Source organism: Crinia signifera, chromosome 11, assembly GCF_055691185.1.
Source record: "Crinia signifera chromosome 11, ASM5569118v1, whole genome shotgun sequence".
In the NCBI taxonomy this organism is placed as follows: domain Eukaryota; kingdom Metazoa; phylum Chordata; class Amphibia; order Anura; family Myobatrachidae; genus Crinia; species Crinia signifera.
This window is the reverse complement of record NC_139227.1, coordinates 65,421,467-65,565,645: the sequence shown is the minus strand read 5'-3', so window position 1 is coordinate 65,565,645 and position 144,179 is coordinate 65,421,467. Positions and strand designations below refer to the sequence as shown.

At 45.9% G+C, this 144,179-nt stretch overlaps 3 protein-coding genes and 9 non-coding genes across 13 annotated transcripts; 6 read left to right on the top strand and 6 right to left on the bottom strand.

The window, feature by feature from the left end:
* The first annotated feature begins 16,702 nt into the window (after positions 1-16,702).
* KAT5 (lysine acetyltransferase 5) lies at positions 16,703-31,136 on the top strand. The gene is made up of 14 exons (XM_083165438.1): positions 16,703-16,817; positions 18,363-18,429; positions 19,116-19,184; positions 19,329-19,507; positions 21,920-21,991; positions 22,113-22,193; positions 24,862-24,942; positions 25,819-26,067; positions 26,155-26,244; positions 27,445-27,585; positions 29,129-29,222; positions 29,317-29,476; positions 29,621-29,702; positions 29,825-31,136. Exons 1-14 carry the CDS (start codon positions 16,809-16,811, stop codon positions 29,957-29,959), a joined length of 1,509 nt encoding a protein of 502 aa, XP_083021564.1. The 5' UTR covers positions 16,703-16,808; the 3' UTR covers positions 29,960-31,136.
* An 8,332-nt stretch (positions 31,137-39,468) lies between these two features.
* Positions 39,469-46,174, bottom strand: RNASEH2C (ribonuclease H2 subunit C). 2 transcript variants are annotated; one of them, XM_083165687.1, is made up of 5 exons: positions 45,900-46,174; positions 45,281-45,442; positions 43,260-43,372; positions 42,774-42,893; positions 39,469-39,681 (listed from the first exon to the last, which is right to left on the bottom strand). In XM_083165687.1, the coding sequence occupies exons 1-5, from the start codon at positions 46,030-46,032 to the stop codon at positions 39,661-39,663; spliced, it is 549 nt and encodes a 182-aa protein (XP_083021813.1). In that variant the 5' UTR covers positions 46,033-46,174; the 3' UTR covers positions 39,469-39,660. The 2 variants fall into 2 exon arrangements, with proteins under 2 accessions (XP_083021813.1, XP_083021814.1); XM_083165688.1 differs by lacking the exon at positions 45,900-46,174 and adding an exon at positions 45,523-45,686.
* On the bottom strand, positions 45,758-45,840 carry TRNAL-CAG (transfer RNA leucine (anticodon CAG)). The gene has a single exon. It is a non-coding gene; the product is annotated as a tRNA-Leu (tRNA).
* A 266-nt stretch (positions 46,175-46,440) lies between the features above and the next one.
* On the top strand, positions 46,441-46,548 carry TRNAL-CAA (transfer RNA leucine (anticodon CAA)). The gene is made up of 2 exons: positions 46,441-46,478; positions 46,503-46,548. It is a non-coding gene; the product is annotated as a tRNA-Leu (tRNA).
* Positions 46,549-46,931: 383 nt separating this feature from the next.
* TRNAD-GUC (transfer RNA aspartic acid (anticodon GUC)) lies at positions 46,932-47,003 on the top strand. The gene has a single exon. It is a non-coding gene; the product is annotated as a tRNA-Asp (tRNA).
* A 411-nt stretch (positions 47,004-47,414) lies between these two features.
* Positions 47,415-47,486, bottom strand: TRNAQ-UUG (transfer RNA glutamine (anticodon UUG)). Its single transcript has one exon. It is a non-coding gene; the product is annotated as a tRNA-Gln (tRNA).
* Positions 47,487-62,137: 14,651 nt separating this feature from the next.
* On the bottom strand, positions 62,138-62,219 carry TRNAS-UGA (transfer RNA serine (anticodon UGA)). The gene has a single exon. It is a non-coding gene; the product is annotated as a tRNA-Ser (tRNA).
* Positions 62,220-66,514: 4,295 nt separating this feature from the next.
* On the top strand, positions 66,515-66,621 carry TRNAL-CAA (transfer RNA leucine (anticodon CAA)). Its single transcript has 2 exons — positions 66,515-66,552; positions 66,576-66,621. It is a non-coding gene; the product is annotated as a tRNA-Leu (tRNA).
* Positions 66,622-86,964: 20,343 nt separating this feature from the next.
* TRNAQ-CUG (transfer RNA glutamine (anticodon CUG)) lies at positions 86,965-87,036 on the top strand. The gene has a single exon. It is a non-coding gene; the product is annotated as a tRNA-Gln (tRNA).
* Positions 87,037-87,407: 371 nt separating this feature from the next.
* Positions 87,408-87,479, bottom strand: TRNAD-GUC (transfer RNA aspartic acid (anticodon GUC)). Its single transcript has one exon. It is a non-coding gene; the product is annotated as a tRNA-Asp (tRNA).
* Positions 87,480-87,917: 438 nt separating this feature from the next.
* TRNAD-GUC (transfer RNA aspartic acid (anticodon GUC)) lies at positions 87,918-87,989 on the top strand. Its single transcript has one exon. It is a non-coding gene; the product is annotated as a tRNA-Asp (tRNA).
* A 4,945-nt stretch (positions 87,990-92,934) lies between these two features.
* Positions 92,935-116,758, bottom strand: BBS1 (Bardet-Biedl syndrome 1). Its single transcript, XM_083165293.1, has 17 exons — positions 116,572-116,758; positions 115,732-115,802; positions 109,569-109,603; positions 109,193-109,465; positions 108,123-108,169; positions 107,704-107,742; positions 107,011-107,083; positions 104,908-105,039; positions 102,329-102,435; positions 101,183-101,303; positions 100,888-101,046; positions 100,415-100,484; positions 100,175-100,333; positions 99,538-99,671; positions 97,422-97,556; positions 96,224-96,310; positions 92,935-93,678 (listed from the first exon to the last, which is right to left on the bottom strand). The coding sequence occupies exons 1-17, from the start codon at positions 116,601-116,603 to the stop codon at positions 93,592-93,594; spliced, it is 1,761 nt and encodes a 586-aa protein (XP_083021419.1). The 5' UTR covers positions 116,604-116,758; the 3' UTR covers positions 92,935-93,591.
* Positions 116,759-144,179: the final 27,421 nt, after the last annotated feature.

Here is a 144,179-nt window from a genome sequence, read left to right as displayed (position 1 = left end):
TATTGTTTTTTACTGTGGCACTACAAGTGCCAGCAAGCTGGGACTTGGAGAACCACAAGTCCCAGCCTGCTGGGCATTAAAGGGCCCGCTGGCACTTGTAGTTCCACAGTTAAAAAAATAGTGCACAAAACACACTGACACACTTTTAAAATAAAACTTTAATACATCCATTACACACATACTAATACTTACCTATCTTTTTCCCGTAGGTAGCCCTGGTCCTGATGTCCTCCGGTCCTGTGTCGGCGTTCCTCTTCATGTCGATGTCCTTCTTGAAGTCGACGTCCCTGTCGGCGATGGCGTCCGGCTTGAGGAAAAGAAATGTTTGTGCTTGTATTCTTGCTGCTATGGCCACCACCTTGCAGTCTATAAAAATAAATAAAAAAAAGGAGCAAGAAACGCAGCTGCTGGACCAGAGACTGGCTTCTGAGGCGAGACACCTTCTCCCATGTGCCATTGGTACAGGAGATACGGCTGAACCACCCCGATGACTTCAGGAATTATCTTTGCATGGATGACCCTACCTTCATGGAGCTGCTGGCACTAGTCACCCCTTTAATCCAAAAACAGCACACCTATTTCAGGAGGCCTATTTCAGCTGAGCAGAGACTGGTGGGAACGCTACATTTCCTGGCTACTGGGAGGACCCTTGCGGATCTGAGGTACAGCACCGCTATATCCTCTCAAGCTCTGGGACTAATAATACCTGAGACCTGTAATGCCATCATCATCAGTTCTACATGAGCAATACATGAAGGTTAATAAAGATATGCCAAAGAATATTTTAAAAGTAAAATGTTTTATTATTAACTTAACAATATATATAAATAAATATAAAAACTTTATAATAAATATTGAAAACAAAACTAGACATTTTTTACATGTGATGGTACGTAATGGTATCCTGAGGATACTGCTCCGGATCCATCGCAGTTTGGGAGGGGGATGGGGTTTTTCCCCAAACCCTGGAAGGGACCACTGGCTGAACCTCCTGCTGGTTGTCGGGTAAGGGTCCAGATACTGGCCCGGTACAAGGTGTCGCTGATGATTCACTCAGCCTCTGCCCTTGTTGCTGGATCAAGCTTTCAGAGATTTTTGGCAATTGCGATCCCCATATGGTCCTGCTCATCCTCATCTAATGCCATCAGTCAATTGGCAGACTCCAGAATCTGCCGAGTCATGACCTCTGACGTATCGGCAGTCTGACGTGGCCTTTTACGGCCTCTCCTTGATGCAGCTTCAGGCAGCTGCTGCGTGGCTTGCTGAGTGCTGGATGTGGGTGTGGATGTAGAGCAGAGAAGTGGTGAAGGCAGCTGTGGCGCCACATCCTGTGTCGGTGAACACTCCTCTTCCATGAATAGAGAAGGCTGTAAAACATAATGTAGCAACAAAATCACTGATTTGTTTTTTAAAACCTCTTTACTTTACTATATTTCAGTTCCCTATGACTACTGAGGAGTGGCAAGCTATTGCCAAAGATTTTAAGGATCTTTGGAATTTCCCCAATTGTGGTGGTGCCATCGACGGAAAGCATATCCGCATCATGCCCCCAGCTAATAGTGGCTCTTTTTTCTATAATTATAAGGGCTTCTTTAGCATTGTTTTAATGGCTATTGCCAATGCCAAATATGAATTTATCTTTGTGGACATTGGCAAAATGGCAGGGTGTCTGATGGTGATGCTTTGGAAACGACCATGTTCCATGACAAACATAAAAACAATGGCCTCCATTTAGCAGAGCGGACACAGAATGTGCATGGTTTTAACTTTGTATTTGTGGCTGATGAGGCATTTGCCTTGCACGTTAATGTTGTAAAACCATACCCAGAGAACGCAGAATTTTCAATTACCGGCTGTCACGAGCTAGGCATACTAAGCAATAATTACTAAACAGAAAAGTGGAGTGTATATCTGTCTGCGCGATTGAAGCTGCCTATAATCAAACTGAGATAAGGTTACCACCTAGTACCTTAAAACATGAGAAAGTAGGGAAAAAATCTCAATTATAAGAAAATGGGCGCTTAGCTAAGCACCCATTTTCTTATAATTGAGATTTTTTCCCTACTTTCTCATACTAAGAAATAAGTTTAGGATTTTCCATAGTACCATAAATCTGCGGCTAGATAAAATAGACAAGGTAGTTATGGCCTGTTGTGTGCTGCACAACTATCTACGCAGAAAAACACAGTCCGCTCACCCCAATGTTTACAGCATGGATGACAGTGAAACAGTTCAGGAGCCAGTAGGATTAACATGCTTGGAGACCAATCTAAATACAAGAAATGCTACTATGCGTGCAAAATTGACCAGAGAAGAGTACTTGCAGTATTTTAATGGTGTAGGCGCTGTGGATTGGCAGGATGACATGATCTGCTGAATTTCTATGACATGCTACCATTTTCATTTTAACTAAATAAATAAATATTGCATGGTGTACTTACTGTGCCAGAGAGGGTATCCTCCGCAAGTTCAGGGGTGTGAGACGACCTGGAGCAAGGGCAGCCTGGGCCGCAGGAAGATTGCCGACGGACTCCCTAGGCAGCTTGGTCCACTGTAAATGCCAAGAGATCAAAGTACCAGAGCCTGGGCACATATACTTGGTCTGTACCGGCTTCTGACTTCATGGATGCTTCCCTCTTGTTCAGCTACTTTTTGAAAACTGTCCGCATGTTGGCAATCTTCGCACGGACCCATTCAATGTTTGCCGTGGGGTAGTAAGGTAAGCTGACCTTTACCAGCTCCTCCAGTGCTACAGCTCTCTTTTGCCTATTGGAGTAATCTCTGGATTTACTATTCCAGAGACAATCCTGGTCTCGGTAGTCCTCAATAAACTCCTTCATGAAATCCACATTTTTCTCTGCCATTTTGTCAATGTCTGTAGAAAAAAATAATAATGGACATTACTTTCAGGATACACACAACATACATCAATAAAGCCTTAATACAGTCATTACAACAATAAACTGTGGTTCAGTACTCACCAATGAAAAAATGTGTATTGAGGATAGACTGCTGTCTGTATACCAATTGTTCATGTATTTCGCCCGAATGAAGATCCTTTACTGATGCACGTGCGCACTGTGTGATTGGTTAATAGCGCTTGAATCTCCGCCCCATGCACGTGATCAGTGGTGCACAAACAACGTGACGACGAGGAGCCATGTCGGAGGGTGAGACACCAACAGCAATTCAAGTTTGGAGGACACTCCCCAACTTTTATTGGAGGCGAAAGATAGCAGGATGGTAGAACCTGAAACAGAAAAAAAAAAATGAAAAGAGATTCAGCCATGTCATCAGCTGAGGTCAAACTCATGGTTAGAGTTCTGGATCAAAGGGACTACGATTGTTCCCGGAAAATGTACCCCAAAACGAATTACAGAAAATAACTAATAATGCAGCATCTTATCAAAGAGATCCGTGACAAGTTTGGAAAACGAAGGAGCAAGTATCAGCGGCAGAAACGGTGGTCGGACCTGAAACACAAAGAACAGGCCAAGTTAAAGAAAATTTGTGGAATCATCGAAAAAAGGGAGTACAACACACTATTTATGTGCTATTGGTAATACACTGTCTGTTCTTTGATCTTTGAATGTATGTGTGCTTATTCTAATGACATGTTGTTTTTTTCACAGAAAACATCCATTGTAAAAGACACCTGGATGAAGGCACAGACAGGACCTGTGTAAAGATCAAAAAAGAGATCACAGGAGGTAAACAAACAAGCACCACACGGTCACCACACCACACTGTCATATGTCTTCAACCTCTGGTCCTCCAGATGTTGTGGAACTGCATGCCCCAGTATCCCTTTACCCTGTTGTGGCATGTGGCCATGCATGCTGGGACATATAGCGGTATTAAGCTGTCAGTTAAAGGGTCAGTACATTTTTTGTTTAGGTAAACATTTGTTTATTTCTCTCACATAGATATAATAGAAATTTTGGATGGAAGCGCAGAGGGGGAAAAGAATACACAAACACCTGATACCTCAAGCGATAAAAGTATAATCCAGGAGAACATGACATACCTCCATCAATGCCTTCAAGAGTTGGGTGAAAAAGTCCATGCCACAGCCAAAAAAAATTCCAAAATCCAAACAAGCGTCACACATGCCAACTATTTATATGAAAAAAAATATATAATGGGTTCCATGGCAAGGACAAACTGTGATTTTTATATTTTATATATTTTTTACATGTTTTGACTCTTGTTGTTATGTTCCACTATTTACCAGTGTTCCTTCATTGTCACCTATATGTGACACTCCTGGGCACACTCCCGTGTGCAAACATATAGTGGTGTATGTGTTGGATATGGCCCGGTTGCAGCAACGCATCACATGAGAGCAGGCCGGGATGTTCTCATGTGATGCGTTGCTGCTATGCAGGGCCGGTGCAAGGCAACGGAGCGCCCCAGGCGAGGGGGGGGTGGGGCGCCCCGGTGCCTACGGGGGGGTACCTGCGGCGCTGTGTGATCTGGCAGCGGGGTCCCTGCAGTGATGCGCGCTATCCGGCAGCCAGGCGGTGGCGCGGGAAGCGCTGATGGGTTTGAAAACTCGCTGCACGCTGATTGGCTGAATCTCAGCCAATCAGCATGCGGAATGTTTTCAAACCCAGCAGCACTTCCCGCGCCGCCTGGCTGCGCGCATCACTGCAGGGACCCCGCCGCCAGATCACACAGCGCCGCAGGTACCCGGCACGGACACCCCTGCAGCCTCCATGCGAGAAGCGAGGGGCGAAGTGCAGCCCTCCAGTGGCTGGCGCCCTAGGCAAATGCCTAGATTTGCCTAGTGGTGGCGCTGGCCCTGCTGCTATGGGACCATATACCGCTACATACACCATTATATGTCCATTTTTTTTCTCCATTGCTGTTTTGGGGGGCGGTTGTTATGTCATGGACCTATATGTGACACTCCTGGGCACACTCCCATGTGCAAACATATAGTGGTGTATGTGTTGGATATGGCCCTGTTGCAGCAACGCATCACATGAGAGCAGGCCGGGATGTTCTCATGTGATGCGTTGCTGCTATGGGACCATATACCGCTACATACACCATTAAATGTCCATTTTTTTCTTCATTGCTGTTTTGGGGGCGGTTGTTATGTCATAGACCTATATGTGACACTCCTGTGTTCTCAATAAACGCATTTTTCAAAGTTGTATTTTTGTCAAACACATTTTTTATTACTATGAAGTCTTGTAGAAGGGTTAGTCAAAATGATAAAAACCGATCATAGCAGATATATTTTTTATATATATATACATATCTTTAATATATTGTTCCTATTGAAATTCTATAAAGAATATAATGGGAATAAAGGTATACATATGTAAACGATTATTTCTTAACATATACATGCTATGGCAGGAAAATTTAATGAGGGAGAGGTGAATGCTTCTTGTTTACGTGCTGTGCTGTAGGATAGATCATGCAGCTAGTCAACGCCCACATGGGCGTTCCAGCTTTGGGAGTATAATCACAGGAACGGCCATCATATCGATCAAACGTGCATACACACTGCACTTTTGTTCCGATATGGGCCCGGCCGGTCGGATGAATATTAAAAAGCAATGAACCTTCGACCGACCGAGTATGGATGGACAAGTCAATTTTTGCCTGTTTATCGATCATACAGAGGGAATCGAGACAGCGTACACACCTATACAATCGAACGGCCGTTCGTCACAGATCGTCACATATGTGTACCCAGCTTTAGATTCAGTAAACGTCAACATGATATTCAGTAAATGTTGATATGGGAATGTTGATATGGTTATAATGTCAACTTGCAACATGTCGGCATTCATCATGATGAAATGTTGACATGAATGACTTAGGTGAAAGGGAATGGTTGTGGAACAACTCAAAAGGGTGCTGTTGTGGGATGTAATGTGAAGCTGCTACTAAATAAGGGATTGAGGGTCCCTTAGAGAAAGACAAAAAATACAGAAAAAACAGTAGCGCTATACAGTATTAAAATATTTGAATTTAATAAAGACAAATGGTACACAAACACATTAAAACAACATATGTACCAGCACCTAAAGTTGATTAACTGCCTGCAATGGAGGGTCCATTCCTATTATACCGCCTAATTATCCGGAAAGGCAACAAAGTCTCCTTGTTATTGTGGAGGTGTAAATAGTTACCGCAGTGGTAGTCCAAATGTGGATTATTCCGTTAGGATTGCATGTCAGCAGAGTCCATCAAATGGTAGTGAGGGGATTCCCCAAGGTTTCCATATGCTGTGACAGATGTGGAAAAAACACTCCGGTGGCGGCTGGTTTAGATCCAATTTGGCAGGTTAGTAGCAGGTAGGTGGCTGGTTTGGTAGTGACTGATGCGTTTCACTACAACTAGGTGCAACTTTATCAAAGTAATGACTTAGGCCCTGATTCTGGATGACTCAGCAAGATGCGAAGCTCGCAGGTCTTCCTAGTCCATAAGTCAGCTAAAGGTGAGTTCCAGTTGATCCTGCGGTGGTTCCGGAGGCTAGTATCGCTAAACTTAATCCTAAACCTCTGCTGGAGCAACAGGGAATCATTGTGACGACCCCTTTCAGCCCAGATCACCCATACACACTGGACGCAATGTTAATGAAGGATGGAATGATAATTGTTCCGTCCTTTATTTACATGCATGGTGTCACTAGTTTTAAGGTGCAGCACATCAAACCTAGCATTGTCACAAGCGAGTTGCCTATTGGTAACTATTGTTAAAAGTTTGCCTATTGGTAATTTTCTGAGCAGGTTGCCATTATCTTTACAGTGGTTGCAGTCATTATGTTGACATTTACAATATTTATTATCATAGGAGGTTATTCTAATCTGTTTGCACGGGGGAGTGATGTTGGCATCTGCGCATGTGCATTTATGCGCATGTGCAGATGCCTGGTGCGAGCGGCTGGGGCAAACTGCCTGATCTTACCAGTGCGGGGGGGGGGGGACGACATGGGGCAGTGGTGAGGAATGGGAATGCCCAACGTTTGGTTTGGTGCCTTGCAGCGTTTGGTGGACTCGCAAGACTGCGAAATTCGCAGCCTTGCAAGTCAACCAGAATAAGGTCCATAATGCCATGGTTTTTGTTGTTGTTGTTTCCCATGTGCTTTATAGACCTAATCTGGGACAAAATAATAATAACAAAAATAATAGTAATTGAAAAAATAGGAAACTTTAAATACAAAAAAACTCCATTCAAGTCCCCAAAACTTTTTTTTAAAGTAGAGAAAATGAAACATAATAGGTATATAGGTGTGAACAGAGGCAGAACTCTGGGAGGCAATGGAGTCATCTGCCGCCGGGCTCCTGATCCCAAGGGGGCACCTCTCCTCCCCTTTGAATTTGAATCAGTTAATTGAAAGCAGTTGATATTGTTAATGTGGCTGACTCCCCCGTCTAACATCATTTTTGCAAGTGTCACAACCTGTATTAGATCCCATGACCTTACTGGAGACAGGCACCTTACTGAATGAGCTATTTGGGGGGGGTCACCAATACTTATCTTGCCTCCAGGCAACTGGGATGAACTTACGCCACTGGGTGTGAAGATGGTAGTTATTACACCAGAAATGTTTTCTACTTATTACAGAACTAACTCAGTGGTTGAGAACATAACAGTGAGAAAGGAGGGGAGTTTCTCCTCAGATTAAACCTCTCACAGACATAGGAATGAACATGGAATGAGTCAGTGATTTAACTGTCCACACCTTATAATGTTGGATTAACTGAGGAACAAGTGACAGTTCTAATATTGGACACTGAGGGGCTGATTCAGACCAAATTCGGCCTCTTCCCTGATGTTCAGGGTCTGGCATGCGCAAACCCCAGCAGTGAATGGCTTTGGCGAGTTACACACTTGCCAAGCAGTTTGCTCGAGGGGCGAGAAGGCGCTGGGAAGGGGGTGGCAGCAGGGAAACACCCAGTGTTTCATGGGCACCCCAATAATACTGGTGGGCGTTTCCCTGGGAACGCAGGCATGTCGCTGCCTGCTCGGGGTGGGCGAGTGATGTCACATGACCTCAGCGTCCGCCTCCTTTTCGGTGATCTTCGGCGGGAATAAAAGTCAGTTTACACTGACTTTTATTACGAAAGGGGAGAAAAAATATTCGATAGTGTGCGATCCTCGAATGACTTCTCTCCCCTTAGGCTGCATGCAAGGGGATGTGTTCTCGAACACATACCCTCGCGTACTAGCAAGGGGATGCAGGCGGCGCTGGTGACAAGGGACGGATGTTTTGCGGACTGCAGGCAGCGCTGACCTGTTCGCTAGGCTGCGAGTATATGCAGCGTATCAAACAGATCTGAATCAGGCCCTGAAAGCGGAGAGAGAATTTATGAAGCCGCTTATGAACTATCTGGAACTGTATTCTTGTAGTGTCAACATACAGTATGTGATGTGCACAATATGGCTCTGTTCACTTCAAGATACCACTTTCCCAATTTTAGTTAGTTGTCTTCCCTCTGAGACAGAAAAAAATAGATTATCACTGGGCATGGGCGTACTAAGAGAAAAATTGGGGTTTTACCGCATTTTCAAATGTACTAAGACCTGGCCACCACGTCTTCGCCGGGCAGGGTATTGCCACCTTTGGGTGGCGATACCCTATAGAAACCTATGAGCTTCTATCGCCGCTCGCAGCAGATGCCGTCCCCACTCGAGTCCCATCCTCCGTCAAACTACTCCTCCCCCTAGCAACATGTCACAGCCGGAGGTCCTTCCGGCTGCAGGGGGGAGGAGGAGGCGCCGGGGACAGCTGCTTTCCATACAGGCCAGAGGAGAACTTGAGGTTGTGACGGAGACCCCCCCGCACACCCCATGACAGGTATCGCAGGGGGCCTCCGTCACCACATTGCGATGCTAGTCGCATATTTTAGTACATATGCGATAGCATCGCCGTGGTAGCACGGCGAGGGGCGGCGATGTATTTTAATACATCCTGCCTCATATATTAGCAGAGGCGTAACTAGATATTCGTGGGCCCCATAGCAAAAGTTTGTAAGGGCCCCTTATATATCAACTGATGGTGATAAATATTTGCAAAACATATTAGTTTGACAGCAAAGATGGGCCCCCTTCAGCTCTGGGCCCCATAGCAGCTGCACCCCTTGCACCTATGGTAGTTACGTCCCTGTATATTAGTATAAGTAGGCTCCCTTTCACAAATCATCCTGCACCTGTGTAGCAAAAAGGAGCAGCAACGTGTGACCAGAGTATACAATGCTGTATTGAAGCATTATATAACTGCACAAAGTATAAAAGCAACATACTCATTTATTTTGTTAATGTCCAGAAGCTGTTGGCCTTTGGCCTTACTGTCATATATCCCCCAGATAAGATAGTGCAAAGAACTTCAGAACTTAATTTCTATAGAGCAGAACAATTATGTCTATGCTTAGAATTCTAGAAATGAGATGAAGTTAAGAATGAAGTTAGGCAAGAAAGTATAACTACCGGTTCTACATATTTTATAGAAATATGAAAGAACAGTATACGCTCCTGTACCCCTACAGCAAATGACTGCAGTCAAATTCCTATATGTCTAATACAATTCACCAGTGAGGTGTGGATTATACCTTGTTTCTATGTCTGAAAGAGAGTGGGTGACATATAGCAGGCATTTCTAATCCACTAGCCAAAATAATAGAATTAGGTAAGGTGGTGGGTGGACAAGAACAGGTTACTCCTATACTTACACACCCCAGACTAGACATGAAGAATGACTGCTAGTTTCACCTTGACAGGTGGGAAAGAGGGATGGGGCAGGGAGCCAGTTACTTTCATATATTTCATATACAATGGTAATGAGGGAGGTGGCAGTTACATGTGGTTCTGAAAAGCTGATAGATTTCAGGATAACAAGAAGGTGAGGTTGGTAGGGGGAGTGGTAGCCCAAGGAGTAAAGGGTGTGGTGACTTGCGGAGGATGGAGCCGGTAATACCAGGACAGCAAAAGGGGGAGGAAGACATACAGTATTTTAAGAGCAGAAGTCAGTGGATTATACAAGAAAGAATTAGTGAAACGCTGTCACACTGATTTCAGGAAAACACAGGGTCAGATAGGTAAATGCTATTCCATCTGAAGTAGGGGAACTGTAAGTTACAAAGTGATATTTCATTAAACACAGTGTATATGTTGCTATCTATAAGTCAGATAAAACAGTTATACGAACCAACTCCCCCCCCCCCCCCCCACACACACAGACACACAAACTGCCATCGATTCTTAGATGTTCCACAAACACCACCTGTATTAAATACAAGGATATCTTCCTCATGGACAACCTTTTCTATGTGATTGGAAGAGTTGGTGGCATCTGGTGCCCTAGGCAGCTGTCTAATGGTAGTGCCGGCCCTGTACATGAAGCAGTCAGTTATGCTTATTCCTGCTGAAGGTCCTTAGTGATGTATATAAACCTTAAACAGCATCAACAATGTAATTCCATATTTCTGATCTACAGTTGAATGCATTTTGTGCCAGATCTGTACCGTAAACATTCTATTGCAAATGCTGAGACCTTACATGTAAAAGACAACAGTGGCAGGGGGGAATTACATGTATATGCATTCGTCTCACATGTATCCGTATCTCAAGACAACAATGGCAGGTGGGGAGTTTGACTGGGATTGTACACCTGTCAAACCATAACACAGGTGTCCAAAGGTGAGCTCAAGGAGGACAGAATCCTCCAGTGGAGTAGAAGGGCAAAAGCTCCCTTGATTTTGATTTTCAGTATGAATACAGACAGTGAAATTGGGGCTTCATGATCCTTCTGCCTTTTTGGGTTTTAAGCAGATGGTGTCAGATGGGATCCATTTGAGACTGAGAAACACAGGAGCGATGAGGCTAAGAGACACAGGGTTGTATGAGGCTGAAAGTCAAGGAGGGAATAAGGCTGAGAGAAACAGGGTGGATGAGGCTGAGATAGATGGAGTAATGAGGCTGAGATACATGGGGTGATGAGGCAGAGAGACGCAGGGGGTGGATGAGGGAGATAGAGACACAGTGGGTGAATGAGGGAGATAGAGATACAGTGGGTGGATGAGGGAGATAGAGATACAGTGGGTGGATGAGGCAAAGACACCGGGGGTGAATGAGGCAGAGAGACACATGGGGTGGATGACGCAGAGAGACACAGAGGGTGAATGAGTCATAAAGACACAGGCAGATAATGCTTCGCCCAATGGAAATAGCATTACCTCTAACAGGGCCCCCAGCTGTGGATGTCTTCTAGCCAGTTTATGTAGGCAACTGCTGTTGTCTGAGTGAATCTTGACCAGGCAAAGCTGGTTTGGTGCTAAGTGGCACTCAAAGCTCACAGGATTGCTCTGAGCTCCAGTCCATTGATGGGGAGCTGGTTCTCTTGAGCAGTCAGCCCTCGGAAGGCTGTGGTTCACAGATTGCTGCGCACGGGGAACGGACAATGGTCTGCACCCTAATATGAGAGTGGGACCGTATTAATGGCTGAGAACCTGGAGTTGGGGAGGAAGAGAGTGACGTTGTACTCCACCATATTAAAAGTGGCTACCATGGAGCCAAGGATCTTCATGCACAAGTGCAATGAGATTCTGGAAGGATATAGGGGTTTATTCTAGTTCATTCTTTCTGACAAAATCCTTCTTAGATGGACAAAACCATGTGCACTGCAGGGGGGCAGATGTAACATGTGCAGAGAGAATTAGATTTGGGTGAGTTAATTTTGTTTCTGTGCAGGGAAAATACTGACTGCATGATTTTACACTGCAATATAGATCTCACTTTGAAGAAAAACCCCACCCAAATCTAATTCTCTCTGCACAAGTTACATCTGCCCCACCCGCAGTGCACATGGTTTTGTCCATCTAAGAAGGATTTTGTCAGAAAGAATGGACTAGAATAACCCCCATAGAAAGGAACTTGGATTGTAAGGCCCAGACTTTGTCCTGCAGAAGAAAGACCCATTGTAAGTGGGAGTCTTATACTACCTCCAAGTGTACCAATTCCTGAGAAAACATCAGCAATGATTTTTGCCAATTTAACTTCTAGACGTGCGATTGTGACAGAATTACCGTGTCCTGGATATGTTCTTGCAACACCACAGGCGACCAGGCCCAGAGGAGGAATTCGCTAGGTAGGGCAAATCAAGATTGCTTGGTGACATACTGTAGGTGCACTTCCATGACTGCTATCACCATTGTGAACAGGCCGATGGTCGGGCCGGATGGGGACATGCAAGTACACATAATGAATGTCTAGTGATGCCATGAAGTCCCCCCGGCTCTAAGAACAGAATAATGGACTTAGAGAGACTCTATCTAAAACCCAAATATATTTGTTCAGCTACTTGAGATTGAGGATCGGACGGTAAGACTGTCCAGCTTGAAGAAGAGGAAGAGAGTGGTATTAAAACCCCAACCTCTCTGAATCTAAGGGACTGGTAAATTATGGTGTATCTGACCACTTTGCCAGCGTATTTCATGTCCAAATTAGTGTTGGTCCATGCAGTTTTTAAATGGGTCATATGCAAGTGACCCCCCTCTGTTGATTTCAGTTGTCAAATTTAAGGCACAAGACTCATTAACCCTTGCAAAACTGAATGTTTTGAATAAGAAGCTGGAACACAAATAAGTGAATAAGATGCAGGCTGAATAAGAAGATAACTTCAGCCTCATTGTCAATTTCATGGATTGTAGTTATTATATATCAAGTGACTGTTATATTGAACCTTCCTTGCACAGCACCCAGGACACTGCCACACCTTAAAAAAAAAAAAAGACAATAAAAGTGATGTAGCGTGGCAATTTGGGTGGTGGAGGTGTTGGGGCATTGCTGTAATATGCAGGGAATGTGTGGTATTGCTGTAATGTGGGGTTTGTATTTCCAGTTGCTCTTGGTTGGAAATTGCTATAATGTGGACAGGTTTTGATCTCCAAATCAGGAACTTTCAGGTACAGATATTAACATCTGAGTACCTGATTTTGGAGATACAGATTTCCATTCACCCATAGGGATTTGGAGAATACCATACAGAGAATTCAGATAACCATTTCATTGACCAAAGTTATGTACATGGACGGGCTGGGGCTGCATTCCGGCCCTGTCATTTCTGCACATCGAAGGCATGCACACCTCCCGTTACAGGGATGGGGGCACTGCTGACCTCCTGTCCTCAAGCCATGCCCCATCTCTCCTGGACACATAAGTCATGTGGCAGGGGTGGGTTTGCACAAATAGAGATGCCGAAAGCTGCGGTGCATGTGGAAATTGTTGGCAGAGTATATAGCGGTGCTTGTAGTGTTGAAGGACGACACACATTTTGAAAGCTTAACTAGGAATGTAGTTTACTTGTGGTATGCACAGCGTTAACATTCAGTGAAAGGGTTACCTTGCAGGCATACAGTATATAACAGGCAGGTTACACAGGTGTCTGGTGCAGGTACTGTCGTTCCTGTAGCTGCAATGGAGGATTATGGCAGTCTCTCTTAGGGTAGAAGTTTGCACGGCCTGCCGACTTAAAACTTAAGGATTTGTGAGGTATATCAGCGGCTCTAGCACTGCAACGCTTTACAGGGAATTTCACTGAGGCGGTGATTGACAGGCTCCGGCGGGGTAGATAGCAGGGACTCGCTGTACGGGTTAATGGCGCTGTCCTGTCAGGACACAGCCTGACTGACAGGGCGTGCTGACACTTCCAGTAAAGGCGTGCTATCCCTCTGACTGGACACAGTGGGCGCGCAGCTACACTGGGAATGCCCACACAAAGGGACAGGGAGCAAAAGGGGACAAATAGTCTGTGGCTGCTCCTGCCACCAACAAGAGATTCTGAGCGCACTATCTCAACAGAAATCACTGCTTTCTCTATGCCCTATCCACCAGGCCATCTGCCTCTGGTATTTGTCATATGGCCAACCTGGCCCTGGTTATGTATGTAATTAACTATGGGTTATAGGACCTGATTCAGCAGTGGTAGATAATATAATCACAATTGCAATCTTTTACGGAACCCAGCTACGATTATATGCTAATAGATGCTGAAAAGAACTGTACATAAGAACATAAGAACGCCCTATGGTGCCTTCACATATCCATCCGACATTGGCAAACTGCATATATACAGTATCAGCAACATCATTGCAGATTAATACCCCTTTCACACCAGCCAAATTCCCATGAAACTTTACCAGGAATTCAACCCTGCTAGATAGCTGGGTTGCTCCCGGGACCAGCCCAGGATACAGGCCGGTGTGAAAGGTACTTACCCGGCATCCCGACTTGCTTCCAGCAGTGGCTTGCTTCCAGCGTCGGGTGGCAGTGTCCGATCCGGGCAGTGGGGTCCAGGCGGCAGGCAGGGGGACTGGCAGCAGGTGGCAGGGTCTGGGCAGTGGGTGGCAGGGATCCGGGCAGTGGCAGCTGGGCGCTTATAGCGCTATTTGCATATGACAGCGAGGCGGGAAGCGCTGCTGGATTAGGGATGGCCATGGATCGAAATTATCGATGGTTTATGGCCGATGTCGAATAGTTTTGCCATCGATGTGGGAGAACCAGATCGATGTCAAGCTTAAATGAATAGTTTAGTTTGTGCTTTTTCCCCAAGGGGCTGGGACATGGAGCATAGCTCCACCCCTGAAGATCGGCCCCTGTATTTTTATTGGCCCACAGGCCAATCAATCAAAGAAAATGGATGACCATCGATATGAAAAACATTGATGGTCATCCATTAAATAGTTATACACTATTGATGGGCAGTTGCACTTTTGACATTGATGGCAACCATAATGGTAAGTCCCTGCATTTTCTGGTGTGAAAGGGGTATAAGTGGCACTGTATCTACTGCGTGAGTCTGACCTGTTTCAAATGCAGCAGTTTGCCTAATATGCACAGAAATCTTCTAATGCAGGGTTGCCGACTTTTACAGTCTCCTCTCCGGGAGAACCCTGGAGAGGAGACTGTCAGCATCACTTCTGGGGGCGGGGCCTGATGGAGACATCATCAGTCCCTGCCCCCAGTGATGCAAATCCCGCAATATGCGGGTCTCCAATGAGGGGTGGAGCTAAATATGATAATTTGCATATTTATCCCCGCCCCCTTCTGGCAAAATGCTTCTGCCCCCAGGTAAATGAGGGGGGAAGGGGACTTTCGGGATCCTCCCGGCCATTCCGGGAGGGTTGTCAACCCTGTTCTAATGGATTGTAACAATGATTTATGAGTGCCCTACAAATGGAGACATACCTGTGTTCCCCTTGTTATTTGTTGATTGTATCTTTGTGTAAAAAAACATTAAAAATAACCTATAAAAAAATGTTAAGAATTACATATAACATCAAGAAAGACAAATGCAATTTAACTACAACCCCTTTTACACCGCCGCAAAACCCTGTGTCTTCGGCGGGTCAGCAGCGGTGTAAATGGGACACGCCGGGTCCCTTTACACAGGACTTCTACCCAGGTCCTGACCTGGGTAGAACAAGCCTAGGACCTGGGTAGAGGGGGTGTAAATTGGTACGCCGGGTCATGCGACCTGGCTCCCATTCACATCAATGGGGGACATGCAACCTTGGTGCTGGGCTGCCCCCAGCACAGCGATCAGCGGTCCTGGTGGGGATGACCGTGGTCCCGGCACTTGGAGATGATGTCATCTCCAAGCGCCTCCCCTGTCTACACTGCTGGTGGGCACCGCAGTGCATACTTGCCTACCGGACCCTCTCCATGAGGGAGAAAATGCTCTGTTCCTGGACTTCCCTGGTAATGTATGATTGCTGTCACCTGTGAGGAAACGCCTTTCTTATCAATAAACTAGCTCACCACAGGTGATGTCAATCATACATTATTAGGGAAGCCCAGGAACAGAACATTTTCTCCCTCATGGAGAGGATCAGGTAGGCAAGTATGCCGCAGTGTAAATGGTGTAAATCCCGGATCCGACCGATTTGGATCCTTCATCCAAATGCCGGGTCAGATCCAGGATTTTTGGTGTAAAAGGGGTTTAATTAAATCTGGGGCCAGTTTGCCACTAGTCTTATGGAATGGAATGTACTAAATGCATGTTTGAGTTTCCATTTAACAATTAACACAATATGGTGATAAAAATATTTTTAAATAGGACAGACAGAAGTGTATGTGTTGCCCATCGCATCCAATAAATATAATTTTATAGAATGTACAAGATAAATTATAGCCAGACTTAGTTGCTATCAGCAACAGCTCAAGTTATTTGCTTCACAAAGATTGATACACTTTAATTTGGTAGTTTATGTTACCTATGCAAAAATATGCACTTTAGCTCAAACAAGTGAGCAGAAAAAGAGACTCTGTCATTACCAATATCAACCTCAATGTCACCCAATATGGCGCTTGAATAATTACGTCGAACTATTTACTTATCCGTTTGGCATATATGTCCCCATATAATAACTACTAGGTCTCTGGAAATACTATACTATCGTAATGGGAAACCAATAAGATACAGTATACAACAGTCAATGAGTACAATAAAGTGTATTTTAAGCACGCATGCGCAGTATCTGCGTTGCACTCAGGACGCACCTTGCGTGTCATTATCCAAGCAAGCCGTCTCCTGCTCAGGTTGCCCTCTGTAGTGCCTGACTAGTTAGATGACACCTTTTAAGGGAAAAAAAATGAACACTAGTTGGCTTATTACCATCTGTAAATTATCACCTTTCTGTAAATTGTGAATCAAAGTATATATTTTTTGTCCTATAGGTGAACAAATGTCTTGTTTTGAGGCATGCTGTAGACACGAGAAAGGGGACCTAGTAGTTCTATCCCGTAGCTAGGAAGAGGCGGAGAGACGGGGGAGTAGGAGGAGAATCATGGCGGAGGTGAGGGTTCTGTATGCAATATGGCCTATGTCTATCTTTTATTTTTATTTTTTTCAGCGTCTAGAAATCGCTATGCACTCCACAGCTGAAGTAGCACACGCGTAGTAAGCTTATACATGCACAGTGTATAACAGTGTAGTGTGTGTCCCTACTCATCATTGTTATTACTGTACTATACGTATACAATATTAGTTCATAGCCATATCCACTGATGCATTGCATGCTTCCTGTGGGCTCTTTATGGCACATTCATCCCTGTCCTTAATAACAGTAAACATATTGGACAATAACCAGTACGGTATGGTTGGTATGAGCAGATTAGTGCTGGTTTTACAGATCCCCAAGGAAAATGGATCTGTGGTATCTGTTATTATCATCTAGCATGTCTCTACAGATTTTAACCCTTGTGGCTCCTAATAAAATATTAATCTCCATGCAGGGGAATGTGTACTGGCCACACAGAAACCCACTAAAAACATACGCACACACTTATGTGACTATCATGCGTAGGCTGTATTTTTTTATGTAAATCCAATATTTGGCTTTTTTAATCCTTTATCCTGTTCAGAAATCTTTTTATTATGTATGCAACAGCTGACCTCTGAATACAGTATGAAAAATCATTAGAGTGGCTTGTTCAATGACAGCTAGCAGTTGAACCGGAATTGTATTCCCTCTGTCGCAAGGAAGCATTTGATTAGATTCCAGTAACTTTGGGACACACTTATAAAGATTTTTGAAGTGATAAAGTGGAAGGTGATAAGGCACCAGCCATTTACCTGTAATTTTTCAAACCCAGCCTGTAACATGGCAGTTAGGAGCTGATTGGGTGGTGCGTTATCACCTTCCACTTAATTTCTTCTCCAGGCATAATACGTCTGCCTTTGTCCAGTATTTTTGAAGTTCTAATGTTTATATTGCTCTATATGTATTGTAAGAAATACATATATGTTACATACTAATACTGTGAAAACCAAAATAATAGTGTGAAGGGGATATATTTTTATAGCCAAAATGATCCCTGCATTCTAAGGAAGCCCAGGTTTTCCAATTGGGGCTGCATGTCACTACTAAAACTGTAGAACATGTAGATATTTCCTATATTTTCATCTGTGTGAAATCTTGTCATTACATTGTGCAAAAGATGTGGATGCAACATCCTCTGTCTGCAGTGTAATGGGGAGGTAATGTTTTTCGCTTCAGCTTTTTAATAATACAAAGTAAGCTGAATAGTGTGTTTTTAGATTATCTCCATGATGCAGTGTTCATTTTAGCAACTTGCGTCTTTCAAAACATGTGCAGTTCATCATTCTTGCCTAGGGTCTCACTCTCTGCTGCAGTGCTTCTAGCAAAAGTCTGGTCTGCATATCGGTGCTGAAATACAGACCACATTGTGCTAGAAGCAACACAGCAGAGAGCGATATCCCAGGCTGGGAAGAGAAACTGCATGGGGTTTAAAAGGTTCAGGGTGCTAGAATGAACACTAATGATGTATATCTGTACATTTCAGTTTTGGGTATATAGTCCTTTCCATTTTTCTTTCAGGCAGAGATTGTGGAAGGATGCAGACTGCCTGTTCTTCGCAAGAACCAAGACAATGAAGTGGAGTGGCGTAAGTGTTCCACATATTCTTGTATATTCAAAAATGAATGCAGTGCATGTTCTGTCCTTTGTCTAAAGGTCTGTAGACACTGTACAATCCCCGCCGCTGCATGCACAGATGACAATGGGTGTCATTGACGACCCGCAGAAGCACGCATCAGCCATGTGGCAGATAATACACACTGGGTGATATAATGGACAATATTGCTCCGAAGTGCCAAATGAGCGATATCACCTATTATATCACTCAGTGTGTACGGGGCTTATGTCATAGAAATTAGTCTTTAGAAGTGTTGTACATGAGTTTTCATTAACGGTATTATAAGTGATTATGTATAAATGGAACATATTTTTGTCTGTTTTAATTACTGTATATACTCGAGTATAAGCCGAGGCACCTAATTTCACAACAAAAAAACTGGGAAAACTTATTGACTCCAGTGGGACCCTCGCTCTATAAGCCGAGAGGGGGCTTTTTCAGCATAAAAAATGTTCTGAAAAAAGTAGGCTTATACTTGAGTATATATGGTATGCAACGTTAGATAAATATCCAATTTGAGAACTGTTTTTGTTTCCTGGCAAATTATTTAAAATGCTTGAGTATAATAACCTATGGAAGGGATTTCCTCCTTTGAATGGAAACCTAGAGATAAGTGCTGAGTTTGCTATGTCTTAATTCTCTCAATTCTGTTACAGCACTGGCAGAAATATTGAGTGTCAAAGACCTTACTGGGAAGAAACTCTTCTATGTTCACTACATTGACTGTAAGTAAGACCAGTGCTTTCTAAGGTGAAAATAACTGGGCACATTGAATGGGGAATACACTGCTCTACAACGCTGTATTGTGTAAAGAAAATAAGCTGGTGTCTGACTTTAGATCCTTTTTTTTTCTCTATTATTATGTGCAGTTAACAAAAGATTAGATGAATGGGTCACCCATGATCGTTTAGATTTAAAGAAGATTCAGTTTCCCAAAAAAGAGGCAAAAACCCCAACAAAAAATGGACTTTCTGGCTCCAGACCCAGCTCTCCAGAGCGAGAGGTGGTGAGTAATCTGAGAATACCCAGTTCACCGGAGAGAGAAGTGGTGAGTAATTTGAAAGTATATAGTATGTTTGGAAGCCATATATGTTTCGCTCACCTCGTCTGTAAATCAACAGCCGGAATTCAATTTCTGGCTGTTGCGTTTCCCGGAAAGTGGGCGTGTCGGCAAAACCGGCTGTGACTTTGACAATCCGTCAAAACGGGTTGGATCTGTTTTGTCGGAATCTGCCTTTATGTTAACGGAAACGGCAGCCAAGATTGAATACCCCCTTAAAGCGGAAATAATTGAAAAAGCAAAACAATGTAGTTTTTGCTTTTTTTTTTAATTGTTGGCACTTTAAATCTAAAGCCATGGTCATCAACATCGCAGGGAGTCACAGAACTTTCAACCTGTTATATATATACTCCTTGACTGCAGAACTGTGTTTATTGGTGGATTTATAAACTAGGATGTAACTAGTATGACAGCAGTTTATCTTAAAGATGTGTGTGGCTTCAGGTGTCTGTAAAGGAGTAACCCACAAATACTGAGACTTTACCTTCCTAATGAAGCTGCATTAGAATACCAGTTTAACACTGCAAAACGTAACTTACCTATATGCATTTATATATGGTTTGGAGAGCATTTAAAATGTTTATTTTAACTTACCTACAGTTTTTATAATTATTCCTGCGATTTACTAATACTGTCAAATTAATCAATTGGTGGCGGTATAATGCATGTAAATTAATTATAACATAATGTTGGTATATTGATAGAAATTCTGTACCATACCAACCAGCTACTTATAATGATTTAGTAACGACAGATCCGACATAGTCATATAATATGGGTGTAATGTTATCCATACAACTACAAAAGTAACTATACAAACCTTGAAAGCCTCAATCCCAAATTTAGGGGGATATTCAATCGCCGTCGAGCATCTCCCGTGGGGGAGATGCTCGACGGGCCCTATTCAATGCTGTCTTCCCCGACAGCATTGAACAGGGTTTCCTGGCAGAACGAGCCCGACATCTCTAGCTGTCGGGCTCGTTCTGCCGAGAACAGCCGGGATGTGACGAGCTGCCGGCTGCATCTCGTCACTTCCCGGCCGCAACTCGCGGCCACGCCCCCTTCTCGTCCCGCTGCAGGCGGAACATTGAATCCCGCCTGCATGTTCTCGGTCGAGCTGACCGAGAACGGGACTGGGTCACGGCGGGCGATCAAGCTCGTCTGCCGTGACCCAAAGATTGAATACCCCCCTTAGGCTGGATGTATGAGAAATGATATGTAGCTAGCTATCTGACCGGTTACAAGTGCATACCTTCTTGTCAATGCAGGGGGGCGATAGGAGGATGCCATGCTGCATTCTGGTTGGCTAAGAAGCACACAAATTGGGCATACGCACTGCCCAATTTGCCCATAAATGACAAATCAGGACGATATTGGCCTAGTATATACTCTGCCTTACTCTCAACACATTAATCTGTAAAGGTTACATTGTTTATAGCTTGAATGAAACTGGTGTAAACATATTATTTTTAATTGGCAAATTAATTGCACACTGTCATATGAAATGGAATCTTTCCTTCCTTTTAGGTGTTCAAACTTCGTAATGTGTCAGTAAATGTAAAAACAACCTTAGAATTGTTAAGAAAGGTTTATGCAGAATTTCTGGTGTAACTTTTTAATCTATTTTATTTGAAATCCAAAAATATACTGGTAGGCTAATTGGCTCCTAACAAATTGACCCTAGAATGCAGTGGTTTTCAACCTCAGTCCTCAAGACCGCACACAGTTCACATTTTGTAGGTCACCCAGCATGTGCACAGGTGCACTCAGTACACACTGACATAGTTTAAAAGACCCAAAGGTGGAGCTAATTATTTCACTTGTGATCCTGTGTGGAGACCTGGAAAACATGCACTGTGTGGGGGTACTGAAGACCGAGGTTGAGAACCATTGCTAGAATGTCTGTGTGCGCATGTACATGTGGTAGGGAATATAGATTGTAAGCTCCACTGGGGCAGGGACTGATGTGAATGTTCAAATATTCTCTGTAAAGCGCTGCTGAATATGTATGTGCTATATAAGAAACTGTTAATAAATAATACAATGTTGTTTTACATACTAAGAATTGTTTAAACACCTTTTATAAATGAGTAAATGTAGTGCAATACACAAATTTGCTCCCCCCCCCCGCTCTGATTTATGACCATAGTAGTTGCGTATTAACAAAACGTGCAGCTGTGAAAGCCCCTCTCATTATGCACTCGTTTTTTTTTTTACATAGTGTTTATTTTGTTTTAATTTCTTAATTCTAAACTCAATTTAGTCATTCATAAAGACACAGGCAGATTCTGTATGAACCTCTGAATTGGCGTGTGGCGAGTTATAAGTGTATAATGCAAATCACACAGCGGAGAAGTAGCTCTCCCATTGTAATAAGCCTGTGTCATTCCTCTTTCACAGAGGAAGATTCCTGAACTCATTCTACCTCCAGTTGCAGCCCCTGCGGGAGGAGGAAAATCTCTCCCTGTTCCAGTAAGATTGTCTCCCATATATACGTTCCTGTCTGTCCCCCCTGCTTTCAGTATTCTTCATACAGTGAATTTCCCCTGCTAATTTCTCAACAAAGTCTCTGCTTGCCACTTCTTTTAAGCAGAAGCGAAAAGTTGAAGTCGTATCGCCTGCAACTCCGGTCCCTCCAGCACCTGAGACCACGCAAGCCTCGGTCTTCCCGCAGGTAAAACATAGGTTGTTGCAGGGTTTAACACTGTTCCATTTGTCATCTCTAAACAGATCACTTGTAGAATTATGTAACGCATAGTCTAAGGTTAATTTAACAATCCGTCACTATTCCAAAGTTGTGACTGCAATATGCATGCACAAAGAGAGCTGTGTATCTGTGTAGGAAGTCTCCAGTACATTCTCTCTCTGTCACAGAAGTCACTTGGCTTATTATGGTATGTAGACTGTGTTCTGCAGTCTGGTACTTGTAGGTTACAGCACTGTCCATAACATAAAGTATAAATGCAGGTGTCGCATAAACATTAGGGCAAAAATGTACTAAGATGTTGAAGTACGGCCAATGCCAGGTACGACTGCATACGACCGGCATTGGACATATTTTCTGCAAAATACAATTTGTAAATAGGGAAGATTTAATAATCTGTTGTATTTACGGGATTCGTATTTCCCGATGGTGTGGACTGCTGTATCTTTTTCAATTTGTATTTGGGGGCCATATGTACGGCCGCAAAATACAAATACGAATTGGCGGCCTGCACGGATCAGTCAAATCTGTGCAATCTGCCGTGTGGGGAAAAAATGGCTGTAACCAGCCCTGGGTTCAAAGAGCTGGTCTTGGTGGCCATTGGGTTGATTGTACTGTGTAAAAATACAATCAATATCTATTTGGTTCTGCTTTGCAACTAGGAGTCCCGGAAACCCTTCCCTGCATGCTGGGACTTGGAGAACCACAAGTCCCAGCATGCAATGCATTAATGGGCCCGCTGGGACTCTTGGATCAACAACAAAACCAATAGCCCAATAATCACACACACACACACACACCTGAAGTAAAACTTTATTAGGTATTTGGCACCCCCTATTTCCATCGCAGGGCATTGTACAACCACAAAATCGCGTTGCATCGTGTGCGATATGGTCGCATGCAATGAGACGCGATTATACCCGATTTTTAATTGTACAGGCACCCAGATGCCTGATTCCTAAGTTAAATGCCCCCCCAGACCAGATTTTAGATTGTACACCCACCTTGATGGGTAATGACTATGTTCAAATGCCCCCCCATTGTTAATGCCACCCCACTATCAATGCCAACCCGAAGCGTGGCGAGCTTTTCATAACCCACTATCCACGTTGGCGTGGAGTTGATTTTATATAGTGTGGCGAGCGCACCGAGCCCGAAGCGTGGCGAGCGGACGCGTAATACTTGTGAAGTAATGCACGCCACCTCGCGGGGCTCGCTGCGCTCGCCACACTATGTAAAATCAACTCCATGCCGACGTGGATAGTGGGGGTATGAAAAGGCCGGAGGACTCGTACCGCTGCGCTCGCCTTGCTTTGGGTTGGCGTTGATAGTGGGGTGGTGTTAACAATGGGGGGGGCATTTAACATCCGGGTGGGGATACAATTAAAAATCGGGTCTGGGTGGGCATTTAACATGGAAATCGCGTTGCATCGCATGCCATTATAATGGCATGCGATGTGACGCGATATTAAAATTGTACACTCATCACGGGGAAAGGCTCAAATTGGGTCCATCGCATACCATAATTAGTGGTGTGCGATGCGACGTGATGGGCGCCGTGATAATACACAAGTACCCTTTATTACATGCAGAGTCCATACATACAGTACTCACCTACCTTGATCCGAAGGATCAGTCCACTTAGAATCCAGTAGAATATCCACGGGGTACCTGCGGAAGGAAATTATATTCACCAGCTCCTCTGGCAAAGATCGCCTCCTCTTCCTTCCAAGTAGCAAAATCCGGGGTACCTCTAGTCATTTTGTCCCCCGTATTTTGGGAACCAGAGCTGGCTCTTGAGCCTTCAGTTTGACCTGTGAATTTTTACAACCAGGAGGCTGGTAAGGCCATAGGGGGGACCCATTTTTTTATTTATTATTTGTATATTATACTTTTCCATGCTGAAGCCTGCACGGATCTGACTGATCTATGCAGGCTTCTGCCAAATACTTCTGAAAAATAAGGAGTATTTTTCAGTCGTATTTTTAAGTCAATTTTTGGCCGTATTTTGCATATGGCCGGTTACTAAAATAGGAGTCACTATTCGACTGAATGGTTATACGTTCTCTTTTGATGGCATATACATTTGTGTTCCTGATTGGGAATACAAATACACCTGGAATACGAATAGTAAATTAGAAAAATATGAGTTACAGCTGTACAAAGCAACAAATGGCTACGAATAGGCGTATTCGTAGCCATTTCAGCTTAGTAAATTTCCCCACTGAGTAATTACATTGAAGCATTGGAAAAAGTAAAATAAAACAAAACATTCTAAATTCCACATGAACTGTTTGTTACATGGTTATAGGTGTATTAACACCGAATGTGGAGAATATTGTGGGTTCCACTTTAAACTGTCAATTAAGCACTGTGGAGTAGGAGGACCAAGTAGAAGACAGTCTATTTTGATTTTGGCCAGGGCTGTAAGAAGCACCAGAGAGCATCTAGAGCAGCCTCGGGGCAGGGAGGGAACACATTTCTACATAATGATATTGCAGCTTTAGGCTTCTGTTTCTTTTTAGTTGTATTTAGGTTATGAATTATATGATGTGATTTATAACAAAAAAATGTATGTCATAAAAACCAGGACTGCTAGAAAGTTGTGGCTAATTTTATTGTGGGTGTTTCTCTGTAGAACGGAGCGGCCCGCAGGCCAAGTGCACCTGCTGTTCCTCCTGGACGGAAGCGGAAATCTAACTGCCTGAGTGCAGATGAGGTAAGGAGGCTCGCTAGCTATTTACCTGATTAGTCTTGTAGCACTGAACACAGTAGTAGTTCTTACATAAGATTCATCCCGCCTACCATAATACATGCTGTGATTGGAAGGTATTGGCCTTTAATCCATCAAATCTCAGATGTAACTTTTATTTTTCCTTCTTCCTCTGATGCCGTTAAACCTAGACTATGTCTTGAGCAAAGTGTAAATATATTGTCATGTTGTGTGTATTTCTTGGTATTGTGTGTATTTATCAATACACTGAAATGGATTGAAAGCCAGTGAATGGCATCCTTATTATTTTTTTGTTAGCCATTGTATTTATCTATTAATTAAGGGCTAAACATACAAAATATTTGTACTCCTAGTATTTTGCTTAGGTCCTTCTAAAGAGGATAGTAAGTCTCCATAAAGAGCCCTTGTGGTATAGATGCCCTTAATTGTCTTCTTTCCCATAATGCTATTCCTTCTTCTTTTTTTTATTCTTATGTGATGAGTTGGGGGAGTTGTCACTAGAGACATGACAAGGTCAGCAAAGGACTGGTGACGACAGTGGTACTATATCTATCATAAGTGTAGTGTAACGCCCAAATGATGTATTTTGTTTAAATGCACACCTATTTCCTTTAAGGGGTACCTAATACCCATCACCAAGGTGTGCCCCACCACCCCATTTAGTGCAGGTGAAATGGATATATCTTGATGACTCAAGCAACTGTCATCTGTATATTTAATCCTGAAAACATGCAATGTCCATGCGTATATATGAAACTTTTTTTCCTTTTGTGTGACTAGAGATGTGACAACTGTCATTTTGCACTTTTTAAGTAGTTTGACCAAATCTACCTCATTGCCTTCCATCACCTATACTTTCAGGATTCTCAGGACAGTTCAGATGGAATCCCTTCTGCTCCTCGAATGACTGGCAGTTTGGTGTCTGACCGTAGCCACGATGATATCATTACCCGCATGAAAAACATTGAATGCATTGAGCTGGGCCGTCACCGCCTCAAGCCATGGTACTTCTCTCCATACCCGCAAGAGCTGACGGTGTTACCTGTCCTATACTTATGTGAATTCTGCCTCAAGTATCTTAAGAGTCTGAAATGTCTACAGAGACACCTGGTACGTGCGATTTGCACTCTACAAAGATATACATTAATTATGTGCATAGGTTAGAACAGATTGGTGATAATCTGGTTTTCTTCCCAGACTAAATGTAATTTACGGCATCCCCCAGGAAATGAAATTTACAGGAAAGGGACTATATCGTTCTTTGAAATAGATGGACGCAAAAATAAGGTAAGTGCAGGCACACACCAAGAGAATGTAAGAGGAGCTTACATGAGCAAATGTACAGTATGGCACCTCATTATGTGCTGGTTTTATTAAGGGCATCTAAAGCATAGAGGGAGAATCGCAGTGAGTCTGTCATGGATTCATCTCCAAGGTTACACGGTGAGATAAAGGGGCATATTCAATCTTGGCCGAGTTTTTCACCAAGTGAAAAAAATAGAAATAAAGATTTGCCTTTTAGCATTCCATCGCGAATTCACCAAAACCACGCAGCAATTTTGCCGAAAGAAATCAGCACTGTGATCAAAATCCCACCATTAACTGAAAATTAAAACCCATCAGATATTGGGACTATATGACTATGAAATATTTCACAATGAATGGCCACACAATGTCTGGGTTGCTTCTCTGGGCAGTCAACATTTCCCTATTCTTCTGTGAAGGAAATGGAGGTCTGCCAAAGCATCACATACACTGCCAGATGTGGCCAATGATTGGATGAGTCGGGCTGCCAGGTGTGGCCATACTATGCATTTATAGGCCGGATTTTTCTGATAATCTACAGGTTGGGAACAATTGTTTGTGATCACGGTAGAGCAGGGCGCAGGTGTACAGGGGCAACATGATGTTGGCGGGATGGAGCAAAGGATGTGATGATCTTTTAGTCTTCTGATACCCAAAAGAGGAATTGGTTGGTGTCCAAGCAGGTTATTGCTAGGTGGGTTATTTAGTTCATGTAAACCTGACAAATGACCTATTGGGTTGTACAGCTGTGCAGGGTGGTCTTTGTTTTACAGACTCAATGATGCTAGTTTTGGGTGGAAGGTCAGCAGCTGTCTCATCTTCCAGTGTCTACAAAGAGGATGATGGAAAAATACTTTGCATCGTTTTGCTGTGGGCTCCCCCTTTTACATTTGGTTTTCTTTCTTAAATTTTACTCATTTCAAAGTTTGTTTGATGCAGAGCTTGGATTTTTATCTTTCATCCGGTTCCTCCTTGCTCCTGTTCTTTAAGGCTTGGTTAAAAAGAGAACTAGCTCCCCAGCAGGATGTGGCGATAGACAGGTAGTTGTCTTCCGCTAATATCTATGCACCCAAACTCCAGCCACTCTACCCTCTTGTTCCAGTGTCCACAAACGGATTAGAGACGAGGATATAACAGTTAAACAATGTATTAAATAATTGAGTATTATATCTTTCTTTTCAGAGTTACTCTCAGAATTTATGCCTCCTGGCCAAATGCTTTCTGGACCACAAGACGTTATACTATGATACAGATCCTTTCCTATTTTACATCATGACTGAGTATGATTCCAAGGGGTTCCACATTGTTGGCTATTTTTCCAAGGTGAGTCACTTTCCTTCTGTGCAACTTTAATGATTAACTACATAATGCATTTCTGGGATTTCTAATCATATAACCCCCCCCCCCCCCACCACCACATCACTAGATAGTCATGAATTGCAGTAAACCTTCATTGTACGTCTTTATAATGGTTACAAGTAAGTTTGTAAGGCTTCCCCAATGTTAGGTGGTAGCTGTTTCCTTAATTCTGATCGTTCCCATAGGTATAGATGTTTGTTAACAATGGAATGGAAGACAGTGCCCTCTAGTGTAGTAATAAATAGTACATATCTAGTAATCGTGTCTCAACAAAGAGCACACAGGGCAGGGATTAAATTCAAATGGAAATAAACTCCAGTAATAGTTACCAGGATTTACTTTATTTTGACCCAATGGCCCAGTGTGTACTCCACTTTTCACCCTGCATTTCAGATGATTTTTACCAGTAAGAGAACTTATGTAATATGTGTCCTTTTTAAAGGTATATTCGGGTATGTGAGCATTTTACTTCTTGATACGAATTGTGTAATAGTCAATATTCTTTAAAAAAAAAAATAGATATTTGCTATTACATTTATAGTATAATATGGTAAAATTAAAGGTTCTTGTTTCCTAGCACGGCACCACCGATTTTGATTGTATCCATCGGGTCGGAAAAATCGGGTTGATCGCATTGCATGCCAACCAAATCGCATGCAATGCGATCGACCCGATTTTTACATTGGAATCAATGTAAAATGGTCCCTGAGACACCCCCCCCCCCCCCCCCATTGTTAACGCCACCCCACTATTGACGCCAACCCGAAGCATGGTGAGCGCAACGAGCCCTTGAGGGGCGGCGGTACGCGTCCTCCGACCTTTTCATACCCCTACTATCCACGTCGGCGTGGAGTTGATTTTATATAGTGTGGCGAGCGCACGCGGATACCTTCTCAGGTATCCGCGTCCCCTCGCGGGCTTCACAGGTATCCGCGTCCCCTCGCGGGGCTCGCTGCGCTCGCCACACTATATAGAATCAACTCCACGCCGACGTGGATAGTAGGGGTATGAAAAGGTCGGAGGACGCGTACCGCTGCGCACGCCACGCTTCGGATTGGCGTCAATAGTGGGGTGGCGTTAACAATGGAGGGGGGGGGGCATTAAACATACTTTTTTACCATATTCAATGTGAAATGGGCCATATTGGCCCATTTCACATTGTCACCTATGTAAAATCGGGTTGATCGCATCGCAGGCCATTATAATGGCCCGCGATCAACCCGATTTTCACTTTAAAAATAATTTTACATTGTTCCCTATGGGAAAATCGCGTTGATCGCGTCTGTCGCATCGCGGCCCCTTATTAGGGGCCGCGATGGACGCGATCAACCCGATTTTGTCTTTCACATTAGCTGGTGATTGACACAAAATCGGGTCCGTCGCGTTGATTGTATGCCTTAAGTGCCTTAAACTTAAGGCATACAATCAACGAGATGGGCGCCGTGCTAGGAAACAAGTACCAAATTAAATATTCTGAAACTCTTCTGCTTCTCTTTTGCATGCACAGGAGAAGGAGTCAACAGAGGATTATAACGTTGCTTGTATCCTGACCTTACCACCTTATCAAAGAAGAGGATATGGCAAACTTCTTATTGAATTCAGTAAGTTAGCTGCTAGGCTCTTGCAACTCATACAGTATGTGTGATACTACCTTTCGTGTCCCTGACTGTCCGATCAACTGCTGTTTCCTATTAGGTTACGAGCTGTCTAAGGTGGAGGGGAAGACTGGTACACCAGAAAAGCCTCTCTCAGATCTGGGTCTTCTCTCCTACCGAAGTTACTGGTCACAGACTATCTTGGAGATTCTAATGGAACTGAAGACAGAGACTGGAGAGAGACCACAGATCACCATTAAGTAAGATGCAAAGGGTTGTTATGGTAAAAAGCCATAGGGAGCAATTACACATGGCTGAAGTGTGAGAATGCAGGCATTCACTGTTAATAGTGAACACGTGGGCAGTGTGTGCAGGGGTGCTTATTCTGACTTTTATATCCCCAGTGAAATTAGTGAGATTACCAGCATTAAGAAGGAAGATGTCATCTCTACATTGCAGTACCTAAACCTCATCAACTACTACAAGGTATTCATCTTCAAGATGGAAACTACCCAGCTGTCACTGTTCCGTCCCAACTTATGCATGCAGTAGTATTAGAACATTAAGATTACCATGCGGTTTTAAAATATTTGGTGCTTCTCTTCTAGGGGCAGTATATCCTCACACTCTCAGAAGACATTGTTGAAGGTCACGAAAGGGCAATGCTGAAAAGGCTTCTTAGAATAGACTCCAAATGTCTGCACTTTACACCCAAGGACTGGAGTAAAAGAGGGAAGTGGTAGGATGCAAACGAAATATCAAGGAGGACTGCAAACTATTAAAATGGATGAGTTTAACAGATGGTATTATTATTATTGGACTCGTCTGAACATTTCCTATCAGTCAGAACAATTATGATGCTTGGTTGTCACTGTGGATGGGGAACGCAACTGATTTCTCTTCTTGGACGTATTGGCAAAGATTGTCTTTATGTAGAAGTGGTAATGTATTGAATAGAGCCGGTAATTGCGATTTGAAGAAGAGTATTTGATTGTTACAATGTGCCACCTTGAGCTGGGACGTATATGAGATGCTTCCTGGAGATTGCATTCCAGAACTACTATTATCAAGGGACAAATTTTAAACAGTCAACCAACTATTTTATAAGTGGCTAGTAGAAATACCCTTGGTTACTGTTGTCTGCTACAGTTTCCGCTATCAGTGAAAAATTTGGTTGTAATGGGAAAATTCTACCAGCTACAGCTATCAAGTCGGGTGAATTGAAGGAGCACTGACCCGTAAAATGACTCCATGGCAGAGTACAGCAGTGGAGGAACACTTAATACTGCTGCTCAGTGTGAGGGTTGTGTAAGACTACGTGATATTTGTATAATATGTTGTAAATAGTGTTTCATACCATATGTACAAAGCATTTTATTGCTAATAGATTATTTCCACTCCATACGTGTTTTAGCTATTATGTATTCTGTTATAATGTATTTAGTTGGAAGTTTTAGCAATTATAGACTATATCTGCTATTACAGTCTAAGGGGTGTGGGGGGTATATTCAATCTGTGCCGCTATTTCTGCCGGCGGAAATAGCGGCACTCGCGTATTCAATGCTGCAGTTACTAATAGTATTGCAGTCAGATCTGTTTTTAAGGTCTGATCTGTTTCAAATTCATGTCTGGTTTTCAACAATCCGTAGCTGTTTCCGACACTCGACAGCTGGAACATTGAATTCAGACTGTCGAGTTATTATCGGATTAGACGAAAACAGCCCGGGGTTCTGACTGTAGGAATCCTGGATTGTATACAATCCTAATTTTGATCTACAGTAAGTACAATGAGCTGTTTCTAGTTTGTTTTGGTTTCAAATTTTCTACCCTGTGTGTTTGGAATACTGTGTGATTTTACTCCTGCCCACTTTCTCATACTGTTCATAAAAGTTATATAAAATAACTTACCTTCATGCCAAATGATCGTCTTTAATAATAAAGTCTAATATGTAGAATTTATATCATTTAGATTAAGGCTGTGCCACCTTCAGGACAAGGGAAGTGTAGGATGAGGTGAGCACTAAAGGTTGATTTCTCTTTCGTCCATCCCGGTGACACAGCTAACCTTGGGATGTAGGAGGGTCTGCAGGAGCCAAGGCACCTATGCTGAAAAGCTTTCCACTGGACGCAGGCTTCCTTCTGCATCCCATCATGCTCCAGTTCGTTTTAGGTGCCCACAGGAGTGGGTGCTATGCTGATCGGCTGCTGCAGCCGACTTTTTTTCTGGATTTTTGACTAGAATAGCTAGGTTTTTTATTGTTTTATTAAAAAACATTTATTTATTAGCAGGTGTGCTTCTGCTGCTTCTGACAGAAGCGCTGCACACTGAGAGTGCAGCAGAGGCTGACCGAAGCACGTAGGGAGCGCGGGGCATGTTATTGGACTGCAGTATTTGCCGGGTTAAATTAACATGTGAACAAATGGATCAAGGGGACCTTTGCCCTGCTTGTGAAATTGTGCCCAGTCATACATTGTGCAGGTCATACAGGACACTGCACAAGGTATCCATAAGATGAATTCCCTTATGGAAAAGTTTGCAAAACCGGTACTTATGTAGTATCTGGACGTCCGATTTAGAAATCGCATCGCATGCGACCAAATCGTATGCGCTGCCATGGTCCAGATTTTTCCCTAGGATTCAATGTTAAAATGATCTGAGTCCATTTTAACATAGAATTCAATGGGAAAAAGGGGTCCTTTTCCTTTCCCCACTATCCAAGTGGGCATGGAGTTTGATATAAACCTGTGGCGAGCGTAGCGAGCCACCGAGCCCGAAGCGTGGCGAGGGGATGCGGAATACTTTTTAATGAATCCGCGGGGCTCGCCACAGGTTTATATCCAACTCTATGCCCACTTGGATAGTGGGGAAATGGAACAGGACCATTTTAACATTGAATCCTATTGAAAATCGCATCGCATCTGATTGTATGCCTTAAGTTAAGGCATACAATCAAAAAATCTGGCGTCCAGATACTACATAAGTACCGCAAAACCTTTTGAGAGTTCTTCCTCCAGGCGGCCTTCAACCTACACCTCTGTTATCCTTAGATTCTGATGATGATGGTGTCTGTGCAGATGACTTAACTTGGGACCAAAGGGACGAGGCTGATGCTTCTGTCCCGGGCATTGAGGATTTAATACTGGCCGTAAAACAGGCGTTAAACTTGGAGGAGGACAAGGTGCAGGCTCATTGTGTGTTCAAGAGAATGCGTAGAGATTCTGTGACATTTCCTTCGGAAGAAGGTATGGTCTCCTTGTTAGGGAAAGCTTGGAAAGTCCCTGATAAAAAAGTGACTATGTCCAAGAGGTTTGCAAATATGTACCCCATGCCTGAATTATGGGAGAAAGTCCCGTTGGTAGACGCTCCTGTGGCTAGATTGTCAAAAGTGACAGCGCTGCCGGTCCAAGGTGGTGCAGCCTTTAAGGACCCAGTACACAAGAAAGTGGAAGGTTCCCTCTGGCTTAAGGCCTGGGATGCAGACAGCGAATTAAAGAAAGCCCTTGAGCCTTTGGCATTTAAAGGGGAGCTGCTTTTTGGTTCTAAACTGGAGTCTATTATAAAGCAAGCCACAGGGGAAAGAGTACGTTTCTTCCTACCACTGCAAAAGCTTCAGGTTCAAAGTTTGGAGTGTTTAAGCCTACTTTTCGCTCTTCCTTTCAAAGGGGGAGCATCCAGCAAAGGACAGGCGGGAAGAGGTAGATTCCCTGCCGGTAAAGGAAAAATCCCGAAATCCAGGTTTGGGGCCTTTGGTAAGAAGCAAGTGTCAAAAGGAGAGGATAAATCGTCTGCATGATGGGGTGGAGGCTCCCTGTTCTGGTCTCAGAGTGGGGGGTCGCCTCCTGCAGTTTCAGGACAGGTGGAATATTCCAACCTCAGACCCTTGGGTCCTTTCAATTGTCTCAAGATGTTATCGGATATATCTCAGGGGGGATCCTCCGCGAAGATTTCTTCCAACCCCTTTGCCAAGGACAGCCAATTCACGTACGGTCCTTTTGGGGGCAGTGTTGGCTCTCAGGGAGAAGGGGGTTGTGGTCCTGGTTCCTCAGGAGGAACACAAGAAAGGTTTTTAGTCAATCCTCTTCTTGGTGCCCAAACCAGACGGGTCAGTCAGACCTATAGTAAATTTAAAGTCTTTAACCCAACACCTTTGGGTGGATCACTTCTGCATGGAGTCCCTGCGCTCAGTGCTTGGCAGCATAGAGCCAGGGGAATTTTTGGCATCTGTGGACATTCAGGATGGATATCTGCATATACCCATATGCAAAGAACATCAGTCCTTACTTCGCTTTGCGATAGGGGAGACCCATTTACAGTTCCAGGCCCTACCCTTTGGTCTGGCTACTGCATCGAGGGTATTCACAAAGGTGATGGCTGTCATGGCAGCGTCACTCAGGCTGAGGGGGATAGTGATTATCCCCTACTTAGACGATCTGCTGTTCAAAGCAGAGTCAGAGGAAAAATTACAGGAAAATCTATCAGTGGCGACACAGTTCTTGCAGGACATGGGATGGGTGCTCAATCTGCCCAAGTCCCATCTAATTCCCTCACAGAGATTGCTGTTTCTGGGAGTAATCCTGGACACCCATTTACACCGGGTATTCCTACCAGAGTCCAAGGCAAGGGACATCCGTCAGCTGGTACTTCTGTTACTGAGTCATCAAGGCCTACAGTTTGGCAAGTGAGTGAAGCTCCTTTGCAAAATGGCGACTTTCGAGACGCTTCAGTGTGCCAGGTTTCATTCCATGGACCATCCTTTCCTGTTGGTCAGGGAATGTGAAAACCATGAAACAATAAAGATGACTTCTCTCTCAGGAGACAAAGGAGTCCTTACTCTGGTGGACAGACATAGAGACGTTGCAACTGGGGCAGTCACTTCGCTCTTGGGACTGGGTGGTGATAATGACTGACGCCAGTCTCAAGGGTTGGGGGGCAGTTGCCCTTCACCATCGGTTGCAGGGCCTGTGGTCCAAACAGGAATCCAGACTACCAATAAATATATTGGAACTTCGAGCAGTTTGGAAGACTCTCCAACAGGCCGAGGATTGTCTGAAGGGCCTTCCGATCAGAGTGCAGTCCAGGAGATTGTGATTCGCTGGGGGCTCCCAGAAGTGGATGTAATGGCATCCAGGAACAATTGCCAGGTGCCAAAATTCTGTTCCAGATCCAGGGACCCAACTGCTTGGGCAGTGGATGCCATGACTGTTCCGTGGCACTTTCACCTGGTCTACATTTTTCCTCCGTTTCCAATGATACCACGGGTGTTGAGAAGGGTGAAATCTCAACAAGTGCAGGCCATTCTGATTGAACCAGACTGGCCCAAGACGGTATTCGGACATTCTGAGGTTATCAGTGGAATCTTGGCCCCTTCCTCTTCGTCAGGACCTTCTAAGACAAGGGCCATTTCTGCACCTGGACCTAGCGCGGCTCAGTTTGACAGCCTGGCTTATGAGACCTCCTTACTAAAGAGGAAAGGATTGTCTGATGCAGTGATCCAGACTATGATTAGGGCTCGTAAGCCAGTCTCTGCTGCTAATTATCATTGAGTCTGAAAAATTTACATCAGGTGGTGTGAACGTCAGAAAGTGCACATCTCCAGGTTCAAGGTGTCTAGATTGTTCGATTTCCTTCAGGATGGTTTCTCAACTGGTTTGGGATTACAGTCTCTAAAAGTACAGCTTTCTGCTCTGTCCATTTTCTTCCAGAAAAGGATAGGGTACTTGTGTATTATAGCGGCGTTCCCGATGTTGGTCGTGCAATGTTTTTATCGCATCGCATTGCATGCCATACACCCGATGGCATGCGATGCGACACGATTTTTGCCCACTAAAGGGTGCTTTTAAGCACCCAAATGGGTGCTTACAATGTTCAATGCACCCCCACGCCATCCCCCCACTATAAACGTGACCCCGTAGCGTGGCGAGCGCAGCGGTACGCGTCCTACGACCTTTTCATACCCCCACTATCCACGTCGGCGTGGAGTTGAGAATAGAAAGTGTGGCGAGCGCAGCGAGCGGACGCAGATACCTTCACAGGTATCCGCGTCCCCTTGCAGGCTTCACAGGTATCCGCGTCCCCTCGCCACACTTTCTATTCTCAACTCCACGCCGACGTGGATAGTGGGGGTATGAAAAGGTCGTAGGACGCGTACCACCGCCCCTCGCGGGCACGCTGCGCTCGCCACGCTTCGGGTTCACGTTTATAGTGGGGGTGCATTTAACATTGTAAGCACCCATTAGGGTGCTTAAACAATTTTTTATTGCATCGCATTGTATGCCATATACAATGTCATACAATTTTAAAATTGTATGACATTGTACAACATCGCGCTATATCGCATACCATCGCATGCCTTTTGGTATGCGATGTGATGGGCGCCGCTATAATACACAAGTACCAAGGATAGCTTTTTTTTTACCTGAGGTTCAAACCTTTTTTCTGGGCGTTACCAGGTTTAAGGCTCCATATAGGCAGCCGGTGGCGCCTTGGGATTTATCGTTGGTTCTGTCAGTGTTGCAGAATCCTCCTTATTGAATCGTTAAGGTTGGCTGACCTTAAATATGTTTCTTGGAAATTGACTGTTTTGTTAGCCAGTGCTTCGGCAAGACATGTTTCGGAGTTGGGAGCTTTGTCCTGTAAATCTCCACATTTAATTTTTCATGAAGATAGGGCTGTGCTTCGAACAGTACCTACGTTTTTACCAAAAGTGGTTTCTTCCTTTCATTTAAACCAGGAGATTGTGTTCCCAGAGTTTTTTTCTCCAGAAGGGGCAAAAAATAGGGACAAATTAAGGAAGTTGGATGTGGTTCGCGCCTTCCGAATTAACATGGAACGGGTAAAGGACATCCGCAAAACAGATCTGTTGTTCTTGTATGATGTGCATAAGAGAGGATGGTCTGCTTCTAAGCAGACTATTGCCAGATGGTTAAGGTCAGTAATTGCCTTTGCTTACACCAGGGTAGGTAGACCTGTTCCTTCTCGAATTAATGCACATACCATCAGGTCAGTTGCTTCCTCTTGGGCTGTGCATCATGGGGCTACATCAGAGCAGTTGTGCAGGGCAGCCACTTGGTCCTCTGTTCACACCTGTACCAAATTTTACAGATTCCATGAGTTTGCGTCGGAGGACGCTTCATTCGGACGGGCAGTGATGAGAACTGTCAGTCTGAGCATACCCTCCCAAAGGACTGGCTCGTGAACATCCCAAGGTTAGCTGTGTCACCAGGATGGACGAAAGAGAAAAGGGGATTTTTGTAAAAACTTACCGCTCGAACCCCTTTCTCTGAGTCCAGTCCGGTGACACAGAGATCCCTCCCTTACGCTCAGTAAGTCATGCCGTGCATGTGTGTCATGTTATGGTAATATGATTGTGCATATAAGATGTCGGGCATTGTACTGAGTTGTGTATCCTAGTGTGCTTTTTAAGTTGAACTGAAGCATGATGGGATGCGGAAGGGGAGGAGCTTGCATCCAGTGAAAAGCTTTTCAGCATAGGTGCCTTGGCTCCTACATCCCAAGGTTAGCTGTGTCACCGGGATGGACTCAGAGAAAGGGGTTTGAACGGTAAGTTCTTACAAAAATCCCCTTTTATAACCTTTAGTTGCCCTTGCTGAACACTCCAACCTCTACACCAGCAAGGTAGTTGTGGTGTAGTGTTCCTGCGAGTGATGAATAATGTGCCATCCTGTTGCTGTGTGGAAGCAGAGTTTAATAACTCTTCTGATGCCCCCCACCTGTACATTTTAGCATTGGCCTAAATTCCATATCTAATATGTGCAATCTTGTAATGGATAACCATTTCCATCTCCTAAAGCGTGAACCCTCAAATCATTGAGTTGGATGATTTGCCTTATCCCATCTGACATGTTGCACATCAGATGGGATGATGTCACAGATGACTATTTTCCATTAAGCATGAATAATATATTGTATTGCGTAATGTATGTGGTGATGCAATTTATCAGCACATTGTTCTGTTGTATACTAAAGGCCCATACACACTGCTCATAACGGCTGTTGTGTGCGATTTTCAGATGAAAGTCGGCAAGTGTGCTCCCGCATCAATGCTAGCAAAGTCCACCGTTGGCTGGTTATACCACTATGCCAGCGATGATTGACTGTTTTTCATCCATCATCGCTGTGTGTGTGTACGGCAGCCGGGCTGAAAGATGAGACACTTTCAGCCCGGCTCCCTCCCCCTGCTCGTAACTGAGCATACAGTGCACAGCCCGCCCTGCTCCCTCTGCTCCTAATCGAGCATACCGCATGCACCTCGCCCTGCTCCACGTAGTTTACATTACCCTGCCCACCCCGCTCCCTCCCCCTGCTCCAAATGAAGCATATAGTACACAGACCGGGTAGCCCAGCGCTGTCACCAGTGAGTGCAGGGCGGGGAATGATACCAGAAACTGCGGCACTGGTCAGCACATCCCTTGCCGGTAATAAGTGCCTGTACCTTCTGCAGACATCCACCGGAAGCATCTTCAGACTGCCGGAGGGAGCAGTGAGAGAAACTCACTAGCTGCTCCGAGTCCCGTTTGAAGGAAACCCTCTGGCTAACTCAAGTGGGTGGGCATCTTCATCTAATTACCATAACATTTTAATAGTAAAATAAACATTAAATGATATATATATATATATATATATATATGTGTGTATATATACACAGGGCTGGTGCAAGCAAATTGGGAGGGGTGTTTGCGGGCGCCAGTCACCTGCTCCAGGGCCGGGTCCAACGGGGAGGGTGTTGCTCACCTGCTTCACAAGGTTGGGGTCCCCGCTGCAGCACCACTGATGACGGGGAAGTGCTGCTCACTGATGTTGCTACTGCCAGCGGCTCCATAGCGTGGGCAGCGCTATCGCAGGTGAGGGACGGGCGGCTACCGTCTGACTGCTGGGTGCTTGTCCCAACCCTGGAAACCACCTCAGTGTTTTATTTAAAAAGAATGCTAGGGAAAAGTACCGGCGGCTCAATGGGCCTACTGCCACAAAGAAATAGAAGTAATTTAAATGTTGGGCTGAAAAGCCACTGCCACCAATATGAACCCTAACAGGCCACCAGTGTATATATTTGCACCACTGGCCACTAATATTTATAAATAAAAAAGGCAGTAACATATACATTGCTGCCGCAGATGCACGGCTGCAAACTAAATCCTAGCCATGCACATGAGTGGGATTTTGCCTGATCACTGGGCACAGAATATACGCAGTCAAGTGATCAGTTCTGAATCAGGCCCCAAGAACAGAAATGCACTGAATAAAATGGCTGCTGTTCCCACCCTTGGAATCTAAACCCCGCCCATTATGTAAATAGCCTTTTATATGAAAGATTTTCAGCAAAGTCTTTTGCCTCCTGAAAATCTCTTGCTCTTTGGGGAAAATAGCTCACTTTGGTGACAGATATATCCATCACAGATTTTGCCAATGTCTTTGGAAATGAAAATCTTCTAGTGTGTAGGGGCCTTAAGTCTTTTACTTCTAGACTTCATTATTGACATGACCAAACAGATTTATAACCTTCACTATATGTAATTGTATAAGATTGTAATTATGTTACTGATGTAGCTGACGCAATAAGATAAAATGGGAGTGTTTTATATTGACAATAGCTTTAAATGGTTACTATGCTAAGAAGTAGACACCAAGGTAACCTTTTTTCCTATAATTGTATAAGTACCATAAATGCCCATGCCAGGGGAAGCCATCTACATGAAATAGAAGTACATAATGCCATTGCTGAATTCAGCGATCAGGTTACATACCCCCCCAAAAAAAGAAACTGTAAACAAGGTGATGGTAGCTTAGTCCAGGGCACGAGCCCATAGTCATATATACTGTATCCAGAAATATAGGTCGACATGAGATTTTTTTGTTTTCCAAAAAATTGAGCTGACAGGTGCTACCATCTACTATGGCATAGAGGGAGAATATAATAGTGTGCCAAGCGCAGCCAGGCACAGTGCCCGAAGCATGGCAAGTGTAGCCAGGCATGCGAGGAGACAGTACACTTAGATGGTGTCCATACGGACCTATGTTGACAGACACCCCCCCAAGAAAAATTAAATACTTGTCGATCTTTTGACCCTTTCGATTTATAGTGGTCAACCTTATGACTGTGGACATTGTAGATCTAAAATAACAACCATATATACAGTGCATGCAAAATGGAACTGCAGGCTTCCTCATACTTTTTTTTTTTTTTTGTCTTGTCACCATGGCAGAAATAAAACAATGCTGGGATCATTCTATGACCACGTTTCATCTTATTTTATTCAAATTTTATGTAAAGAAAAGCAGAACTACTGTACATAATACATCATGGAGTACAAACAATGCAGTATGGAGAAGAAAGTCTCACAGCCATTGTGATGACATGAATAAGCAGTACCAAAAATATACTGTAAAAGTCGACTTGGCAAAAGTAACAATTGGACATGTTTAGTTCTAATCAACAGGTGCATGAACCTGAAAAAAAGACAAAAGCAGAATTAAAAAACTATAGATAGAAATATGTCCTCATGAGAACATCCATCATTTACAGAGGGTCAACAAAGAAATAGTCCCCAGCTGTCACTTTCACTTCCATGTGGAATGAGACTGAGTGTGACAAAGTAAACTTGCCTATAAGAAAAACATGTAGCCCTTAAAACTTGTATCATATTTATTATATAAATATTGCAGTGTATGAGAAATAGGTTGTATCACATGACAGTATAAATTAAGCATGAAAATTACAATTAAGCCATCCTATTTTAAGTAATTTTCAGACTTATATGGTGGCACCAGTGCCCTAAAATTTACTGGCTCATCTTATTATGTCTACCAGTTTCTACATAGCCTTTCACAGATGACAATTTACAAAAATACCTGCCTTCACATACTATTTTGCCTTGCAATATGACAAATAGGACCAAGCATCGCAAGGCAAAAGAAACAGTGTGATTTAAAATAGAGGTGATTTGAACTAAATCGCATGCGAGAATCGGACCTTGTGTGGGCACCTTAAGATGATGTCTCTGCATTCTATGGTAGGTGTGAGTAATCAGGCTACTGTAACCACATTTACAGTATGTGCACCAAATGAGCTTGTATCTAATTCAGTCTGCCACCCAAATGTTGTAATGGTTTCTAAATAGCTCTTGTTTTACTGTCCATTTAACTGCTGCCTAGCAGCTGGTGATTATTCATTACTGGTCTGAAGTCATGCACAATAATCAATATACAATCCACCATTAAACCTGTGTGGTTTCAATAATACTTTCTACTAAGTGGTGATATAAGAGGATTCAAAAAAAAAAAAAAAAAAAAGGTTTTGTTATTACAAGATATTTAATTAAAAAGAGTAGAGAAAAAAAAGTTTATGGAATAGTTGGTAGATATTGTGATGCAGCTACAATGTCTGGAGCCACTGGCTGTGTGAGTTGCTATGGTAACAGATCAGCACAGAGGGTTGCTGGCTGAGTGATTGTGAGGTCACAGAATGAGAGCTGCATTCCAGATCCAGAAGGAAACCAAGAGGAGAAACCAGATGCTGGCAGAAGCAAGCTGCAGATGGTGATCAGATAATCTATAAGTATTTGTGTGTTAACAAGTTCACTAAAAACGGGACTCCATATTACAAATGTAATACCACCCTCGTATAGGGGCAAACAATTATTACCCCGCCGCTGTCAGACGCACAGGAGAACAAATCTCCGGGTCTTAAACATAGTCCCGAAGATTTGCTCTATTACATGGGATATTCTCCTGTGTGAAATGGTCGATGCGGATCTTAAACTCTGGATCTCCGACCCTGGTCTTTTGCCGGTTCGGAGACCCAGGACTTTAAGTTCTGGATCGACTGTCACACAGAAAAAGGCCCTGTGTATTTAATGACATTCCGGGGTGGAACTGCTTCACCCGGGAATTTTATGTTCTGTGCGAAGGGGTATTAGTAAAACCATTATCTTAATGACATTTTGATAGTGCTTTAAGTATGACTGTTCCCAAGTTTTGTATCTGATTCTGTTGTTATTATTACATTTTATTTAAGTGGTTCACAGAACCATACATATGTAACGTTCGGTCTTTATGTATTTGTACTTACATAAACAACACAATGGGAAACATTTCTTATGCTGTGTACACACGGGGTAATATGATTGCTGGGGATATATTGCTAGCAATATATCCCTAGCAATCATATTGCTCAGTGTCTCCTTTTCATCAGCGATGAAAAGGAGACACTGCTACGGGGCGGAGGGGGAGCGCAGCAGCAGACGCTGCTGCTGTCACTTTCATGGGAGGAGGGAGATCAACGCTGATCTCCCCGGCGCTGACCTCCCGGGCACAGCGATCGCCGGGGAAAGCCGCTGGTCGCAGGAGCATGCTCCTGCGACCATTAGGCAGTGCACACGGGAGCGCGCAGCTGGCAATTTATCACCAGCTGCGCTCCAAATCACTGGCAATATGTTCGCTCAGCGACCATATTCCCAGCGATTTTACATGAAATTGCACCCGTGTGGACTCACCTTTACAGTTAAGGTTGATTTGTAGCCAATCCTTTGCTTACTTTATAATGTGTAAATGGAGAAAAGGACCAACCATAGTTTGTGTTCCCTCTAAGATTCTATTGCAGAGTGCCGCACACTGACATTTTTCAAGACCCTTAAAATGCACCCTGCCCTTTTTAGTGTGAGCGGCACTGCGTGACCTTACGCTTCCCCCCCCCCCCCCCCCCATAGCGCTGACATGCCGCCGAGAACTTTCAGTGTGTGCCATCATTTGTATTGGGTATTACCATAATGCCCATTACACATGATGGCATACACCGTGTGTGCCATAATGTATAATTGTCATTACAACAGAATATGTAATGGGTATAGCAGAGTATGACCATGTTTAATAGATGTAATCCTAGTGCAGTGTGCAATTTTTTTTATATACAATTTTTTTCTGCTTCTAATGTAAATTTCTAATATAAAAAGTGCCCTGCCCTAAAAAAAAAAAAAATCCTATAGTGAACACTAGTTTATGCCCCAGTTACTTGATCAAGAATAAGGAGATGTCAGCTGCCCTGCCCACTCACACCACCTGGTAATTTCCATAGGAAACTGCACGCACCCTGCGCAGATGAAAAACATCAGTTTCCCGTGCGAATGCACGGGGGTCCGAACAAATTAGAATAACCCCCTATGTGTAAATGCAAAGGTAATGATATAAAGATATAGGATGGGCGCTTCGATAGAAGACAGTTGTGGTAGTTTGTCAGACAGAGTGGTGCCATTATCCTACCTTAATTGTTGCCACAATCTAATTTACTTCATAGCCCAACTCAGCCAATGACTACTACTGGTTGAAAGTTCTTCCAAACCACCAGTTACAGCAAGCCCCAGGATAAAACACCTTGTTTTAAATGCTGGGTTCCCAAATTAGGCCTAGCAGTTATGTGATCATTAGAGGCCAGACCAAATTGGATTGCGGCAATTGTCAATTATTTTGAAAATCCCTACAGTACATATATTATTCGAAATTTTGACTATTAAAGAAAACCTGGAATTGGGTTTAGAGGATCTTACCATAGAAGCTATTTTCGGCCATTCCAGTGACATTACCAAAACATCATCTGCGGAGGGTACGGTCTCCAGGTTCCACTGTGTGAATGATTGAAAAGTGGATCTGACAGTCAGAGTACGATCCTGAAACAGTACCAATGTGTAAATGGCAGGGTGGCACAAACATCAGCATTGTATGATTAAACTAGTTACCAGCTTGTCAAAATGACTAAACAATGGTAATGCCAGCATCTGTGCACACCCAAACGGAACAAGGCTTGAATTGCTCTGTTGGTTGACATCTAGTGGCTGTAGGCACAAACAACAATTTAATTCCTCTCAGAGGTGAGGAGCAGCTATAGCCTTTTATTATCAGATGTAAATGATATAATTTATAGATACAGTATATATGAATATTAATTATGCTAAAATTTTAAGATTCTTGAAAGAGAAAAAGAAAAACTATTTCTTATATAGTATAGACTACAAATCATAAGAATATGCCATTACCTCTTCCTCAGAGCAAGGTTTATGATCTTCCTTCAGCACGACCCCCATATATCCTGCTGGAACAGTAACTTCTTGTCCTCTCAGTGTTCTACCTCTGAAGGAAACTTCTTTTCCTAGGCCATAATGGATACTAACAGAAATTAAGTGCAATACTAAAAGTCGGACCAGTTTGCCCGGCAACTCCCCTGGAGGCTGCTTACGATTTGGCACTTGATGTGCCAAATTATACATGCAATAAATCACATTCGATTTATTGCATGTATATCCCTGGGGAGCAGGCAGCAGGGTCCTTCTGCGGTGCTGGTCACCGGTTCTGGCGGATCGGAACTGAGTTAATAGCGCTATTAGCCGGGCAGCGGCGCGGGAAGCGCTGCTGAATTTGAAAACACTGGGCAGGCACTGATTGACTGAATCTCAGCCAATCAGCGTCCGGCCAATTGTTTTCAAATTTAATAGCGCTTCTCGCACCGCTTTCCATCCACCGGACCCGCTGACCAGCACCACAGGGAGCCAGAACCCTGCTGCCTGCCCCCCACGTCGGAGGTCCCAGGACAGGTGGTCGTATGGCCAGCAGGTCCGATGCACACGGGACCGCGCATCGGACCTGAGGGGACATCAAACCAAACAGATTTCACAGCCTAATTGGTCACAATGGGGTAGATTAAGCTCAGTGAAGTGATAAAGGGGCAGATGTATTAAGCCTTAACAAGAGATAAATGCAAGGGTGATAAGGAGAGATAAACGTCCAGCCAATCACCTGTTAACTGCCATGGAACAGGCTGTGTTTGAAAAAAGTGAGTAAGGAGCTGATTGGCTGGACATTTATCTCACCCTCGCATTTATCTCTTGTTATTGCTTAATGCATCTGCCCCAAAGTGTCTGGTTTTTATCACCGACCAATCAGCTGCTACCTGTCATTTTTCAAACCAAGCCTGTAACTTCACATTTAGGAGCTGATTGGCTGGTGAAAAAAACAGAGACTTTATCACATCACCGAGCTTAATAAATCTGCCCCAATGGGCCAAAATCGGCTCGGTGTATGGGCACCTACCTTTACACTAGTTGCTAGCACTTCTGAATTTAGGCCCAGTTTGACTACTGTTTATGCACAAATACAGGGTTGATGGAGATGGATCAGTAACCCCCTCCCAAAAAAAAGACATTTCTGCATTGTATATGGGTCACAATACTAAATGTCAAAGCTATCGGGAGTAAGCTCTGAGAGGCTGAGGGGGGGTATTCAATCCTGGCTGATGTTTCCAATAGTCAGGAGTGACCTAGTCAGTCCCTGACATTTTCAGCCTGGACTCGTCGGCACGCCGCTGCAGATCTGACTATTTAAAAGTCAGATCTGCAATATAGAAAGCAGCTGCTAAATTGTCAAATTAGCATCCATTTCCAACAAAAAAAGTCTTTTTGGAGCTTGGTAAATTGGACAGTTTTTTTTTGCCATAGAAAGATATAGGAACTGCTTTTGTGTTCAAAAGATAGTATATGCTGTAGATAAGAGATGGCCAATGGGAGCCCCCAATTTGTAAGGGAGGATTAGGGATGGGCACTGGCCATCAGGATTTAGCTTTGTCAAAAAATGTAAATTGATGGAGGAGCCAGATGCCATGTTCCAGGCTCCACCATTAGCGCTGAGCTCTGACGGTGGTGCAGAAACAGTCCCTTGGTAGGTACATGTGACTTTTAGTCCCACTCCCCATCATTGTACCTTAGCCACACCCACCTTGCTGCATGTCCCCATGTGTGCATAAGATGCCATGCTGGCATACCTCCCAACATTACCCTCTCCAGGAGGGACGCAATGCTGTTTCTGGACTTCCCTCATTATGTATGATTGCCATCACCTGTTTCACACTGGTTAATTGATAAGAAAGGTGCTTCAGCACAGGTAATGTCAATAATTAATTAAGGGAGAAGTCCAGAAACAGAGCAACGTGTCCCTCCTGGAAAGGGTCATGTTGGGAGGTATGTGCTGGGAGTATTGTAGAAAGCCCCCATAAAAAGGAACTAACCTCCCAAGGACTCCCTCACAGCAGGTACAAAGAACTCATTGACTCTGGCGGTCCCTTGTCTCTGGATGTGGAAGGGCAGGAGGTGGAGGGGCTCCTGGGCAGCCGAGGGCAGGGTGCTCAGCGCCAGCCGGGCACATGGGTTACTGTGGCTGTCTGTCATACCTGCGGAGGGATACATATATTAGGACGGTAGGGTCAGGGTATACAGTGACATATTGCAGCATTCTACACGCCCCACTCACCCGTACACTGTTCTCCCGCCGACGGTAGAACACAAATAGGAAGTGACGCCGTCGGCAGCGCTAGACATGCTGGGAAATGTAGTAGCCGCAAAGGCATTTGTGTTCAGGAATAGCGAAGCGCTATTGATCGTATGTAGGGCAAGCACAGAGCCGATGGCCATAGGCACTACAAAAGCAGCAATACGGTCCCGTATAGTGTCAGGAAGCAGCCACGATGACGGAAAAAAAAAAATATTGTCAGAAGTGGGATTCGAACCCACGCCTCCAGAGGAGACTGCGACCTGAACGCAGCGCCTTAGACCGCTCGGCCATCCTGACAGATATAGGGAGCTCGCTGCTGTCTTACTTAAATTTTACTTAGTCTTGCTGCCACTCACCCTCCGTGTACATGCTCCGGCTCAGCCGTGCAAGGCTGCTCTTCCTCCTAGCAGTACAACTTTCCACATAGCCAGGTGTGATCGCGGTGATGGCTATCACTGTCTGCAGAGACCCGTTCCCCTGCACGTACATGCCTGCCCAAGCTACAGGACCCACAGTGCCTCTGTGCTGCCTATCCGGGTGTGAGCGGACCACAGCGCCCCGGCTGGCTGAGTCCCCCCAGCATCATTCTCAGTGTGCGAGACCTGTCTTCCCACGCATCTCCCTATGGGTCAGACCACTTGCACCCTGTCCCCACCTATACCCTCCTCCTATAAACCCCGAACAGCCCCCCTCCTATATACCCCGAGCATCCTCGGTACCCCCTAATATACTATGAGCAGCCCACCCGCTTCTATATACTTCGAGCACCCGACAGCCTCCTCCTATATACCCTGAGTAGCCGGAACCCCTTCATCTATACCCCAGGCACCCAGCACTCGCCTAACCACTGCCCTTTCTATACATGATTAGAAGCTGTGGTGGAAAGTGACATCAAGTGTCAGGATGGCCGAGCGGTCTAAGGCGCCAGACTCAAGATGAATATCTTCCCTATCTGGGTGTTCTGGTCTCCGTATGGAGGCGTGGGTTCAAATCCCACTTCTGACATGACTTTTTTTTTTTTTTTTTTCCTCCTGGTGTATGATTATATGCGGAATATCTCTGCTGTTTATATTAGTCTGAATGGCGCGGTACATTTTCCCGTTGCAATAACCCTGCGTTATTTGACTCGTTATTTTGCTAATTATGAGAAGTGTGTCCCTGCTAGCTGGGTGACAACACAGAGGGCGACCATCATCTTTGGTGCAGACATAAAGAGTTGCCACAGTTTGGTTGACCTAATGGCCTCAACTCAACCAAAATGCCCCTATAATGTAAGGTCCCCTTACATTATAATACGCCGGAAAACAGAGCAGGAGTAACTGCCGGATAGCAGCCACCCTGATCCTGCAGTCTCAAAGGAGCCAGATGTCTGGCACGATTCAAGCCAATCCTCGTTAGTATAGTGGTAAGTATCCCCGCCTGTCACGCGGGAGACCGGGGTTCGATTCCCCGACGGGGAGGCTCTAGTTTTTGTCCGAATATTTATCAAACATTTTCGTTTCTTGTTATAAACAGACACGGCACAATAGTACCCATGTTTTTTTTTTTTTTCATTATATTTCTTCTTACATAATCATGCCATGCTCTTTCATTACTGTAGTAGAACCTATAACATTATTGGTTTTATTTAGAAATATAATTACTGTTCCTACAGGTGATAACGTCAGCAATGACAATTATTACATTATGACAATTATTACAATTTAACAAAATACATCCAGAAAATGCAGAGAAAGTACAGTATGGTCTTCGTTTTCTGTGTGCAGAGGAACTGTGGTCTTTGTCTGTGGAAAACACACACATATTGTGGGTACACTATATACATTTACATACATCTGGCAGATGAGACTTTCATGGCCTGAGCAAAAGGAAGGTCCCACCGAGATTTGAACTCGGATCGCTGGATTCAAAGTCCAGAGTGCTAACCATTACACCATGGAACCAAGCATGGATCCCCACCTGACACAGTATAACCATAATACAATGTAACATTCATAATTTGCTTTTCTTGACTATGGTTAACTATGTTGTACCCATCTGCTTTGTTATACAGGTATATACCCTGCCAGTGTTTCTTCATACATCTTGGGTATTCTTCATTTCTCATTGCCACAAATAGCAGCAATAACAAATATGATAGTATTATGCAGGACCTGATAGCATCCCTCCATGTACATACTGTACATATACATTAGAGACAGGGCCAGCCCTAGCCGCACAGGAAAGTATGCACTGGAGGTAGGCGCAGCATTGGAGAGGTGCTCCACCCACTCTGCTACTATGCTGATGTGAACTGCTGCAACTGTCCACCGCTGTGCCCGTTACACTGCTGTAACAGGCAGCGTCTTCGGCAGCATTAAGCGCCCTCCTGGCTTCCATCACCTGTGAAAATATCAGTGAAAGCAGGACCTCAAAAAGGGGCAAAGCTACATGAGGTGTCGGAGCTATGCTGTAGCAGGGCTGATGTAAGTCAGGAGAGGATGAACTATCAGTCAGAATTAGATAAATATGCCACTGTATAGGTCATTGGTACGACCTCATCTAAAGTATTGTGTTCAGTTCTGGAGGCCATATCTCCAGAAGGATATAAATACATTAGAGACTGTACAAAGAAGGGCAACTAAAATGGTGCATTGCCTAAATCACAAAACGTACCAGGAAAGACTAAAAGATCTTAATATGTATACTTTAGATCAGAGAAGGGAAAGGGGGGACATGATAGAAACTTTCAAATATATCAAAGGTTTTTACAAGGTACAGGTGGGAGACATTCTTCACAGGAAGAGGAGCAGCAGAACACAAGGACATGCACTGCAACTAGAGGGAGGAAGATTCAGGGGAAATTTGAGGAAGAATTACTTCACAGAAAGAGTAGTAGATAAGTGGAATAGCCTTCCATCAGAGGTGGTAGAGGCACATACAGTACTACAATTTAAACATGCTTGGGATAGGCATATTGATATCCTTACAAAAAAATAAGGATCAAATATGGTTTGAAGTAACATGTTTAAAAAGGGGGCAGACTAGATGGGCCAAGTGGTTCTTATCTGCCGTCAAATTCTATGTTTCTATGTTACAAACGGTCTGCTGTAAGGGGCGGCCATTTTGCTCCAGCAGGAGCAACGGGACGCAGATTAGTAGATCTGCGGTCCCGACTCCCGGCCAAATACAGACCCGGCGAGGAGGCAGGGTAAGACAGGGCGGGGGAGACAGGGTTAAATTTAGGGGGGGTGCTGATATTTTCCGGGCGCAAAAATTGGTGCTACGCCACTGGCTTCTACTGTTGGCAACTGTAGGCGGTATGTATAAGCAGTACTTCTACTGTCGGCAACTGTGGATGTTATGTGTAAGCCACGCTTTTACTGTCGACAACTGTGTGCGCTATGTGAAAGCAGCACTTCTACTGTCGGCAACTGTGGGCAGGGCTGGACTGGCCATCTGGCCCGAATTTGTGCTGTGCGAGCGGCCACCAGTCTCCGACTGGTCTGCAAAAACATGGCCGCCGGCCTCCTGCTCTCAGGACATTTCTAGTGCAGGAGGCCGCTACAGAGAGAGTGGCGTTGTGGGACGGATGTAGGTGTGTGTCACCATCTGCCACCCACTTAGTGATCTTGTGACTTTATAACAAAAAATAAAGTAATGTTTGTTTGCCTTCTTCTTTTCCAAAACCTTTAAATGAACCATTCAAAAGCTAAAATTGACACCAACTGACACGTGCATCGAGTTTACGGGTGGTCAGCAGATGGGCCATTGGCTTTGCTACACCACTGACACGATATGGCTTTGAAAGATGTAATTCGCAGACATATCGCTGGTAGACACAGGCCGATGGACAACGATATATCGGCCCTTTAATTTAACAGCCAATATCAGAATCAGAATCACTTTATTGGCCATGTATACTCTCATATACTAGGATTTCTTTGTGGATACAGTGCAGCTTCAAGCATGGTACAAGAGGGATAACAGGACATACATACACTGCATCAGTTGCGCATACAAATGACAATTCACATGTTATGATTTGCAAGGTTAGACAGAGCAGTCAGGTGTTTAGATTAGCAGTATCTTAGAGTACATTGTTCAATAGCTGAAAAGCTATCGGGGAGAAGCTTTTTGCAGTTCTTGGCGACTTGGCAGGGATGGACCTGAAGCATCTACCTGATGGGAGAATATCAAACAAGCTTTGGCCAGGGTGGAGTTTGTCCCTACAATCTTCCAAGCGCACTTCTTGACCCTGCTTAAGTGTTGTTCCCTTTACAGGGGGAGGTCGGCCCCAATAATCTTCTCTGCTGTCCTCACCACTCTTTGCATGCTTCATTTGTGAGATCTCTTGACCCCTTCATACCAGATTGTAATAGAGGAGCATAGAACGGACTCCACAATAGCAGTGTAAAAGAGCCGCAGCAGCTCCTGCGGAATGTTGAATTTTTTCAGTTGCCTCAGGAAAAACAGCCGCTGTTGGGCCTTTTTGACAATGGAGATTATGTCGGCTCCCATAGGAGGGCTCCCATCTGAAGGCTCCCATCTGAGGTTGCGAGAGATTTTCATCCCAAGGAATTTGAAGGTCTCTACCCATGACACCACTCAGTTGGAAATTACTAGTGGAACCTTGACGTTCGGTTTTCTCCTGAAGCCTACTACCATCTCAACTGTTTTGATGGGGTTTAGGTCCAGGTTGTTTCTGCCACACCCAGGACCTGAGAGCCGCTCCCCCCTCCACTGTCACTACTGCTGCCGAGTGACATTCATTGTCCCCAAATGCTTTAAAAGTAGAGTAACAGTGGCATGGGCACCTTCCCTTGCTACCGCACTCTCACTGTTTCTCCTCACCCGGCGGCTCCTCAGTCAGCCTACAGAGCGCCGAGCCTAGGACACAGCGGGGGAGCGCCGATCAGCATCAGCGTGAAGCTCCCCTTCTCTGTCCTAGGCTCGGTGCTCTGCAGGCTGCACTGTACAGTCTGCCTGACTGAGGAGCCGACAAGTGAGAAATAGTGAGTGACGCAGTGTAGCGGTCACTGCATGTGGACGAGGGAGAGCAGCTGTGGACTCTACTATTAAAGCCGAGAGTGCAAGAAGGGTGCACCCGGCTCTAATCCTCCCCGTTGCTTGAGACTTGTCAGGCATCGCCGCTGGAGATCTGCCAGGCATCACTGCTGGATCCCTGGTAGGTCTCTGTCCCTGCATCCCCCCTGGTCCCTGTGTCCCCAGTCCTTGTCCCTGCACCCCCCGGTCCGTGCATCCTACCCTGTCCCTGCATCCCCCTGGTCCCTGTGTCCCCCCCGGTCCTTGTACCTGTGTACCCCCCCCCCGGTACTTGTCCCTGTGCCGCCCCCCTCCCCCCCGGTCCCTGCATCCCCCCCAGTCCTTTGTCTTCCCCTGCTCACTGTCACTGCATCATGCCCCGGTCACTGTCCCTGCATCATCCCCCGGTCCCTATCCCTGTGTTGTTCCCTGGTCCATGTCACTACATCGCCCCTGTCCCTGCGTCCCCCCTGCCCTGGTCCCTGCCTCCCCACGGTTCCTTTGTCCCCAAATTATATGTAAAGTTTGGTAAAAAAAAAATTTGGTACTTGTGAGTTATCCGGGCTGCCGATTTTTTCATCGCGCCCGAAATCGTGGGCATCGCGTCGGTCGTGGCCGTTATAAGGAGCCGCGACGCGATGCCCACGATTTCCCATAGACAGTAATGTTAAAAGACACGATGGACCCGATTTCCGACCCGATTTCCCATAGACAGTAATGTTAAAAGACGCGATGGACCCGATTTCCCATAGACAGCAATGTTAAAATAAAATGACAATATGAAATTGGCCAATATGTTTTTAAAAAAAATGTTTCATGGCCCCCCACCACCGTTAACGCCACCCCGCTATTGACGCCAACCCGAAGCGTGGCGAGCGCAGCGAGCCCGCGAGGGGCGGCGGTACGCGTCCTCCGACCTTTTCATGCCCTACTATCCACTAGGGCGTGGAGTGAGAATAGAATAGTGTGGCGAGCGCAGCGAGCCACCGAGCCCGAAGCGTGGCGAGCGCAGCGAGCCCCGCGAGGGGCCGCGGACACCTTCACAGGTATCCGCGTGCCCTTGCGGGCTTCACAGGTGTCCGCGTCCCCTCGCGGGGCTCGCTGCGCTCGCCACGCTTCGGGCTCGGTGGCTCGCTGCGCTCGCCACACTATTCTATTCTCACTCCACGCCCTAGTGGATAGTAGGGCATGAAAAGGTCGGAGGACGCGTACCGCCGCCCCTCGCGGGCTCGCTGCGCTCGCCACGCTTCGGGTTGGCGTCAATAGCGGGGTGGCGTTAACGGTGGTGGGGGGCCATGAAACATTTTTTTTTAAAACATATTGGACAATTTCATATTGTCATTTTATTTTAACATTGCTGTCTATGGGAAATCGGGTCCATCGCGTCTTTTAACATTACTGTCTATGGGAAATCGGGTCCATCGTGTCTTTTAACATTACTGTGTATAGGAAATCGTGGGCATCGCGTCGCGGCCCCTTATAACGGCCACGACCGACGCGATGCCCCCGATTTGGGGCTAAATCGCGGGCATCGCGTCGGTCGGGTGTCCTTAACTTAAGGACAAAATCGGCAGCCCGGATAACTCACAAGTACCAAAAATTTAGATCCATGTAGCATAACATAATTTTTTTCTCAATCCAATGACGTTTTTCTAAATCCGATGACGTTTTTCTCAATCCGATGTTGTTTTTCTCAATCCGATCTGGATGGCATGATGTGAATTTTGACTCAATCTGAGTGGCATAATCTGAATTTTGGCTCAATCTGGGTGGCAACATATGAATTTTGGCTCAATCTTGGTGGCAAGATGTGAATTTTGTCTCAATCTGGGTGGCATGACGTAATTTTGGCTAAATACGTGTTGCATGATGTGAATTTTGGCTCAGTCCAGGTGGCATGATGTGAATTTTGGCTCAGTCTGGGTGGCATGATGTAAATTTTGGCTCTGGGTGGCTGATTTGAATTTTGTCTCAATATGTGTTGCATAACGTAAGATTTGGCTCAATCTGCGTGGCATGACGTGAATTTTGCCACTTTCAGTTTAGCATAAAGGTTTAGCATACACAGAACGATCCTGTTTTGAGAGGCGATGGGCTGTCCTCCACATCACAAAGCACAAAAAGTATATGCTGAATGTACTTTTTGAACTAGATCGCATCTATTTCAAAATGATGCTGCTTTAGCACATTGCATATGTTTTTAACTAGGTGCGACGCAATCTAGTTAAAAATGCACGAGAACATCGCTCCATGTATGAGCACCTTAACGTGAATTCTTGCTCCATCCGGGTGGTATAATGTGATTTTTGGCTAATTCCATTTGAATTTTGGTTTATTAACGCGAGCAGGGCCTTCATACCCTTGACTGTCTGTAAATACCCAGTTTGTTGTATCACTGTCTCCTATGTAAAGGGCAACGGAATATGCTGCTATAAGAAACTGTTAATAAATAATTGTGTGTCGCTTACTGTTTAAGGAGAAAGTATTATGAGGTCTACTATTGTGTTGCATAATGTGTATAAGAGGTATATGGCATGGCACACTACACTCAAGAACACGCCCCTTTTTCTGGAGCACGCCTTAGCACATGGCAACACCCTCCACTTTTTCTATGCCCCCACTTTAAAATTTCCACTTCAATCACTGGTGGGCATTATATGTAACTTGCACTACTCTGGTCATTATGTGTAAGCTACATTACTGTGAGCATTATATATAAGGGGAACTATTGTGTGGCATAATGTGTATAAGGGACACTAGTGTGTGGTGTAATGTAAATAAGTAATACTACTTGCAGTGTAATATGAATAAGATTATGCTACTGTGTGCTGTAATTTGAAGAAAAACACTCATTGTGAGAACATACCCCCATTTTTATTGTGCGTCCCTCAAGCATGCACTCTCTCTATTATAAGGTATGGGAGGGAGGGCGCAAATTTATAGTTTGCAGGAGGGCGCACAACACCTTAGCATCGGCCCTGGCCGCACCACTGCGAAATCCTGTCCACTTCCTGTCTGTATGCAAACTCATGCACCTCTTTAATTAGGCGATGATGGTGGTGTCATCAGCAAATATTATGATTTTTACTGACTGGTCACTCGAGGTGCAGTCATTAGTGTAGAGAGAGAAGAGCAGGGAGGAGAGGACACATCCCTGTGGAGCAGGAATGGGATCATTCGGGGGGCGTGGCTTGGCGTGCATGGAGAGCAGCCACATCTACCTTCAGCTCCAGGCCCCTTCCTAAACCATCCAGCCTCCCCAGTACCCAGCCGGCCCTGCAACCTCCTGCTGCCCACCATCAATTCCCTGCACCCCGCTGGAGCGCTGGGTAAGGTCCGCGGAGTCGGGGACCCTATTTAGAGGGTCTTGCAGATTGCGGCCTACCTGCTGCCCTCAAGCCGGGGACTCGCGTGATTCCCGAGGCCGGCGGCGGCTTCCAGGACCAGCCGCGGACACGAACGGGACCCGCCGGAGGCTGGGCGACTTCCCCCTATATATAGCTTACCCCCCTGGGACCCCTCTCGCCGGCGCAGCCCCCCTCAAGCAGCGGGGACGTCCGTTATCTGCCTGGGGAGCTCTCACAGCCCGGGTCTGCTGACTCTGCAGGCGCCCGGCGGCCATCTTGGAGTCTCCCTTTACTCAGTGCACAGACTGAGCCTGCATCCTGCACCACACAGAGCCTCCCCCGCTGGCTCTGTGCCTCAGAGCTGGTCTACTGGGCACCTATATCTCGCCCAAGGTCCCAGGGTGACTGTGGAGGGTAGCAGCAGGAGCAGGGATTTCCACTGAGCTCTTCAGTTAAGTTAGACACAGGGTCCAGTGCTGCCTGCTCCAATATCCACTGTGCTGCCCATCAGCTGCAGCCATCACCCTTGCATCATTTTCCTGCCGGTTGGGGTGCCCACACTGCTGCCCATCTACATTGAGAAAGACCTTCTGGGCCAGAACAGCACACCTGACCTATCCGGATACTCCTCTCCTGCATCCACGGTCCCTGGTGCCCGGAACTGTCTGTGTGAGTACACCTAAGTAATTGTGAGCGTATCAGCCGTCCATGTACCCATGACCCTGTGACACAGTGCTGGAGTACTACCAGTGTATGTGGCCCTTGCCTACCCGGACATATGTGATGTGATGCTCTCCTTGCTACCACCCAGGTTTGCTATGACTACGCTATAGTTGACTGAGGAACCAACACTATATAACTCCAATTTATCGCCTACCTGCAGAACTTACATTAATTACCCGCTGGCTCTTGTCCACACGCAAACATGCCTTCTAAGAGAATCAAAGGCGCTTTACCACCCCCTGTATCTTTCCCGACTCAGAGAACCATTCGCACCTCCCTCACTGCGAAAGATGGACAGACCCCCACTTCACCCAGAGGGCCTGGACAAGGTAATACTACCCAACTGCCATTCTCCCTATCCGGCATTGATACCACCTCTTCTGAGCCCCTTACAGTCAAAACCCTTTGCCAAGTACTAGCGGCCTTCAAGTCAGACCTGGCTCAAGACCTTACAGCAGCCATACGGGAGGTCAAGGTTGAGCTTACAGCTATTGGAGACCGGACTGATCACCTAGAGCATAAAATACAAGAACTAATGTCCTCACACAATGACCTAATTGTGGCTCATGAACACCAGCAAGCTGAATTAGATTCCCTCCAAAATAAGATAGCAGATGTTGAGGACCGTTCCAGAAGAAACAATATCAAGATCCGAGGCATCCCAGATTCGGTCTCTAATGCGGAGTTGTTAGGTTACGTGATGTCCCTGTTTCGAAAGTTGCTACCTGCAGCGACCGATAATGAGCTGCTTATTGATCGAGTTCACCGCCTCCCAAAGCCCAGGTCCCTCTCTGCCTCGCTCTCCAGCGACACTCTGCTAAGAGTCCACTTTTTCACCACAAAAGAGCGTATTCTTCAGGCGGCTCGTGAGGCAGAGGTCTCTGATGATCTAGGGGGAATCCAGCTGTTTCCAGATTTCTCTGCATATACAATCCAGAAACGTAGAGCACTAGCCCCCATCACATCCGTACTTTGATCCAAAGAAATAAGATATAGATGGGGCTTCCCGGTTAAATTAATAATCACCTACCACAACTCCTCTTACATCGTATCTGATCTCGAAGCAGGGGTCAAATTGTTGGCCGAATGGGAGATTCCAGTTAAAATCCCAGACAAGACCGGAAGGAGACCCCCACCGCGATCTGACTGGTCTACTACTTGAACTAAAACTTTTTTTTTTTTTCTCTTTATCCTGGAACTTTTTTACTGGTCTAGATTGTTCTCTGCCAAGTTGGATTCATGCTCCGGCATGATTTCCTTTACAAGAAGTCGTGAGTTGTTATGTTGGTTCCTACTGTTACTGGTTATAGTTTCGTATCATTTGTGTTATGAAGATATTATGATCTATTGTGTAATTTTTCTTGTTAGGTCGGCCCTGGGTGGGTAGCCGACGCCACTTCCCCCAATGTTTATCCTACTGCATTTTTTTACCCCTGCAGTAGTTACACAGGCCCGATATAATGGGTCATTTTGGTTTTTCTTTCCACCCTCATCTGTGTTCTGTCTGTTGTATTATTTTTTTCTCTTTCCCTCTTTCCTTATCCTTCTACTCTTCCTCTCATACTGTCTCCCCCCACCCCCTGGGATGCCCTCAAGATATCGACCAGTTTTTATGTTCCCATGGTTAAACTGATTTCTTTAAATGTTAAGGGTTTGAATTCTCCAAATAAGCGCAGACTAGCCCTGTCCTTTTTCTTTAAACATAAGGCAGATATAGTGGCCCTCCAGGAGACCCATTTTTCGTCTCACCAGCCACCCGCCATGAAAGATCACCATTACCCCTCAGCATACTTTGCTAACGGCCCTTTCAAAAGGAATGGTGTAGCTATTCTCCTTAGAAATACAGTATCATTTGTCCTACACTCCAAAATCGCTGATAAATCTGGCCGCTACCTAATCATTACTGGGCTTCTGGACGAGAAACCCACTACTATTGTTTCATTATATGCCCCTAATTCGAATCAAGTCCCATTCCTTAGGAAATTGTGCTTACTTATTCAGAAGGTGAAAATAGGCTCATTAGTCTTGTTAGGAGACTTCAATTTAGTTGTAGATCCGAAACTGGATAAATCTCCCCCAATTAATCCTGACACTAGCAAACATCGCACCGCCCCCTCCTTGGCCCTGCGTAATCTTTTCACAGAATTTGACCTCTATGATGTATGGCGGATCCAAAACCCATCTGGTAGAGATTACACTTTTTTTTCACCGGTGCATAATTCATATTCCCGTATTGATCTTATTGTCTGTGATAAGTGGACATTACAGTCTGCGGGGGAGGTGGATATTATGCCCATATCCTGGTCGGACCATGCCCCTGTAGCATGGCGCTGGGAACTTTCTAAGCCCTTCCTACCCCCTAGACACTGGCGATTCTCCCCTCACTTGCTTTCAGATATTGCTGCAAAGAAAATAATAACTGATAGTATCTCTGCATTTATGGCTACAAACTCCCCTTCTGATACCTCTGATCCAAATTACTGGTGTGCCTTTAAAGCAGTTATTCGAGGTTCTGCCATCCAAGCCGGGGCCATGCTTAAAAAACAAGCCACACAGCTCCAAAACACGTTAGAATCTAAACTCAAGGTGGCTGAGGATAAAAACAAACGCTTCCCCACTAGGGAACTCCGTAAAGAACTGTCCGAACTCCGTAGCCAACTACAAAAACTCTTAGTTGCTAGAACCCAAGCCGCCCTGAATAGACTTAGAAAGAAATTTTATTTAGTGGGCAATAGGCCCGGAACGATGCTGGCTCGGAAACTTCGGGCCCAGCAGGCCCGCAATCGTATCAAGAGTATTGTTTCCCCTTCGGGCTCTAAACTAGCAAATCCCCTGGACATTGCCAACCAATTCGCACAGTATTACACACAGCTTTACAATTTAAATACAGATGCTTCTACTCCCCAGCCCAACCCTGCACTCATTCAGAACTTCCTTTCATCTATAAACCTACCCTCTTTGCCATTGGATAAATTAGAGGAGTTGAATGCCCCATGGTCCTCAGCCCAAATCGATATTGCCATTAACTCCCTACCAAATAATAAGGCCCCCGGACCAGACGGTTTTACTAACGAATTCTACAGAGAGTTTCGGGATTTGCTCTCCCCGATTCTGTCTAGGCTTTTTAATGAAGTGGTCCGGGTAGGTAACTTCCCTATGGAAATGCTGGAGGCTCGAATAAGTACGATCCCCAAACCAGGTAAGGACCCCACCCTATGTCAGAGCTATCGACCGATTGCTTTACTTAATGGAGACATTAAACTATACGCCAAACTAATTGCAACCCGACTTAATGTTTATTTACCCTCCCTAATACACTCTGACCAGGTGGGATTTGTGCCAGGCAGACAGGCCTCGGATAACACCCGTAGAGTCTTTAACCTGATTGACTCCCTCTCAGATAGTGAGGGCTTTCTGTTACTTTCACTAGATGCAGAGAAAGCCTTTGATAGGTTGAATTGGCTGTACATAAAGGCTGTTCTGTCCAAATTTGGTTTCAGCGGTCAAATAATGTCGGCCATTATGGCCCTATATAGCTCCCCCACAGCCCGGGTGTTTAGTAATGGCTTTCTGTCTGACACATTTCCTATATCTAACGGCACCCGTCAGGGTTGCCCCCTGTCACCGTTGATCTTTGTATTAGTAATGGAACCCCTTGCAGCTAAAGTTAGATTAGATAGCGAGTTTCCTGGATTAGTCTGTGGCCAGACCGCTCATAAGCTGTGTCTATTTGCAGACGATGTCCTTCTTTTTGTCACTGACCCCACCACCTCTCTCCCACACCTGCATGACCTTTTGTCCACGTTTAGTGCGGTTTCCTATTATAGGTTAAACACAACTAAATCTGACGCTTTGCCAATAAACTTACCCGAGACGGAGGTGGCAACCTTACGCTCTCTCTACCCATACAATTGGAACACTAAATCCATTATATATTTAGGCATCCACATCCCTCCCTCTACTTCAATGGTTTTTGATGTAAACTTACCTCCCCTCATTACCGCCCTCCAAGCTTTGACCTCATCCTGGCTCTCCTATGAAATTTCATGGCTAGGTCGCCTAGCTGCCTTCAAAATGTCTTTGCTACCAAAGCTTATGTACTTATTCAGAACGATTCCCTTCAGTTTTCCCAAGAAATACTTAGACAAATGTAAGGTTATTCTCACTAAATATCTGTGGAAATCTCATCCACCTAAGTTAGCTTACTCCCGTATGGTCCTGCCTAGACGGCGTGGGGGTTTGGCTCTTCCAGATCTGTCTGCATACCAGGATGCGTGCATCCTAGCCCAATTAAAATACTGGATAGCCACTCCCCTTACATCTCCCTGGGTTGTGCTTGAACAAACTAAATGTCCCTCATACCCCCTCGCAGATATCCTGTGGACCCCAAGGCACATAAGACCAGTAAACTTACCTCTACTCCCCTCTTCCTCCTCCGCTTTACGAACGTGGGACAAGCTGGTTTCCAAATTGCCTGACCTTAGCCCCCCTATTGCGGCATTATCAATGACAGCCATTGCTAGATTGATTCCCAACTTGAATTTAGCTCCATGGCTCAAGTGTAACATACGGGTACTGGGGGACCTCTTAGATGGGCAAACCTTGCTCACTTTTCCCCAACTTCAGGACCGATTTGCCATTCCACCCAGAGAATTATTTCATTATATCCAGATACGCCACTGGTTCCAGAGCCTGCCTCGCCCTAGTCGCACCCCTAGTGCTGTGGCCACCTGTGTACTGTCCCGTTTAACATCAGCTACGACGGGTAAGGAAATTTCTTTTTGGTATGATGTAATTGTTAATTTACCCAAATCCCTAAAATCCAATGCTCAGCTTCGCTGGGAGAAAGATCTTAACATCACATTATCTGATCCCCAATGGGAACGGATATATAGCTCATCCTTCCAGATGTCCAGATGCTTGAACCACACGGAAATGCATGTCAAACTGCTTAACAGATTGTACCTCACACCTGATAGGTTACATACCTACTGGCCATCCTGCTCCAAACTTTGCTGGAGGGCGTGCGGCGAGGTAGGCCACCTCTATCATGTGTTCTGGTCCTGCCCCTCGCTACGTAACTACTGGATAGATGTCTTTCAGCTGATCAACAAAGTTATGGGCCTCACCCTAAACCCAGCACCAGCGATAGCACTGTTACATCTCTACCCTTCTGAGGTCCCACCACATTGTAGATATCTGCTAGGACAAATATGTATTGCGGCAAGGGCCACACTAGCCCAGGCATGGAAGCAACCTTCACCTCCGCTAGTGATAAAAGTTTTTCACAAAATCCAATTCCACTTTACAATGGAGACTGAATCTGTCCCTTATTCCTCTAAACCCTCTTCCCCGATTGTGAAATGGATGGCATGGCATAAATACATAACTGATGGTGAAGGAGCTGCCCTGATGTCCCAATCCTCCAGTGTGTCCCCTCTGCAGTTCAGTCTGAATAAACCACCTGCCACATGAACGCTGTCAAGGCGGTATCTCGTAGTACATATGCCTTAATGTTTCGTCACATTGCAATATCCTCTGTGCCATTTACTGTGTTTTTTTTTTTTCTCTTCTTGTTATTGATATATATTATATATTTGTGCTATTACTGTGTGCATCCCTTGCCCATGTTATTGTCCCCTTCCCCCCTTTTCTCTTCTGTACCCCCTTTTCTTTGTTTGCTGAAAAAATTCAATAAAATATATTGATGATAAAAAAAAAGGAATGGGATCATTCGTCAGACTGCATTTAGGTCTACAGTCATTAGGTCGACCCCACTAGGTCGACTGGCAGGAAGGTCGACCTGACTTAAGGTCGACATGGGCCAAGGTCGACATGACTTAAGGTCAAATTTGCATAAAGGTCGACATGAGGAAGGTCGACTGGTCATAAGGTCGACATGGGTTTTTCACTGTTTTTTGATCCGAATGTCGACACAGTCGACATGGACACAGTTGGCAATGAGAATCGGACCCTCGCATCGCTCGCTTCGCTCGCAATGCTTCGGGCACACTATTTTATTCTCCCACCACGCCCTAGTGGATGGTAGGGCATGAAATACCGCCTGTCGGCACATGTCGGCTCAAAAAACAGTGAAAAACCCATGTCGACCTTATGACCAGTCGACCTTCCTCATGTCGACCTTTATGCAAATTCGACCTTAAGTCATGTCGACCTTGGCCCATGTCGACCTTAAGTCAGGTCGACCTTCCTGCCAGTCGACCTAGTGGGGTCGACCTAATGACTGTAGACCTAAATGCAGTCTGACGAATGACCGCATCCCGTGGAGCATCAGTGCTGAATTATGTATGGCGGATGTGAAGGCTCCGGCTTTCACCACCTGTTTCCGTGCTGTCAGGAAGTCCACAATCCAGGAGCAGGTAGATTCTGTAACTCCTAGGGAGAGAAGTTTGGGCTTTAGGATAGCGGGGGAAATTGTGTTAAATGCCAAGCTGAAGTCAATGAATAGGACCCTCGCGTAGGTGCCTGGATGATCCAGGTGTTCCATGATATAATGCAGCCCTAGGTTAACTGCATCCTTGACGCTACTGTTTGCTAGGTAAATGAACTGCAGGGGGTCGAGATGGGTGTTGGTTACTTCCCTCAGATGGTTCCGTACCAGTCTTTTGAATGCCTTCATGACCACTGATGTTAGTTTGACTGGCCTGTAGTAATTTAGATCCTTCACAGCCAACTTCTTGGGAACCTAATAATAACTGAGCGTTTGAAGCAGGCGGGGACCCTACTTGTTTCCAGTGAGGTGTTAAAGATCACAGTGAAGATGGGTGCAAGCTGCGTTGCACAGGTCTTAAGGGTAGATGGCGACACTCCATCAGGACCCACAGCCTTGCTAAGTCTGACCCTTTTCAACAAAGCTTCCACCTCCCCCTGGTCCACCTGCAAGACCTCGGAGTGTCGGTCAAGGTGGTGTGGCGGTGGAGTCCCTTACTATGGTCGAGGGGAGGGGGGTTGTGGCACTGGGCTCCTCTTTCGAATCTGCTGTAAAACTCTTTCAGCTCCTCAGCCAGTTCCTAGAGCATTGGAGTTGGGCTTTGGGCTTTCTTGTAGCTGGTTATAGCTTGCATGCTTTTCCAGACTGCCACAGGGTCGTTGGCTGAGAAGTTGTTTGTCAGCTTGCTGGTGTAGTGCTTTTTTGCCAGCCTGATTTCAGGTGTCAGGGTGTTCCTGGCATCTTTGTACTGTGCCCTATTCCCACAACTGTAGGCCTCCTCCTTGGCCCTATCCCAACCACTGTAGGCCTCCTACAGGCAAGTGTGTACGCACTGTTACAAAGGGAAAAGTGATGCAGTTTGATTCTATCTTCCTTGATAATAATATAATTGTACAATATCCCTTTATGTATACTTTCTTAGCTATTGGTTCATATCTGTCCACACTAAGGACAAGCAGTCAAAAGTTTCCGAGATACATTTTGTAAACATATGTAATTGTTACTGTCCGTTTACATTTAGTTTCTGCAGACATTGCAAAACATTTGACGTAGTCGGCAGGATTTGAACCTGCGCGGGGAAACCCCAATGGATTTCAAGTCCATCGCCTTAACCACTCGGCCACGACTACCTGACAAAAGCACATATGTGTAACAGAAAAGCCTATAAAACTATACGGAAATACTATTTTGCATTGATGTGAAGTAGTCATTAATATAAAGGCATGAAAAGAAAACTACAATATGTTTGTAATCTGTATTTTTTCTGTGTCTATTCTGTGGGTATTCTGGTTCATTCTTGGATTCACATCCTTGCGATTGAACCAGATCCTGCCTTGCAAATGGTGGTATGCCGGCCCACCAATCGCAAGGTGTATATGTTCACACTGGCTTCGAATGGATGTTTTACATAAACATCCATTCGCATGCCACTGGGACCCTCTAACATCGATCGGTCGCCAACCATCAAAAGATGTGGAAGGTGCACGCATATGCTCTGAGCAACCTTACATATGCGTGTACGCTCAGAGGGGAGTGGACAGGCAGCTGACGTCCGGTGATGTCAGCTGCCCGCCCCCTGCATGTCTGTCACGGCTGCATTAGCATGAGAATGCCCAGCATTCTCATGGGAACGCCAATGAAACGCTGGGTGTTCCCATATTATAATTGGCCACCTCATCCCCCTGCCCTGCACGCACCCCCCCATGCACCCAGCGCATGCACATGAGCAATAAAAAAACATTGTGCACATGTGAATGGACCTGAATAAGGTCCACAGTTTGGTCAGTCCACCACAGAATTCTTGGATCCCTTATTGATTCAAATTTAGTCCTCAGAACCCCAAGTAGTACATTTCCAGGTCACCCGGCAGGTGCACATCTGTATTTATCAATTTACTGATGTATTTTAAAATATTCCCATGTGGAGCTATTTATTTCACTGGCAATTCTGTGGGAAGACCTGGAAAACATTCACTGTTTAGGCTCATGAGGATTGAGTTTGAGTTCCTGTGCATACCTCCTATTGGAGAAAGGGGGCAGGTCTGGATTCTCCCCCCCAGCCAATGGTGGGGGTGGGGGGGGGGGGGGGTTGGATGCGCATGCACGTGCGTGAATATGTGCATGCGCAAGCCTTCTGCAAGTGTTACACTCGCCAGGGTGTTTGCTCAATGATGGGTAGGCATGGGGCATGCTCACAAAAACAATGGCCGTACCCCTGGATATAAAAAACAACAATAGGGACCCGCACTTCCTATTGGAGCAAATGTTCTTATCCTTTAGTAGTAGCTTTAGTAATAAATATTCCTCCTTTGTTCAATCGGATATCTTGACCTCAGAAAAAAAAAACAGAAAGAGATCTCATGGTGTAGACTCAGTGCTGATAATCTGATTATATATTTAACATGGTGAGATGCCCGTACCATATAGGGGCCTCTCCTAGGCCAAAGATCACACATAGACCGGGGGTCACACACTTATACTACTTTCAGACCACAAACCCGTGTCCGACCCTGCATTTTAAACACGGGTTTGTCCTTGCGGAGAGCCGTGTCATACCCCTTTCACACTGCACTTTAACCCGGGTTTTCCTAGGATTGGTGCTTACACACTGAACCCGGGTCCGTGCTTTAAAACCTATGTGTGTCATTAAAAATTGACTTTTTTTCTGGCTCACAATAATGATGTCACAAAGGAAATAAAAGTGAGGGGCGGAGATTGTTCACAGCATTGCAGCAGCAGCAGCATGGCAGACTTCCCTGACCTCATGGATGTTTGTGCTTTGATTCTGTGTGATTCAGGTGTTAGCATGCAGCAGAGTGTCACACTGTGCAACATGCTGTACACGTATTTCACCTGTTGCTGTGTCCTTTTATAGCCACGGGATGCCAATACCACCCCAATATTTTTGTACACCACAGCGTCCTTTACAGCGTTCCGGTGATCTGTCTGCGGATCTCCTCCTCACCCCTTATGTTGAGCAATTCCCTCACCTCCGCATCTGTCCAGATAGAGGACATATTGCTGGAAAGCAGGCTTCCAAAGTGGGTAACAGCAGGCTGTAAGTGTGGATGGTGCCTGTGTCCCGTGGTCCGCAGCTCCAGCGTGCTGCTTGATGATTTCCGGGGTCAGACTGCTGACCTCACAGAAATCCACCAATAGCGGCACTTCATAAACAGCAGTGTCGGATTACACGGGTCGGGGCCTTTCTGACCGCACATAGACACGTGTTAGAGCCATGTCCGACCCTGGTAAAGACCAGGGTTCAAAAGCCGTGTTGTTGAACACGGGTTTTCTGAGCGTGGCGCTTTCAAACCGCACCGTGACCCATGTTTAGGCCCCGCGAACACGGCAATAAGCCGTGTTCGGAGTGCGGTCTGAAAGCGGTATTATTTATCCAACTTGTCAGGTCCTTCCACATCCCTCAGAAATAAAAGTATAGAGGGGGAGAACATATATGCTTAATAGTATATTTTAATCCATAACACATACACAAATAGACGTACTGTAACTCTTTAGCCTTGTACCGTATCTATATTTTTTTAAGAGTTACGTCTGTTTGTGTTATTAATTAAAATATACTTTTTACGCTATGAGTTGCCATCACCTGTGTGGTTAGCTAGGTAATTAATAAAGCCCCGTACACACGGGGGGTATATCGCGATGAGCGATATATCGCTCAGTGTCCCGTTTGCATCAGTGACCAGAGATGGTCGCTGATGAAAAAGAAACTGCCGGGGGAGCCCGGTAGTGGAAATCAGCTGGTCGCAGGAGCATGTTCCTGCGACCAGCGATTACTACGGGGGAGAAAACGGGAGCGCGCACCCGGCGATATATCGCCGGTGCACACTCCCATCACGGGCAATATGGTCGTTCAGTGTGTGTACACAGCCTTAGAAAGGTGTTTCACCACAGGTGATGGCAATCATACATTACTAGGGAAGTCCAGGAACAGAGCATTTTTGCCATCACATGTGGTGAAACACCTTTCTTATAAATTACCTAGCTCACCACAGGTGATGGTAATCATATAATACCAGGGAAGTCCAGGAACAGAGCATCTTCTCCCTGAATGAGAGGGTCAGGTAGGCAACCTTGCATAAGAAAGGTGTTTCACCACAGGTTATGGCAATCATACATTACTATAGAGTAGACCAGTGGCAGCCAACTCCAGTCCTCGAGAGCTACCAACAGTTCACATTTTCCAGACAACTTAGCTGCTGCAAAAGTGCACTCATCATCGCTAACACATTTTAAAGATCCACAGGTGGAGCTAATTACTTCACTTGTGATTCTGTGAGGAGATCTGGAAAATGGACACTACTCACCAGGCACCGCCGTCATCATCAGACAGCGACCAGCGGCTGCAGCTGGTTGCAAAGTGCAGTATCGCCCAGAACAAATATGGCCGCCGCATATGTGCATATAATATATGCATATATGCGGCGGCCATATTTGTTTTAGGCAATGCTGCTGTTTGTGACCAGGCTGCAGCCGCATTGTACCGGCAGCCCTGGAACCAAGGTAGGCGGCCCATCCGGAGGGACATCTGGTCCGGCCCACCGGAAATGGCCCGGTTTCCCGGTGGGCCAATCTGCCTCTGGTAAGTGGGAAGTTCAGGAACAGAGCATTTGTCCCTCCTGGAAAGGGTAATGTTGCGAGGTATATGATCGCAGAAGCAAGCTCCTGCGACCAGCGACCATTAGGAGACTGAATTAATTGCTGCATCACAAACAAATCACTGACAATATGGTCGCTCTGCGACCATATTGCCAGAGATATTGCACCATGTGTACACCATGTGTACACAGCTTTACTCCAATGTGCTGCAGAGTGGGATACTTTTGATTACATTTGGAACCCCCCCCCCCCCCTCTAAAAATCCTGCATTTGCCACTGCACTCTGGGATGTGATGTAGAGGCTCCACTAGAGCTGATGTGTAAATATTATAAATATGATGTGTAAATATCAAGAGAAATCCCCAGATTGTGTTGTGGGGAAAGCAGTTACATTTCACATGGTTACAAATCCCATTCACTTGCTTATATTGTATCTTTGCAAGTGAATTGTTACTTTTTGCTTGTGTGAAAGAATTTCTATGTACAAGTATAATTAAAAACAGAAAGAATATAAACCTACTGTTTTACATGACTGACTTTCATTTTAATTCAGTATAACACGCCCTCAATGCTTTCACCACGGACACTTTCCTATGGTCACAACTTCATGGTACTCTGCTGCCACCTAGCGTTCATGTGATATAATGGTCTCGCTCTGCAGCCTCGCTGATCCTTACACCTTTCCTGCAGAGATAATAGCAGCGGAATTCTGTATATATGGAAAGTGGTGTCAGTGTAGCCACACTTCGTGCATCATCATGTACTGTACTTTGCTTGTATTAGGTATAGTGAGTAGATAATCCTTTAATGTCAGGATGGCCGAGTGGTCTAAGGCGCCAGACTCAAGATCACATCTTCCCTGATTGGGTGTTCTGGTCTCCGAATGGAGGCGTGGGTTCAAATCCCACTTCTGACAGTCCTTTTCTCTTTTTCCCCAGTATATTAATTATATGAAATACTATAACCATCGATAGATAGACTTTACCATCGATGGACAAAAATGTGAGAAAACAGTGAAGCGAGACCATCGTTATCTGAGTGTTGTGTATAGGCAGGCCCATACAGGTGTAGATTAGGTTGACCACTATTGGTCGACAGGAGAAAAGGTTGACACAGGATTTTTTTTTACATGCTCTAGGTCTACTTGAACAAAAGGTTGACGCAAGCATTAGGTCGACATGGGCAAAGTCAACAGTCAAAAGGTCAACATGGGGTTTCGCGCATGGTGCTTTGCTGCGCTTAGTACACTATTTTATTCTCCCACCACGCATCGGCACATGTCTGCTCAAAAAAACAGTGAAAAAACCCATGTTGACCTTTTGACTGTCGACCTTGCCCATGTCGACCTAACACTATCCTTCCCTCCCCACAGTCTAACCAATGCCCCTTCACCCCTACCGCGGCAGCCAGTGGTGGCTCCTGCTATAGGGATACAGCCCCTCCAATTAAAATCAAAATACCAGAGACACAGACAGACAGCACCAGAGCTCCGGTGCTTCCTCCCACAAGCACCCCCTCCCCCCTACCTCTGGAGCTCTGATGCTGGCTGTCTGTGTCTCTGACATGCTGGTAACCTCCTCTCACCAGCATACCTCCCAACTAATGACGTACGCGATGCGGGACACTGCTGCCGCGCGCCGGAAATTTCGGGTGCGTGGCTTATTTCTGGGGCGTGGCCTATACTCGCGGCTCACCCGCGAGGCCACGCCCCCATTTTGCCGCTATGGGGGCATAACCCAGAGGCTCTGTGAGCCTCTAGCCATGCCCCCAGCCCCCAGCGTTTATTCCCCGCTGCTTAGCAGCTGACAGGGGGGACTCCCAACAGCCCCTCCACACCGCGGGACACTGCCGCCCGCAGGTGGGACAGCGGGACAGGCCCTGACAATCGGGACTGTCCCGCTGAAATCGGGACTGTTGGGAGGTATGCACCAGGCTCCATGAAGCAGCAGGGCAGACACAGCAACAGCCCAATCCTGTAGGGAGGAGATCAGCATGTAGTAGATTCCTATTAGAAGCTGCTACTGCAGTGCTAATCCAGTAGCGCACGCAGGGGGGGTTTCTGAGTACCCAGAAACCCCCCCCCCCAGGAGTCTAAGGGCCCTAGGCTGAAAGCTGAGGGTCTCCTCTTTCCATGGGTACAAGAATTTTAAAAATCAGCCCTTGGGAACCGGAGATATCTGATTCAAAGCAGTAGTCCCCAGTACCATTTGGTAGGTGGGATTCTCTAGTTTTTAATTCAATTAAAATCTAAGAAATCTAGTTCCGGGAACTGGAGATATCTGCAGTCAAGCAAGCTGTCCTCCCACCAGAAAATTATGAATAATAAGCCTACTCCACTATATATATTTATTATTATCATTTATATACATTTGGTCTATCTATAATACTTTATCTGACCTGGCATATACTGTGTCACCTAAGTGTCCATCTCCGTGCTTGCTCCGCCCCTCTGGAAACCCCCTTCTGAAAATCCTGCGTTTGCCCCTGTAATCATACACAGAGCTGGAAACTCCTCCCTCTCTTGGACTGCCAGTACATGGAGCGATGACAGCAATAGCTTCTAACAGGAAGCCATATCTAATGCTATGCTATGCTATTCGCCAGAGCTACAGTGCTTCCATGGGCTGCTGTCTGTGCAGCCCAGAAGCAATTCCTCTGCAGTGAGCATGCCCGGACTTCAGTGAGTCCCTCAGTGTGATGCAGCTGAAGGAAGATATGCACTGCACCAGAGAGGTGCATGGAAGTTTATTTTAATAATATTTGTGTGAAGATCTTTATTAAGAGTATCATTTTGTGTACTTTAATTAATATTAAAGTTATTAAAAGTGTGTATTTTGCTCTGTAACTGTGTTTGTGTGCATATGCGTACATCATTTATTTACAGTAAATGCACACAAACACTAGTACAGTGCAAATCAAACTAATAACCTGCAAATAATTGATGACTGTTTGCAATAAGCAGTACCCAGGAAATTGCAGCCCCCCTTAAGTCTAAATGCAGAAGCCGCCACTGCCAGCAGCCTAACCCTATCCACCCCTAGTCCCTAATTGTATTTATTTATTTACAGTTTCTTATATAGCGCAGCATATTCCGTTGTGCTTTACAATTGGAAACAACAGTGATTAAACAGACTGGGTAGATACAAACGGACATGGAGGTAGGAGGGCCCTGCTCGCAAGCTTACCTGTCTCCCCTACATGAATGCTCCCTGGCATTCCTGTGCTGACATCCTGTTTGATGTTCTGTTGCCGGTACTCCCAGCATCAGTCAGGTGTATGGCATCCTGACCGCTGGGATACTGAATGCATCCCATCTTCACCGACCACACTGACCACTGTGTAGGAGTGGATGGTGTGCAGGTCTGCCAAGGCTTACAGCAGATCCGAGTGTAACAGGGGAGACGCGGGCAAAAATGGAAGGGTGGGGGGGGGGGGTCTGTGACCCTCAGAAAAAAATACATTAAAAACTTAGGGGAAAGTCTACTTGTATTGGGTCCTAAAGCTGATCATTTTAATTTCTTATCACTGCTATTCATGGCCGTAAGAAATAGTGATGTACTATTGTACACTAGGGCCGGCGCCACCACTAGGCAGAGCTAGGCATTTGCCTAGGGCGCCGGCCACTGGAGGGCGGTAATGAGCCGCCTAGGAGAGGTACCATAGAGGTACCATAGAAAGCCGGGAGCAGGACAGGTTAGACAGTGGGCTTCCCTCTCCCTCCCCCCATTGCAGTATCGCCTGCAATCCCCCCCCCCCCCCCCGAAGCGCCGGCTGCAGTATCGCCCGGACCCCCCCTCCTCCCGGAGCGTGGCCGCCCGCCGCAGTATCGCTTGCTCGCTCACACCCACCCCCCCCCCGTAGCGCGCGGGGTGCATTGGGCGGCGGGCGGAGGATTTGCCTGGGGCGGAGGGGAGGCTTGCACCAGCCCTGTTGTACACATGCGGGATGTTCCTACAGACCCCCATATTTATAACTGTACAATTGCTGACCTTTGGGCTATGATGGATAGCCAGGTTGGCCCAGTGGGGTACATGGTGCAGGGTTCCCTACCCTCCCACTTTTAGCCGGAGTTTCCCGCTTTTTGATCCTTTCTCCTGGTCTCCCGGGAATATATTGGATCGTCCCGTTTTTTCCCCTGCCTGGTGAAAAACAGTGACTGCGCATGCGAAAGTCACAAACTGTAGAGGCTGACGTCGCGGCTGTCCTAGTAATGCCGGCAGGGGGTTCTGTGGGACATAGTAGTATCACTGGCCGCAGGAGCGGGAGCAGTGGAGAGAGAACGGATGAGCAGCAGAAGTCAGCGCCGCATATCAATTTTATGAAGCAATAGAGAGGGGGGGGGGAGAGGAAAAATAATGAGGGTGCAGGAGGAAAGGAAACAATTATTTTTATAAAGCTGCAGCAGCGTGGAGGCAGTAGGATTTCAAATTTGAATCAAATGTAATTTGGTTAGCTCCGCCCATGGCCCGCCCCATTTACATCACGATCGCTGTCCACTCCCCCTATTTTCTATAACTTGCTGCGCTCTCCCGGAAAGGGCAGCAGAGAAGTCGTCAACTATGACATGGTGCCTGATTCAGACCTGATTGCACGGCTGCGGCCATTTGGGGGCGGTAACCCTGATTTTTGGGGGAGTTCAGGAATTTTTGGGAATGCAATCAATCCCCTGCCATTGGGAGGGAGAGCTGCTGACATCATCATTGGCCTCCCTCTCCCCACGGTGACTGCAGCTCCGAGTAAGTCCTGGCTTACTCGGTGCTGTGAACAGAGGGGAAAATCTGTGGATGGTAAGTGATTTTGAATGGTATTCCCTCTTATGTGCACGGCTGCAAACGCATTTGCAGCCATGCACATGGGCGGGGGAGTGCATTCGGCGACATTTACCTGATCACTGCTCTGAAAACTCAGCACAGAGATCAGGTTTGAATCAGGCACATGGTGTGACAGTAGTGAATGGAGCTGGGGCATGATGATACAGTTATCGGTACTCTTTACCTAGCACGGCGCCCACGATCTTGATCGTGGGCATCGTGAGGTAAAAAATCGTGTCGGTCGCGTCGTATGCGGGCTAAACATGCCCGCACGCGACGCGATGCTCACGATTTCCCATTGAAACCCATGTTAAACATGGACATCGTGTCGGTCGCGTCGCGGCCGGCTATAAATGTGCACGCGATGGCCCCGACGCGATGCCCACGATTTGCCATAGGAATTAATGTTAAAAGACCCGATGGACACGATTTTAATGTTAAATGGCTCAATGGACCCGATTTTAGCATAGGAAACAATGTTAAATGGCCCTTAGAGCCCAAATAATTACCCTGAACTCTGAAATGGCCCCCCCAATTTTGTACGCCACCCCACGATCAACGTGAACCCGAAGCGTGGCGAGCGCAGCGAGCCCGCGAGGGGCGGCGGTACGCGTCCTCCGACCTTTTCATACCCCCACTATCCACGTCGGCGTGGAGTTGAGAATAGAATAGTGTGGCGAGCGCAGCGAGCCACCGAGCCCGAAGCGTGGCGAGCGGACGCGGATACCTTCACAGGTAAACGCGTCCCCTCGCGGGCTTCACAGGTGTCCGCGTCGCCACGGACACCTGTGAAGCCCGCGAGGGGACGCGTCTAGCTGTGAAGGTATCCGCGTCCCCTCGCGGGGCTCGCTGCGCTCGCCATGCTTCGGGCTCGGTGGCTCGCTACGCTCGCCACACTATTCTATTCTCAACTCCACGCCGACGTGGATAGTGGGGGTATGAAAAGGTCGGAGGACGCGTACCGCCGCCCCTCGCGGGCTCGCTGCGCTCGCCACGCTTCGGGTTCACGTTGATCGTGGGGTGGCGTAAAAAATTGGGGGGGCCATTTCTGAGTTCAGGGTAAGTATTTGGGCTCTAAGGCCCATTTAACATTGTTTCCTATGCTAAAATCGGGTCCATTGAGCCATTTAACATTAAAATCGTGTCCATCGGGTCTTTTAACATTAATTCCTATGGCAAATCGTGGGCATCGCGTCGCGGCCATCGTGTGCACATTTATGGCCGGCCGCGACGCGACCGACGCGATTTCCATGTTTAACATGGGTTTCAATGGGAAATCGTGAGCATCGCGTCGGTCGCGTCGCGGGCACACATAAATGTACCCGCGATGCCCGCGATGGGCGCCGTGCTAGGTAAAGAGTACCCAGTTATCATAGCCCTACTTCCACTATACAATGTTCTGATTACCTGCATTGTGTAGCGTTGGGCGGAGCCATAATGACCCAATTCAATATGAATCATATCATCGGCCTCCTGTTTGCTCATTTCACTATGAAGTGGGTGATTGTGGCTGGATGTCTCCAGCCCCCAGTAGACTTGCTCTCTCTTCCAGCCGGTCTGGCCTGCCACACAATTTTCGAGAGCCTCCCATCTTTTCCAGAAGCGTTGGCAAGTATACTTTACATATATTTCTGACGGCTGCCGTAATTCTGCACATGTATATTCATCTTCTTTTCATTTGATACAGTGCAAATCAAACTAATAACCTGCAAATAATTGATGACTGTTTGCAATAAGCAGTACCCAGGAAATTGCAGCCCCCCTTAAGTCTAAATGCAGAAGCCGCCACTGCCAGCAGCCTAACCCTATCCACCCCTAGTCCCTAATTGTATTTATTTATTTACAGTTTCTTATATAGCGCAGCATATTCCGTTGTGCTTTACAATTGGAAACAACAGTGATTAAACAGACTGGGTAGATACAAACGGACATGGAGGTAGGAGGGCCCTGCTCGCAAGCTTACCTGTCTCCCCTACATGAATGCTCCCTGGCATTCCTGTGCTGACATCCTGTTTGATGTTCTGTTGCCGGTACCAATCTCCCAGCATCAGTCAGGTGTATGGCATCCTGACCGCTGGGATACTGAATGCATCCCATCTTCACCGACCACACTGACCACTGTGTAGGAGTGGATGGTGTGCAGGTCTGCCAAGGCTTACAGCAGATCCGAGTGTAACAGGGGAGACGCGGGCAAAAATGGAAGGGGGGGGGGGTCTGTGACCCTCAGAAAAAAATACATTAAAAACTTAGGGGAAAGTCTACTTGTATTGGGTCCTAAAGCTGATCATTTTAATTTCTTATCACTGCTATTCATGGCCGTAAGAAATAGTGATGTACTATTGTACACCAGGGCCGGCGCCTCCACTAGGCAGAGCTAGGCATTTGCCTAGGGCGCCGGCCACTGGAGGGCGGTAATGAGCCGCCTAGGAGAGGTACCATAGAGGTACCATAGAAAGCCGGGAGCAGGACAGGTTAGACAGTGGGCTTCCCTCTCCCTCCCCCCATTGCAGTATCGCCTGCAATCCCCCCCCCCCCCGAAGCGCCGGCTGCAGTATCGCCCGGACCCCCCCTCCTCCCGGAGCGTGGCCGCCCGCCGCAGTATCGCTTGCTCGCTCACACCCACCCCCCCCCCCATAGCGCGCGGGGTGCATTGGGCGGCGGGCGGAGGATTTGCCTGGGGCGGAGGGGAGGCTTGCACCAGCCCTGTTGTACACATGCGGGATGTTCCTACAGACCCCCATATTTATAACTGTACAATTGCTGACCTTTGGGCTATGATGGATAGCCAGGTTGGCCCAGTGGGGTACATGGTGCAGGGTTCCCTACCCTCCCACTTTTAGCCAGAGTTTCCCGCTTTTTGATCCTTTCTCCTGGTCTCCCGGGAATATATTGGATCGTCCCGTTTTTTCCCCTGCCTGGTGAAAAACAGTGACTGCGCATGCGAAAGTCACAAACTGTAGAGGCTGACGTCGCGGCTGTCCTAGTAATGCCGGCAGGGGGTTCTGTGGGACATAGTAGTATCACTGGCCGCAGGAGCGGGAGCAGTGGAGAGAGAACGGATGAGCAGCAGAAGTCAGCACCGCATATCATTTTTATGAAGCAGTAGAGAGGGGGGGGGGGGGGGGAGAGGAAAAATAATGAGGGTGCAGGAGGAAAGGAAACAATTATTTTTATAAAGCTGCAGCAGCGTGGAGGCAGTAGGATTTCAAATTTGAATCAAATGTAATTTGGTTAGCTCCGCCCATGGCCCGCCCCATTTACATCACGATCGCTGTCCACTCCCCCTATTTTCTATAACTTGCTGCGCTCTCCCGGAAAGGGCAGCAGAGAAGTCGTCAACTATGACATGGTGCCTGATTCAGACCTGATTGCACGGCTGCGGCCATTTGGGGGCGGTAACCCTGATTTTTGGGGGAGTTCAGGAATTTTTGGGAATGCAATCAATCCCCTGCCATTGGGAGGGAGAGCTGCTGACATCATCATTGGCCTCCCTCTCCCCACGGTGACTGCAGCTTCGAGTAAGTCCTGGCTTACTCGGTGCTGTGAACAGAGGGGAAAATCTGTGGATGGTAAGTGATTTTGAATGGTATTCCCTCTTATGTGCACGGCTGCAAACGCATTTGCAGCCATGCACATGGGCGGGGGAGTGCATTCGGCGACATTTACCTGATCACTGCTCTGAAAACTCAGCACAGAGATCAGGTTTGAATCAGGCACATGGTGTGACAGTAGTGAATGGAGCTGGGGCATGATGATACAGTTATCATAGCCCTACTTCCACTATACAATGTTCTGATTACCTGCATTGTGTAGCGTTGGGCGGAGCCATAATGACCCAATTCAATATGAATCATATCATCGGCCTCCTGTTTGCTCATTTCACTATGAAGTGGGTGATTGTGGCTGGATGTCTCCAGCCCCCAGTAGACTTGCTCTCTCTTCCAGCCGGTCTGGCCTGCCACACAATTTTCGAGAGCCTCCCATCTTTTCCAGAAGCGTTTGCAAGTATACTTTACATATATTTCTGACGGCTGCCGTAATTCTGCACATGTATATTCATCTTCTTTTCATTTTTTACTTTTTTGCACTTAACCACCCACGTGCACTCCGATGGGGAGTGATAAAGTTTGCCAAGGGCAGAGGTAGCTGACTACAGTAATTTGGGGTCCATGTGCTGAAATCTACAACTTGACACAAAAAAATCATTGCAGTATTTTCATGTTTTGACCATTTCCATGTAGAACTTTTTCATTGTGTCAACCCTTTGTCTATGTCGACCATTTGGAGCCGACCAAAACAATGTGAACCTTTTGACTTACAACCCTTATACCATAACCAGCAGTGTCGGACTGGGTCATTAAGGGCCCACCAGGGAAATGTAGCTGCAGGGGCCCACTGAAGGGGTGTGGTCAACCACTGGTATGCGTGGTCATCAATGTGAGCAGTGGCGTCACTAGGGTTGGTGTCACCCGGTGTAGGAATTCATGGTATCACACCCCCCCAACTTTCTGGAAGATGGAATGCTTGTGGAAAATTAGGGGTGTGGCCTATGATAAGGGGGTGTGGCCTGTACCATGGTTGTATTGTGTACCTGCAGATTACACATTTTAGCGAACTTTGTAATACCCATTACACATGCCGTAATGCCAATTACACATTATTCCGCACACCGTGATACCAGTTACACATTATGCCCCACACCGCGATGCTAATTACTCAATACACCGCACACTATGATGCTAATTACACATTATGCCGCACACCTTGATGCCCATTACACCCCACACTGTGATGGCAATTACCCAATGCTCCCCACACCGTAATGCCCATTACGCCCCATACCATGATGCCCATTACACCGCACAATGTGATGTCCATTAAACATATGCCCCCACGTGCCACATATGCCCACACAGTGTCAGAGACATATATGCCCCCAGAATGCCAGAGACACATATGCCCCCACAGTGCCAGATATTCCCCCAAAGTGCCAGAGACACATATGCCCCCACAATGCCAGAGACACATATTCCCTCACAGGGCCAGATATTCCCCCACAGTGCCAAATTCACATATGTCCTGTGGCTCTTACACCGATAATTATGAAGTGCTTTGAACGATTGGTGTTAACACATCTGAAGGCTGGTCTTTCACCTACTTTGGATCCATTTCAGTTTGCTTACCGCAGTAATAGAAGCATTGATGATGGAGTCTCCTTGTTAATGCATTCTGTACAATCACATCTGGATAAAAGTAATACGTATGTCCGACTGTTGTTTGTCGACTTCAGTTCGGCGTTTAATACGGTGATACCATCTAGGCTAGTCTTAAAACTTTTTGAGCTAGGGATCGATAGTTCTCTATGTAACTGGATTGGGGATTTTTTTGAGCAATAGGCCTCAGGCGGTTAGAGCAGGTGTGAATAGCTCAGATCTGGTGACACTGAATACTGGGGTACCGCAAGGCTGTGTATTAAGCCCGTTTCTTTATTCTATCTTTACGTCCGACTGCAAACCAGTTTACAATTCCAATATCATTATTAAATTTGCCGATGATACAACATTAATTGGCCTCATTAATAACAAAGATGAAACGTCATACAGAGAGGAGATTCAGCACTTGGCTTAGTGGTGTAGTGCCAATAATCTCTTTCTCAACGCAAGCAAAACAAAAGAGATCGTGGTAGATTTTCGTAGGAAAAAATCTAACCCAGTTATGCCGGTACAGATTAATGGGACAAATGTTGACCAAGTCTCTAATTTTAAATTGTTGGGCACTTATATCTTTGAGGATTTAACATGGTCAACTAACATAAAATGTTTGGTAAAAAAAGGCCCATCAACGCCTTTTTTTTCTCAGAATGCTGAAAAAACAACAATTGTCACTGCAAATTTTGGTAAATTTTTATTGTTGTGCAGTGGAAAGCATTCTAACTAGTTGTATCTCCGTCTGGTATGGGAATTGTACCATTGCAGAATGGAAGTCAATCCAGAGGGTAATTAAACTGGCCCAACGGATAATGGGTACTACTCTCCCTTCTGCTGATGACATTCAGCGGAAACGTTGTCTGCGTAGGGCGCATAATATCTTAAAAGATGGTACCCACCCGGCTAATGGGTTGTTTGTATTACTGTCTTCGGGTAGACGGTTTAGTTGCCTAAGGAATAGGACCAGTAGGATGAAGAATAGTTTTTTTCCTAGGTCCATTTTAGAATTAAATGCTAGTTTGGGTCATGGGGGGAGGGTAATTGGGACTTAAGTTTTTTTTTTTTTTTCCATCAATAGATTTTTATTGATACAAATTTTATATATGGGATACAGAAAAGAAAAAAGGGAGGGAAACTGTGGGGAGGGAGGAGGGGGGGGGGGACTGCAGTCGGGGGAGAATACAGACAGTATAGGACAATAATAATTTACATACAGAGAGTTATACATGACCATAACATATATGTAGGAACGCTACGCAGAGCGAACTGAAAACAGGCATACAAATACAAAATCGGTATAGCGTTAAAGTTAGTCTAGGGTGAATGGACCTCAGTTAGACCTAGATGAGGGGTGAGGGGGGACTCGAATCCGAGTCAGGGGGTTCATTCAGGCTGAAGAGGGTGGTTTGTTCCGACAGAGTTGAGGCGGAAAGTCTTGTGCTCTCTCTCGCAGACATATAAGTGAGCCAGGGGGCCCATTTGGAGTGAGGCGAGGAAGGGTTAGGGGAGTGGGCCTGGAAGCCTGTTTCCATAAGGAAATGGTGGTTTGTTTTTAGTATAACCTGGATAAAAGGAGGGGGCGCGGGCTGCTTCCAGTGTTGCGCTAGGTTTGCTCTAGCTGCTATGAGGATGTGTCCAAGGACATAGGTTTTCTCGCTCGGAAGTTCCTGCGGATATACATGGAATAGGGCTAGGAGTGGGTCAGGGACGAGAGTTAGTTGTATTACTACCGAAATGAGTTCAAAAACCTCACTCCAGTATGCCTTGAGTTTATGGCAGGACCAGAAAATGTGGTAGATGGAGCCTATATTTCCGCATTGTCGCCAACACATACTGGAGCACGATGGCCAGAAGGAGTGTAGGCGATCCGGGGTTAGGTAGAGGCGATTTATCAGTTTGATATGCATCTCTGTGTGGTTGAGGCAGCGAGACATTGTATAAGAAGATAGGAATATCTTCCGCCATTGAGGGCCGGATAACTGTATGCCTAAATCAGATTCCCATTTTTTATGGGCCGGAGATTTGGTGAGCTCTGTAGGGGTTATCAGTGAGTTATACCAGAAGGAAATGTCTCCTCTGGATAGTGTCTGGGAGGGGCGGGATAGGATCATCTGGTGGCGGGGGTCTGTAGTGGGAGAGTTAGCAAAGTGTGAATTCCACCAGTGTGCCACCTGGAGATAGTGGAGGTACTCATGGGGGGGGAGGGAGTATACTTCCTGAAGGTAGGGAAACGGTCGGATTGAGTTGGCGTCGACTATATCTCCTAGGGCCGTAATCCCCTTTTGTTTCCAAAGGGTAAGATTAAGGTTGGGGACTAGTTTCGCCACAGTTGTGATGGGGAGGGTATTGATGAGAGAGGTGGAGGCACGCAAGGTGGACAGTAGTTGATCCCATGCGAACAGAGTAGCGGACGTTGTAGGGAGAAGGGAAGATAAAGGGGGCCTGATGTGTTTTGGGATCTTGAAGAGGTCACGAAGAGGGATATCAGGGGAATGGCGTTGTTCAATATCTACCCATGCCCTATGAGTAGGGCTTTCAGAATAGTGTTTGGAAGGGGCAAGAAGGCAGGCTAGTTGGTATTGGGATAGGTCTGGGAGGCCGAGCCCCCCATACGCTCTCGGGAGTGTCATTTTGGAGCGGGCCAAAGTGGGGGGCTTGGCTGCCCAGACATATTTTGTCAAGATGGAAGTCGCTTGTTGAAGGGGTTTTTTAGGGAAAACATAGGGGATAGTGCGAAATAGATACATTAGTTTGGGCAGGAGAGACATTTTAAATGCCGCCATCCTGCCCATCCAGGAGATTTCATAAGCCGACCAGGATTTGGATAATAATGTAATGGAGGCAAGGAGGGGGGTAAGGTTAACGTCGAATACTGATGACATATTGGGTGGGATGTGGATACCTAGGTACTTTATGGAGGTGGTTTGCCAGTTATAGGTGTAGGAGGATTTCAATTGGGGGAGCTGGTCTGTAAGGTTAATTGGCAATGCATCCGTCTTGGAAGTATTGAGTTTATAGTAGGATGCGGCGCTGTATGCAGTAAGTGTCTCGTGGACGTGCGGGAGCGTGTGAATGGGGTCTGTCACAAATAATAGCACGTCGTCCGCGAAGAGGCTTAATTTATGCTTGTTGGGGCCCACCTGGAGGCCGGGGATACTGGGGTTATTGCGGATGGCCGTGGCCAAAGGTTCGATAGAAAGGACAAATATTAGGGGTGAAAGTGGACAACCCTGCCTTGTGCCATTGGTGATATGGAAGGGGGAGGAAAGAAAGCCATTACTGAACACCCGGGCCGAGGGGGAGCTATATAATGACATAATTGATGATAATATACGATCCTTGAAACCGAAGCGAGACAAGACTTCCTGCATATACCGCCAGTTAAGGCGGTCAAATGCCTTTTCGGCATCTAGTGAGACTAGAAGAAGATCCTGATTAGCTGACAGGGAGTCTATTAGATTAAAGACTCTCCGGGTATTGTCCGGGGACTGGCGTCCCGGGACAAACCCCGTCTGGTCCGGGTGTATCAGCAAGGGTAGGTAGAGGTTGATTCGGGATGCCATTAATTTGGCGAAGATCTTGATGTCACTGTTCAGGAGGGCTATTGGGCGATAGTTTTGGCACAGGGCAGGGTTCTTACCGGGTTTTGGGATAGTTATAATTCTGGCTTCTAAGAGTTCAGGGGGGGCGCGTCCGAGCATGGATAGTTCATTAAACAAATCAGTAAGATAGGGGAGAGCAGATCGCTGAAAGTTTTATAGAATTCTGTAATGAACCCGTCCGGCCCTGGGGCTTTATTGCTCGGGAGTGTCTTTATAATTGACTGGACCTCTAAACGGGACCAGGGGGCATTTAAAGCGTCTAGTTGGTCCTGAGAGAGGGTGGGTAGGTGTAGGCTCTCTAGAAAACTGTGGATAGAGGCGGGGGTGGGCTGCGGTGTGGAGGGGTCGTTGGAAAGGTTGTAAAGGTTGGAATAGTAGTCTGCGAACTGGTTGGCTATGTCTTTGGGGTTTAGTATTTTCTCTTTGTTGGGGGCTGTGATATATTTAATGCGGTTTCTGGCATGCTGGGCGCGCAGCTTCCGAGCTAACATTCTTCCCGATCTGTTGCTGGCTAGGTAGAACCTATGTCTTATCCTATTTAAGGCCGCTTGAGTACGGGTGAGGAGCAGTTTCTGTAGTTGGCTCCGTACTGAAGCCAACTCTATTTTCAGGGAGTTAGAAGGGGTAGCTTTGTTTTTGGCATCTAATTCCGCTAATTTATCTTCTAGGGCCTTTTGGGTTGAGGCAGCATTTCTCTTCAGGGTTGCCCCTGCCTGAATAGCAGCCCCTCTTGTGACCGCTTTAAAAGCGCACCAGTGGTTAATTACCGAGGTATCTGATATTTTATTGTTGGACATGTATAGATCCATAGATTTTTGGATAGTGCTTTTGGCTGCAGGGTTAGAAAGTAAGTGGGGGAACAGGCGCCAAGGTCTGGGGGGGATTCTAGAGGGGTGAAAGTTCCATTGCCATACTACTGGGGCGTGGTCAGACCACGTGATTGGGAGAATGTCAACTCCTACGGAGTGCTGGAGGGACCACTTGTCGCAGAGGATATAATCGATTCTCGAGTAGGTGTTGTGTACTTGGGAGTGGAAGGTATATTCACGTCCTGTGGGATATGTTATTCTCCATGTGTCATATAAATCGAACTCAGAGAGAAGATTACGGAAGGCTGTCGATTGATTGTCTGTGTGGGATTGGTGACTAGATGGGAGTTGGGATTTATCCAGGCGAGGGTCTAATGTTAAATTGAAGTCCCCCAGTATTATTAAGGCGCCCTTTGTGATTTTTTGTAACAGGGTGAAAAGTTTACGGAGGAAGGCCACTTGGTTCGTATTGGGTGCATAGATACATACTATTGTCATTGGTCTATCCTCCAGAGAGCCGGTTAGGATCAGGTATCTACCGTTCTTATTGGCGGTCTGGGAGTTACAAATAAAGGGGGTATTTCTATTAATCAAAATAGCTACACCATTACGTTTAAAGGGTCCGTTGGCATAGAAGGCAGTCGGGTAGTTGGAATCCCTAAATGTGGGAGGTCGGGGGGAGGCGAAGTGGGTCTCCTGGAGGGCTACAATATCGGCCTTCTGTTTGTGAAAATATGACAATGCCATTCTGCGCTTGTGAGGGGAGTTCAGCCCCTTGACATTCAGTGACAGCAACTTAGGCATGACAGGGAGTTAAGTAATGCGGAGAGGTAGCTTCTGTATCTATACAGGGAGGACGCAGAGAGGGAGGGGGTAGGTGGGAATAGCGCAGTCCATGGGAGGGGGGAGGGGCTTGAGAGGAGTAGTATATTGACAGAGGGGGGGGGGAGCAGGGATAGGAAAAAAAAAAAAAAAGGGTCCAATATCTAGGACCCGCACAACTACTGCAGGGGAAAAGAAAGACATTTTCATGCAGTAGTATATGGAGAGGTTGGGGGTGGTGGCCTGGCGACTCTGATTATAGAGCTAGGGAAGGGATTGGGGAGAGATTGGCCACCCCTCCAGAAACGACATAATTAACTAAGCAAACATTTTATATACATTTTAAGTCATAGCATATAAGTATAACAGTCCACCTGAAAAAGAAAACAAAATTCAGGGGGGGAAACATACTATAACAGGGGTTGAATCCCGTCCAGGCTACTTAAAATAGTGGAGTAACGGGGCCCCAGCCAGTGGGGCACAGTGAACTATAAAGAAAAACGAAGTCTTGAACAGGCTAACATAGTAACATTGAGCTGCTACAAACTGTAAGCAGCAGAGTCCCAGTGCACGAGAACCTGCACCATTAGTAAATAATGAAAAATAATACTTAGCAATGTAGCCTCGACCCGCAGTGGGGAGGTGGTGGAGGTCCGTTGGCATGGGAAGTCCATCTTTAGGAAAGGAAGTGATAAACGACAGCTACATCTCAAGTATCGGTCCAGTCCTTGCGAAGAGGTTGTGGGCGCTTCTGCCCCTGCTGGGTAGTGATGGAGATATCCCATTCTAGTAGGAGTTTCACCCCCGCATCTAGGGATGATATGGTGTAGGTGGTGTCTTCATGCGTGATGATTAACTTCACCGGGAACCCCCACCTGTACCGGATCTCATGGTTTCAAAGTGCTGTGGTGATAGGGGCGAACGACCGTCTGCTGGATAGAGTTGCGGGGGAGAGGTCTTGGAACACCTGGAGGCCCCCCAACGTGTCTGAGAGCTTTGCGTCACGTGCCGCCCTGAGTATACGTTCTTTGACTGTATAGAAGTGCACCCGGAGCAGGGTGTCCTTGGGTAGGTCGGAAGATATCGTTTTGGGTCTAGGCAGGCGGTGTATACGATCAATGAGGAGGTCCTTGGGGTCGACTGAGGGGAGGAGCCTACGGAACAGTGCTAAGGCATAACCTTCAAGTTCAGCGTTGGTCACCGATTCAGGAATGCCTCTGATTTTAATATTGTTCCTTCTGGATCTGTCTTCCAGATCTGCTAGCTTAGCTTTGTACTGGTCCATCTCAAGTTGCTGACGGTCATAGGATGATACGAGAGCATTGTGGGAAGTAACCAGTTCCTCCATCTTCTTCTCTAGATGGTCTGTCCTGTCACCTATTGCCACCAATTCGGTTTTAACCTCTCGAATGGCCAGTTTGAGATCTCTGGCCAGTTTGGCCTGGAATGCTGAGAAGACTTGGCATAGTGACTTCACCGTCACCGGTTCGTCAGATTCCGCGTCTATTCCAGCTAATCCAGGAGGGGGGCTGGGCTCTGATGGGGCACTTGGGTGATTATACACTTGTTTCAGAGGGCTTGGTTGGTGTTGGGGGGTTTGTGGGGATTTTCTAGCAGACATGTTGATCTTTGTGGGTGCTACTTCTCTAGGCCTCTTTGGAGGCATGGCGGTAGCTGGTACTGTTTAAATGTCTGGAGAGGAAGTAGAGATCGGGCACTGTGGGGGTCCCTATGGCAGGTATGCTTTCACATAGGAGTTGCCGTGCCGAGGTCGTCACGGAGGGGCCGCCATGCGGTCAGAGTGGTCACATTAAGCTCTGATGGGTGGCTTTGGCAGGGGGGGAGTCCCGGGAGAGGGGATGGGAGCAAGCAGAGCTTTGTGGAGTCTGGTCCCAAGATAGATCAAGTAGCTGTGGTATAGGGCAGGTCTGAAGCCCTTGGTGATGGCAGACCTGAATAGGTGAGTCAGTGGGCCCCCTGTCTGTGGGGGAAGCAGGGTGTGTTGGGGCACAGGTTGAGGCCTGTTTGCTTAGTCCCTGAGGAGGGAGAAGGTCTAAGTGCCCCCACCTGTGGGAATCCCAGGTTAATGATAGGGACCTGGGGGGGAAGATGGCGGGCACCACGTGGGCGCCTGTGCTGGTTGGGGCTGATAACTGGTGCCTCCGATTTGTCGTCTGGAGGGGAGAGTGACCCCTGATATGTGTGCCCTTCAGGTGTGGGGGGTGCAGCACTTTCGCCTGGGACTCGCCCGGGCAGCAGGGGGGATGGCGCGCTGATGGCGTCGCGTGGACAGCTTCCGTCCCTGGCTCCGTCGCCCAGGTAAGCTGTGTGTGGGGAGGATGCGGCTATCGGGGCTGGGCACAAGCGTGCCGCAGGCAGAGGTGTCGGTAGTCGGTGAGGGGGGAGAGCGGGGCTCACCTGTGGCCGCGTCTCCGTTCGCGCCAACGCGCCGCCTCCGGCTCCAAACTTGAGGCCCCGGCTTCAGTTCCCGGACCAGGCCGCAACCTGCGGCAGTCCTTAAAAGGACTGCCCGGCTCCGCTGCCGTGGACCGGGGGTTGCGGTGGGTGCCTCCCGCACACAAGAAGACGGAGGAAGGTTCAAGGGAGCTTTAGGGAGGCAGGGCAGGCTAGAAGGCTTCGGGTGCTCCAGGAGCTCACAATGGATGCGTCCTCTCGGCTTGCGTGCCAGGCCACGCCCCCGGGACTTAAGTTTTATGGTAAATTATCTGTGGATCATTTTTGTATTTTATTATATGTATGTATTTGGATGGATGCTAAACTGAATTTTGTCGCCCTAATTGGGGTGATGACAATAAAGACGTATCTAATCTAATCTAAACAGTGCCAGATATGCCCCCACAGTGCCAGAGACACATATGCCCCCACAGTGCAAGATATTCCCCCACAGTGCCAAATACACATATGCCCCCACAGTGCCAGAAACACATATGCCCCACAGTGGCAGAATTTCCCACCAGCAACTCACCATTGTTGCTGTCTCCATCTGCTGCTGCTAGGGGGAGTGCAGTACATGCCCCTCCTGCCCACACCCCAGTCCGGTGTCCCCCTGGCCTGCTGTCCTGTGTCTCCTGCCGCCACTGCCACCGCGCCGCTTCAGAGGGGAGGGGAGCGCTCAGCGCAGGGCGCATATCTCCTTCCCCCTCACTGTTTGTATGAGTCTTTCCCTGTCAGCCAATCATATCTCGCGGGCTGGCTCTTGATTGGCTGCCGGCCCGCGATCTCTGATTGGCTCACGGTCCCGCAGCCAATCAGGAGCTGGCCTGCAAGCTCCGATTGGCTGACGGCACGGACAGGACCAAAATCATAGACAGAGTGAAGGGGAAGGACTTGGCTGTGCTGAGCGCTCTCCACCCCTCCCCTCCCCTCCCCTCTGATGCAGCGGCGGCGGATAGTGAGAGTAGCTACGGCCGCATGCAAAAGAGGGCATGGCCAGTGCCGGCGCTATCACTAGGCAGCTTTAGGCAGCTGCCTTGGGGGCTGGCCGCTGGAGGGCACCCTTTTTCTGGTCCTAGTGAAGGGGAGCAGGGACACCCTTACTTCACAGACGCCCCACGTTTTCACTATCCTGAAACCGGACCAGTCTCCAGAATCAATCCCATTCTCAGGAACCAAGCGGCACCACCACCAAGCCCACCAGGTAGAGCACCTCGCTCCATTAGGAGCTCCCTGGTTAGGAGATCAACATCTCTCCTTCAAAGGAATCAAGCGGCATACCATCTAGCCCACCAGGTAGAGCACCTCGCCACCTCAGGAGCTCCCTGGTTTGGAGAATATCATCTCTCCCAGCACAAGCCTTTGCATTTGGCATTTCCTAACGGGACGATTATCTGGAGGCAACATAGGAACGGATACAGGATACTACTACGGCTGAACTGTGGGTGAATATCCCTACTCTCTGTATTTATTTGTGGTACCCCCAATCTTTTTAACTGATTTATGTGATTTATTTTACCATTTAGTTTTTTACATACAATAAATATTTTAATCACACCTGTTGCATGTTTTTAGCGAGCGCGGTCTCAACCCCCCCTTCTTTCCAGTGTACCATTTCCCTTGGGTCAGACTTCCCAAGTTTCGAGACCGCAGCTCCAGCATAACAACTCCTCCCAGGCGCCCCTTAGGCCACTTTTGTGACCTACCTTCTCTTTACATTTACAACAGGGTTGCCTACTTTTAAAAAATCATTTCAGGGAGAAAAAGTAAAAGCCAGGGGGCGGGCCTTGTGTTGCCAGGGGGCGGGCCTTGCATCGCCAGGGGGCAGTCCGGAGCAGGCATGGAAGAGAGCCGGCACAGCCGGTAAGCTGGTCCTATAACTTCAGGAGAGGACAGCATTCCTGTGCCGGCTCCAGCAACCCATGTGCAGGAGGTGACAGAGGATAAGGGTGTCCCTGCAGATGGCTGCGCGCAGGCAGGGTCTCCTGCATGCAGGGATGTGGCCCTACAGCCCAAAGGAGAACTATACAGCGACCTGTCGCAGAGGAAGGGGTGCTGTCGCGTTTGGAGGTGGGCTGCCCTGCACATGTCCCAGATAGAGATGCAGAGCAATGTAGGGGATGTGCACCTGCCAGATGTGTCAGACAGAGAAGGGGTGCAGCCCGATGTGGGTGGCTTCCCCACAGATGTATCTGATGCGGAGCAGCTGCAGCACAATGTAACAGCTGTGTACCCCCTGCATGTCCCTCAGAGGGCCAGTGATGGTCTGCAGAACACAGACGATGAGCTGCTCCCTGCAGGCATCATGACAGAGGAGAGCCTTGTGCATCCTGCAGCCCTGCATGAGGAAGGTGGAGCGCATATGTACCCTGAATAATATGGAGAGAGTGGGCGCAGGGCAGAGAGGAGCCCTACCTTGTACCTGAGTCTGTGCAGAAGGTGCATGCCCATTCCAGGTTACACGCGCAGTCCCCCCCCCCGTCTGGATGCGTCAGCGCGACGCTGCCGCCAGCGTGATGACGCTGCTACGCGACATCATCGCCGGTAACTAGCGCATGCGAAGCCCGCATCGCGAAAGCGAAGGGGCTTCTGCGGGAGAAAGGGACCCTCTTCTGAGAGTCCGTGAGATGTCCCAGAATTCCGGGAGTCTCACGGACATTCCGGGAGAGTCGGCAACCCTGCTTTACAATCACGCCCCGTGATGCCACGCCTCCATTTTGCTGCTGTGGGGGCATGGCCAGCGGCTCTGTGTGCTACTAGCCATGCCCCCAGCCCCTCTGCCTGCAGGAATAGATGCTGTGCGCATGCGCACAATGTGTATTCACCACTGCTGGGTGACAGGGGCGAACTCCCAACTACCCCTCCTCCCGCTGCACAACGCTGTCGGTCCCGAAAAAGGACACAGGAACGTCAAAAAAAGGGACAGTTGGGAGGGGACTATGTAAAAACCGGACCCGGACTAAACCCCGGACCGCCGGACAGGACATCAAAATCTGCAGTCCGGAGCTTGTAGGGTCCGGTCCGGGGGGTGTCCTGTCCGGGGGGTGTCTTGTCTGGGGGGGTCCCTGTGATAGCTATCATCAGGGCCATGGGGAAGGGGAAATTACAGCCTCCCCATGCGGTCCAGACCGTCCTGTTTTTGCTACATGCCCGGACCATACTGGGAGGCTGTATTCTCCCCCTCCTCCTCTACCTGTTGACAGGTGTCACCGGCAGCCCCCCAGACAGGACACCCCCCGGACCGGGCCCTACAAGCTCCGAGTCCGGACTGCAGCTTTTGATGTTCTGTGGTTTTGTCCGTGTCCGGTTTTCACCCATACCCAGTTGGGAGGTATGCACATGTAGCTCTCTTAGCTTCAAGTGTGTGACCCTCAGGCATGCACATGTTGTCTATAAACTCCACTAGCTTTAAAAAAGAACAATGTTTCTTCGGGACAATATTTGCGAATATCCTCCTTCAATCTCAGGTGCAATCTCATATTTTTCACAAAGCAATGATACATGGCTGCACAGAGACACATGACTAGTGTAGGATGATATTGTTGTTCAGGCCGGGTTCCATGGTGTAATGGTTAGCACTCTGGACTCTGAATCCAGCGATCCGAGTTCAAATCTCGGTGGGACCTGAATTTTTTTTCTCTTTTAAACACCCCACTTCCTTCAAACGTCCATGTGAATGCAAACGTTTTTTTTATGTACTGAATAAAAAAAGGGAAATACTTATTTTTTCCTTATTCTGTAAGGAAGGGGTTACAGAAATGAATCTAATATTGTTAGCACATAAGCCTTTCCTGATGAGCACTATAGTTCTTATTTTGTGGCATGATATATTTGCCCCCCACAATTTAGCAATAGGGTGCTGGAACATGCCTCATATTGTTTATGTGCAATAAATCATTTACAGGTTTTAGTGGACAAGATAAAAAATATATATATAACATATTGAAAAGAGTTCATTAAAGAGAGAAAAAGTTGAAAAAAAAAAAAAAAACAACGCCTCCCCGTCGGGGAATCGAACCCCGGTCTCCCGCGTGACAGGCGGGGATACTTACCACTATACTAACGAGGATTGGCTTGGTGTTGGCTTCACATTTGGCTGCTGTGAGACTACAGGATCATGTTGGCTGCAGTGCTGTGAGACTGCAGGATCATGGCGGCTGCTGCCCGGCTGTTACTTCCGCTTTTACATCAGGACATGTTCAAAGTTTTCTGGTATAAATGACTTTAAAAAATATTACCATGTATTTGGGAGGGAGATGCATATCAATGTGTGACTGTTTAAGTACTAACAGGATCTGTACTGAATGGCTGCAATATTACTGTTACACTTATGTTCCCACTCCAATATCAGAATGGCTGCAATATTACTGTTACATTTATGTTCGCTCTCCAACAGCAGAGACGAGCATGGGACCTGATACACTGTGGTTTGCAGCAGCAGCTGCATACACTACAATACTGCTACCTCTAAAAGAAATCAGCGTTTTCCCAGCAAATTTCTAACTAATCCTCGTTAGTATAGTGGTAAGTATCCCCGCCTGTCACGCGGGAGACCGGGGTTCGATTCCCCGACGGGGAGGTTGTATTTTTTTGGTACTTGTTTCCAAGCACAGCGCCCGTCGCATCGTATACCATAACACTTAATATGGTATCCGATGGTATGCGACGCAATGCACAAAAAAATATCGCATTGCATGCCATACAATGGCATAAGATGCGATTGTATAAGATTTTTGAATGTACAAGCACCCTGATGGGTCCTTATAATATTAAATGGCCCCCCATTGTTAACGCCACCACCAGGATCAATGCCAACCAGAAGCGTGGCGAACACAGCAAGCCCGCAAGGGGCGGCGGTACGCGTCCTACAACCTTTTCATACCCCCACTATCCACGTCGGCGTGGAGTTGATTGTAGATAGTGTGGCGAACGCAGCGAGCCCTGCAAAGGGGACGCGGAATACATGTAAAGTAATACGCGTGCGCTCGCCACGCTTCGGTCTCGGTAGCTCGCCACACTATCTAAAATCAACTCCACGCCGACGTGGATAGTGGGGTATGAAAAGGTCGGAGGACGCGTACCGCCGCCCCTTGCGGACTCGCTGCGCTCACCACGCTTCGGGTTTGCGTTGATAGTGGGGGTGCATTTAACATTGTAAGCACCCATCAGGATGCTTGTACAATTAAAAAACCCATCACATCGCATGCATCGTAGGCGGCTAAATGGCAAGCGATGCAATCAGATGCCATGCGATCAGATGCCCTACGATAAACTGCTTTAATGCAAATTTCATACCCCAATAAAACTAACTTAATTTTTAACATACAGACATCTAGTAATCAAATATGTTTTTTTGGTAGAACTCATATATTTATAGGAAGCAAGTGTGGGTGCTCTCCAAGCAACAAAATAAAATATTTTATATATTATACACATATAGGGGCCTATTTATGAAACCATTTCTTTTGCACAATTATGCAGAAAATGCATAGTCTGCAACATTGTATAGGTCACCGCTATGTAAGAGCCTAATGGCGTTACTAATATCGCTTTCAGACCGTACTCTAGACCCGGGTTATTGCTGTGTTCTTGCGGCCCCAACACGGGTCAAGGTGCGGTCTGAAAAGGCCACCACGGGTCGAGCAACACGGGTGTTCAACCCTGGTAATGACCAGGGTTGAACACGACTATGACCCGTGTCAAGTGCAGTGTGAATGGGTGCCTGGGTCGAGCGACCCGTGTCCCGTTCACAGTATGGAGGAGGCAGCACTGTCAGCTCCAAGTACTGCCTCCTCCCGAGCCCCCAATGACGCGCCGCCGCCGAGCTCCTTCCCATGTGACGTCACCGACTCGGCAATATGCCGTGTCGGTGTCTGAACTTTCAGACCGCATTGCCGTGTTGCTCTGGGGATGGGACCCGTGTCCTAATCCCGTGTGCGACACGGCCTTTGCGGTCTGAAAGTAGTATTAGAAATCATCTGCAAAAGGCAGAATGCAGTTATCCTTACTAGCAATGGGAGCTATAGTCTGATCCCATTGGTGTAACCCACCCTCAGATAGTGTAAACTGTTTTATGCCTATGGAGACATTCTTGGAGGAGAGTAATCTTATGATCCTTCTCCTGGAGTCTCCTCCAGCTCCAGTTGACCGACACTGGGACTGTTTTGGGTCAAAATCTGACACACTGGCTGATGTTTGGTATACTGCGCATGTGCAGGACCTGTACTGCAATTAGGTGATTGAATCTGCAGCCATTGGTGACAGGAGTGGGTAGCGATGAACTCCATTTTGTAGGAATACAGAGGTCTGGGTCGCAGTATCCCTTCAGAGATTTCCCGGCCTTAAGGGCCCTACTCACGGAGAGATTTGTGCCAGAGATTCATAATGGGAGATTCAGCATCAGAGATCTAAAATCTCTCACAAGTCCCCCCCTACTTACCAAGTCCAGAGTCTTCAGCGGTATGTCCTCACACTCCCACAGGTAGAGCAGAATGAAGGCAGTGGGAGAGGCAGGACGGCTTCAGTGATCACTCAGAAGGCCACCACACATGTAGAGATGTACATGGCCTTCAGAGCGACCATTATGAAACGATGTGTGGGTACACCCACAGCGATGTTTAACCATTTTGTGAGCGATTTAATAAAATTATATAAAATCTCTCAGAAAGTGGCTGAATATCGCTCCGTGTGTAGGGCCCATTTCTAGTGCTTGACCATCAATGACCTACTTTTTAAGCTCCATTCACACGGAGAGATAAATCGCTGAGCCACCAAATTGCTGAGAGACTCTGCTGGAGGAAGCCGCTAATCACAGAAGCATGCTCCTGTGACCAGTTATGACTGCAGGGCTGGTCGGGCGAGCGCGCTCCTGGTGACCATTGCCCTGTATGCACGGGGATATAGTCGCTCAGGGGCAGATTTATTAAGCTTGAAGAAGAGATAAACTGGAGATAAAGCGGAGAAAAGGTAAAAGGAGGTAAAGCACCAGCCAATCATCTCCCAACTGTCTTTTTCAAACACAGCTGATTGGCTGTGCTTTATCTCCTTTTACCTTTTCTCCACTTTATCTCCAGTTTATCTCTTCTCCAAGCTTAATAAATCTGCCCCTCAGTGACCAAATCCCCGGCGATTTCACACAGGGCTTTAAACCTTCACATTCCCCCATTACAGTTTACCTTGAATCTGCTGTCAACCAACATTATACCACAGTACATAAAATAATACCAAGACCTCCAACTCTATCATGAGAACATTCTGTACAGCCGCACTCCAGGAAGCCCAGCGGGACACAGATGTCAATCAGCTCCCTGAACCTGTCCAGCATCCTGGCGCTGTGAAAATCAGAGTGGCCACGGCATAGACTCCCATGCTGCCCAGCAGGAAGGATGCCCGGGTCTCCCGGTCCTGTGGAGCATGCTGGAGTCGATGAACATGGAGGCCCGGTGCAGGTGGGTGTCCCGGCCGGTGGTGGGAGAGGCAAGGCAGCTCCGGCAGCATCACAGTGGTTTAGGGTATCGCTCAGAAGGCGACCACACAGGCAAAGATGTGCAGGGCCTTCTGAGCGACCACTACTGAAATGACAAGCAGGGCTGTTGTGCATTGCAGACCCACGAGGCCGCGCAACTGCATCGCTGTGTTTAACCGTTTTCTGAGTGATTTAGTCAAATTATGTAAAATTGATAAGAAAGTGGCTGAATATCTCTCTGTGTGTAGAGCCCATTAGATTTATTATCAGGTTCATAACATTCTTCATTACTTTCGCTTCACAACTTTATCCACTTTTGTGTGCGCTCCTCCCCGGCTGTGTCCTCTGCGCATGCGCCGGTTTCCCTGACAGGAGATGTGTCACAGGCGCATGCACAGTTTTCCTTGTTCCGTGATGCTTGTTGGTCTCCGGTGTCTTCAAATTAAAACTGCACATGCGCCGGGTAATGTTCGCCTGGGTTGATGTATACCCGGCGCATGCACTGTTTTCATTTCAAGGCGGCTGAGATCAGGATCAATAGAATGGAGACCTGCAGCGCCGGAAATATATGGCGAAAAGAAGAGGAGAGTGTGTGCCCACAGATCAGTTTAATAAATAAGGTAGGAGGCAGGCTCCAACTATTAAATAACGTCCCTGTGCTATGCCGCCTGCCCCGCATCGCCACACTTTAAACACCCGCATCACAGGTGTCATACATCAGGGGAAGCGCTATCCCCTGTCATAACGCACAGGGATAGCGCATATTCCCCTGATCGTTACTTGATAAATCTACCCCACAGTTACGGCGGCTAAACTGTAGAACCTCAGGTTGCTCATCCAGCTGATGATGTTGCATCCATGCATGCAGGAGTCATCTACTTATACCAGATGCCTCCTGCTGCATTACCATATCAGTAGCAGAAGCTATGCTTACTATAACCACACCTGCATTAAGCCCACTGTGCACATGCGCAGTGTCACATTCCCAGGAGGAGGAGTCTATAACACATGTGAAAGAACCCTCCGAAATCCTGGGGATGTAACTTGCAGGGACAGCAGTTATTGGGAATAATCATTCCTGAGATTTGAAGAGAGAAAGAAGAGGTCTGCTTATACTGTATGATATGACTAAGTTGTCAGTGACCAAATATGAGTAAAAGATGTCATACCATAGGTTTAACAAGAGTTACAGCACATACTTATATGGCTTGAGCAACAACTGGAGTATCTGTACTGCATCGGTGGGCGTGTGTACAGAATGGGATCATTGGATAGACAGCAACTAGCTCGACAAGCATTAGGTCGACATGACTGAAGGTCGACTGGTCATTAGGTTGTCACAAGCATTAGGTTGACATAGTGAAGGTGGACATGGTTTTTTTTAACTTTTTTGTCCCGAATTTCGGCACAGTCGACATGGACACTGAAACGTAGCACCGTGTCTCCTCGCATTGCACACTGCGCTCGCCATGCTTCGGGCACGGTACCTTGCTACGCTCGGCACACTATTTTATTCTCATACCACGCCCTAGTGGATGGTAGGGCAGGAAATACCACCTGTCGGCTAAAAAAAAAAAGAAGTGAAACACCCCATGTCGACCTTTTGACTGTTCCCCATGTCGACCTAGTGGTGTTGACCTAATGCTTGTCGACCGAGTTATTGTAGATCTAGTGACCGTATCCCGGTGTGTACACCCAATATGTTTCTTGATACTGGTATCATTCAGGTAGGTGTGGTATGACTGGACGACAACCTGGATCAGTATACCGACATCGGAATCCAGACTGCCGGTGCTCCCACAGGGGGGCGAGCGCAAAGAAGCGTGTGCGGGGTCAGTGGCTCGCCACAGGTTCTATTCTCTCTCTATGGTTGTAGACCCCAACAAGGGAAAATAGCCCCTGTCAGTTGGGATCCCCCCCTGTTGGAGCACCAGCAGTTGGGATCCTGATTGTCGGGCAGTCACCCAGCGCTCCATTCATGTGCTAGGGGAAGCTAAGTGCGTGTTTCTTACTTTTGATATTATATGCAAAGGACAACAACATGAGCACATTTAAAGTATGAAGTTAAACAAATGCAATTTCTATAGTAGTTTTTTAATTTTACATGGTGACAATGTACATAATATTCTAAAAATAAATATTTAAAAAAGAATAGTTGAATAAGAACAATAGGAATAGTTGAATAAGAACAATAGAAATGTACATGTACTTTTTTTTTTCTATTTTTTAACGTCAGTGTACATTCTAAAATGCACAAATATATGGTGTCCTGATTCGGGAGCTAAAAAGCTCTTGTGCTCCAGAAAAACATGTGCCAATGATTTTCTCATAAGGTTTCGTATTGCAATAGTGTTTGGTTAAGTTCCTGTTGTTCAGTGCCATACTTACAAAAGGTGTATTCCAAAAACACACAGCAAAAATGTAAAATTAAATAAATATAAATAAGTCTATGATCCATCCACTTATATAAACTAGCATACCGTTCACTAGACAGACGATATATCTGTACTGGAGTCTAAACTTGCCGCAGTCATATACTGAAGTGTTGTGTAATGGTGCAGGCGCAATAACGTCAGAACATTTTAGTAATAAGCAAGATGTTCCATTTCTTTACATGATCCTAAAATGAGCAACTGCAAAATGAATCCATGGTCATTCCAGTAATCCTTTGGATCACTGCCTTCCTCATCTTTGTAGGTTCCTAGCCTCCTTCTGGTCATGCAGCCACCAAGCCCTCACTGACTGGCATATTGATGTGTGCAGTGAGCAGGGGTGTGCTCTTCCCCTCCCTCAGTACAAATACCTGGCAACAGAAAGAAAGCAGTCTATTACATGGCTTATACAGGGTGACAAAGTACATAAATAACACATTTTATAATACTACTCAGTGTTCATTTAACATAAAACCCTATTACAAACTCAAAAGGGAACCATACATATTTCCCAGCACACACATACATTACTATGTCACACACAAAACAGATATTAAACAGGCTTCCCCCTTCAGCACACAAAGGCAGGAACAACAGAAATGTTGCTGATGCCTGCATAACATTTCCCTGTCAGTTGGTTAAGGCAGCAGGTGTGGAGAGGATGGGTCACCCGATTAAATTGATGTTTACAAGCATTTTCAATTGGATTTACCAAAGATCGGTGTTCCAAAGCAGACGACTCTTGTCTGCGTTGAATGTTGGACTTAATATAATAATAATACTACAGCATACCTCCCAACTGTCACGATTACAGCGGGACAGTCCCGATTTTCGGGTCCTGTCCCGATGTCCCACCCGCGGCAGGCATTGTCCCGCTGCGGGGGGTGGCAGTTGGGAGACCCCCCAATCTAATAGAATAGACATGCGCACAGCGTCTATTATCGTATGAAAATGAGGTTGTGGCTAATTAGCATAAGCCGCACCCTTATTTGCATAAGCCCCACCCCCTTTTCGGCCGCGCGAGTGTCCCTATTTCTGAAGCAAAGAAGTTGGGAGGTATGCTACAGGTTTATTTTGTATGTATTACCATACCCTTTAAAACTGATGAAACTATCTTTAAAATCAGGACTTAGTGGAATAAAACAGCTATGATTAAAGACTGTTATACAATTATGTGCTTGCTACATGGATGGGTGGGTGGATGAATGGAAGGGAGCGGGAACAGACAGAGACAGACAGGAGGGGGAACAGACTGAGTTCCTTATAGGGCTATAGACGGAAGTACAGGGACATGGGAGGACAGACAGAGTGCCATATGGGAGGATAAAAGGACAGATGGGAGACGGCACAGACGGATGGAGGGCTGTACCCTGTAACTATAGAGGGTGCAGGGGATGCAGCTTTTATGGGGACAGTGGCTTGGGAGGCCCCAAGGCAATCCCACTGTACCCTCTAAATTACTGTTTTTACAATTTATGAACTCTAAATACGGCTGCTGCAGGCGGTTTGGGGGCACAGCAGCTTACTTTCTTTACCATATAGCCATTATTATGCCACCCTCTTCTCCTCCCTTGTATAGACATTGTTGTGCCCCCTACCATGTATAGCCATGATTGTGCCCTTTTACTGTACAGCCATTTATTGTGGCAGTCTCCACCTCCTCTATATATCCATTGTTGTGCCACTCTGTCCCCATATAGAGATAATTGTGCCCCATATGCCCCAGTGTATTGCCAGTACTGTGCCACCCTCTCCTCCCCTGTATAAACTTTATTGTACCCCCCTTCCCTATGTAGCAATTATTTTGTTCCCTCCCGGAGCCTGGTGGGAGGGAGGAGAAGGAGGCATAGCAGCTTCTTGTACAGAATCCGGAAGTTGTACCGTTGCGCCAGACTGTACAAGCACAATCAATGCGCATCCTTCAGTTGAGCACCACCGGCACCGCTTTCGGATTCTGGTCAAGAAGCAGCTTCACCTCCCGCTTCCCTGTGAGTAAAGTGCGGGGCCCGCAACCTGGCGTGGCAGCAATAAATAAAGATAGCAAATAAAAATAAAAATTTATAGTTATACCACTGGGTGTGGTATAACATAAATCCCACCCTCTACAAAAGAGCTGGACTTCTTTTTTTTTGGTAATAATCCAGCTACAACCATATGACATATACAAGAGAGCAAGTATTTCCCCTTAATTTTACATGAATGTGCATTTTACCATACCTAGCTCATTTGCTGTAAAATACAAGCCCCGCACAGAATCAGAAATTTAAATACATACAGGTTGAGTTGAGTATACCTTATCCAAAATGCTCGTGACCAGAAGAATTTTGGATAACGGATTATTCCGTATTTCAGAATATTTTTATCTTTCAATGATGCATATTGAGGTATCTTGCATTTATGTCATATAACAACATCAAACACATGAAATACAAACAAATATATTTTATTTGTGCATAAAACAAGGTTTCAAAACATGAAACAAAGTTTGTGTACAATCTCAGGTACTGATGCCAAGCAATCATTTTCTTGCATATATTTTGTGCCAGTTATATATCAAATCCCCAGTACGCTTTAAAAAAAAAAATAAAAAAAAAATTATTTTTTTCACTTTCTGGAATGTATGTCGAAATACTCAACCTGTACGTTAAATCGTTCGTTTTTAATTATTTTTATGTACGATATAACATTTCCACAACAAGAATGTGTATTTCACATATGACAGTGTTCTGGGAGCTAAAGGGAGCATCAAGGTAAAAATTTGGGTACAGAGCAACACAATATAATTTCATCACTTATCAGACTGGATTCCGAAAATTACATGTGAAAACGGAAAACTACCTTATTAGTAAAGATTTGGAACTTTTTTGTCCTGTTGTGTATCAGATGGAAATATTGGTGGTCCTAACAGAAAATTACCTTAATAATGTCTGAGATTCCTTTGTCAGAACAGCAATCTACAAATGTCTCTATTGGATAGTTTAAGCCAGGAACAAGTAATGGAACCTGAAATAAGTTCATGGGTAGAATTAACACATATATGAAAGAGTACATAGATGAAAACACTGAAAACATGGCTTATTATCCTAAGTCGCAGTAAACGGACTATTCTTGGCGGTTTTGACACAGAATGATGAAATACTGAACACGTTTGGTTTTGTATGCAATATTAATACAATTTTAAATTTGTGTGTACTCAGCGGCCGATAGCAATGCTCTGCCCCACAGTGTCGCTATCACCTGACCAAATAGACAGTGCAGGCAAGAATATTTTCACTAGACGCCGCCTGCACTTTGTATTTGGCCGCAGCTGGGGAAGGCAGCATGTAATTAGCCATCTAATCTCTGAGTGCTAACCACTCTGACTGCTTCACCAGGACTGAGTCCCGTGTGTACATCCCTTTAGGAAACCTAGTCCTCAGGCTTATACAGTATAATTCATATAACCAAACATTGGTTATACCATCTCTGCTGGACAACTTTTCATCCACTTGGGTTACTTGCTGCAACTTTGGCTCTCCAAACATTGTATCACAAGTACAGTTTACGAATAGGAGAATGGAAAAGGACCAAACTTGAATCACACAGGTCATTGAATTGACAGGTTTGACAGGTGCGACCCTGGACCATGGTGTTGTAGGTGGGACTGCAAGAACCTTACTTGAACCTTTACATATTGGCTATTAGCTCTAGTTCACGCAAACATTGGGATTATCCTCATTGTGTGAATAAACAATTTACTTTAATTGCTGCTTCGGAATTCAGGCTTCTAACGCACACACACACACTAGTTCAAAGCTTGTCAAAATGACAGCATCTGCAATGGTCTTTCACTGTGAGCTGTGACAGTTTTTAGCCCACAAACTCTCTAACCCCACCCCAGTCCCTATCAGCTCCTACCTCCAATCTCTGTCTTCACAGCTCTGTCCCTTAATATTCAGCAAGTTAGGAACAGATCAGTGTCCCTGCATACATTTCTTTCACTTTCTGTTATGACATGCTTGGAGATTGTGTGATTAATATCACTTCTTTCTTCATAACACAGTTTCTGAGCACAGACTGTCATATACTGTATGTGATGTCAGTCACGTTCCACAACAGGTGCTTTGTGATTTACCTTAAAGAATGCTGGCTTGAGCTGGTAAAGTCGTTCATCGTACAAGAAACTAATCAGAAGCTGCATAGAAGGTCGGTTTATGGATGTATTCTGTAAAGTCAGAGTTAGTTTGAAGCGGGGACCAATGCCCTGAACCTGGAGAGGTGAAATAGGGATTTAACATGATCCAAGTTGTATCAACAGGACACACGGAAATTATAGTTTCTGGGCAGAGAACAGGATGCCAGGGAACAACAGTCCCCTGGGCAGAGGACAGGATGCCAGGGAACAGCAGTCTCCTGGGCAGAGGACAGGGTGCCAGGGAACAACAGTCTCCTGGGCAGAGGACAGGGTACAACAGTCTCCTGGGCAGAGAACAGGATGCCAGGGAACAACAGTCTCCTGGGCAGAGGACAGGATGCCACGGAACAACAGTCTCCTGGGCAGAGGACAGGGTGCCAGGGAACAGCAGTCTCCTGGGCAGAGGACAGGGTGCCAGGGAACAGCAGTCCCCTGGGCAGAGAACAGGGTGCCAGGGAACAGCAGTCCCCTGGGCAGAGGACAGGATGCCAGGGAACAACAGTCCCCTGGGCAGAGAACAGGATGCCAGGGAACAGCAGTCCCCTGGGCAGAGAACAGGATGCCAGGGAACAGCAGTCCCCTGGGCAGAGGACAGGGTGCCAGGGAACAACAGTCTCCTGGGCAGAGGACAGGGTGCCAGGGAACAACAGTCTCCTGGGCAGAGGACAGGATGCCAGGGAACAACAGTCTCCTGGGCAGAGGACAGGGTGCCAGGGAACAACAGTCTCCTGGGCAGAGGACAGGGTGCCAGGGAACAACAGTCTCCTGGGCAGAGAATAGGGTGCCAGGGAACAGCAGTCTCCTGGGCAGAGGACAGGCTGCCAGGGAACAACAGTCTTCTGGGCAGAGAATAGGGTGCCAGGGAACAGCAGTCTCCTGGGCAGAGGACGGGATGACTATCTGTTTTCAATGAATTTTTCACCCTCTTTACAAGCACATTAATAAAGTTTAAATCTCCATTGCTCCCATAGGCGAATCTAGAATGGGATTTGGAACCCACCCAGTTAAAGCCAAAAAGGGATGTGGCCTCATGTGAAGGGGCGTGGCTTAGCGGGATGGCACTCCTGCAAGAAACTCCCCCATTTTTTTTGCTGCTGTGAGGACATGCCCAGAGCTCTGTGAGCTGCTGGCCATGCCCCCAGATGAAATATATATATATATATATATATATATATATATATATATATATATATATATATATATGCATATGCCTCCGTCTTCAATGCACATTTGTGATCCCCATGCACCTCTCTATCCCACTGTACCTCTCCATCCACCTGTCCCCCCTGAACCTCTGTCCCATGCACCTTTCACGTCTTTGTTAACCCATCTCCCCTGTACCTCCTCGTCTCCCTGGCGGGCAGTGCGGTGGGTGTCAGGCAGCAGGCTTGCATCAGGCAGGCAGGTAGACTTGTGACAGGCGGGCGGGCAAGGGAGGGGAAGGCAGTATATATTCTGCGGCTGGGTCTTCTTAACTGCAGCCTGCGCACCAGCTACTTCCGGCGAAGGCAACAATCTCCTCATATTGAAGAACTAAGCCACCGCTTCCATGCTGGCTCTGCAACAGGCGGCTGTAATAGCTGTCACTGGGGAGCAGCGAATATCTAATATCTAATGAGCAGGGACCCGCTCATTCAATATGCACTGCGCTCGGTCCCCGCTCATTAGATATGCACGGGATGGGGACCCGTTCATTCAATATGCTCTGCGCTGCGTCCCTTCTAATTAGATATGCACGAGCAGCGACCTGTTCACTGCTGCCTGAGCAGGACGCCGCTTGTGCATATCTAATGAGCAGGAACCCAGTGCAGCGTACAGCACCCAGCGGGTATTGCGCTGGACTTCATCGGCCAGCCAGTCTAATGGGTGGTTCGGTGCACCCCCGAACCACCCCCTAGATTCGCCTATGATTGCCTCCTACAGCTACTGTACTTGATCTGCTTCTTAGTTACAGAAACAGTACATTCACATAGTGTTTAATCAGGGCTAACTTCATTATCAGGTAAGGTCAGTTTGGGGAAGCCCTCAGGTAAATCTTTATTCAGAGTATACTCACAGCAGCACTCAGAGTGAGTGGTTCCTGCATGGTTGACGACACTGGAGTGAGGCTGGCATCTAGAGCTTTCACGTACGCTCGAGCAGCACTAAGGCGCAGGCGATATAAATCCATTTGAAATACACGGTGCATGGCTGGTGGGAAATAGACATAGGCCAATTAGACAGCTATAGCTCGTCATCTTCCTTTCTGCGACACTGTGTCAGGAGTAATACAATCCTAGCTTCCTTCATCTATAACCGATGATCTATGCATCTAAATAGATTTCTGGATTACCATCCAGGTATCACTGGTCAGATTTTGCTTATCCTTCCGACTGAACCCTGTAGAGTCCCAAAGATGGTTGCTTCACCAAATCTAGACAGAATGAATGACATGGAGAACTGCTGATGACAGTATTGATCATTGTTACCATTAGAATTGTGCACAGTTTGTATTTCCTCACTGTAACTATGGCTGCCTGCCTCATATTCCCTGCATTACGTGTTGTTGTCCTCAAATTTCAAGTGGCTTAAGTCCTACAGGGAAAAACTTATATAAATTAAATTTTTATTACAAAATCTCTTGGTCTTATTTGTAGCCATTCATGATCATACCTCAGCTTTCATTGGTGTGCAAGAAATGGGAGGCACCTTACCCACTGCATTCTCTCTTTCCCGAAGGGTCTGGTCTACGTAGAGTTTGGTTTTCTTGGGGACATTGAGTTTGATGCTTTGTCCAGTAGGTGGACCAGGAGCTGTATCCTTATCTTCAAAATGAGCCGTTCTCTTTAAGATCTTAATAATAAGACCTCCTCCTGTGGGAAAGGCATAAGTGATCATTGGACGAACAAGCAATGGCGGTTATAGGATAATGTATATTCAGGAATGCATTCTACCTTTGGTAGTCATGATCAGAGTGTCATCCTCTCTTCCATATCTTCCGAAGCAAAGACTAGTCACTATGTCCTAAGGGAAAATACACTTTTGTCTTACACTGCTGAGGCATGGGGAAATAGGTAAAATGGTCATATGAGATGGTATGCAAAACCAATACACAATACAATCCCAATGCCCTAGGAAGTACTGACCATAGAGGTCAGAGACCTGGCGACAGCGCGACCTGTATGCTGCAAAGGAACAGTGCTGCCTATGCCGCTATTAAATAAAAAATTATGATAATTAAAAAAAAATAGGAATAAATCCAGGCCTAAAAGTGTGCCCTTTCCTGATGCACCAGGCTGGGACAGACTGGGTATAGGACAATAGTAAAGAGGACAGGAAAAAGCAACACAAAAAGATACCTAATAATTCAGACTAATAAACTGAAGCAATGGTGAGTAAACCTGAAATGCAACATGTAGAAACTCACTGGGGTAGATATGACACTCAGTAGGTTCTTGTCTCTGTACAGGTGAACTTCCAGATTCTTTAAGCCCACCAGGACAGCTTGGATACTGCGTGACTTCTGCTCCAACAAAGACATGGTCATGATGGATGCAGGCAGAGTAACTGTCCAGAGCCGCTTCCCCTGTCACACGAACATTGTACACATGTATTTGCATTTGTAATAAACTATAGTGAGGTCTATTTGTATTTGTATTTAGATCAAAGAAAGATGGTGATCTGCAGATGACAATGAGTAATGATGTTTGAGGGGCACTTACTTTTTGTGAATATCCATGAAGGGTGTCTTGGGAGGTTCCAATCATGATGTTTTTCTGTACACGGACCAATCCCACCACCTGCGCACTCAGCTCAATGCAGTACTTCGGCCGCTTGGAGTCTCTGAGATGAAATCTCTTTTACATCAAAGTACAGTACGATATTTAAATGTTATATATGTAACTAATCCATGATCACGTGCCTCCTTCATACCACAATATGAGAGTCGCAAGATAAAACAGATCGTCCTTAATAAGAGATAGATCCACAAAGGCTTTGCCTAAGGATTTCTGCATATGTTTGCAATGACTATATCACTGAATAAGTAAGGCACAGTGTATGTAAGCAGTAACCAGGTGCAGACATTACTGCGTAATTCATCCCGGTTATCAAAAGTGGATATTTCAGTAGGGTAGAGACAATCTCTAACCTCACTGTAACATGGGAACTAGCTTGCAGAAAGTCCAGTTTAACAAGTCAGGTGTTACATCATTCAGGGAGTATATTAACTTAATTCTCTCACAGATTGTATCATCTGTATAATACAACAAGCAGGGCTTGTCTCCTTTAGTTATAATGCAAAGCAAATCCTGGCCCTCATTCAGGTTGACTCGCATCTCCTCAGAAACATGCAAGGGGATCTGTATGAGAACACATCCCCTCGCATCAGCCGCTAGCAGAAATCAATTATTTCTCCTGCCTTTGCAAGAAAAAGTCAGTCTCAACTGACTTTTATTTGCGAGCGTTGGGACAAAGACGGGGCATCGGCCGGCCAACGTACCCATGGGAACGCCCCACATTTTCATGGAGACCCCCATAAAACGCCGTCACCACCCCCTTTCCTTCATGCTGTCTAGCTAGTGTGTGAGTCGCCATGACCGTTTGCTATCGGGGTTTGCACATGCACAGAAATGGGCATATGCAAACCCCGACCATCGGGGCAAGGGCCGAATTCAGGTCAGTGATCCTGAATCGGCCCCCCTGTTTCCTTATCTGGGAAAATCTCTGTATAAGTTCTACCTATACTGACTTTTACAGACAGTAGTGATGCAAGAGTATAGGTTTACAGTATAAGAAGAGATCCTCCAAAGCCTTATATTATAAATGGGCTTAGAAAAAAAGACATACAAATGCATAGGTTTCAATACCTGCGCAGGATGTACACACTGCCATTACGACAAGCAACAGTAATACGGTATTCAATGTCATACTGTCCAGTCACATCCAGGATCGTCGGTACACTGGGAAGGCTGACCTGTTAAAAATGATTACAGTGTAAACCAGAGCAAGATTAAGACCCCATCAGGACCTAGGCAACAGAACGGTTAGGGGCTCCTGCGGGATGGATCTAAATCAGGTTATATACACAATGCTGAACAGTAAGGATGCTTTCAAAATAGAAGTGTTGAGAGTTTACGGTTATCAATTCACTAAATGAAAAGTAAATCACCAGATCAGAAGTCTAAATCAATTCAATATTTGCTGTGAACACCCTTTCCTTTAAAACACCATTCATTCTTTTAAGTACACTTGCACTTGAAGGAACTCGTCGGGGAGGTTGTTCCAAGCAATTTGGAGAACTAACCACAGACCTGCTGTGGATGAAGCTTGCTCAATTCCTTCTGTATCTTTCAGGGTGATTCAGGTTGGCTCGCAAAGCACATTTGGTTTTCTAATGGACAAAACCATGTGCACTGCAGGTGGGGCAGATGTAACATGTGTAGAGGGAGTTAGATTTGGGTGAGGTGTATTCTTCAAACTGATATCTATATTGCAGTGTAAAAATAAACCAGCCAGTATTTACACTGCACAGAAACAAAATAACACCAAAATCTAACTCTCTCTGCACATGTTACATCAGCCCCACCTGCAGCGCACATGGTTTTGTCCATTAGCAAACCAGATGTGCTTTGCGAGTCAACCGGAATCACCCCCTTTATTTTATCCCAGACAGACTCGATGATGTTGAGATTAAGGCCCTGTGGAGGCCATAGCGTCACTTCCAGGACTGTTTGTTCTTCTTTATGGTGAGGATAGTTCTTGATGACATTGCCCATTCTCTGTAAAGCTCTGCGGAACATGTGTGCGCTATTATAAGAAACTGATAATAAATAATAAATATATGTTTGGGGTATTTTTCCTGCTGCAGAATAAATTTTCAGACGGAAAGTGCAGGGAAGCACTTCCGGGTACCTGAGACAAAGCCCTCGCAAGCACGGGGAGAATATACAAACTCTGCACAGTTAGGGCCATGGTGGAGATCGAACCCATGACCTCAGCACTGGGAGGCAGTAATGCTAACCATTACACCACCCGTGCTGCCTGTTAGTTAGAAAATCGGACACAAAACCACTATATACAAGTCGGACAGAAATAAATGGAGCGTTTTTTGTTTTGTTTTGGGATACATAGTGTTCAGCAATGATGTCAATCAATTTCAGGTACACAATTACAGTACATTTGCATCCCAATTTTTTTAAATTAAAAAATACAAAATATAATATATATAAAATTATATGTGGTATGCCTACATTCTGTGTCTATTTGCATCTGTGGCTGCATAAAACATATAATGCTACAGTATTTTCCTGCCAAACACGAACATAATTTGTTATGCGGATACAGACGCAATAGTATACCGAGTATAGGCATGCCGTATTTCATTGTTTGTGACTGTATATGCACACCAAATTATGTTACAGTGTATGGCAGGAAAACACTGCAGCATAACATTTTGCATACCTCCCAACTGTCACGATTTTAGAGGGACAGTCCCGATTTTCGGGTCCTGTCCCGCTGTCCCACCCGCGGCAGGCATTGTCCCGCTGCGGGGGGTGGCAGTTGGGAGACCCCCCAATCTAGTAGAATAGACGCTGTGCGCATGCGCACAGCGTCTATTCTCGTATGAAAATGAGGTTGTGGCTAATTAGCATAAACCACGCCCTCATTTGCATACACCCGCCCCCTTTTCGGGCGCTCACGCGGCTTCGCCGCGCGAGTGTCCCTATTTCTTCAGGTCAAAAGTTGGGAGGTATGCATTTTGCCTGTTATTCATAAAGATAAAACGATCAAAATATTGGAATATTCTGGCTCAAAACAACCACCAGACCTACAAGAGGACATGTGGCTACTGTGGCTTCAGTTACAAAACAAATATACATAAGGAAATGAAGGAACAAAACTAGTAAAACTATCAGAGAAGGTAAGGCCTTGGCGAGCAGTCAAAAACCAAACTACATCTTTACAGCATGGACCAATGTAAAATATTTGGGATCAGAGGAAAGATTTTCTAATACCCCTCACACTGCAGGCTGGACCCGGGTAATTGTCGGGTTGTTTCTTTGCAAACACTTGTACAGAAATATCATCTTCAATCCCCACTGATCCGGCTCTCTGCTACTTTCAGCGTGACCCATGTCGGATAACCTGGGTCACGTTCTAACAATGCAGACTACCAGGAGTGATCCCATGTTTGATGCTAGGCATAGTCTCAGTGATATTTAGTGCCCCTAGCCCCATTACAATATTTAAATGGACAATAACAAAGCGTTTGTGATGGTCAGTCCATGGGCCCGACCGGATGCTCGGGATGTCTATCCGTAAATGTGTCCCTTAGGAAAAATGTATTTAGAGGTCTCTGAAAAGCCATTACCCAGAAAACGTTCTTTGCAAAAATGAAAATGATTGGCACATACATAGTCACAAAAGGTTAGAAAATGATGCTCACCCGGGTCAGGATAGTAAATGCTTCTGGATCCAGTATGAATATTTCCCCACTTTCTGTACCTATCACAAGGCAGCAGACAGCATCCTCGTCTGCCATGTTCTTCTTCAGAGTTCCCATGCATGTAATCACAGTCTAAAATTAGAATATTTATATATTATAAAAATATAAAGGTTTAAATACATAAAGGAAGGCAAAAACTGACCTGGATATAGTAAATGTAAACAAAACACTGCTCAGCCTCTGCTAGGGGCTGATTCGGAGAATGGTACTTCTTAGACGTGGAAATAAATATATATATATATATATATAAGATCGCACTCCATCCAACCAAGAAGCAGCTCCCAGGGTGTCATCCAGAACTTTGTAAAGAGTTCATGTATATGTACTAAAAAGGTCGCACTCTCCAGAATTTTTGTAAATGCAGATAAAATCAGCTGTGTATTTGGTAATTCATATGCAGCAAAACAAAGTGTTATACTCAACGTTAGCGTTTCAGTCCATTGTGGACCTTCATCAGGAGATACACATCAGATACATCTGTCCAAGGTGAAGCACAGTGTGGACCACACAGCAGGTTCCTACAGCATATATATATATATATATATATATATATATATATATATATATATATATATATATATAGTGACAAGAGCACTGGAGTAGTGTTTGAGGGCAGGTATATTTGTCCCAGGTTCTTGTCCTACACCTTTTAGAAACAGGTGTTTGACCTCACAGAGGGCTAATCAGCGAGCAGCTGTGAGTGGGATGAGAAAAGTCTGCCAGACTGAGCAGTGTGTGCAGACTGCCTGGGGAGACTGCAGAATCTCTGTGTGAGAAACAAGCTGCCTTATACAAGTGAGCCACCCAGTGTTGACTGGGAAACTTTGTGTTTTTGTTTAGTGACAGTTAGGAACTAGTGCCGGACAGGCAAGGTATTTTCTTTTGATGTTTATTTTATTTTCTGCTGAATAAAACTGGTTGCGGCCAGTTGCACCAGAAAGACTGGACTTGTATGATTTCTCAGCTGCTGCTGGCTGCCTTCTACCCCAGGAAAAGACATCCAAATTCTATACACATACACACAAACGTATACACACACACACACACACACACACACGTTTTTGCAAGGGAAATACTGGCTGCTTTTGCATGCAGCCTACAAATGCTGGGTAGGTTATGTTTACACTGCAATTTAGATATGAATTTGGACATGCCCCGCCCAGCATGTTCTCAGCCGCCCCACCCTCCTGATTAGCGGGCGGGTGGGCGGCCTGGAGTCTAGGACTGAGTCTGAGCCAGGGGATGGAAAGCAGCAGTGTCTGCTGGTCTCTTCTCTGCCTATGTCCTTCAGCTTCTCCTATGCGTATGACATCATCATGTCATACCCTAGTGAAACAGTGATTCCTCTGTATGTGTGTATAACAGGAACATGTCCAATGTCTTCCCCCACTCACGTGTGGATTTAAAGTTGGGAGAGCGCCCACAGGATATGCATACAGGATGTATACAGCGGGCAGCTACAGCAAGGTGCTGTTACTCCATGTCTGTGGTAGAGACGCCCCTCTGCTTTTTTGATTTTGCTTTGGTCCCAATTCAGAATCAGCTCCCAGTAAACACAAACACACACATTATTATACTAAAGGCCTATACACACAGGGCTATTTCAGGGCTAGTTCTAAACAATCTGACTAGATTGCTTAGAAATTAAGCACACATCACCCAGAGTGTGTACCCCTCAGCGACGGCGATCCCGCACGTCGCTATTGCCTGACTAGATCTTGACTGCATGCAGTCAGAATCTAGTCAGATCACCAGTGTTCTCACCAGAGAACACTGGTGAACACAGATCACTCAGAACGTATGGCTGGTGCATATCATGTGTGCCAGCGATGCATGCTGAGCGATCTGTTCTTAAGCACATCGCTCAGCACAGGGCTCCCATCGCTTTGTGTGTACGGGACGTAACATAACTTTTCCAGGAAGCTTTCTCCTTCCACACTGTATTTTATGGTCTATGGGAAATATGAATATAAATGCATGCTTCAGGTTTCCCCCAGTGTAGTACAACCATTTGTACCCATAAATCCATAATCTCCTACTTACCTGCCTTTTTAAAGGCAACTGTTTATATGTGTTCACAAAGGCCTCGGTTTCCCGGAGGTCAAGCATCAGGAACCTGTGACAGAGTGTGGAACAGGAGTCAATCACTGCTGGCTCTATAATTGTGGATGACTGAATTATAAAGTGCAGAAAATACTGTGCAAATGTTTGTGGAAACAATGCTGCACAGTGAAAGAACAGAGGAGAAATCGACATCAAATCAATATGTGATCTAACTGCCCTTCCCCTTAACCAGGGATGCTCAAACTATTTTGCTCTGGGACCCCATCAGACAATGAAAATTATTACAGGACCCAAGCAAGATACTACTGAATGGCCGCCACATTTGTGGTCATTGAAGTGAAGTGACTGCGAATGTGACAGGGAGGCAGTGGGTAATGGGGGGGATGCTAAAGGGTGACAGGGGGATAGAAGAAGGAAGCAGTGGGTGTTTACTTAATGATTTATACCCTGTCCCCCCTCCACAGACACATTTGCCTGATGGTCAGCAACATAGTCGTGACCCCATGCTGAGGTGGTTGGGACCCACTTTGGGGTCAGGACCCACAGTTTGAGAACCGCTGCCCTAAACTATTAATTTTTCGACTTTTGAAAGCGTTCTTACTTTTTTTACGCACTAAACTTTTGCACAACACTGTAAAGAAAGTCACGCTACCGTTAATCATTTATACGTACCAAAGTGACCTCACTGAAAGAGGAACCTCTGCTTTATCCCTGTATAAAGAAACACAATATCATGTATTCTCAGGATAAAAACATGCTCTAGAGATACAGATTACACTATAGAACTGATACAGATTTTCTATCCATATATTTTGTTTACTGAAGACTGAAATAGAACAATCCATACTTTTGTCTGCACCCAGAAAGCTACAATACTGGCTTGTCATATACAAGCACTGAACATCCAGGCCACATAAGGTTTGTAGATTATGTACAGTAGATCGCTCATGTGACCTGCAATGCCTAGAAATTATATTCATGAGAACTGCAACAATAGAATTCTGTATTAGGGACTTTTAATTTGGCCATTCACAAGAATAGCTACTTTTAATTTCCACAGTTAGAAGACTTTTACACAGCCCCTGACCTACCTGATTCCCTCCAGCATCTCTTTTAATGTTGCCGGGTCTATTTTGTCCTATGTGAGAGTGGAAACAAAAGGAATCACAATTGTTACATCATTGGCTGCACTGAAAGTGGCTCACAATAAGCTTACATGATATTACCAGCAAAACAAAGCCTGTATGGCATGTGTGGCAGGAACAGCCTTCTAATTAGGTGATCAAGAGCATGGGCAAATGATCGGAGAAAATACTCCACAGTATTTACATTGGTGCAGCTGCTTATGGTATGAATGCATCATCACAGTACTGATAATAGCAAAGAAAGGACGTTATACACTGTACACAATAGTAGACCCCTGGGCAGATGGTATGTTTGTGTGTGTGTCACAGATCAATGTGAGGGAACTGCTACTAGTACGACATTACAGTAGGGAGAAAGGAGTACTGCCCTGTTGGTTCACTTCACCTTGATAATCAGGTACTTCTTAGCATTGTATGGTCAATAATTGGATTTTTAATTACTGTAAAATATCTTCCTCGTAATCCATCCGGGTAACACTGAGTTAATGGACAGTGAGCCGCTGACCTAAACAAAATTGCCTTACTCCAAAACACACACACACACAAAACAAACCGGAGGTCTGATGGAGATGAGAGGGGTTCCACCTTTTGGTGACTATACTAATGGCCGTCAAACCAGTCAATTAACACAGTGTCCCCCAAATTGGATGCAGAAGCAATGGTAGCAGTGCTAGTAGTGTCTGTAAGTGAGACCGTTCTTTAGATAACAGGATACATAGAGGTCACTCGAAAACCAAGACACACAATGAAAGTAGAGGTTAAAGTGACACTATGGGGAGCAAAAGATGTAATGCTGGTTTCACAACAGCATTCTTTCAATTTGAGGTCACTGTATAGCAACAAACTGTACAGCAATTTGTTGGTAAGGTAGAAGTTCTATCATGAATGGTGCAAACTGGCAGATAGAATAAAAGTGCTGAAAACAAGATCCAGTGAAATGAATGTAAATAAAATTAATAATTCCCATATCTATTCTAACTTTACTGTCTCTCACACCTATGTCCCGTCTATCATACCTCTCTAGCCTGATCCCACACTTCCTTCTCCAGGGGGTTGACCTCCAGTGCTGGCAAAGTGAATTTGAAGTAAGGTCTCAAGTTCTTGTATACATAGATGAATGGCCCAGATGCTACAGCCACAGCAGGTGTGCGTGGCTCATTCTGATCCATCAGGAAGGCCGCCACACCCGTTGGCATATCTAGCAAGGTGTTCTCAGACATCAGACTTGTGCCTTTATATACTTTCAGCTTCATGTTATATGGCCCAGTGCCCATATCACCAGCCACCATCTATAAGAGAAAACAGAGATATCGATCTGCATAAGAATTATCTCAAAACAAGTTAGCTGAGCCAACAAGGAAGAATGGAAGTTCTCTTCTGAAAAGAGCTTACCTTAAAATCCCCATCTCCATTTAAATCAGCAAGAGCTTTGAACAAGGTAAAAAAAAAAAAAAAAAAAAAACAGGTTTAAAGTGAGTTATATAGTAAAATAACTCAGAGTACATATAAGGGTTGTTCGCATACTTCAGTGACAGAATACATGTACTGTAACCTCAAGTGATTGCCTACCTGGAAAACACTAAACTGAATTCAATTCATATGCCTTTTTCATTTAGAATTAAGAAAGTAATGCTGTTGAGAAAATGGTATGCTATGTATCCTATGTATACGTATAGATTGCCCAGGGTACGTCACTGTGAGCAATCTCAGCTGTGGTAGAGCTCAGATAACTGTGAGCAACCTAAAGCTGAATACACACCTAAAGATTTATCTGTCCAATCTGTCTGGTGGGAACAAAAATCTAGTAATGTATGGGAGCATATGACAATCAACCATTTGCTCCCAAATGCTGGAAAAGATCACAAAACATTGTTCGCATAATTTGATTAAATCAAATGGATTGGTACTTATGTAGTATCTGGGCGTCCGATTTAGAAATCGGATCGGATCGCATCGCATGCGACCAAATCGTATGCGATGGTCAAGATTTTTCCATAGGATTCAATGTTAAAATGGTCTGAGTCCATTTTAACATAGAATTCAATGGGAAAAAGGGGTCCTTTTCCTTTCCCCACTATCCAAGTGGGCATGGAGTTGGATATAAACCTGTGGCGAGCGTAGCGAGCCACCGAGCCCGAAGCGTGGCGAGCGTAGCGAGCCCCGCGAGGGGACACAGAATACTTTTAAGAAATATGCGTCCGCTCGCCACGCTTCGGGCTCGGTGGCTCGCTGCGCTCGCCACGCTATATAAAATCAACTCTATGCCCACTTGGATAGTGGGGAAATGAACAGGACCTTCTTAACATTGAATCCTATGTAAAATCGCATCGAATCGCATCGCATCGCATCTGATTGTATGACTTAAGGTAAGGCATACAATCACAAAATCGGACGCCCAGATACCACATAAGTACCAATGGATTTAACCAATTGTCTTGACAACCATGGTCTATCTTCCAGTGTTTGGGAGCAAATGTTCAATTCTCATATGCTTCTATACATTACCAGATTCTTGATCCCATCATATAGATTGGACAGATAAATCTTTAGTTTTGTACCCATCTTATTTACCTTAACAGAACCAACATCTGACTTGCAAAAGCAATGAGTGTGAGTGATGCTTGCAGGTAAAATCCTTGCAGGAACACATTGACCATTATTCTGGTTCACTCGCAAAGGCAAATTCCTTCTCAAATGGACAAAACCATGTGCACAGCAGGTGGGGCAGATGTATCATGTGCAGAGAGATTTAGATTTGGGTGAGGTATTTTGTTTCTGTGCAGGGTAAATTCTGATTGCTTTATTTTTACGCTACAATATAGATCTCATTTTAAAGTAAAACCCCACCCAAATCTAATTCACTCTGCACAAGTTAAATCTGTCCCCCCCCCCTGCAGTGCACATAGGGCCTTATTCTGGTTCACTCTTAAGCTGTGTACACACGGGGTAGACAGGACAGCGATCATATTTCCAGCGATTTCAGCCCCTATCGCCCCTGTGTGTACACAGCTTTAGAGGCAAATCCTTCTTAGATGGACAACACCACATGTGCACTGCAGGTGGGGCAGATGTTACTTGTGAAGAGAGAATTAGATTTGGGTGGGGTTTTTCTTCAAAGTGAGATCTATATTTCAGTGTAAAAATAAAGCAGTCAGTATTTTTCCTGCACAGAAACAAAATAACTCACCCAAATCTAATTCTATCTGCACCTGTTACATCTGCCCCCCTGCAGTGCGCATGGTTTTGTCCATCTGAGAAGGAATTTGCCTCTAAGAGTGAACTAGAATAAGGCCCATAGTTTTGTCCATTTGAGAAGGAATTTGCCTTTGCGAGTGAACCAGAATAAGGGCCATTGTTCCTTTCCTGACAGCGCTGATTCATATAGGAATTGGAAGATTCAGCTCACCATTATACAAATACAACTGATTCTCGAGTACTAATCCACCTGTTCCCAACTGTGTTGTATATGCATGGAGACAATATAAAAAACATTTCACTCGACTGAGCTATTCAATTGTTCTTGGGTGCCCATTATTTATTGCGCTTCACTCACCCAAATGTACTTTAGAAACACAGATATACCGGGAGCAACAAGGAAAGAGACATTTGGATGCCCAAAAGCCCAAAGTTTTGCACATTTCTGCTGGCCACATCAGGAGAATGCGAGCAAAAATAACAGGTGCCAACAGCATTAGCACCCAATAAGTCCAGCAACTGAATTGCTACATAGGGTACCAATTACTTAGCTCCGTGCAAAAAAGCCCAATTGACTCGCCCTCTACATAACCCTTTGCATTTTACATGGCCAAACCTTACATTATTGCACAACCTTATGTTGCAAACTTATCAGTCTCATAAGTTATTGAGGGAAATTTACTAACATGGGAGTTGTATTTCAGATAGAATGTTGCTTTGGGCAACCAATCAGAATGTACTTCTTATTTATTTAGTACCTTCTAGAACATGGGTGGGCAATAAGCGGCACTCCAGCTGTTGATGAACTACAAATTCCAGCATCCCTTGCCTTAGTTTTGCTATTTGGCTATGCTGAAACTAATGCAAGGCATGCTGGGATGTGTAGTTCATCAACAGCTGGAGGGCCACTTATTGCCCACCCCTGTTCTAGAAGATAGTAGATAGGAGCTGATTGGTTGCCCATAGCAACACCACATCTGAAATACAACTCCCATCTTAGTAAAATTTTCCCCATTGAGTTAAACTATACAATACAATGCCCCATCCTAAATCATTGTGTTTCACTGTATTTCCTTTAACTTATGTTTGAATTTTATTTACTGTTTGATGATATAATGATGATGGACACTTGTATAATGTCATCATTTGTTGGAACAAATGCAGGTCAGTTGGTGACATAACCTTGTTGACTTCGAAAATGAATAATTCAGATTTAAAATGTTGCTGTCTGCAAAGTTAACACATAAGATTATCGCATCTTGTCCTGAGTGCCAGTTACTCATTCCATACTAAAAATACCGGACTCTGGTACCTGGACATTTCTTTGTGGGAGTGGAGTATATATTATAAAGAACTAATAGGTGGATATATAATGCACCTCAAATCCCTCTTTTTTGCAGCAAGTAAAATAATAGTATGTTTGACAGGTCTGTCACTGTCTCTCAAAAGGCAAGTGTTGTAATTCCATAGCAAGAGGACCTGTCTTCCCTGAGAGGCTGACTGCCCTCAGTAACAGACAATCTGTTTAATCAGTTTATCATAATCCCTAGAAATCTCCTTACACCACGTGGAGGGTATCAAAGAAATGACAATCTTGGTTCAACCTCTTGCAATTAACCAACATAACTGCTTCCCAAACCTTTGTGAATGTGCTGGGGTAATCTGTCTGCCATACTCCTGCCTACTGCCCATGTTAAATATATGGAAGGATCGTTAGTTGCAGGAAGTGGGAGCTCATACTAGTCCCTCTCCCTTACTTTAAATATATAATATTAATAATAATAAGTCAAATTTTATATAGAACTCTTTCTTCAACAGTGCTTAATGCATCATAAACAAAGCATAGTACAAAATATTAATAAAGGGGCATACACACAGGGCGATATCAGCGCCTTTTCTAAGTGACTAGAGTGCTTAGTAAATGGAGTACTGATCGCTCAGCGTGTATGCCCTTCAGCAGTGCATGGTCCTGCGTGTCACCCACATGGAAAGCCAATGCTTTTGCGGGGCTTTTAAAAAATAAGCAAAGCCCCGCTCAGGATGATTGCTCAGCAAAAGTGGCAGGTCATCCCGTGATTACGGGGCTTAATATAGAAGAAACAGCAACAAAGGAGAAGTGTAATGAAGGGTTGGTGTGGACATTTTAGGTAGGAACTTCCATGGGTTAAATATTCCACCTACAAAAAGGTACCATCTTGGGCCCACTATATGGGATTACCCTGGGTAGAATAGGTTACAACTACAAGAGAGATGACACACAATGGGGTGGTTGTAGAGACCTAATGATAGGAGTAGGGTTCCAACATAATCATCAATTCCATGTATTTTTTGTATCCCAACCATGAGATTACACATATAACATATCGCTTAGAAGAAATTCCGGGAAGGAATACTTCCTTGTTGAATGTTCTATATATAACTGAGAAAATGAAAGAACTTAACAAGTTAATTATAAAGAATTGATACATAGTCAGGAAAGCAGCATATTTCAGCAAAAAATTATATATGAAATTGGGAGGCAGCATGGTCATCGGGATCTTTTTTGCAGCTAAATTATGATTATTATCCTTTATTTATATGGTGCTACAAGGGATCCACAGCACCCAATTACAGAGTACATAAATGAATAAGCAAACAGGAAACAGTGACTTACTGTTGAATACAATAGAGGACAAGTACGGGGTACATAACTATTGCTGCATCAGCAGACGATACTGAAATATCAGGGTGTCAGAAAACCGCAAATTTGGTGCCATCAAAGACGGTTTAAATAAGTAAAGCACATGAGGGAAGAGGGCCCTGCTCGAGAGAGTTTACATTCTAAATTCTTAATATATTGTTCTCAGATTTGTATGTAGTTATATAAAAAATATGGTACTTGTTTCCTAGCACGGCCACACCGATTTACATCGGGGTGGTCGTGTCGGAAAAATCGGGTCGATCGCATCGCATGCGATTTGGTCGCATGCGATGCGATCGACGCGACCGACCGATTTTGGACCCGATTTTTTTTTTAATGAAATGTAAATCGGGTCCCTGGGACCCGATTTTACATTGGATTCAATGTAAAATATTCCCAACCCCCCCAAATTTAACGGCGTACACCCCACCCCACGATAGACGCCAACCCGAAGCGTGGCGAGCGCAGCGAGCCCGCGCGGGGCGGCGGTGCGCGTCCTCCGACCTTTTCATTCCCCTACTATCCACGTCGGCGTGGAGTTGAGAATAGAATAGTGTGGCGAGCGCAGCGAGCCACCGAGCACGAAGCGTGGCGAGCCCCGCGAGGGGACGCGTATACCTGTGAAGTTATACGCGTCCGCTCGCCACACTATTCTATTCTCAACTCCACGCCGACGTGGATAGTAGGGGAATGAAAAGGTCGGAGGACGCGCACCGCCGCCGCTCGCCACGCTTCGGGTTGGCGTCTATCGTGGGGTGACGACGGGGACATCTATAATGTGAAATGGGTCATATTGGCCCATTTCACATTTTTTCACTATTTCAATGTTAAAAAATATTTTAACATTGAAGCCTATGGAAAAATCGGGGGCATCGCGTCGGGACCATTGTTAATGGTCCCGACCGACGCGATGCCCCCGATATTTTACCTTTCCCGACACGATTTCAATGTTAAAATATTTTTTAACATTGAAGCCTATGGGGAAATCGGGGGCATCGCGTCGGGACCATTGTTAACGGTCCCGACCGACGCGATGCCCCCGATATTTTGTCCTAGCCGGCCAAATGGACCTGATTTCAAAGGAAATCGGGTCCATCGTATGGATCGTGTACCTTAACTTAAAAGGTACACGATCCATACGATTGTGGCCGTGCTAGGAAACAAGTACCAAAAATATTATTTATTGTGCGCTGGTTTACATTACTTCTCCTCTGTATCGTAGTTCATTTATAAGCAAATAAGCCTATTTATTTTTTCTTTAAGTACTCTTATACACGGAGTGGACATTTATGAGGTTCATCTAGACCAGTGGTTCTCAAACTCGGTCCTCAGGACCCCACACATTTCACATTTTCCAGGTCACCTGACAGGTGCACTAATTACTGACTGATACATTTTAAAAGATCCACAGGCAGATCTGAGAGGAGAACTGCAAAACATGCACCATGTGGGGTCCTGAGGACCGACTTTGAGAACCTGTGATCTAGACCTTATATGATCATTGCATGGGTTCAATGGGTATCAGCTGGCACAATCATTTTGTTAGAGTTGATTTACGGGATCACACATTGTATATATCTTTAATTACCACCACTATTTTATTTTTCAAGTTATTTATTCCATTTCACACGCTGTTATTATATTGTTGCAATATAATCACTATTCTTTTACTGTACTTACCAGTACACGAGGAGACTGTATACAGACCTGCAACAGGATCATAATGAGCATCCAACCATTTTGAGGCCTCACTAAGAGACAAAAGTCATGATGTCAAACACTGTCATACAATTTTCCTACAATGTACAAAGCAGTACCAGATTATCACACAAAGCAATCCTAAATAATAAAAGGCTAATGCTGCCCCTCACCTCTATCAAGTGTTGTGTGCACCAGCAGAAACTAGATGGCGCGGCGCATCACAGAGCAATTCAAGTGTTGCTCTGTTCAAGCGCGCACAGTTATGGGTGCCCATTACTGCTATTTTGTTCCATCATTGTGATGGACTGGTAACTAATATAGGTGCTATGAATAATGTCAGAAAGCAAGCTATGTAATGCTGAAAAGGCCCAGGACACACTGTTCGGATTTCTACTTCTACTTCTCAGTTAGTTTAACAGAGAGATAGTACTCCCAGAAACAAAGAAAATAGTCAAGTTTAAGTGTATGGTCCTAATAATCCAAATTCTGCGTGTGGTATTGTGCATGTGTGGGTAATGGTATGGAGTTTGTGTGGTACTAGTGTGCATGCATATGTTATTGTGCATGTGTGGGATATTGTGCATGTGTGTTGTGTTTACGTGAGCAGGGTGTTGTGTTAACGTGAGCAGGGTGTTGTGTTAACGTGAGCTTTACTGCTAACCACCCAATCATACGCTTCTAATCTAATGTCCATGTAATAGTTAGTTAGCAAGCAAGTAGGGGGACATGGGAGCCACAGCATGTATGGTGAAGTATTTTCCTTGCATACGTCACGTCACCTCACAGTCACACACTACGTCGTACAGAGCGGTCTCTCACCCCTCCCGGGCGCTGTCTGATGTGGAGGACATGGTCGCGTCTCTGTGATATTCCTACATGCAGATTTCCCTATGATTCGGACTATTCAGCTGTAATACACAACGTATAGCGAATCAGATATGTCTCCATGTACGTAGGCCGCTGTTCTGTTGTCACGGCAACCAACAGGTCCCTTTGCAGCCTATGTGTACCCGCCCACTGCCGTGCTGTGATTGGACGCGCAGAATCAGAAAAGCTGAGCGTAGACTGATTCCTCTCCACCATCTAATCGGAAACTTTATTAACAAGAAAAAAAAGTAACAATGCAATGGATTATACTGCAACAGTCCATTTATATTTACCATAGATTGTGCGTTGGTAAATACCTGACATATAAACATGTATATGTTTGTTACATGCATAACTACATGATCCCTTCCACATGGCACAAGAGTGTGTCAGCTTCTGCACAATCCTTCCCATAGCTATAATTGCCGTCCCATAAGTTCAACTGATTTATGTAAGAAAAAATATTTTACAGTGCAATCATACTGTATATTATGAAGCCTGGCATCAGCCTGACATATGCTTACTATTCTACCTGGTACAGTATATAATGTAATAAACTTGAAAATATATTAATTAATTCCCTTTTCTTTTCCTCTAGCACAGGCTTTCCCAACCACGGTCCTCAAGGCACACCAACAGTGCAGGTTTCAGTGATATCCAGGCTTAAGCGCAGATGGTTTAATCAGAATCACTCATATACTAATTAAGTCACCTGTGTTCAAGCCTGGATATCACTAAAAACTGCACTGTTGGTGTGCCTTGAGGACCGTGGTTGGGAAAGCCTGCTCTAGCAGGTAAGTGTACTTACTGTAGGAATGTCCATGGCAATGTTTATTTCTTTTATATATCAGGTATTTTATTTACAAGTTTAAACATTAAAAGGTATATGCAATAAACATAACATTAATACAGTAACAAAGATAGTTACGAATGCGACGGACACAAAACACAGAAATAAGACAATTTTATTAAACTTGACCTGGAACGAAGCATCCCGTCCCAGAGAATTTCTTCAGGCTGCCTGTTACAAATCTGAATTTACTTGCAAATTTGTAGCTTATCTATTAACGAACAAGATTTTTATATATACAGTAGATATTCAACATAGATATAATGTTACCATTTTCACATGGCATCAAAATGACAATATTATCACTATTATATGCTAAAATACTAATTTATTATTGCGAATAATATACTTGCTGCAGCTGTAAACTTTGACTTAATCTCTCTATTTATTAGGTCACTATAACCAAAGCGTCTATTTTTTTTTTTTTGTAGATGGAGTCCCGCACTGAGTATCCTGGCAATGGGCAGAGAGGGTAGGGAGAGATGATGGGCAGAGAAAGGGCGGAAAGATGATTGGCAGAGAAAGGGGGGAGAGATGATGGGCAGGGTTAGGGGACAGATGCTTGGTAGGGAGAGAAGAGATATGTGCATATCACCTCCCGCCTGCATTGTGCACATACCCTCCTGCCTGCACTGTGTAGATCACCTCCCGCGTGCATTGTGTATATTGCCTGCATTGTGCTTATTCACCTCCCACCTACACTGTACACGTCCCCCACTCGCCTACACTGTGCACATCCCCTCCCACCTGCAATGTGCACATCCCCTCACACTTGCACTGTGTATGGAAGCGGTACATCTGTCAGAATGAACTTAGGTCTACAGTCATTAGGTCGACCCCACTAGGTCGACTGGCAGGAAGGTCGACATGGGCCAAGGTCGACATGACTTAAGGTCGAATTTGCATAAAGGTCGACATGAGGAAGGTCGACTGGTCATAAGGTCGACTTGGGTTTTTCACTGTTTTTTGATCCGAATGTCGACACAGTCGACATGGACACAGTTGGCAATGAGAATCGGACCCTCGCTTCGCTCGCAATGCTTCGGGAGCGGTGCCTCGCTGCGCTCGGCACACTATTTTATTCTCCCACCATGCCCTAGTGGATGGTAGGGCATGAAATACCGCCTGTCGACACATGTCGGCTCAAAAACAGTGAAAAAACCATGTCGACCTTATGACCAGTCGACCTCCCTCATGTCGACCTTTATGCAAAATCGACCTTAAGTCATGTCGACCTTGGCCCATGTCGACCTTAAGTCAGGTCGACCTTCCTGTCAGTCGACCTAGTGGGGTCGACCTAATGACTGTAGACCTAAGTTTATTCTAATAGATGACCGCTTCCCGGGCATATAGTCTCCCATGTGCATTGTGCATATCACCTCCCCCCTTCCTGTGCCTATCTCCTCCCACCTGTACTGTGCCTGTCACCTCCTGCCTGCACTGTGCACGTCCCCTCCCGCCTGCACTGTGCACATCCCGCCCACCTGCACTGTGCACATCCCTGCCTACACTTTGAATGTCCCCCGCCTGCCTGCACTGTGCACGTCCCAGCCCACCTGCACTGTGCACATCACCTCCAGAGCGCATTGTGCGCATCACCTCCAGAGCGCATTGTGCGCATCACCTCCAGAGCGCATTGTGCGCATCACCTCCAGAGCGCATTGTGCGCATCACCTCCAGAGCGCATTGTGCGCATCACCTCCCGCCTGCACTGTGCGTATCACCTCCCGCCTGCACTGTGCAATCACCTCCAAGGTATTTAGGGTGCATATTATATCTAACTACTAGATACAGGCCTTTGAGACTGACACAAAGGGGCCTATTTATCATGGATTGCAAATACCCCCATAGAACCTGTTGCAATATAGTTATACAATAATGAAAATGGAATGGTGAGTAACAGAGGCGTATGTTCATACCAGTCGTCTGGATGCAAGTTTCAGCTTGGTGCCAACCCCATTAAATAAATGATATACTGTATGTCAGTGTGTGTGAGAGAGATGTAGAGAAAACAACTACAGTAACTTTGCCCAGAATGTAAGGAAATAATATTGAAGAATCAGAATACAAGCCTTGGGGCAGGGGTTCCCAAACTTTTTTTGAATCGCAGCACCCTTCGGCCACAAGTTTCTTATTGAGAAAAAAACAAAAAACGGAAATGTCGATTGTGTTTATATGTAAGGCTAAAGCTGGATACGCACCATACGATTATCATCCCAATGTGGATGGTTGTAGCAAAAATTCAGCAATGTTTGTAATTTGTCCCCAACAGCTGGAAAATGGAAAAAAAAAACTGATTTAACCAATTTGTCTAAGTGAGCATTTTTGTCCATTTTCCATGTTTGGGATCAAATGGTCAGTTGTCATTTGCTCCCAGAAATGATCAGATTCTCATTCCAACCAGTCAGATTGGAAAGATAATCTTACAGTGTATATCCAGTTTAAGGATTCTGCTACTTTCACACCACAAAAACGCCATGGACCTGTTATTTTGAAACGTTTCTAAATACCGGTCAGACAGCTAAAACCCTTTTCACACCGCATATCTTAAACGGTATATTACTGTTTTAATGCCGTTTTTGTCCCTTCACATTGAACCCGTTTTAAATAGAAAAAAGTGGATGTCTTGTGGGCAGGGGCGGATTGGCCATTAAAGTGACCGGGAGGTTTCCCGGGAGGCCGGCCGTCCCTGAGGCCGAAAGCTTCAGGTGACTGAATAACTGTAATCCCAGTAAACATTGGGGCCGGCCACTGCGGAGTTAAGGGTGCCCGGAAGTGGTTCCCCGGCTCCAGATTTGTACAGCGTCAGCACAGCTCCTCTCTCACTGTTGAAATTGCCGTCGGAGAACAGGTCCTCTCCTGCCGCATATAAACAGACCTATTGCGGGGACAGGGGAGAAGGAAGGATGGAGTTGGCAGCAGCTGCTGCTGCTGGGCCTGGAAGTGCAGGGACAGGATAGAAGACCTAGCGTGCTACTGCTTTTAGGAATGCAGGGCGGAGGGGAGACACGGAGAAGTTGCTTGGAGGAGCGAGTGAGCAGGGCTTCACAGTGATTTATGGGGACAGTGCTAACGCTTCCTCACAGAAGTTCAGCGCAGAGACGGACCCAGCGCAACAGTGAAGAACTTCACTAAACAGACCCCTGCACTCTGACTGCAGCTGATAAGAAGGGTCAAAGGTGAGTGCCCTACTCACACTGTCAGTGTTTTACATTTACTGGTGCAGGCTGAGCTCATTAGAGCTTGCTGGATAGCAGACATGTAATAGTAATAACTCCTGTGCCTCATCTCCAAAGCCAAATGATACCTGCTGCAGCTTAACCCTAGTTCACCCAGAACCTAAGCATCCTTTACCCTCCCCTTTCCCTTTCCGCAGCCTGTCCCTAACCATCCTCCCCTCCCACAGACTAACCCTCCCCTCCCACCTGTCCCTAACTCTCCCTTTCTGCTGCCTAAACTTTATCTCTCCTCCTGCTAACTAACCCTAACCACCTCTCTGGTAGCCTGTCCCTAACACTCCCATTCCGCAGCCTGTCCCTAGCACTCCCATCCCACAGCCTGTCCCTGCCTGTCCCTGACACTCCCATCCTGTAACCAGTGTCTAAGGCTCCCGTCCTGTAGCTGGTCCCTAGCGCTCCCATCCCGTAGCTTGTCCCTAACCCTCCAGTCCTACAGTCTGTCCCTAACCCTCTTGTCCTGCAGCCTGTCCCTAACCCTCTTGTCCTGCAGCCTGTCCCTAACACTCTTGTCCTGCAGCCTGTCCCTAACCCTCCTGTCCTGCAGCCTGTCCCTAACCCTCCTGTCCTGCAGCCTGTCCCTAACCCTCCTGTCCTGCAGCCTGTCCCTAACCCTCCTGTCCTGCAGCCTGTCCCTAACCCTCCTGTCCTGCAGCCTGTCCCTAACCCTCCCAGTGCTGCAGCCTGTCCCTAACCCTCCCAGTGCTGCAGCCTGTCCCTAACCCTCCCGGTCCTGCAGCCTGTCCCTAACCCTCCCGTACTACAGCCTGTCCACAACCCGCCTGTCTCTAACCCTCCCATGCTGCAGCCTGTCCCTAACCCTCCCGTACTACAGCCTGTCCACAACCCGCCTGTCTCTAACCCTCCCATGCTGCAGCCTGTCCCTAACCCTCCCGTACTACAGCCTGTCCATAACCCGCCTGTCCCTAACCCACCCATCCTGCAGCCTGTCCCTAACCCTCCCGTCCTGCAGCCTGTCCCTAACCCTCCTATCCTGCAGCCTGTCCCTAACCCTCCCTGTGCTGCAGCCTGTCCCTAACCCTCCCTGTGCTGCAGCCTGTCCCTAACCCTCCCTGTGCTGCAGCCTGTCCCTAACCCTCCCAGTGCTGCAGCCTGTCCCTAACCCTCCCTGTGCTGCAGCATGTCCCTAACCCTCCCTGTGCTGCAGCCTGTCCCTAAACCTCCCTGTGCTGCAGCCTGTCCCTAACCCTCCCTGTGCTGCAGTCTGACCCATACCCTCCCATCCTGCAGCCTGTCCCTAACCCTCCCGTACTGCAGCCTGTCCATAACCCTCCCGTGCTGCAGCCTGTCCCTAACCCTCCTGTCCTGCAGCCTGTCCCTAACCCTCCTGTCCTGCAGCTTGTCCCTAACCCTCCTGTGCTGCAGCATGTCCCTAACCCTCCTGTGCTGCAGCATGTCCCTAACCCTCCTGTCCTGCAGCCTGTCCCTAACCCTCCTGTCCTTCAGCCTGTCATAACCCCCTCCCCCTGCAGACTAACTCTAATTTTCCCCTCACAGCCAAAAGCCCTATACACACTACCTGATCCCCGATGACAAAGATATCGTTGGTGGTGGGGAGGCATTGGCAAATGCATACACATTTGTTGATGCTGGATATGTTAAGGAGCAAGACTGGAGTGCTGCCACACTATGTATGTATGTATGTATGTATATATATATATATATATATATATATATATATATATATATATACATACACATATACTGTCTTTCATTTTATACTTTAGGGCTCCCTTATTTTAGAACCCCGGCTGCCCCAGAGCCCTAATCCAGCTTTGGCTTCCTCCCAGTGAGGTCTACCAGCACCCTTCGCCCACACCCTGGCCGTGGTGAGTGAATACACCGCCCTGGTAGACCCCAGCTAGCTGTTTTTAATGATGGAGGGCCAGGGCTACATGCATGTAAAGCAGTGGAAAAATTACATAATACTATGCAGTGGGCTTTATAAACATCGCTAGAGCAATGGTTATTTTTAGAATTACAGTTAGTTGCAATACATGGGTACTGTAGAGGTCCCCATCTAACACAGGCAGTCATACATAGGATATGTCTGTGTAATATTTGATCATTAATATGCATGATAAGGCTACGCAATAGTAGCTGTAACAACCCACTGCAAAAGTAAAAATAACCATTACTCTAGCGATGTTTATTAACCCCACTGCATAGTATTAGGTACTTTTCCCACTGCTATTTGCATAGTATATTAGTTATCCATGCGTAAACATATTCTATATTCTATGTTTTGTTCTTTTCCTGCACAGCGTTCATGCCGGTGGGGCTGGCGTCACCTGCATTCCATGGTTGTCTAGGCATTCAACGGGGCGTAGTATGACGTCATAGGCAAGGGACCCAGAAGATATCACCGGAAGCCCGCATGCTGCCCGCTCGGCCCGACGCTGTGACTGGGATCCACTGCTATTTATGATATTGTTTGTATGCATTATTTGCTTGTTTATCTTAATAAAAGGGCTGGAAATGTATTTTGTCACTAAAAATCATTTAACTATATTGGAGTGCCGCCTTTCTGTCAGATGTTCGTGTATCATTACTTTGGAAGGCACCCTCTCAGCTGAACATTGACTACTTGAGTGCCGGTCTACCAAAAGGCGCTGAATGCAGGGTCAGGGTGGGAGATACAAAGAGCTGCCAGGAGTGTGGAGATGCGGGGGGCATGGAGGTGTCAGTAGAGGGGAGGAACCAGGTGGGATCCGCAGAGTAGCCGCTGACAGGAGCGGGGCAGGGGAGTTTCATGGATGGACAGAACTACCTGCCTATAGTGGAGTTTGTGCACAGGGAGCTGCCAGGAGCAGGGGGAGATGGGCTGCCAGAGCCTGGTTCCTGAGTGATGCATCATGGAGAGGATGCTGTAAGAGGGCCTGTGCTGTGTGGGCCAGGCAGAAAACAGGAGCATGGTCTGCCCCTTCTCCAGCCCAGTGTCTCCCACCCTGCCAGATCAGTATCTCCCTGTCTTCCCTCCCCAACCAGATGTCTCTCTTCTTCCCACTTACCCTTCTAACTGCCCCTCAGCTAGTCCATGAGAGTGTCCCCTGTCATTGAGCCCAGTGAAGCCCCCATAATATCTCTGTTTCATTCCTGTGTATCCCAGTGCCCAGATATGTATCACTGCCTCTCCCTCGTACCCTCTCCTGTCACCCTGTGCCTCTCTGTCCCCCACTGCATCTACATGTCACCCACTGCCCCCGCCCGTCACCCATTCCATATTGCAAGGCCACCATTTCTCTGGAATATGCAAAATAACTCCTATCTCTTTTATCCTGCCATGGTAACCCCACCCTCCCCCTCCCATAATTTATTTATTTATTTATAGATCCACTCCTGCATAATAAAGCAGGAGCTGACCAGCTGTCGCAGGCATTTCCTCTGCCCGTCTCTTCCTCTATTGCCGGGGCTCCAGTCACTTATCATCCCAGGGCAAAAATCTAGAACAGCGGCTGCTGGTGCTTTAAAGAGGACAACCCGCTGCTGCTTCCAGGAGCAACCTGCAGGGGACCCACTGCTCACGTCGCATATGACAAGGGGTTGTCAGCAGCTGCTGATACCCACTTCTATTGTGAAAGAGATGGAGAGAATGGCTAGAGAGGAGCAGGGTGGTGAGGAGGGGGGGGGGGGGAATCAGTACTGAATTAACAATGGGGCAGATGGAATAGATTTCCCATCCGCCGTGTTGTTTTCGCTAAGGGCACGGGAGCAGTAGTGTTGTGTCAGTGGAGTGCTGGACTACTTTCTAATATATATATATATATTTCTTCCTCACCTTTGCGAGCACAGCTTATGCTACAGAATTTAGATAGGAATACCATGCCACCACCCATGTCCACGCCACTGCCCTCCTGTTTTCACGCCACCATCTTTTATCTTTAGTAAAGTTGTGGCAAGCAAAGGTGATCTAGTCAGATCACTTAGAAAAGGGTCTGAAATCGCCCCATGTGTACGCCCCTTAAGGCTTTAGGAGGGAAGCTCATGAACATGTTCCCCCTCCCTGAGAGGTGCTCTCCCTCCTCCCATTGTTCAGAACTATACACGGGCTGAAAACTTCATATACATATTTTTTAGGTAAATGTATTCAAAGTAATCAGCCCAGTTTCCGTGGCCGTATTGTTTGGGCGGCGCAACACCCATGACTAGGTGGAAAGCGTGCATCTTTCAGCTTCAAGTTTTTCAGGTATACTGATGTAGTAACCCCGCCTACTGTTATGCTGGCCCCGCCCATTTTGTTTTGGTGCCGCCCACATGAGGCTGCGTCCAGAAATTTTCCAGGGCCACTTTTGGTCCCCAATCCGCCCCTGCTTGTGGGCACTTACTCCCTCACGCAGGTAGACAGCCTATCACATTCTGTAGCTTGCAGTTGTGACAAAATACAGTTTCAGATCCGTTCAGACTGCAAAAAATAAATAAAACAGGTCTGAAACGAAACGGGTAGGACCCTGCTTTTTTACCGTTTAGAAATACTGGTTTTCTGGAACCGGTAAATTAAATCTGGACCACTTGCACTGCACATATTACCGTTTTGAAACAGTAAGAAAAAACGGCAAAATACCAGTTATAAGTGTGTGAAAGGGGCATCAGTTTGGTTATTCGCTTCGGTTACGTATAGCAGCCACCAACATTGGTTTTGTGACCATAATTTGTATTGTTCCTGGACCACCAACCCAGGGCACTCATACAGGTGTCCTGAGGCACCTGTCACGGCACACAGTTTGGGAACCACTGCCTTAGGGGATAAAGAAGAAGATTTCTAGAGACCAGGTAGCAGAGCGGTCTAAAATTGGTATTACAAAACAGCCAGATGGAGGCAGTGTGATACTTTGCAATAATGAATAATGTTGAAATCCTAATATTGATTTGAACTAGTAGAGATGAACCAATTTGTCCAATTGCTGGGTAGACACAGATATTTTTGTGCCCAGCAATGCGAAGAAGACACAGTGGGGGACATTTACCAAAATGGATTCGTAGAAAAAAGGTGTATTCGTAGGGAGAAATACACCTTTTTTTTACGAATTTGTATTTTCGGGATTTACAATCCCAAAAATACAACAATTCGTAGTCCTAAAGATGGAACATTCGTATTTGTAGTTACAAATACGAATGCCCTACACCATCGATAGGATACGACAGAAATCACCATTCAAAAGAATGGTGGTTCCTGATGTACTAAGCAGCCGTACTGATAATACGGCTGCTTAGTGGTGTGAAACACCCACGCAAATACGACAGGAAAATAGAACACCATTTTCCTGTTCTATTTGCGTTTTAGCCTGCACGGATCAGTCAGATCCGTGCAGGCTACAGTGTAAAAAAATAGAAAAATAAATAAATAAAAAAAAAAACCGGCGTGGGGTCCCCCCCACAGCCGAAACCAGCACCAGGCTGAAGGAGCCGGGGCCGGTAATTAAAAATCAGGGAACCCGACAAATAGGGGTTCCCCGATTTTTAACAACCAGCCCCAGGCTCCAGGTCCGGGGCTGGTTCCCAAAATACGGGGGACAAAATGAGTAGGGGTCCCCCGTATTTTAAGAACCAGCCCCAGGCACAACCAGCCGGCAGGGTAATGTCACAGCCGGGGGACACTTATAATATAAGGTCCCGCGGCCAAAACATTCTCCCTACCGACCAGTCAGCCTGGCCAGGGGCCCTGGGGGAGTGGGGACCCCCCCAATGAAGGGGTCCCCCCCCTCCAGGACTTACCTGACCAGGCTGAAGCCTGGTGCTGTCCCCGATGCCCCTGGGCGGTGGGCATCGGGCTGATTATGTTGTAAAAAATAGATAAACCATTGTTTTTTACTGTGGCACTACAAGTGCCAGCAAGCCTCCCCAGCAAGCTGGGACTTGGAGAACCACAAGTCCCAGCCTGCTGGGCATTAAAGGGCCCGTTGGCACTTGTAGTTCTACAGTTAAAAAAATAGTGCACAAAACACACTGATACACTTTTAAAATAAAACTTTATTACACACAAAGCCCACACATACTAATACTTACCTATCTTCTTCCCATAGGTCGCCCTGGTCCTGTGTCGGCGTCTTCTGGTCCTGTGTCGTCTTCTTCCTCCATGTCGACCGTCGCTGTCGCCGTCCGGATCCGACGAAATCCATTTGGGAAGCTGTGGAAGGAAACCATACTCACCTGTCCCAGCGCGACGTAGTCCAGGTAAGGGTCTTTGCAAAAAAACAAAACGAACACCCCGAAACCAGACCGGACTGACGGAGACGCACGGTGTTTACATCGTGCGGCTCCGCCTCCCGAATGCCGCTATTGGCCGCCTTGCGGCCTAGCGGCCAATCAGGAGCCGCTAGGCCGCAAGGCGGCCAATAGCGGCATTCGGGAGGCGGAGCCGCACGATGTAAACAAACACACGTGCGTCTCCGTCAGTCCGGTCTGGTTTCGGGGTGTTCGTTTTGTTTTTTTGCAAAGACCCTTACCTGGACTACGTCGCGCTGGGACAGGTGAGTATGGTTTCCTTCCACAGCTTCCCAAATGGATTTCGTCGGATCCGGACGGCGACAGCGACGGTCGACATGGAGGAAGAAGACGACACAGGACCAGAAGACGCCGACACAGGACCAGGGCGACCTATGGGAAGAAGATAGGTAAGTATTAGTATGTGTGGGCTTTGTGTGTAATAAAGTTTTATTTTAAAAGTGTATCAGTGTGTTTTGTGCACTATTTTTTTAACTGTAGAACTACAAGTGCCAACGGGCCCTTTAATGCCCAGCAGGCTGGGACTTGTGGTTCTCCAAGTCCCAGCTTGCTGGGGAGGCTTGCTGGCACTTGTAGTGCCACAGTAAAAAACAATGGTTTATCTATTTTTTACAACATAATCAGCCCGATGCCCACCGCCCAGGGGCATCGGGGACAGCACCAGGCTTCAGCCTGGTCAGGTAAGTCCTGGAGGGGGGGGACCCCTTCATTGGGGGGGTCCCCACTCCCCCAGGGCCCCTGGCCAGGCTGACTGGTCGGTAGGGAGAATGTTTTGGCCGCGGGACCTTATATTATAAGTGTCCCCCGGCTGTGACATTACCCTGCCGGCTGGTTGTGCCTGGGGCTGGTTCTTAAAATACGGGGGACCCCTACTCATTTTGTCCCCCGTATTTTGGGAACCAGCCCCGGACCTGGAGCCTGGGGCTGGTTGTTAAAAATCGGGGAACCCCTATTTGTCGGGTTCCCTGATTTTTAATTACCGGCCCCGGGTCCTTCAGCCTGGTGCTGGTTATGGCTGTGGGGGGGACCCCACGCCGTTTTTTTTTTATTTATTTATTTATTTTTCTATTTTTTTTACACACCGCAGCCTGCACGGATCTGACTTGATCCGTGCAGACTGCTAGAAATAATTCGTATTAGCAGCCGTATATACGGCCGCTAATACGAATCATTACACCATCGGAGGGTTACAAAGCAGTCGTATCTGACTGCTTTGTAAATCCCCCTCCGGAACACGACTTTGCATACGACTTAAACAGTCGTATGCAGTCGTAGGGAAACAACCAATACGAAAAACTAGGTTTTTCATATTGGTAAATTTCCCCCAGTGTGTCTTCAACTACCCTCTCTTCAACGTTTCTGAGAAATGTTACAAAGCACTGTGATACAGCACAGTGTCCTATGCTGCATGCAAACTAGGCACTAGGACCTGGAAGTCCAACCTCAAACCTGATGACATCATGACCAACTTGCTACAAATTATATGTACTGTGTAGTGTCATAGGGCCTTATTCTATTTCACTCTGACAAAATCCTTCTTAGATGGACAAAACCATGTGCACTGCAGGGGGGCAGATGTAAAATGTGCAGAGAGAATTAGATTCGGTGAGTTATTTTGATTCTGTGCAAGGTAAATACTGGCTGCTTTATTTTTACACTGCAATATAGATCTAACTTTGAAGTAAAACCACACCCAATTCTAATTCTCTCTGCACATGTAACATCTGCCCCACCTGCAGTGCACATGGTTTTGTCCATCTAAGAAGGTTTTTGTCAGAGTGAACTAGAATAAGGCCCATAGTGCTGTGCAGACACACAGTACTTAGCTCCCATAGGAGAGGTCATATAGCACTGTTATAGACACCGATGTGTTACGGTTATTAACCTTTACATTTCCACTGTTATCGTGTGTGCCTGTTGATACCAATAAAATGGCAACCTGGTTAAGGATTCTCTGTGGCCTAACAGCCACTTTTACATTCGCTGTTCAAACTGTGGGTCCTGACCTTCACTGACTGACTAATGTCAGTCAGTGATTCAAGGAGTCTAAAAAATCTGTTGAATTGACTGTATTTTAGACTCCTCCCATCATTTTGTGCCTCCACAATGCTGCCATGTATGTGCTGTCTACTCACTACACATGTGATGTGATGATGCAGTAACCTGCTGGGGTCCGGTAATTTTTTTTTTGTGTAATGGGGTCCCAGAGCAAAATGGTTTGAGGACCCCTGACCTATTGTGATCAACCCAGCAGGCTATATCAATAGAAAAGATCCATGTAACTGTACCTATCACTGTAACACAAGCAAAGAGTAATGGATTTTGTCCACCAGACATCTCAGCGGGACGAGTCTTGGTTGCATAAAAACAGATAGCATGCCCGCGAAACAGATTCTGGGGAGAACATTGGCAATGCATAGAATATATTGGAGACAGAAATTCAGAAAGGGATCAAGGTTTAGACCACAGGTTCCCAAACGCAGTCCTCCAGGTACCCCAATGGTTGCTGTTGCCTTTGTGTTTCCAGACAATATGGTAGACAGATGGGGGCACAGAGTGAAAAGGTTTGTGTGCCCATATTGGGACACCTGAACATCAGTGAAATGGAAAGTGGACTCACCTGAGTGTGTGACTGTACAAGTGTGTACCCAAGTTAAGACCAGAATGGCCAGGCAGAAGCGGACTGATCTGGATGTAAAAGTACATGACATACCAGTTACAGCCTATATTGTGTTCCCTTGTGACTCACTTTATGATAGATACACTCACAGGTATTCATTATGAGACACATTTGCTATAATGACCTTGCTTTTACCTTTCATGCTGAAGTAAACACAGCTACCCCTCATAATAAAGGTTCAATTGAAAGGTTTCCTGTACAGAGAAAAAAGTAAACCGAACATACAAGCAAATATGTATGTGATATTCACACAGCGCTGCACGTCTATTTGAAATCTCACTCTGCCGCTGCAGTAGCACGAGATCTCAAATAGCCGGGAGTCTGGGACGTGCAGCCCTGTGCGAATACAGCCGGACAGCCCCCGGCACTCTACGCATACAGTTCTTCCAGATGGCGGCAGCGGCTTTCACTGTTAACGCAAGCGGCCCAGGAAATAAACAACGACTTAAAAATGACAGGGGGACCTATGCCCAGGTGACCCCCCCAAATCCGCCCATGGCAGTAATTGTTACATGTGTCACACAGACTCCAATAACTGTTACTGGGAGTCCAGGAGTGCAGCACTGTGAATACAGCCCCAGGCACTCTGCCTTGCTGTCAGAGCATACAGTTCTTCCCGGTGGCGGCGGCGGCGGCGGCTGCCCGCCATTACCGGGAGCATCTATTTCCCCATGGCAACAAGCATTTATTCCCACATGGCAACAAACCTGTATTGTAACCCCCATGGCAACGACCATGTAATGTAACCCTCATGGCAACAAGCATAGAACCCCTGGCAACGAGCATGAAGGTAAGCAAGCAGCATTTATGTAGTATAATTTGTAATAGGCATTATGGTGTTAGGCATAATACGTAATGGACATTATGGTGTGTGGCTTAATGTGTAATGGGCATTACGGTGTAAATTTTTGACGCGCGCCTTCGAAGCGCAATGTCCCAGTTTGTGTAATTTATTGTGCATTTGGTACTTGTTTCCTAGCACGGCCACAACGATCATAATCGCGGTCATCGGGGGTAAAATTGCGGGCATCGCATGCGCAAAAAAATCGGGTGCGATGGGCCAGACACGATGCCCGCGATTTCCCCATAGAGAACAATGTTAAATGCCTCAATTTACCCGCGATGACCACGATTTCCCATAGGAAACAATGTTAAATGGCTCAATTTACCCAAATTATCATAGGAACAATGGTAAATGGGCCAAAAACACCCCGGAACATTGAAATGTCCCCCCAAAAGTATTTTACACCACCACGTGATCAACGTGAACCCGAAGCGTGGCGAGCGCAGCGAGCCCGCGAGGGGCGGCGGTACGCGTCCTCCGACCTTTTCATACCCCCACTAGTGGAGTGAGAATAGAATAGTGTGGCGAGCGCAGCGAGCCCGAAGCGTGGCGAGCGGACGCGGATACCTGTGAAGCCCGCGAAGGGACGCGTTTACCTGTGAAGGTATCCGCGTCCGCTCGCTGCGCTCGCCGCACTATTCTATTCTCACTCCACGCCCTAGTGGATAGTGGGGGTATGAAAAGGTCGTAGGACGCATACCGCCGCCGCTCGCCACACTTCGGGTTCACGTTCATCACGGGGTGGCGTGAACTACTTTTGGGGGGACATTTCACTGGTCAGGGTTTTTTTTGGGGCTTTCTGGCCCATTTACCATTGTTCCCTATGATGATTTGGGTAAATTGACCCATTTAACATTGTTTCCTATGGGAAATCGGGGTCATCACGGGTAAATTGAGGCATTTAACATTGTTCCCTATGGGGAAATCGCGGCCATCGCGGGTGGACCATTTAAGCATTTTTAAGCGCACACGACGCGACCGACCCGATTTTTCACGGTTTTCAATGCATTTCAATGGAAAAATCGGGGGCATCGCGTCGGTCGCGTCGCAGGCCACTCAAATTACCCCCGATGGCCAAGATTTGTGGCCGTGCTAGGAAACAAGTACCGTGCATTTTGTCTCAATCCATGTGGAATTATGTGAATTTTGCCTCAATCCATGTGGCATTATGTGAATTTTGTCTCAATCCGTGTTACATTATGTGAATTTTGTTCCATCATTGTGCTCAGCGTGATTTGATCACTTCTTATACACCAACCTATTACCTTATTGACAGCGCAGTGTGAACCCCTAAAACAAAACACTTGCATCAAGAAATTATTTTTGGAGTTTAGCAGACTCTTCTACTACTATAAAACACAAAATACGCCACAACATAGCTCAAATTATAGCCTGTTATATCAGCCTTAAAGATTAAGAATCAGACCCATAATACAGATACCTAAGCATTAAACACGTGAGAACCAATAGGAACCCACAGAGTCAACCAATCAGAAGGAGGCGGCAGTTACAAAACTCCGGCCAGAACACACAAGCATTATCCTTGAAAAAGGCTTAAGGTGGCCATACACACGCAGATTTATCTGCAGATCTGTCTGGTTGGAACAAAACCATGGTAATGGATGAGAGCAAATGACAGTTGACCATTTGCTTGGAAATGCTGGAAAACTGCCAAACTGTCATTCATCCATAACCATGTTTTTGTTCCAACCAGTCCAGATCTGAAGATAAATCTTAGTAGCGTATGGGCACCTTAACATAAGCCGAAACGTGTAGGTGACCAGTCACTGACACTAATTCAGATCAATCCCGACAGACAGGGCGAGGATCTGAAACACTTGCGGCCGAACAAGAAGCTCTGGAGGCAAGCTCCGGCACCCGGGTGACGTCATCAGGGACGCGCCGGGAACTCAACGCCGCAACACAGAAGCCGGTGCAGCAAGCAAGTGCGGCTTCCCCCCCTGGCAAAAGGGGAAAGCAAGCGTCCGACTCCGATGTCCTGGTGACACCATCCACCAGAAGCGCCGCAGTACAAGAAGTCCCCTAAGTGGGATACTTCAGACCACCCCCCCCTAACAACTGAAACCAAAGGCCGCAATTATCACCAAAACGTGAGTGTATCCTCCACAAATACACCATACCAGCATTCTTGTTCAAGCCGATAACAGTTTGTCAATGTCGAGTTTTATACACGCCATTTTAGGATAGTATGGCCGCCATTTTGGTTCGCAGAGTTGCGCAAATAAAGTTTCCATACCCGAGTCTGTGTGACAAAGTGGACCAGAAGCGCAGCCATACTATTACACATAAATTCATAATAACATACTGACACTAAATAAAATATAGTTAAAGGTTTAGAGCACCACACATAGCTTAGTTAGCATTGCATACATCCGTCTGTATAATGTTTAGTACCGTTACGTTCCGTTTCTTATGCGCAGTATTCCGGCCATTGCGAATAAATCGCAATCCATACGGCCCGATAGTTATGGACAAAATCCATATTCCCAAGACAGTTTCTGTTAAAAAGTGTATAACAAAGGAATCTAGTTGTAACCGGTTCTACTGCTATTCACAACCCCTGACGACGATACCAACAGACAAAGGACTCCAAAGTTCACCTTCCCCCTGCACCTTTGCCCCAATCACAGAGGACTTGACATACGAACCCTGACCAATAGGAATGGCCTTTGACCTCCCCCTTCTGACCCTATAAGATAGGTGACCCAGGGTGGCCTCGGTCACTTCGGCACATCTTCCTTTCCCTGACCATTGACCGGACTATGTTCAAACCTGACCATAGTGAGCTCCGACCGGACTGCGCTGCGCTATTTCCCCTGAAGGTAAACATTCGTATTCCCCTTTTATGTAATGTGGCTGATTATGATTGTATCCTGTATCTGTTTTTTTTCCCCTAGCAGAGCCTGATTATTATACTCATTGTTAGACTATTGTATTACTTGTAATACCTGTATTTTCTATTCCTGTAACCCCCTTTTGTCCATTAGGGACTTAAATACATCCTTTTACGGAGTTTCTATCTCCTTACTTCTATACTGTGGTTGTGTCTGTTATTCGCATAGCGATAAGGTATATTACGGACACTGTCCTAAAAGGTATATTCGCAGATTAGAGTCAGAGTACTGCGAAAGGATCTCTTATTAAGGTATTGGTTCTTTGGTGTATAATATACTGTACAATAAAGGTACGCTACGCTGTGCTACGTTTTGTTCGCACGTAGCTAGGTATAAAAGGTACGCAGGTCACGGACATACTACGTAACCTGAGCTTTTCACTTATTGTTTCTTTGGTCATAATAAATCAGTATTAACAATTGGGGGCTGCGTCCGTCCGTTTCACACTCTGGAGCTCAGTACCAAACGCGCGGCCTGACCTATACCAGCAAAAGGGTGGAAGTATTTATTATCCATTGCTGGATGGGCCAGGTCCGCGGCGGTGCAGGGTTCGAGAGGTGCTAGCGTTGAACTCGAAGTACAATAAGTGAAATCCAGGGAAACATTAAGCCACGTGTTTTAAAGCATATTTAAGTGTTTAGTAAACTGTACTTCTGCCTGCCACAAGTAGTTTAACGGGGTATGGTGTCTTGAGCTGCTTGTTTATTACAGTATATGTGCCACGTGCGATAAGGTTCGCACACGTGGAGACAAAGGCCTGTGTTTTATTATAGTACATAGAGGATCCCTTCTGTGCAAAACTATAACTTTTAGTGTTAGTTACTGCAGGGCCAGGGACTCCGCCACGTGGCGATAAGTTCTGGGCCTTTTTACAGTAACGTAAAGCGTCTATTGTGTATTACGCAAGGTGCGCGCGCACGTGCTCACATCGGGAAATTTTCGCATCTTTGTACGTGATTTATGGATTAAGTGCGGGATTCATTTCGCATCTTGATACGTAACTTTCGGACGAAGTTAAGGGATTTATTCCACATTTAGGCGCAATTACTGCGTATAGCGAAACCCGAGTGCAACCTTGCAAATACACTGTAGAACACATGGGTGGCCGATTCATCGGCGGCCTGTGAACAGGTTTAACAAAACACACGTACACACGTGGCTGTTCACTGGCACTGCACATGCAGCACACATAGGAACTCAAAGGTGAACAGTATTGAATCACTAATCACTACTATTTAAAACAGTATAGTAATATACTGTGGATAAAGCGGTGATTAATAAGAGAAAATAAGTTTTTCTTTTTGTTCTTTTTTTTCATAAACAAGCAACTCAAGCATTATTTTAATAGATTCCTATAGCTATTTAAAAGGGATTTATACCTGCATAAGTATCTAGTGAGAAACTACCAACCTGGGAAGACTTTTCTGTACAGAAATATTTCAAGTTTAAGCATAAGACCAAGGTGTAACTAGCATCCAGTGTGAAACAAAACTGAGGTGAACGGGTGTGTGACGACACGACTCAGCGCAGTTAGCGTAGTCCGGTGTAGGACGGTTCATTGTCCGGTGTAGGACAGTCCGGTGTAGGACAAGGTGCACGTGACGGCGTGCCCATAGGAACTGCCCCTTCCGTGGAACTACCTATTTTGATCCACTGGGAGGGTACAAGAAGCTAAATCGGAACCCAGTGATCCGATCAGCTGCTTTAGAAATACCAGTTTTTGGGGGTACAGGAAAAACAAGTTTTGCTGTGTCCTGGAAAAATTGCCGCACCTTGCAAGTTGGCTAGTAGTTCGCTACTAGTTGAAAGACTTGGTGATTGAGTATTATTGCCTCGTACCCTTCGCGCCTCACTTGATTGTGGGAACGTTCTAGGTCGCTGAGAAGTGAGTGTTTGGGGAGCTCTCAAGAAGTAATAACCCACCGGTGTCTACTAGCTGTGAACGTTTATTGCTGTAATTATGGGTAATAACGGGTCACGCAGTGATAACGTGTCAGTTAGGGAGGAAGCTAGTCGACCTAAAGGGTCGGCAGCTTCCATAATGTGTTGGAGCACAGTGAACGAGCAGTTGTTTACAAAAAGAAATGGAAAAGGATTGACACAAGGCAGCAAGTTAGAATTTCCCAGTGTTGGTGGTTTCGATCCAGAAGTCTTATCAGCAGTTAGAGATCAGAAATGTTTGCTCTTATCACTCGAGGAAAGAGTTGAACAGAATGAATGTCTAAAATTGTGGCAGAAGGAAAGTACAATCCAAAAGGAACATAGTTATCTGTCAGATGCAAGTATAATCAGCCACAGGAATACGAATGTTTCCACTCCCCAATATGTAAAAAAGGGAACAATTCAAGTCCGAAGTGGAACCAAAAATAACCTGAAAATGAATAACTTGTGTACTGTTTTTACCCCCTATAAGCAAGATACAGATCCACAGGGGGAATTCCTGACATCAGCCATCCCTTGCGAAGCTAGCGGAAAGGAGAGAGAGGCTGTGATAGCCCAAGCTGCTTCTGCCATTCTGGTCGAGGAGATGGCTGATGCCAGGAACACGATTGGAGACACAGGTAAGTACACACAACACAGCACAGAGATAGTTGTTCCTGGGATGTTGTCCAATGGTGCAGGGGGGATACAGATTCACCCCCTGCACACAGTGGAACCTCCTTGTGGGCGGGGAGACAGGGATGAGGTAATGCCTGTAAAGGATAGTGACATGCACAATACGTGGACACGATTGGAACGTCATTCAATCATCAAAAATTTCCCTGATCCCAGCAAAGATCTGGCAAAGTGTCAGAAATTTGTAAGGGAGCGAGGAAATTCAGATGAGCCCACCAATAAGGATTGGCGATGCCTGTTGAGAGCTTGCCTCCCTTCACGCATAGATGTCCAGAAATTCATTCGAGACAGTGGTGTGGAGGGCGATAAGATTTTAACTGAACAGGGCAACCAGGAAAATATACGCCTAATAAACATACAATTGGGTGTATGTTTCCCAACGACGGTTGAAAATACTCTGATGTTCACCATCAAACAAAAAGATGGTGAGTCTGCCAGCGATTATTTCAACCGTGCTTTGCAGGCGTTGCCAAAGCACTCTGGTATCCCCGACCCCAGGGACAACATACATCTTAAGGGAGTGATTGTCTCTGTGCTGATACAAGGTCTTAGGGAAAATCTGAGAACCAACATAGAAACCATTCACCCCAACTGCAGACAGATGACAATACATACTTTAAAGAAATCTGCTGTTGATCTGGACAAACGATTTATGACAGAAAGACAGACAAACGGCATGCAGAAACTGATAACAGCCGATAGTCACACTTTTAGTAAGGATCCAACCTATAACATACCACCCTCAAGGCAAGACACGGTAAGACGAAACCAAACGGTATGTTTCAAATGTGGAAACAAAGGACACATAGCCAGACATTGCAGGGTAAGTAACCATAGGAAACATAACACATATGTAAGTAACTGGGAGACACAATGGAAGGAGACAGGTAGGTCTCAGCACATAGCCATAGCCCCACCTAGTAGCCAACGCCGCCCTAAGCATGACACATATATGCAAACAGGTAGTAGGACACACATACACCCCACAACCAGGTAACATACGACAATATCTGAGGGAGGAGCCTCAGATATGGGTAAGTGAAATGGTTTAAATGTAAAAGTTTTTTTGTATCAAACCCGTTAACGACATTCCCTCCTGGTCTAGGTTGTGCCAAGCAAATAGCAGTTACAATTGGGGTAACAGGAAAGGTGCAGCATTACCCATTGGTAAAACAAATAGAGATCATAATCGGGCCCTTGCATATCAAATGCTCTGTCTTATTGACTGCAGCGGCTACGATTGACCTTCCGATTACAGAACTACCTTGAAATATAAGTTATGTCTGCTGCTGGACTCCAGAGAATTCATAACTTAGAGACAACAAGACCAGTATGCACGAACTAGATGCAAAATTGTTAGATATACCCCCATGACTAATGCTGCACTGTACTGTTATAGATTTTTTTTTTTTTTTAACCCATCTAAGGTAGCTAAAAACTACAGCACAAATACCGAGTTCCCTTTGAACTAAAGATGGGAAGGACACAGGATTAATGACAACAATAGCTTCAATAGAAACCCTGTTAAAAACAGAAAGCATAGCACCCCAAAGTACAGCTTCACCATTTGAAACCTGAGGTTGAGCTGGAAAAATACCCAGTGAAATAACAAGGTTCCCAAAAGAGAACTTTTAGCTAAATACCCCTAGACACAGCCCATATTCACAACCCCACTGGGAAAGAGAAAAGAGGGAGGGCTTACAAATCAGAACAGGAGTTAAAAAGGGTAAGAACCAAATAGTTGAGAGCCAATTCCCCCATAGTGCCAAATCCTGGTGTCATCCAAATAAAAGAGAAATTTCCTGTTTGAAAATAAATGTACACATTACTGTCATTAATTTTTTCTATTTTTTTTTTGAGTTTTTCTCTCTCTCTTTTTCCAAATTTTTTTCTCCTTCCCCTACTCTTCTGTTCCAGAAACCAAAGAGAGCCACCAAGCCCCTCCCCCGGGTCTTGCAAGATCGCACCCTGTCCTTACGGCCCACCAATGGGTAAATACCAATACAATGGGGTAATGATCTATTGTTATGTCCTTTCCTCATCCACAACACCAGCAGATGGCGATAGACAACTTCTGGTGTATCCTCCTGAGGCAAGACATAAGGTATCTCAGGACGGATTGCGGTTGCGCCTGAACAGGGAGGGGGGGGGAGGGGAAAATCTGGGACACATTAGTAACCATAAACCCACAAATCATAGAAAAATAGTTCGATTTCTTCAAATACTTCCAAATTAGACACTGGTTATCCGCCCTAAGGGAGGGCACGGACCCCTTCCTGCCAGCCCCCACTCTCATCGCCTCCAGATTACAGAATGGCTCACATAAAGGGGGAATTTCCAGATGGTATAAACACCTGATATCATCAACGAAACAAGGGAAACTTCCCGCCCAGCTTAAGTGGGAGTCTGACCTTAATATCACACTAGACTTGGGATTCTATCCTACAATCAGGGTTTAAAATGTCCAAATGTCTACTACATACAGAGATGTTTTTTAAGTTGTGCCATAGGGCCTATTTCACCCCCCTTTGCCTCCACGCTATTTGGCCTGAGGTCTCACATTTATGCTGGAGAGGATGCGGGGAACCTGGGTCTATTCTCCATATATTCTGGCAATGCCCCCTCATTAGGCCATTCTGGGAAGAAATATCCTCCCTGATCGGTAAAGTGATGAAGTACACGATCCAGCTACAACCCATTACAGCATTGCTCCATTACTCAGGTGCGGTTACGGGAGGTGACCTCTACATCCTAAAACATATCTTGATTGCAGCGAAGGCCGCTATAGGGCTTCTATGGAAATCGGCAGAAACCCCTTCGATACGAGGAGTTATCAATAAGGTCCACACACATTTTCTTTATGAGACGGTTAATGCTCGCTACTCCTCTTCAGCCTCCTCAATACACCCGAAATGGCTTAAATGGATGGACTTTAGAGAATCCTTGGGCTTACAAGCTTCCTCTAACGTGGCCTGGGACGATACCGCATTTCACTCCCCACCTCTCCTACCAAACAGCTAACATGCTCATGTCTACAATCTATAAGGTAGCATGCAATATCCCCATCCTGTTCTTATATATACCACTCCCGCCTCCTTGTGTGTCTGTCCCCCCTCCTTCTGCCTCTCATCTTTCTTCTGTCCTTTCCCTCTCTTTTCACTAAACTTCCTTTTTTTCACTGTTATTATACTCGGGTCTCCAGCTGTAATTTTTGGGGCGCAGATTAATCCAACCAGTATCAACTAGAGTGTAAGACAGACAGCCGGATTAGCGGATCTAATGTTTAACAATTTCATGTTAGATTCACTGCTTTACCTCTGTGCCCATTATGTACGTGTTTTTGTTTCTGCTGACCCAATAAAAATTTAATATGGAAAAAAAAGAAAAATAGTTCGAAAAATCTGTCGCACTCCCAGCAGAGAAATACAATTGTGAATATGCGGTACCCCATAAAGCGAGTAGTCACAATATATATATTTTTCAGTAAATCTTGAACAAAGTCCCAGTAACTTTAAGCATTGCTCTTTTATGTTACCCAGGGCAACCACAGCCACCATCTTGTGAAAAGCAGTCCAAGTAGTGCACAAAGCATTCCCCTTCAACAGAATGAAAAGGGTTGTAAAACGCATTTACATATAAATAGGTGCAATCACAAAACCCATGTCTTCACAGACAGATGTGGATAGTAAAGAAGAAGAAACAGGCCTGATTACAGCCTTTGCACTGGGTATGACTGACACAAGAGACCATGTGATTTAGAATATTAGACCTGCTGAGGGGGCGACAGATATAGTGACGTAAGAAACCTGGTGATGCCAGCCTGACCAATGTCGTACTGCAGTGTACAATTAAACCCAATTACTCGAGCACTTCCTACTTGTCTACACAGTGTAGTTGCCATAGCACTACCGGTATACAAAACTGAGAATGTGGTGTTGGGGTGTGTTTTAACTGGTTATGCTCCTCATATAGTCTGGACACTCCTAAAATTCTGCCTAAACATGTGAAAAATATTCATCAGCCAAGTTCACTAAATGGGAACTTGCATTGATGAATTCTATAAATGTTACCAGTAATATGGGTAATATTGTAAACCCAGCAACACTCTTACCAGTTGTGCCCTCCAAGGCACAAAGGGTGGATTGGTGCTGAGGTTGCTGGAATTTAGTGGGAGCCAAGACGAATATGATTGCATGACATGTTTGAATCAGACCTTTGCAGCATGCCCCCAAAGGGTGGTAACAACCCATTGGAAGAGGTAATTCATTTTTTTTTCTCTCCCTCGTTCTGTCCACAACACTGAGAGGGGAAAATTGTACACTGGCTATACCGTAATAGATGGAAAAGGCATAGTAGAGGCTGAACCCATTGGACATCTCACTCAGCAACAGCAGTCTCATTAGTAGCACTGCAGGCTGAGAGAAAAAACAGCCAATATTCATGCCGACTCCATGTACGTTTGTTGGGGTAATGCAGAAGATCTTAGGCCCTATGGCGCCTCAGAGATGTTTGTTACAGTAGCTGGCACTCCAGTGGCGCAAGCGTTGTAAGTTTAAAAGATTCCTGACAGCCACACAGCTGCCGGACAGAGTGGCTGTTATCAAGTGTAAAGCCCACACCTTCGATAAGGATTCAGGGTCACTTGATGATGAACACGCTGGCAAGGCAGCTGGGTGAGCCATGCGCTCTGCGGATAATGTTTGTGTTCCCCCTATAAATGTCAGTGTATTCACATAGAAATACAAGATTTGTGTCTCCTGCAGGAGAAGCAGTCTGGAAGCCGAAGGGATGTGGACAGGAATAGAAAGATGGACAAGGAAAACCAGTGACTCTGAGAACATGCCAAACTGTCAGGGCAGAGATAGCCCATGGCCTGACTTGTCTTGACAGGGAAGGTATGTGGAAAAATTAGTCCGAAATTACTGGTGTGCCCACAGACAGGTAAGACGACAGGATCATGCCTTACTTGTCTGGGGGAAAGAAACTGCAACGGCTGTTCCCATAGAGCCATCTCCACATCCCTCCTCCAGCAGGATCCTCTGCAGGTAATACAAAATTGGCTTTGTACAGTCCACTCTAGAAGCATTCTAGTTATTTATTTACTTATTTTTTTATTTATATATATATGTGTTGATGTTTGTGCGTATAGATATGGCAACCCAGAAACACCCCTGAGCATGCAAGTTTATATGAAAGATTTTAAGTCATGTGTGAACCTTTTAGGGACTGATGGTACACCCCACAATCTCTTTTTGTAGTAGTAGAATCACTCTCAGAACTCCACCTCATTTGTCCCCATCGAAACATTGCTTGGCGGGCAGCCACACGTTATGGTAATCCCACAAGGAGATCCCAGACCACACCACGGAAAAAAAAAAGTAATGCAAGTGATGTATCCACACCTGGAAAACTGCAGCAAAGGGACTTTGTTGCCTGTTGTGAACTATCATAACCATGAACCAGGAGATGTTGTTGTTTCCCCGGCTTTGCCATATACAGGTTGCTTGATAGACCTTTGGAAAGAACCACCCCAAGTCTTGTTGACCAGCACTACCTCAATAACAAAGTCGCAGAGAGAGAGATTCGGGTACGTTCGTCCTACTGCCAAAAGACCAGAAACCCAGAAGGTCCTTACACTCGAGGGCGAAAGAAAGAAATCGCTAAAGAGGCACCATTTCGGGAGGACTGGAGAGCAGCTAAGGTCAAGCAACCTGTACAAGCTACAAAAGGGACTGTGACACACCCCACTGGTAACAGGTTGGAAGGATCACTAACAAATTTTTCCTTTCTCAGTTTTCTCTATTGTTGTGGGTCCTATTCTTGTCTTCCCCCCACTATCCGTTCTTATCTTCAAAGTCAAGGATACCGCCGCCGCACTGCTGCCAGGCATTGGACAGACGATACAGAGTTCTGAGAGTGTGTTACCCGTCCCAGTTTAGGTCAAGGTAGAATCTATAAACTTGACACATTACCCAGGACCGGATGTTTGATAGTGATAATACCAGCATACTTAAAAGCATACCAAAAAGAGAGACAACAAAGAGTTCAAGGGTCTGTTGTCACAAACAGTACCTACCAAAGGATGCCATATCTGAAAAACAATTGTATATAGTGTAACCTCCCCTGTTTTTATTTTTATCCCAAGATTTGTACATTATCCTTCGTCACCCTGAGTAGATTGTTCGATAAATGTGGCCCATCATTTATCCATGATCCAGGATCGGCCAAAGAGCAGATGGTTTACTCCCCTTATATGTTTAATTCACGGATCCCAATTTCTCTGTTAGGATTATGAATTTCTGTATTGTTATGTAAAATGTTTGTACTGTGACAGTTTTATATTTACTGTCAAAGGGTAGACTGTCAATGTCGAGTTTTATACACGCCATTTTAGGATAGTATGGCCGCCATTTTGGTTCGCAGAGTTGCGCAAATAAAGTTTCCATACCCGAGTCTGTGTGACAAAGTGGACCAGAAGCGCAGCCATACTATTACACATAAATTCATAATAACATACTGACACTAAATAAAATATAGTTAAAGGTTTAGAGCACCACACATAGCTTAGTTAGCATTGCATACATCCGTCTGTATAATGTTTAGTACCGTTACGTTCCGTTTCTTATGCGCAGTATTCCGGTCATTGCGAATAAATCGCAATCCATACGGCCCGATAGTTATGGACAAAATCCATATTCCCAAGACAGTTTCTGTTAAAAAGAGTATAACAAAGGAATCTAGTTGTAACCGGTTCTACTGCTATTTACAACCCCTGACGACGATACCAACAGACAAAGGACTCCAAAGTTCACCTTCCCCCTGCACCTTTGCCCCAATCACAGAGGACTTGACATACGAACCCTGACCAATAGGAATGGCCTTTGACCTCCCCCTTCTGACCCTATAAGATAGGTGACCCAGGGCGGCCTCGGTCACTTCGGCACATCTTCCTTTCCCTGACCATTGACCGGACTATGTTCAAACCTGACCATAGTGAGCTCCGACCGGACTGCGCTGCGCTATTTCCCCTGAAGGTAAACATTCGTATTCCCCTTTTATGTAATGTGGCTGATTATGATTGTATCCTGTATCTGTTTTTCATCCCCTAGCAGAGCCTGATTATTATACTCATTGTTAGACTATTGTATTACTTGTTATACCTGTATTTTCTATTCCTGTAACCCCCTTTTGTCCATTAGGGACTGTGGTTGTGTCTGTTATTCGCATAGCGATAAGGTATATTACGGACACTGTCCTAAAAGGTATATTCGCAGATTAGAGTCAGAGTACTGCGAAAGGATCTCTTATTAAGGTATTGGTTCTTTGGTGTATAATATACTGTACAATAAAGGTACGCTACGCTGTGCTACGTTTTGTTCGCACGTAGCTAGGTATAAAAGGTACGCAGGTCACGGACATACTACGTAACCTGAGCTTTTCACTTATTGTTTCTTTGGTCATAATAAATCAGTATTAACAAGTTACATCATATTAACATTGCAAGTGGGAGGTGACATAGGCACATGCCTATGAGATTGTAAAGGGGTCTTCTGGATCGCCTGAAGCCAAAAGGCTCTCTCCCATTGAGACCATCCCCCGCAAAACACTCATCCATGTGTTTGAGAGACATAGACCAATTGTGACAATCACCTCACAAACAGTGATCAGAAAGGACATAGGCTACCCAGCCTATGGGATTGTAGAGGAGTTCACTGAACTGCCTTAAGCCCACCAAGGCTCCTTTCTGGAGATGAACATATACTTTTGAACAATTTTCATTGTACATCACCCAGAGAGACCGTAGATCCCACACAAGGGACCTACGAAGGTAAAAGAATCCTACAAAGGATCACCTGAATCCCTGTCGGGAATCTCCCTTGAGTGACACGACATTGAGAATCCACATTTGAGGGACCCCAAACAGGTGTACCTAGAAATACCAAGTAAAAGTTATTCATTTTATCCCCATTTAAGCAGTTTTGCAAGCAATAAAACATTGTACTTTACATCATTCTTCTATTCATATCCTTATACGCACACAAATAACTTTACAAACACAATAACAAACAAATATCTAAAACTAGGTTTACCTACATACCTAGGAAATCATCCAACATTAAGGCAGCGCTAAAGCCCACCCAATGGTATCATATATGAACAAAGAAGGGTTTGGGAA

What these genes read in the sequence shown, in the direction of transcription:
- RNASEH2C (XM_083165687.1), bottom strand. Translation starts at nt 46,032, where the DNA reads ATGTACGTGCAGGGGAACGGGTCTCTGCAGACAGTGATAGCCATCACC. An exon ending in TGTGAGGGAGTCCTTGGGAG is followed by an intron (nt 43,373 to 45,280) that starts GTTAGTTCCTTT and finishes ATTATGGCCTAG; the next exon opens with GAAAAGAAGTTTCCTTCAGA. An exon ending in GGCCGAAAATAGCTTCTATG is followed by an intron (nt 39,682 to 42,773) that starts GTAAGATCCTCT and finishes TCTTTTTTTCAG; the next exon opens with GTTCATGCACCTGTTGATTA.
- KAT5 (XM_083165438.1), top strand. An exon ending in TTGTTGGCTATTTTTCCAAG is followed by an intron (nt 27,586 to 29,128) that starts GTGAGTCACTTT and finishes TTGCATGCACAG; the next exon opens with GAGAAGGAGTCAACAGAGGA. An exon ending in CAAACTTCTTATTGAATTCA is followed by an intron (nt 29,223 to 29,316) that starts GTAAGTTAGCTG and finishes GTTTCCTATTAG; the next exon opens with GTTACGAGCTGTCTAAGGTG.
- BBS1 (XM_083165293.1), bottom strand. Translation starts at nt 116,603, where the DNA reads ATGTCCTCCACATCAGACAGCGCCCGGGAGGG. An exon ending in TGTGGGATCAGGCTAGAGAG is followed by an intron (nt 108,170 to 109,192) that starts GTATGATAGACG and finishes ACTCTCACATAG; the next exon opens with GACAAAATAGACCCGGCAAC. An exon ending in AGTGTGTACATCCTGCGCAG is followed by an intron (nt 101,304 to 102,328) that starts GTATTGAAACCT and finishes ATTTCATCTCAG; the next exon opens with AGACTCCAAGCGGCCGAAGT.